At 35.6% G+C, this 144,179-nt stretch overlaps 1 protein-coding gene across 8 annotated transcripts; it reads left to right on the top strand.

Annotated features, from left to right (window-relative positions):
- The first annotated feature begins 24,394 nt into the window (after positions 1-24,394).
- Positions 24,395-130,908, top strand: LOC150108098 (beta-1,4-galactosyltransferase galt-1). 8 transcript variants are annotated; one of them, XM_090415581.1, is made up of 5 exons: positions 24,395-24,512; positions 25,309-25,718; positions 117,839-117,927; positions 126,633-126,778; positions 128,832-130,908. In XM_090415581.1, exon 5 carries the CDS (start codon positions 128,994-128,996, stop codon positions 130,503-130,505), a length of 1,512 nt encoding a protein of 503 aa, XP_090271707.1. In that variant the 5' UTR covers positions 24,395-24,512; positions 25,309-25,718; positions 117,839-117,927; positions 126,633-126,778; positions 128,832-128,993; the 3' UTR covers positions 130,506-130,908. The 8 variants fall into 8 exon arrangements, 7 of the variants coding, with proteins under 7 accessions (XP_090271707.1, XP_090271708.1, XP_090271709.1 ...); XM_090415582.1 differs by lacking the exon at positions 126,633-126,778; XR_016550643.1 differs by lacking the exons at positions 117,839-117,927; positions 126,633-126,778; positions 128,832-130,908 and adding an exon at positions 81,376-81,463.
- Positions 130,909-144,179: the final 13,271 nt, after the last annotated feature.

The following is a 144,179-nucleotide window of genomic DNA, read 5'->3' as shown; positions in this document are numbered from 1 at the left end:
TCTTTATTTTAAGAGCATATTGGAGGAGTTAAGAAGGTTGCACGAAGTTGATTTTAACATATTTAATGACGTGTGCAATAATCTGGTGGCCTGTGTAATTGCGTTAACTGTGCTAATATGGAAACATCGGATTAATAGTTATTAATGTAATGATTTTTATTTTTAGTGAATGCACAAGTTACCGAGGCAATTACATGTTTCCATATTATGTATATATGATCTCTTTATGTTTCGTAGTGTGTAGTTAATTAGGAATATTTCTATACCTAACAAGAGGCAACTGATGTGTTGCATTTTACGATATTCTATTTTGACGTTTTATTGTGTAATGACTTATTTTTAAAGTGACAATTTCGTTACTTAACAAAGTAGATATTTTTTTCGATAATTTCAATCTTTGCACGATTTGTAACTGAAAATTTGTAATGTTTCACATTATTCTAATCTACGTTTTAGATGTTTAATTATGTTTGTCTTATTTTATTTGTTTGATGCACTGTTTATCACATGTTGTTTTATCATAGACGCTTTAATTCAAGAAACGGATATCAACAAACATTTTCGTAGACTGAATGAATACTTGAATATATCTTATACATGTGGAGGAAAATTATAAAATTTATGCATCTTATTCTCCATATGCGGCGATATCTGCTTCGTAGTTGAGTACACATCGCCCACTTTTCAACAGCACCAGCTTAATTTGTCCCACAATAATTCTGAACAATGTCCAACTCTCAGCTGAGTAATTCTGTTTCAAAATTATTTCATGGACGAGAAAAACAAATGAGTTACATAACTTTCCTACCATTAAATTACTTTATTTTCTCGGGTTTATTTTGATTGTTTTGTAATCACAATCGATTAATGTCCTGAATCTTTTGTAGAACACAGCGCAGCCACTGATTATTATTATTATTTGAAAGACTGATGAGACAAGGAGAAAGACTGATCTTTCTCATAATCTGTTGATGAAATATTTGCTTTGCAAAATGAATGAAAATCTTGGAAGAATCGCGACAAACTAATTTTCTCTTGATAAACGTACTCCGTACATTTCGTAAACAAAATTTGCAGTTTTTGTTTACATGGCTAAATGCAACGGCACTCTGTGGTGCCAGTTTATTTGCTGATCTAATTAAAACAAGGACGGCATAAGAGTGGGATCACACGCATTACTGATGCACGTAAATGTTATGTGTTGGGGCTCGTTGGATGCTTAAAGAGGTCTTGAATTCGGTTGTGAATAACTGTTTCCTACCATTTAATTATTTTTGTATCTATAACCATTTCATGCGTTAAGCACTTCTTTCCTGAGGATTGCTACTTACATCCAGTGGCGGCTCGTGACTTGAAATCGTGGAGGTGCTGCAGCTTTCGAAATATACATACATACACACTGTAAGTACAGTGTAAAATTATAAAATAAAATAAAATAAATAAAAAATAAAAGTATACAGTTTAGTGTAATTCAAAATTAATTAAAAATAAAATCCATTCCTTTAATTGTAATTAAAAGAATGGATTTGCAATTTTTGGACATTACAATTAAATCCTTTAATTGTAATGTCCAAATATTTAAAGAGACGGAGTAAACACGATAAGCACTACGAACACTCTACTACTGGCTCAAACTGCCTATAAACAATAGTGGAACTGCGCGACAGACAGTGCCGCATTACCCTAATAGCTCGCATCTCACTATGACGTGCATATGCTTGCGCGCGTAGCAATATGACTCTGCGGTAAACCCAACGCTGCTAGCGTCTTTCGTCCTCCTAAGTGCTACAAGATGGGTTTTTATTATTTTTTTTATACAAAATAAGAGAATTGTATAGGATTGTTGATGATAAAATTAAATATTACAAGCAAATATAAATAAATTAATAAATATATTTATATATCGAGAAAAATTGGGGGTGCTGCAGTTCCGTAGTACCTATGCACGAGCCGCCCCTTCTTACATCATCACAGATCAGTACCAGTTCTATCTTTAAAGATTTAATCATTGAAGAATGTCGATATTTTGCTATGGTTCTAAGAAATGAAAGGTCGTTGCAGATTAAACTTCAGAAAGGGTTCTTTGAGCTCAAGAAACCAATGACTGAAATCTTTCTGATGGTATTTGGAAGATGAAAACTAGGTAAATGAATTGTTTTTGAAAGTCTTTACCTGATTGATGATTTTCATTACCTCATGTGAGAACCGTAAACTCAGAAGTGACTTGAAATGAAGTCCCTTGAGCAGTCTCTACATGTGAGTTCTGGATTTTCTGTTCCCTATTACGATTGCTAATCCGATTGTTATATGCATTTGGTTAATGACCTTTAGTGGATGGATCTGTCACGAAAGCATCGATGCTGGTTCTGTTTGTTGGCAGCTATGCATTCGTTACTTGCTCTTCCATCTTTCTAGGATATTTAGAGAATACGAGGAAGTGTTTTTAATGTAACTGGAAACCTTGTTAAAAATGTTATTAAATAAACGTGGAGGCAATCTCTACTTTTATTTAATAAAAAAAAAATCAGCTAACGCCTTTTTATTCCGGTATACGGGAGTAGGCGAGGCCATTTAGCCCTATCTAACTTTTGGAGACTGAGTGGGCAGTTCAATCTCCACTGGTACCCAATCAGAGACAGATGACCCAAGGCTATCACTAATTAAGCGGTACGCAGTGAAGAGAGACGGCTCAAATGTGCCGCCATCTCGTGGTCCCTAATCCTACCACAATATATTTAATGTCTGAAATAATGTGGGTTCTACGGTCGATTTTCTTGAGTTTACAGGACGAAAAACCCGAGTTTCCGGGAGGAAAAACCTGCTTGCCCGTGCCAGAGATCGACTAACTCTGGAACCGGTCGAAAAAAGGCTTAGAAAAATTTCCTCTAGTCGCCGACTAGACTCGAAACCAAGCCTTCCTTCGTGCAGCCAAGCGCGGTGGTATGCAAACGCCACATCCACTGAGCTACACAGGCTCCTTTTATTTAATAAGGAATTTTATTTAAGGAATATTGTGATGATGGCCCATGAAAAATTTTTAATGGTTATCATAAATAATTGTAATGACTTTTGTTCTTTCCCTTGGATTCCCTTCGTATGTAATCTTAATATGTTCACCTAAAATGTATTCCGCTGGCATGGTTGGATACGTGGAAGATTGCTTAAATTTTCCTTAAGAAGATTTTAACTATATCCTTAGCCAAGAGTAATATCCAGTTCTCAGTCTTTTTTACTTTGCTCTACCCCTACAAGGAAAGTAGACAGATACTTTGGGCTATCTTCCTAAATCCTTTTCTCCTAAATTCTTCGCCCTTAAAGCCATAGTCTCTCTTTAGAGTCTGCCAACTTGCAGAAACCTGGTCCTGAAAATGTTCTGAATAGAACAGATCACGTTTTTGTACATGAGCAGATAATGACAGCACTCTAGAAGCATGATGGTAAAGGAATCAGTTATGGATAGAGTGATGGAAGTCCTTCTGAATCCACTTCAATTATGACTATAAATGAATACAACCTTTTCAGTTTTTGGTGAGGGGAAACTCAATACCACTGACGAAAAGGCACTCATGCACAATGAGCAAAACATCTTGTATTCAAACAAAATGTTCCTTTCTTATATATAAAATAATTTTGTGATATTTTTATCATTCCAGTTTAGATTTAAATGCAGTTTTCTAGGCAATGAATATCTGTTGATTTATAATAAGGAATTATGAGTTTAATAAAGACCTCTTACTTTAGTTTCCCTGCGTATCTCAGATTTCAGTTCTGTCCTTTTAAATACAAAAATGTGCGTACAAATGAGTGTTTTTTACCATGTACATAATTATCATATATTTATCTTTTAATTTATTACTTTAAACAGATTGTTGTTGTTGTCTTTCAGTTCCCCCCCTGCAACGTATTATTATTCTACTTCTGAAGAGATCAGAAGCATAAATCAAACATGGCTTGTTCCTGTTCAGACCCATGCTTTCTTTAATTAAATCTTCTTAATTAGTTTATTAAGGTAATACTGAATAGAAATATATCGTAGTTTATTTCACGAATCAACTGTTTATCCAGAAGCACCAATATGTTTTACATGAGTTAATGTTATATATATATGTATAACATTAACTCATGTAAAATATAATCATAATTTCACTGTAATGAGAACTGAGTGAGAGGCACTCCAATCATTCAGAATTTGTACTTTTGAATTTCGCAATGCACTCCTGGGGAACATTACTGGTTGAATATCATCACGTGCAACGGTCTTTTACATTTGTGTTCCGATGGCTTTCTCTCCCTCAGGTGTTCACATGTACTCCAAATTTGGTCGATAAATGTTTTCTTCAGAGTTTACCACTGAAATTCCAATGTCTGGTTCTTGGTTCGAGGTCTTCCATTTTTTATTTAACAATAAATGAAATATTATTTCATTTCTTCCCTCGAAGAACTTCTGTGGGACCATAGACCCAAATAAGTTTCATTGTCAGTCTTCAAATTTTGAAGTATACCCACATAACTCTACTTGAAAATGCCTTCCAGTCAAGCATCTTATGTTTGCTGCTGAATGCTATCACGATGAGAATCTCACCTGTTTTATCCCTGATCTCAGTGACACCACTAAACTAAACCAATTGCGCATATGTTGAATGTGAGAGTATTCCAGTTGTTGAGTTTTTCACTGTTTGTGAGTTACCCACAATTCGTTAGTAACTAAAACGGAGAGGCTTTCTTCAACAATTGAAGAACTCAAGCAACACGCATTTTCGTTGTACTATCATGTTGCTTTCTGGATTAGGTCAATATAGAATAAAATTTGGTTGGCTAAGCCACAAATTGTAACCTGTCTTTTCGTTCAGACAGTGGGTACCTACTAAGAGGTCGCACATAACGAAAATGAGGATTTTACATCGGAAGAAGCCTGAGCCGGTTCTTTACATTCCTCAAAGAGTCTGTGGTACTTCTGTCAGCTATCTAGCTTTGACCCTTTAGTGATCCCCAATCAGAAATATATTAAGCAACGATTTGTTGAAAGTCAATAATGTATGAATTCTATAGTTTTATAATATAGTTTGTTAGCCTTTCTTTATCAGACAAGGGCAAGTTTCTTTGTAAAAAAGACGTCTCCTGTTTTTCATCTCTTAACCGCTTAGCTGATTTTGATTCAACCTAGATATAGTTTACTATGCACAATGCAGAAGGTTTTATTGTAAATCAATATGTGAATTATATGAATCCCTCTAAACAAAGTTTATGAACTTATTGCACATTTTGTATTGTAGATGAGATATAAGTTAGATAATCCTTACGTGGGGCATCACATCCGGCGATGACAATCCATCTCCTGTTTAAAGGCAATCATAAGCATCCATGTCCAACCGAGGAGGAGGGAGATTCGAACCGACTGGTTAGTTGGAGAGCGTACAAATATCAATCTCCACAACGAGGTTCTACCCCACCTCGTTTTGTTGGAAAGCAGAGAAATGTTGGTAATTATTCGAGGATTATAAATATCATCAAAAGTGGCTATTAAGCATAATTTTGTTCTTTTTTATCCAACTTTATTGGCTTCTTATACGTACCCGCCGATGAGCCCGTTCACAACATTCATTTTTTTCTGATCAGTAACCAGACACTTAAGAGGAAACAAAATCGTAATAAATAAGAAAAATGATCTTAAAGAATCATAAAAAGCTGTTCTTTCATACCTATTTTTCTTCTAGTATCTGCAAAAAGCAGTTCATTGCATTGATGGAAAAATCCACCTTAGACTGAGACTGGTTAACTTAGCTTCAGTTAAAATGTTTTGAAAGTAACATTTTTTTCCCCGTTTTTCACTATCCGTAAGAGACAATTGTGTGAATTTCTCTTTCTCTCGGAGACAGTAATCACACTCCGTAATGAGTTATTTGAGACGTGTATTCAGTACACAATTATTAAAAATGGCTATCAGTAATCAACGTCAACGAATTGCCACTTTTGTCTACCCTTTTGCTCCAAACAATAAGAGATGAAAAGGATGCATAAGATAGTGATAGCCTTAGAAATCATCGGAATGGTATTTTCTCTTACGGCATTTGAAAATTGTACTCATAAACGCACTCTTGTTTTTCTGATTATTATCCAATCCAAACACAACAGTTGCTACCACTGGGATAGAATTTTTATTGTTTTATTTCGTGCCAGACACAATTATGAGCTAGCTAAGACTAAACCTTCTATTTTCGTATTCCCTAAAGCGAGAATGGAAATCGTAAAATGGCGTCAACAATAAGCATAATTGATTCCTTGGACAGCTGCCAACGAAATCATATGAAAGCATTTGGGTTAAACGCTTGAGCCACTGAAATGGATAAAATATGGCAAACAGCTGGAAAAGACTAAGACTGGTTTAGAACAGAATGAATATGTACACCGTGATGGAATTTCTGTAATGCTGAGAAAGCCAGCAAGTGATTACGATTTGATTTTACACACGCTGTGGATCATTTTTTTCTCATGTTTGAAGTATCAGGTCATTAGTCTGATTCAGGCAATGCATATATAAGTATAGAACAGTTCCCAGATATTAAAAGCCTTCTGTAATCAGACAAATGTCCACATAATACTGTATATCTGAAATGAAATGAACTTTGACCTACATTACAGCACAGTCTACATTGCACACTTTTCACCAATTTGACATGTTTGAATAGTCTCATGGACGAATTTTATTCTCCTCTCCAAATCGTTTCATAAATATTCAAGTGGATGTAGATCAGGACTTTGAGAAGAATAATCGATATTCGGCTGTGTTCCAATCAAAGACTCATATTCAGATTTCTGTAGTCAATGTTATTTGAACTCGTTCTTCTCAAGTAATGAGTGATCCAGGACTTAACAGCCGATATCATAATGATATTACAATCATCTTATATCGCATTTTCAATGCGATATAAGATGATTACATCGCATATAGTAGAAACAGTAGTAGAAAACTACTGTTGGTGATGGTGTGCATATTACAAACGTCCGGTCTGTCTCATTCCAGTTTAAACAACGTCAAATACTTCGGAATATTGAATCAACAGGATACGATGGCAAGAAATTTTTCATCTGGATATTGCACAGAACGACAAAAATACGCAGCCAACCGACTTAATACACTCGCCGCATAGCCTTAGTTCATTCGACTGTAATTTTTACCAACCAACATTTTGAGACTAAAGTTTCGCTCTTCAGCAAAGTAAGGAATGAAGACTACTTCTTGCTAGGTTATAAGTGCTATATTTTGGCTCTCTTTTATCATTTTCATATTTGTTTAATATGTCACATAGAATTGCCTGCATTTTTACGCAAGTTTACTCTCTGATTTTTTCGAAGGACTCAAACTGCAAATCATATTCACGTAAGATCCTAACGGGGTGTGTGTAAACACCACGACGAAAAGCCAGTTCATTCATATTAAAGTCAAAACGGAAAAGGTAGCTATAATGCTAATCTATTAATGTTAGATATTTTTCTTCTACTCTGGTTCAAAATTGAGGCCGTATTTTCTTAAGCATATTTTCTCTTTACCGAGCATCTAGTGCAAAACAGATTCGTTCTTCACTATACATATCTCTGTCTGTTTTCGCTTTGCAATAAACAGCTACTAACATCGAATTTCATGGAAAATTTGCATGCAGTTTTGAAAATTATCCAATTATAACGAAATCTCTTGTACATATTTCAATTGAAATAAATGTTGGAAAGAGAGGGATCCTGTGTAAAAAACAAACAGTTCAATTTCAAAGTACCAAACGCACGCTTCGTTCATTTACCGTGATGTTACAATGGCCGTGTATCCCTTATGGACACGTACATCATCTTATGAAAGCAACGTCCACCTGTTGGTTATACTGTATTTTTGTGCGTAAATTGCTTGTCTTCTCCTGACAAGTTTACCTGTTTTGAGGGACAAAAAAATCCCTACTACTTCTGTATGAGATCTAATCACCATTTGATTAAAAATATTTGATTAAAGGTTCTTTGAGTCAGTCGGATTCCAACCCGGATCTTTTCAACCAGCTCGTTTTAACAAACGAGCTAAGGAGGCTTCCACTTTCAATGCTACGAAAATAAAATTGTACTTTAAAGAAATAGCAGAAAATGTGTTCGCTAGGAATTTGTTTCGTGTATTCTTACTTGGTCCTATAGAACTAATTGAAATCGTAACTGCATGTAAATCGGTATTAAGTTGTAAATTATGTGTGTTATTCTGTCTAGTTTTTCTATTTTGAGGGAAGAAAAACCAGAGTTTCCAGAAAGGGAGAACTTCCCACTGTCTAACTCACCTTTAATTCTGAAGCAGCACGTTACAGAAATTGCTTAAAAAAGAGTTTCGTGTTATAAATAGTGTTTTAATATTCTCTGAAAACATTTCAGCTGAACAACTAATTTAATATTTTAATATTACAGTCTGATGTCTTAAATTAGGGTGTGAATGTGTTATTTGTTGTGAATGAGAGACGAAAGAACCAAAGTTCTATGAAAAGCTTTGTTTATTACGTTCTTCTGGCCAATCTTTCATCATGAGACCTGAAGACATCAACATGAAACAAGGCATTTATTGGCCAACTTATTGGCTGGTCTACCTAAACTTAATCAGAAGATAGTTGACCAAACAGGAGCTGGTAGAGCCTCTGCTACTAATGGCTCGCAAAACGTTAAGCAAGTTTGAGCGCGGTTAGTAGTTGGAAGGGAACACAATCGTTCGATGCTGTTGGCACACTCTCCCTCGAGGAGTCTTTGGACTCCCTGGAGGTGTCGCATAATAATAATAATGAACATAATACAGGTCTTTGTGGTGTGTTCTATGTCTTTGATGAATCACTACAGTTACTTTCGTGAGATGTATGCTTATACATCTCTTAATGGGGTGAATGTTTACTTTGTTCTACATGGTTTTATACTTTGGAACTACGTTCAGAAATGAAAACAAAAATGTAGTTTATGATATCCGTAACACTATAAATATATTTCAATATCATAAAACTGTTCCCCCCCCCTCTTTGTGATTTATTAAAAGGTCCGAATGCTTTCAGTTCGTGGTTACACAACCGTATTTAACAATTTTGGTGTTTGGATTGAGATCAGAGTTAGGGGGAGGAAATCAAATCTACGAAGCCAGCATCGTCTGTCAACTTGCATGTCTTCATGTAGTTGTTTTGCACAATAACTAAGGAAACTAATAATTTATTAAAACTACTCTAGACCTTCACAAAAGACTGGATAACTCAGCTTTAGTTAAACAACCCCTCGTATCAACGGAGGCATCAAATTCAGATCTCCCTATTCAAAACGTAGACATGTTACTGCCGACCTCTCATGATGGAATCATACAAAAAATAAAGCATGTAAAATCATATGATTACATATTCTATCATGCAGTTCCTTCTATTAAAATAATTCTAATACCTTTGGTCTCCTTGTCTCTCATTTCATATAAAATGCGAGAAAATTTACCCTTTTCCTCGAGGTGATCCTGTTCCCTCTACAAGAACATTACGTTCTGTCAGCATTTTTTTTTTTGAAGGAAACATTACTTCACGTTCGTGTAAATCTAGTTTAAAAATCAGAGTGAGCTTTCAAATCTCCCCCCTTCAATCACGTGCCAAAACAATTCTTGGAAAAAAAAGCGAATAGTCTGCATTGGATTACTACAGTGTTATTTTAGATCACCGGTAAAAAATGTGTTATGTAAATTACCACTCCAATGTTCAGAAATATAATATTAAAAGTGTTTGTTTCTGTATGAAAAGTGATAAAATATGTATATTCATTGTAACACGATCTATAGGGGAAAATATATAAGAGGCTGGATTACTTTGAAAACAAGATTCATGTTGATAGCAATAAAGGCTGTAGGAGTCAACAGAAAACTGGTCAAATCTATCGGGAATATGCATGAGAGAAATGTGGAGTGGAGAATAAACATTGAATACAGTGTTTCAGAGATGTGCACACTCTCTAAAGGTTTAAAGATGAATGCTTGTCCTCAGCGAAGAGTATAAAACATTCAAAGAATGAAAGATACAGACGTGGAATAAGCAATGCAGTGGGAAGGTATCGTGGTAAGTGATAAACCCGTGTTCACTTTGTTTATACGTGATCGAAAAATACTGTAGTTCGCCAACAAGATGACAGAGTGCGCCAAACATATTGCATTCGTGAGGGTTGGGAAGGGATTTTGACAAACAGAATATTTATACCTGCGCGATGGGAAATCAGAATGACGATTTCAAAATATCAGCGAAGACAGTTTGGGAAGAAGAGAAATTTAAATATTCAGCTCATATCCTTCAGGAAGACAACTCACTAAGATCCAAATAAACAATGATAGCAAAGAGAAGGGCGGCTCACGAAGTTTTAGATAAAAATCAGTTTTCGTAAATAAAAAAAATCACATTGTAAAATTCATAAGAATTTCTACAGGTAAGAGATAAAGAAATAAAAACACCCGCATTCTGCGAGTGGTCTGTACACTTACGCTTGTTGCTCTTTAAGTGAAGTTTTCTTTTTTTTTTTTCTTTTTAACCGACTAACTTTACCTTTGAGACCATTTTTCGATAAAGAGGATTTCTGTGGCCTTTGGTATTAAAGCACCTGCCATCATTAATTATTGGTCTTTCCTGTTAGTATATGTTAAATATTCCTATTGGACTCAGAACACACTTATTTCATTGTAATGAAAAGGAAGCCTGCTCTAAAGCGAGATTGGTACCATTGCTGAATAAAAGAGTAGATATCTCAGGACTAAAGGAAATAAAATATCAGTCAAATGCCGTACTATCATACGCAGGTGAATGATAGTGTGGCATTTTTTCGTCTAGATGTCATATAAAATTGAAAGCAAAGAAACGAAATAGGGAAAGTACATATTTCTAATACCATTCATGCACGAGTAATTCTTATACTCATATTGTAAGGTTCGTTTGCTGATATTAATTTTTATTTTTTTGTGATTTTTATTTTTTATCCAGTACTTGTGTATATTGCTACATTATTTTTCCACATTCATTTATTCCTTGATTTACTTACAGTATAACATAATTTCTTTTATATTTCCTATAACCTACACTGTCCATTTTTTTTTCTATACTTCGACTTTGCTTTCCGTACAGTACACCAAACACTTATTCTGTTGATATTCTTTATTAGTAATAAACCAGAACCTGTTAACAACACAACCTCAAGTTAGGAAGCGTTCAACTATTCATGATATGAGCAATTAAAGCTCTGATCATGGCAGGAAGGTAACATCAATAACCGAGCCTCAGTTAGAACTTCATTGGTGATACGTAAGTAAAGCCAATCTCTAAAACTTAAGATTAAGACGATCCCTAGACCACTCATTCGTGGGCGAAAGACCGTCCATCTCAGCGTTGGCTCCACTCAGTGATGGTCTTCCACCCACACACCACCACCGAACAGAACCGCTCATATTCCGAAGAAAAGCATTCACCGACAAAGCCCCTCAGCGGGCCGTGCCGGAGAACACTTTCCCCGGAGACTTAAATCGTTCCCTTAAAGCAAAAACCTTAAGAGAGCGAACTCAAACTCTCGAATCTCAGCGTCCCTCCCACTATAGTTGGAGGGCGGTGAATGCTGTAAACTGAACTTTTATAGTAAATTATTCTGAAAAAGAAAATGGTGTTAGAATATACTATAAAGTAACTATATCCTTTTTTTAATTATTTAAAAAAATAAAAACTTTTTTTATCTTATAGAAATATGGAAAACAAAATTTCATAGTGAATGTAAAAATCAAAGATTTTTAGATTATTTTTTTATCGATATAGAAACTTGGAAACATAATACCGTATTCAAAGGGAAAATTTAAAAAACAAATTTGAACGTTAAAAATATAAAGAAATAAAACTATACATTTAACTCGTGATTGACAGAATAATTGCGGTGTAATTACTCTGATAATGATCTTTAGAAGTGTCGTTATGATGGGGAAAATGTTCGTGTATATAAATTTAATAATTTTTTTTACTGTCCTGATTGCGGAAGCTTATAAGCAATTATAAAACGTTTTCTAATAGTCCTAATACGCATGTCCACAACGCACAGCTCACCGTCGTCAATTCTTAATATTTCATCAGCACGCTACGCCACCTAACGGCTACGATCAGTATTTTTTCATTAACTGCGTGTGTTCGCTGGTCGTTTTGCCTGTATACGAGCCCAAGACGAAAGAATGAAAAATCCTGTATTCCTAGTCTGGTGTGGTACTACCAATATCAGATCATGGTAACATGCTTAGCGAAATTTACATACATTATCAATCGCAACGGCATTTATTCCCAACTACTTGTAAAAACAATACTTTTGCGTTTCTTTGTTGAACATGGAAAAGGCGACATTCTCGTCAATAGGAACATTAAACTATAGAAAACTTCATACGAACTCACATAACATACGAATTTCTTTTAGAAATACTTAGTAAAAAGTGACATTTGTCGGTTAATGTAATTGCATTTATGAAATATTCACAAGTAAAGCTCAGAATTTTGCGAAAACCCAAAATCGTCGAGTATAATTTACCGAATATGGGCAAGACTCTTTACCTATTCATCTTTTTGAATTTTCTAGCGCTAAATTTAAATTTCAAATCGCCTCTATTATCCAGTGCATTGTGTGTGCGGTAGATCTGACGTACAACTAAGCCACATAGAGCTTCGTGGGAGGATTTTTAACATAGACGTCATTTCTATCCCAATTTTTAGCTCGCGTTTTCCTTCAAGACTCTCCTGATATCTAATGACATTTCCTCGATTGGCACCGACATTTAAATTGAACAGATATGCGTATGTATGACTCCAGAGAAAAATTGAAGTTAAAAAAAAAAAAAGTAGAGAAAGAGTGCAGGCGAATAAGATATAGGAAGCATTCTAAACAGGAAGTGATGTAAGAGGCCTCGCTCAACTAGTTTGGCATGCAATCGATTGGGGCCTCCGTTAAGAATCATCAGTCTTCCAAAAGAATGCATAAATAATAAAGGATTCCAATACACATAGCTGGAACATTCGCTAAAAAATTCTACCGAGCAAAGCAACAACAACAAAAAAAGTTTTTGCGTCAATATCATTGAGAAAAAGATCTGTCTTGTGTAGGGTAAGTAATGGTGAGTGTTCTAGAAGATAAAATGTGCGCCGTAATGTAATAAATCTTCACGAAATAAAGAACAGTTAATATGGTCTTTGAAGGAAAGCTAATACTGTGAGTAAACTAATACTAGCTTTGGCGTACTTTCAGACAGTGCTACAAAGTTAGAAAAGGCTTCTTACCTAAGATATTCGAGCTTTTTTTTCTGCATAGTCGATAATAAACGCAGTATGAGAAGTGAATACATAGCCTACCTTGGAACTGCTTAACAGTAAAAATAAATAAGGCTAATAAAGCTAAGGCTCAGGTCACAAAGAAACAGTGGCATGACATGATATTTTAATAGTCTTCTGGAAGCTGATATTATTAATTTTAAAGTATCTTATGGCAGGATAAAATATCGATTTCGATTTTTCCTTTTTTTTTAATTAAAAAAATGTAGAAGTAATAGTATACCTCTTACCACTGAGCTACTAAAAGCAGAACTCATCGTGGGAAAAGTTAGTCGTATCGTCTGTCTTAAATGAAAAACTTTATACAGAGAAACTAGAAATAAGTATATATACAGCTAAAAAGGCTATAATCGATCCTTAATTTGAAAAATAAAAAAAAATAAAGAAACTAAAGATAGTATCGAATTTTGCAACTAACAAAGTAGTGTTACTTTGTTAGTTGCAAAATTCAATACTTACCAGTGAAAGCGGAAACTCATTACGATGCGTAATTGGTATGTATCATACCAATTACGCATCAAGTTGTAACAACAACAACAACAAAAATAATTTTTATGATGAAACGAAGTAGTTTTTTATATCATATTATGCTCAAACGGTGTTTTAGAGAGATGGAGATGTATTACATGTATAAATCCATCAGAGTAATTGAACTCCGAGACTTTTTCGGTATTTTAGATACACTGCTTGACAAAATTTAACAGAACGCAATTTTTTTCATTAATATTTTATTTTAGTGTCTCCAAAGGCGAACATTCATTTGATATAATAGATCAGTTTCTATTGAATGCTAGGAATTTATTTGCCAGAATGGCTATCACTCAATAGGTCCTTCACTAAGCAAATTATTGTACCTGTAAAAACAAGAGTTGCGATCCGCGTCACTTCATTTTTTTAGGCAGGTTACATCTCCGGTACCTTCAGGATGCAAGTCAACGTTTAGATTCTTTAGAATGGCAGACAATTGGACGGCATGAATCCGCTTAATCATATGCGAGGTTGGCTTATTGCGTTACGGAGTGTTCTCAAAACTACAGATTCAGTTTCAAGAGACATGAAAGTGGTACCATGTGACTTAGAGCCTTGACAAATGGAACACATTTCTGTTGAGTCCCATTTTAAAGTGCCATCGTATTCTAGACAGTTTTGATCTGGAAAGAATGACCAATGCAGTGAAATCCCTTTAACACCAGAGAAAGAGACACGATGGAGCAGTGTTCTTATGTGGAGTGGAATAGTAATCAGTTTGCCTCACCCCTCCTGATGTTTTTGATAGGAATACTGTAACTGCGTAGAGGTACCGAGAACTGATCTTCGAACCCAATATACGGCTGTGCATCGGTTGGCCCAGATTTTCTTTTCGTGCATGGCAATGCCATTGCCCAGAGAGCTTATACACCTTGAAACGGAAAGCAACCAACAATTGCTGTTGCCAGTACGATCACAAGACCCATTGCACTTCTACAACAAATGCTCAAGTCTGTTCTTGTGGAAGAAGGATCTGCTGCCACAGAATCTTACATTCTTATGTTGAGCATGGACCATTATTGTCAGGAATTCTTGGCCATTAAAGGGGGGGGGGTTGAATTTCGAGCACATTGTGTCGGCTTCTGTAATTGTAATCTTTTTGATAATTCTTATACTCCCCCCTATGTAATGCCCCTTATGCTTTCCCGATGTTTCTCGCTATCTCCGCATTTTATTGTTATTCTGTTGTGCACACCATATCCAACATTCATTGCAAACTGCATCAATTCCACCACAACTTTTAAGTGGTTTCTTCATTTTTTGTCGAGGAGTGTAGTTTTTCATTTGTGACGTATAATTGGTATTTGTTTCAAACATTTCTCCACTAAAAGTAATGCTATGTAAAGCAAAATTTAGATGAAGAAATACAACTTTTTCTATATTCTAATAACTACATTTCATTAAAATTCATACAGTGTTGTATGAAATTAAGTTTTTAGTCTAAAAAATTGTTATATGAATACTAATAGACGATGATCCGTTAGACAGGGATAGAGAAAAGTGATGAAGGCAATTTTTTTCGTGTTCCTTCCTTGTCCTATAAAACTTCAAATGAGTCATAATTGTTAGCGCAACGTCTTCCAGTGGAATAGAACGATGATATAATATAAAAAATTACATACCATAAGATGTTGTTGAAAATATCTTATCCAGAATGAAACATTTTAAACTGTAAATGTCACTGTGTCGTCCTGGTTTGCTGTGGGTAGTAATCCTACAGTGGGCATAGATGCGTGTGGGGAGGTTAGATGATTTTAACCGCCCTACGCGATCCGACATTAATACTGAATTCAAAAGTGCCTTGAAAAAAAAGTTGTGTTTAACTGTATGTAAACCTGGAAACGCTAAACTTTTGTGACTTGTTGCTAATAGTTTATTTAAAAACGGGAATCTACGATAGTGAACGTATGCGAGTAGAAGAAAAAATCTTGGAAACCATTCTAGAAGCAGTTATGGATCTAAAGGGACACATAACATCCATTGTAACGCTGTTGAAGTTAAGATCCTTACTGAAAGCAGTCAGTAACTTTGAAGGAGCCAAACAGCACGTTCTGAAGAAGGGTGATTGGAAAACTTCTGAAAGGATAACTGAAAGACATAAAACTTTCCTTGATGCAAGTTAATCTTTGTCTATCGTGAAATTGCAGCGAACATCAAATGAATGTCGGAAGTGATTTTTTTGGATATAAAATCAGCTAAATCATATTGTGGCATGCATAGCAATGTACGTTGCTACCGTCTTGGCGTATACTAAACATTTCCTGCATTATTTTTCAGTTTAACGAGATATCACGTGCGGATACTTGACGTGTCCTTTATGATAGACTTTTACAACGGGTTAGGAGAAAGGGAAGTCAGAAACCTAACAGGATCAGTGAGCCAGTAAAAACGTAATTGAATTAGAAGTATAGAAATTATAGGTGAATCATTAAATGGCCTTTATGCAACTCAATCTTGAGTGCGTTAATAGTAGAAAACAAAAATGTCTTTGCAAAATACGTATTTGTCAAATAAAGCGATTATTTCGGTGAAGTAATGTTCCCATAGAAACAAATGACGTTATCAAGAAGAGGCAAGTAACAACAATAAGACTGCGACTGCAGAGAAAAAAAAAAATAAATAGCTGATATTTTAGCGCATCACGCGCGCCGAAATTCTAATTACAATTGTTTGTTGTGTACTTTATAGTAAACTATGATAAACTGTTATTTACTATAGTTTATCGTAAACAATAAGGAGAAATGTATAATTGTATTCATAAGATGTTAATGAAAATATGCACTCACGTATAGCATTACCCCCAGTCGGTATTTTGACGTCTTTAGATGGAAAGATCATCTAAATGCTCTCTCTAGGAGGTAAGAACCATTAAGATTGTTTTGTGCGGATGTGATCTTAATGTATTATCAAATCCGAATATAATAAATCTTAGTTTAGTTTTTATCATTAATTTCTACGATTATGTAAGTTTACATCTTATTTTTTTATGTCATTTATGTTCAATAGAACAATAATGAGATATCTTTAATACGTGCATTTGACAGTATGAGCCGTATAAAAATCCGAAAAACAGCTAATTTATGTACGAGTTCTTTTGGAAGTGAGATGTTTTATATTCAGCAGACGATTGGGCTCGCATTGTTTCACAAAACAGCAAACTGCATTGTTTCCTCGCTTCGTTCTATTTTGATTTGAAGCTGTTGGTAATTTGGGAATACGCTTTGTTATTCAAAGCTCTTGTTTCAACTTTTCTTTCATTGTAAATCTCAAGATACTGAATAGTGAGGAGGAGAATTAATTGAGCAATAGATCACGGTGGCACATTCCACGCTCTTTTCCCAACAACTGTTGTATTTAAATCAGTTTTAACGTGATTTTTTCCATCTCACTTCTGACTTGGTTCTTATTTCCCCTCAAAGGAAGAGGTAATTGCAAAGAAAACGATATATTTCTTCTTAGTTAAACTACACATTTATCTCGAAAAATGGTCGAAGAGAAAATTTAATTTATCGCCAATTCTCTTCGATATTGTAAGATAATTTTTTATCGCTTCCATCTTTTGAATCTTCCCCTGAAATATATTTTTTGAAATAGTTTCCTTTGCTTCATTAACAGAATTGTTTTAAGAGGAAGAAAAAGCCTTCAAATTTATTAGAGCCATTTGATTGCTTCACTATCGATAGGGAAACAGGCATAAAACAATTTACGTTCAGAATCAATTTTGTTATGACTTCAGTGAATTACTTACTGTCCAAATTAATAAACGGATACACCTCCCTTAGGAATGCTCGTGTATCTTTGCTAGTAAACGTGTCTTTGGGCATTGTGCCCACACTTGTTATCCAACACCACCACCACCATTATTAGAAAACTTTGCAGTTACCATGGTAACAATGGGCGCCAACATATTGTAGCATTTTTATGTGTATTTAACTTGCCACACTGCAACCAATGTATGTGTATGAAATTGCGATATATTCATGATTATGGGACTTTATATAATACCTGTATTTTCATTTCCTCACCGTATGCTATCAATTAAATCTAAATGTGCTAGCAAATTCTTGATAATTGAAATTCACATACATTCATGCCTATTTAAAAACAATTGATTAACAATTATATTGTAATATATTAGGTGACAGCAACGACTACTGTCAGGAAGATTCTCAACACAACCAAATCATCCATCTATTACATCCAGCGCCATCTACCGTCACTAATAGTATTGTACGTAAATGAGTGCGTACTGGCCGATTTCCTGTAGGCAAGATGAATATTGTCATCGTGTGATTTCTCGATTGAACCGAAGATCAAATAAAATATTAAAATATATTTTAATGTACATGAAGGAGATATGTTTCCAGGATATGAAATTAATTCACACTTAGCTTTCTGAGCATGTTTCTGAGGAGGTTGAAAATCGGAATGAGGTCATTAAGAAAACGTAATCGACTTGATAAACATGCGTATTAAGTTTATGAAAAATACACGATTTTTGTTACCTGATGTGGCATCAAAGTGTGTGTGCGCGCGCGCTGAGGATTTAGTAAAATTTAAGTGTATTTCGGATTATTAATGAGTTTATTTTTTGGGATTAACAAACGATGGAGCATTATATAATCCTATCTAAGCTCTTCGGGCCAGGGTCATGATTATAATTTGTTCTTAGACTGCTAAATCGGTTTTTGGAAGAAAAGCTTGCCACCTTCTTTAGGGAGAAAACATGCTGGAGCCAGCGAACTCATTAGTAAGCATTAAACTATTTACTAACCGATGAAAACCTTATCAACCCCCGCATAAGACCAGCTAACTCACCTGCATTTCAAAAGCCCTTATAAAAAAGAACACAGTTCACTGATAACTTACCTTAGTGCTGCGTAATCCTAACCAGCCAATCATCTCCACTAATTAAGATCACGTGTGCATTTGATCAACTCATTAATTAATACATAGCAACCATACCTTAAACTAACTGTTGTAATGCACTGGAGCTTTCAATCGCACACCCTATTTACCAACATTCAGTTTTTATGTAATCCACCGTCAGCAGCTCAATGAATATGACTTACTTCTGCGACTGCGCAGTTGAATATACTATGCTTAAACCTACACAAGTTTTAACGTGGTTTCCGTTAGTGACATTTAGGTTATTTGAGTTTATTTAAGCCCTCATAAAAAATAATGGTTGTTGCTAATCTGTGTGAAAAATGGAACAAATGCATGAAATATGCGAAGTCATTCTTCCACGTACATTAACACGTTCTGATGGTAAAACCTAGTTTCCCAATTGTACTTTTATTGCAAGTAAGCATATCAACATATAACAACATAACGAATATTTGAGTGATTTCCACATGTTTATTTGAGGTATGCATGTCAGTACATAAGTGGAAATGTCAAATCCTTCAACGAAGTAAACACTTGCATAAGACACCATTTTTAAAATTAAATAACTAGTCTTAAAAAGTTACAAATTTGTTTCTGATCATAAATGATATCCTTGGAGGGTAATGGATGGCAATACCGTAACCAATGAAGTTCTAACTGAGGCTCGGCTATTGCTGTTACCCTCCTGCCATGATCAGAGCTTTAATAACTCAATAACACCTTATCCCTACACTGCCCTCTTCAGATAACGGGGAAGATGAGAAAAGCATTCCTGCTTCGCCCCTTTAAGCCAGTCTTTATAAGGACTGATCATAAATTTACACAAAAATAATTTCAAGCTGCTTGAAATAAATAGTCCCGTGGCATGATAATTAAATTAAAAGCGGAATGAAAATTTTTAAAAAATTAAATGAAAGTTTGACTGCAAAATAAGGCGAAAAATAAAGTTTGTGCAGTCTGCCATTATTATAATAATCCCAAGCAATGAATTATAAAAATCCAATAAATAAAATATGTGTATTGTTTCAAAAACAATACATTAATTTTCATTTGTTTACAAATGTCTATACATGATAATGAGATTTGCATTTAAACTTTATTATCGTATATACACTGAAAAGATTCAATAGAAATTGGATTAGAGAATGCTTCCAGTAATGTTTTAAATTCCAGCTCTTTGATTAAAGCTTAAGACAGATGAAGGAGAAATTTATCTGTAAGGTAAACAAGAAGGAACAGATGCACGTTGAGATAACAATAGAAACAGAATCTCTCCTCCTTTCTCTTTTGTTTAGTTAGCGAAATTTAATTTTCCTAAATTAATACGTTCTCGGTAACTTCCAGTGTGTTGCGAAGTCTTTTCTTTCAGACGGCACTGCACAAGTAATTGTATCATTCAAATGTGATTTGATAACTCGACTAATAAAAGATGGAAAAGAAGAATTGATACGTGGTTTGTATTAGGGAATAGCGTGCAGAATGTTAAGATGTGGCTAATTAATCAATCTGACATCACCACAAATGTAATTTGTGGGTCTGTGTATGTACACATACACACACGAGCCAAAACTATGACCACCTAGCTTGGTCGAAAGAACAAGCAGGTAGGGGGCAGTATTCGGGTATAGGAAATTGTATTCGTGGACATCACTGGGTAGTATTATTCCCATTGAACTCCTTGACCGCTAATTCGTACTGGGGACTGTTTAAACATATTTCGAAGAGCATATCCAAGCAATTTCGTGTTCTCTTCTGTCTGCCTAATTCTCCTGATTTGAAACTCATCGAACATATGTCGGATAACGTAAAAGTCAACATCCGCCGACAGACGGCAGTGATTCTCTCGGTCGATGATCTTCCGGACGTTATTCTGTCCAGTTGGTCCAGAATATCTCGATGCATCTTCCTTGATCTAGAAGTCAATGTCAAGATGGGTGCAAGCGGTTATCTCGGCCAACGGAGGCCCAACACACTACTAGGTAGGTAGTTATAATATTTTGGCTCGTGTATGTGTGTTGAATAATACATATAATTAAGTTACCAGTAAAATCGGAATTGTAACGAAAAAATTTACATCTAAACTAATGGCAAATACTGTAACCACTCCATCATTACATCTCTTATAAGTATATAAATATTTATAAGAAACGTCACCGTAACAATGCATGCATTATAATGAACAGGACTGAATCTTTAATTCGATATTTCCATTGGTTACACAAAAACTGTCATATCTGTGATGGACATCTATCATTCCAACATCTCTATCAAGTGGTCTTGTTCCTGTGAAAATTCGAGTGTTTCAAAAGTTAACGTAATGACACGTTAACATGTTCATTGCCAATCACGCGATGAGAGTTCTCACCAAACGGCCGATCACGCGTTATCGCGTGGACGTCGCTAACTAAATATAAAATAAAATAAAAATTTGCCCACCACACGAAATTCCAATTTTCAGCTTGGCAATGAAAGTGTTAAACCGCTTTTTGCTCGTGTACTCTGGAATATAATTTCATTTTTGCCACAATAAATAGTTCACTTGAAATGATTTCCACAGATTTTGCGAGAAATCTTAAATTTCAGTCATCCATTACAAAATATCATGTCGAGTTTTGCCAAATTTTATAATAAAAATAAGCTATTATAGCGAGAAAACTACATCGACATCCTATTATATTGCCTCTAATGCACATTTTCTCTTCAATGATTTAAGAGATTTGTTAAATGCTTTTAACCAAGATACAGTTAACAAATCTTAGAAGCTGAAGGGTCGTCTTCCCATTGAGAAACTTCTACAATCCGATTATATATATCCTAAATATCCTAAATCCGAAATTTATGCCGAATTACGTTCCATCACTTATTGACGTATATTGACGTACAAGAAATAAACCCTGCAGTTGATTTATTAATCTTTATAAAGTAAAAATATATTGGTGTATTATTTTATTTTAATTATACTCTTAAAAAACCTAAAGCGAAAATATTTTATATAAATTTTTAGTTTAATATTATAGATTACAAATATTTATTAAACGCATTTTTAATTTAAAGTTTTGGATCACACCGGAAAACAGTGTTAAATAACTCTGAATTATTGAGCAGCTATCTCGTATTCAGTACATGGCATCATATTTAAATCCATTACAAATCTGTGATGTATGACAGCGTAATACAACGGTGGTCGTAAGGGGCATTCGAACACACATGCACTCAGTGCATCACGAATGGGCGTTTCATGACGCTGGCCCATGATGACTTCATCATGGGTCAGCGTCGTGTTTGTTTGGACCTCGGAAACTCCAGTTCCCGAAGAAATGATACTGTTTTAAGGACTGTACTACCTAAGAATGTACAACACACTACATTTTCTGAAAACAAAAAGGCTCACCACTAAACGCATCCACGTTGAACTATTACTTTCTCGAAACACAGAAGATGGCGAATTATTTATTTCTACCCAACACTTACACTTCAGTCATTACTGCTTAATTCTCAGTTAAAGACTATACTAGTTCTTACCACAGTTTAATAATACAACCACAAATATCCCGAGCAAAGCGAGATGAAGACATTAATCGATAGAAGGAGAGGAAATCCCATGGATCCACAATATGTAACAGCAGCCGCTAGCTATCACTTCCCGGTCGGCATACAAACATATCGCATTTACCGTTCAAAAGTTGTTTTTCGCATCAAACATATATACAGGATATATTACAAAGATTTCTTTTATTTTTCCATTTTCGTCTATCCGAGGGGAAAAAAATCCTTTCAGAAAACGGCCAACCATAGCATACATAAAACATTATCTTCGTGTCCAACACCTACCGCCATTCTTCAACTACATTTTGTACTTTTTTTTATTTATTTATTCGAAGAAGATATTAAGTGAAGTTGGGAAAGTATCGCTTACCTTAACTATTCGGTAAGTTAAAATTATTTCATTATATTTTTTTTCCCGAAATTTAAATAATCTACAGAAGAGTAGATAGTAAAAAATCAGATAAAAACAAATACAGTTGACCCTTGAAGAAACGCGGGTTTGAACAGCTCGGATCCATTTATCCACGGTTTTTTATGAATAAATATATTAACATTTTTTTTGGAGATTAGCGAGAATTTGAAAAAAAAAAAAAAAAAAAACCTCGCAAATGAACCGCGTAGCTTAGAAATATCGAAAAAAAATTAAAAAAATGTTAGGCATGTCATGAATGCATATAATATACACAAATTTATTATAAAAAGTTAAAAGTTATCAAAACTTACGAACACGAAGACCGTACATGGCCGTTTGCAGTCGAGAGAAATGTGAGCAAACGTAAAGATGCAGTGTAAAATCATAACTGCTTAAAAGCATTTATAACATTTAAAGCATTGTTTATCCGAAGCAATATATTATTCTTAAAAGCTTTAAAATTAATAGTTTATTTTTAATTTAATTTTTTAAATTTAATTTTCTAATTTATTTTAATATCATTTTCTAATTTATTATTTTTAATTTAAATTTCTAATTTATTTTTAATTTAATTTAAATTTTCTAAAAATTGCTAAATTTAATTAGATATTTTAAAATAACCTAACTCCAGTTTAAGTTTTAATTTTTTTGGGGAGGGGGGGATAATGGAAGTGACCTTCAGAACACTTAGTCCGAACATGTACTCATCCCCCCCCTCTCTCTCTCTCTCTAGCTAGTTAGTCAGCCATTGTAATTCTCATGGTATATTACGACAATGTTCTAGTGGTGAATATTTTTCCAGCAAGCACCTTTCCTAGGTATCAGATGTGTGGAAGCAATACGCATTGCTAAAATAAATGCAAGATTCGCAAGTACGATATTTGAAAATTGCTTTCAAATGACAGGCAATATTTAAATATCAAGTCTGACATTTCGTAGTTGTTCCTGGAAGTGTTACTTTTCGTAGAAATAAAAACAAAATAATAACTAATTCCAGGATATATAGTTTAAATCTTGTAATGAATTTCAAAAAAAAAAAAAAAGTTATAACCTTTTTAGGAAATTTTATAATATTTATTTAATGTAAATTTTAATAGTTATTTTTCCATGTTTTAAAAATGTCTCTTACGTAACGAACACATTAATTATCAGAATCGATAAACTTTCTTTACCGATAAGGAATATACAACATAATAATTCATATATAACATAAAAAAGAATATTACGTTTTTTTTTGTTTTATTTTCAATTCTCTGAGTAGTTTTACAATAATACTTATTTATTTATTAATATCGATGGTTTCGGTGGCGCCACTACATGGCGCTCTCATCCTGCTATATACTACCAGACATTCCACTCACGCGGAGAAGCGCATTTTTATTACGTAATTCTCTAACTTTGCTTTGTTTAGGTGTTTGTTAAAGAATACGATAAATATTCTTTATCGTACTATTCTCGAGGGCTATCTTTATCGTTTATTCGTGGATCTTTTCAGCGTCGAATCACCATTATTTATTTATTTATATGTAATATTTTATTTTATATACAGTATCCCCAAAGTCTTCATATTTTTCAACAGACGAATAATTCTCTGTGATATCATTTTTAGCAGACGAATAAAATCAACGGTATATCAACGGTTTATACAGGAACTAGTTTAGTGGTTGAAAAGTGAATAAAAATGGATGTTTGGTTCGAGAAAATAATAACCACAACAGAAAAATATTTGTGAATTATCATTTATTCCTTTGATTTTGGAATAGCACTTGTTTAAAAAGGTATATCGTTTATCATTAATGCTTTATTTACACTAATTGTTCTTAATTTAAACTAATTTATTATCAGACTCGAATAATTAAAATTATAAAAATAATACAATTTTGCTAAGAAGCTGGGTAATATTTTAAACCGATAATTATCATATTGAAAAGAACTGTGTGTCAGATATGATTTATTTTGGTTGATAATAATAATCGGATTGTTAATAAAAGAAACGCGGCTGCTTTTAAAGTGATTTCGAAGTCATTCCTTTATATTTAAGCGTTATAGTTTTATAAGATGTTAGAAATGTATTTCATTGTAACTATAACAAGAAAATGTATCCAGTTCTTTTCCCAGTAATTCTTCAATGAATTTTCCGTTGCTTCAAGTTTTCAGTCATGCTAATTTTGGCCTCAAAGCAACACGTCAAGTCTGTTAGCTGCTCCAGATGGCCTACCAGTGGGACGTGAAGAGAGGGGTTTTGAACTTTGACAAAAGGATACGAGAGTGTCAACCGTTTTATATATAGATATATATCTTTTGATCGGAGCGACACCTATTATGTGTGTCGGAAAGAATATCGATCACTATGCCCACGACTCTTTTCAGTGTTGAGCGCCTACCAATAGAGTGGCAGATGGGAAATTTTGCTGCCAAAATCATTATTTCTTACACAACCATTTCTTAGGGTCTGCCGTTCACTAAAAAATACAATGATAATAGCATCGAATGGCGAATAAAACCACATAACAAACTGTGGTAGACGTAAGTGTTAGAAACACGCATAGAGATTTTTTTTCTTTTTTTTTTTAGGAGGGCCGTAACAACTCGGAAATGAGTAAAAAGTCTATTCCGGAGATTTCCCGCACATTGCGCATGTGTGAATCATCCATCGTTGTAGCAGCAGACGCTGCGCGGAGAACGGCGCGCACAGCCTGCGATTATTCCACACAGTTTATAGGGATAGAGGTCTCCTCCGTAACACACTATCTCCGACTTTCTTCCCGCTAAGCCATCCGAGAGTGTGAAGGTGAAAATATGTGGACTCTCTCAATGGTAAGGATATGTTGTGGTGTCAAGTTAGGAGCGAAATGAAGATTTATAAACACACGGTATGTTTTGGGAAGGGTCGCTACGAAGAACGACAATGACGTCATCCGTGCTTGTCCTCATGTTCATCTGATCACACACGGAAGAGGCATCTTCAAAGAAAAATCATATAGGTAGGTTTCCGTTCAATTTTATATATTTAGCGTTGATTGTTGTAGTTATTAAAGATTGGTTACTGTGGTATCTAGAAATAAATCGGTAATTTTAGAGTGATACGAAACCAATGTAACATGAACTGGGGATCTCCCTGAAGCATCCCTTTAAAACGAGCACATATCCGATGCGTGTAATACACCAAAGCCGTGTTCGGTAACTAAGGAACTAAGCACTGATAGTTAATTATGTAAACTTATTTATAAGCATTTGATTGTGTGTTTAAGCTGTTGTCAGAATTGTTTCTAAGTCAACATCGTTGTATATTAAATTAGTAATAGCCTTTCTCTGCATACAAATCACAATATAATAACGAGTGGATGATGTAATTGATTTCGTCTAGATACTGTCGTTCACTTCCTATTTTTCTTATTTCTCATTTTGAAGCTCTTTAGTGTTATTTACTCAGAAGGCAACATTGTCTCGTATATTGATTATTTCCACGTGATAATAGTAAAGCTTTTGTTTAAAATATGGATTGTTAGGAATGCAACTCAGGATAACTTTATATTTCAAATCGAGTTTTGGTGATAAATTGGAGATGTAGTCTATTAAATAGAATGTCAAATAATCCATAAGAAGTAAACAGATATGTTTCCATATCAGGGAACAGCATCTAAAATATGAATACTGTGAAAATCAGTACCTATAGAAATGGTATCAAACAGAGTATTTAACTGACAGAAAGAGTAAGTCTGTACCAGAGGCATACATTTTAATATTAATTTCATAATGAAATGTTGCATATCCTATAATATATTAAAACTTGGGAATAAAGGAGAGAGAGAGAGAGAGAGAAAGAAAATACCTATTAATGTACTTGAACAGGTGAAGGTTTGTGATCCTTTCAGAAAACTAGATGAGGTCGGCTGTTCCAAATCAGAGGGGATAGGGAGAAGAATATAAATCATTAAGTTTGAAACTGGCACACAATGTGTGAGTGCTGACCAAATGGCATTTTAATATATTTATAGGAACCATGGATACCAGTCTACTTGAGCACCGTTCATGGAACCCATAGACATATGACAGAGGTGTGCAGTAGAGCCTGTAGGAGAGGGATTACCAGTTTTCCCCCTTTCTGATCAGTGATTGTAAGGCTTTTCGTACACCACTCTGTTTAGAATGATCTACGCAAATCCTTCTTAAAAACCATTTCGACTTAACTAATTCAGAACAACCTTCTGAATTAGTGAAGTTTGATTCTGAACATTTAATACTGTAGATATTTAAGGTGAGTACATCACAATAAAAATTGGCCATTTATACAGAGTAAGTAGCTGTTTTCAGTGCTGGCCTTAAACTTGTAGTCTGATGCACTAAATATAATAATAAATATAAAAATTCATATTTAGTAATTATTCAAACAGATCACTGAAGTAAAGCAAATGGTCGAAGACAAAGTATTCCTCAAAGTATCAGAAAGTTAATTTTTTTCTCGACGAGAAAATCATGGAATCAATGCAATTTCGATACAAAGAACAGATGAAAATTGGTCTACTGTAATTCTCGTTCCGTGATATTTACGGAGAGAAAGATACGCATAAATTTAATGATTTCATACCAGTCTGATAAATTAATATTATTTAATATAAAGTTACATTTTAAATTATAAAATGATTATAAATAAATATCTACCAGTACTCAGAGGTATAAATTTCCTGGATTTTTTCCCAAAATATTTTTCATAAATGAGGTAGTGTAATACACAAATTGCCGCAAGGGGGGGGCGCTGCATTCGTCTTTTTTAAAGTTAAAATTTTAATATCTGAAACTGGGCATGCATCTAAATGTTTACTACTGACCAGAAAATATATGGCAATTATGAATCACGTTTCGTATCCCTTTTGAGGTACATGGACAGCTCGCATTAATGATGTAATGAATGAATGGCTTTTTCAAAACATTAACGAAATGCTGAATGATACAGCTAATTTTAGGAGTACTTCATAATAATGAATTTTAGTTTGACAAAGCCTCTTGGGAAACTCCGCACGTTTGTGTTTTTATTTTTACCAGAGAAACAAAAGTGACATGAAAATTCGTTTAATTTGAATATAAATTATTAATTGAATTAAATCTATTGTTAACTATAATATTTAACAAAAATCCTTGAGATATTTTTAAAATAACTTAAAAATTTTGGTAAAATACTTGAACTATTTCCAACAGTTTTTATTTTATTCTATAATATATAATAAATTGAAATATGTAGGGTAGTTAATTGAGTGGGAAAAAAAGCAAAGGAGCTATGGCGAGGTGACCCGTACAAATAGACCAATACCTGAAAAAAAATCAAAGAATAGCATCTAAAAATCTAACAGCTATTATTATGGCCTCACTAGCTAACATGCTACAAGATGCTACAAGATTTCAGCCTGTCAAACCTTACTGCAACCTCCACTAAAAGATTTCTTCGTGAAACGCAAGTCATTCTCACAGCTCTCATAAATGAATAGTAACAAACTCATTCCAGCATCTTTTCAGATCGTTGCTTGGAATGCAAATGGCCTCAAAAACAAAATTTTGGAACTCTGAGATTTCACATACAGGTATCAACCAGATGTTATATTAATCAGTGAAACTCATTTAAGACCCTCAGACAATCCTAAAATAAGGGATTATCGCCTATACAGAAATGATAGATTACTCTACAGAGGCGGTGGCACTACCATCTTCATTAAAAATTACATTGAGCAAAAGTCTGTGAGCAACCCTTCAACCACTAACCTTGAGATCACAGGCGTGGAAGTAGTCACCAGCTCCACTGGCAAACTGAAAATCTACTCAGCTTACAACCCTCCCCAAAAATCTCTGCTACACTCTAACCTAAATGCCATCTTATGCGTCAGAGAGCCCACCATTATAGCCGGAGATCTAAACTCCTAGCACCCTGCATGGAATTGTACAACCACCAACAAGAATGGTTGCATCCTTTCCAATTACTTAGGATCAAGCATAGTGTTGTGGCAGGCCGCACCGATCCAACTCATCTCAGTAACTTTGGCACTGCTGACATCCTGAATATAGCTATCCTGCAGGATATCAAACTTCAATACAGCATTATATCTATGGATGAACTATCATCCGATCACAACCCAATTCTACTACAACTGGGAAAACAAGAATACCTGTCTCCTCCTTCTCACTCCTACACAGTATAGGAAAGACTGTCAACAGCACTCAAGTATTATATTGGACCTGTTCCTCACATACGCACTAAAGAAGTAGAAACTGCAGTTACAAATCTCACACAACAAATTAATTCTACAATAAAGGTAGCTACCTCCTACAAATCTTCCCGCAAGCCAGATCGTTTGCCTGAAGACATCATGAACTTGATCAGAGACAAAAACAGATCTAGGAAAAGATTCCATAACATGTGTGCACCACAAGATAAAACAGCTCTAAACAGATTAAATGGGGCAGTAAGAGATGCACTCAAAGCTCATAGAGACCAAGTATGGGATGAAATGTTATTTTCCATTTCACCTACTGATCACTCCATCTGGAGACTACTGAAAAATATCAGAATCAAAGACAGATCCCTTCCTCCAATATTCTCTGACCAGGGCCTTGCTCACACAGATGTAGACAAAGCAGAAATTATAGCAAACAAATTGGAGGAGCAATGCAGGCCTTCGTATGAAAACCTTGACTTTGACCACATATATAAGATTCACAGCAAGGTCAGACACTCACTCAAATTTCCTATCACCAGCACTGACCAAGCACTGACCATATTGCACCAACATCACCTGCTGAGATATATGACATTATTAAAAAAATTAAATAACAAAAAAAAAAGCTCCTGGGCCAGACGGCATTACTAATCGGGTGATCAAACGTCTGCGCCGAAAAGTAGTAGTGCACCTGACCACAATTATAAATGCAATCCTAAGTCTTCACTATTTTTCTTCCACCTGGAAACTGGCCGATGTAATTCCTATACATAAGCCAGGCAAGGATCCTCACCTGCCTCAAAATTATCAGTCTCATCTCCAACCTAGGCAAGATTGCGGAGAAGGTCATCCTCGCACGTCTTCAAGCCTCAATAAATGAACTAGACATCTTTCCTAAAGAGCAGTTCGGATTTCGGCAATACCACAGTACTACTCACCAAATCCACAGAATTGTGGAATACATTACTACCAGCTACAACTGGCGTCAATACACGGGAGCTGTTTTCCTTGACCTATCCAAAACATTTGACAAAATATGGCACTTTGGATTGCTACGTAAATTTATCTCAGCTTATATCTCAATGAAATTGTCAGCAACCCATCTTGGCTGGAGTGCCACAGGGATCACTACTGGCTCCATTGCTATTCTCTGTATACATATCTGATATCCCACACAACCCAATGACATCCATCATGGCCCTGTATGCAGATGACACAGAATTATTAGTCAGATCTCTTCGATCATATTTCTTTACTAGAAAACTTCCAGAAAACCTTCTCAAATTAGAAAGATGGTTCTCCAAATGGGGACTGCAAGTAAATCCCCTAAAAACTTCAGTTATTCTCTTCACAAAAATGTCGATATCTCCTGTAGGAGACATCTTATTATTCAACACCAAAATTCCCTGGCAGACGGAAACAAAATACTTAGGTGTCGTCCTCGACAAAAAATTAACTTTTAACCAACACATCAAGGCTACGTGTACAAAGGCATCTAAAGCCATCGCTCATATCTTCCCCCTAATTAACAGGAACAGCAAGCTAAACATCAGAATCAAACTGCTTTTATACCAGCTGACGATTCGTCCTATAGTTACTTATGCTTCTCCAGCCCCTGAAGCTACACCTCCACTACAAATATTATCAAATTGCAACGGGTTCAGAACAAATGCTTGAGAATGATCCTAAACGCCCCATGGTTCGTCAGAAATCATCAACTTCACCGAGATAAAAATATTCCTTATATCTTCTCCTTACAAACTTTAGCTGCAAAGTTCTTCCTAAAGACGTCCACTCATCCCAATGATCTAGTTCAGCAAGCTGTAATCTATGAGCCTACGGATACATTCAAACACAAAAGACCAAAAGCCATTTTAACTCCCTTCAGTGATGTATAATCTCCATGCCCATTCTGGGCGAGCAAACTGCTCATGATATTTTGGCATCGATTAAATGTGTTTGTTTGTAATATTTTCAGTACATCGCAAACTACATATGTCCGACTGGATATATCCAATGACTAGCAAACTAGGCGCCTCTAATACATTGTCTTTTTCCATCCCTTTTTTCCTTCACGGATGTAAGAGGCTTGCTTACATTTCAACAAGACTGAGTTAACAAATCGTTGAAGGGTCGTCTTCCCTTTTGAGAAACTTCTTCCACAATCAGAAAATGCACCCAAATGGCAAACATAATATAAATATAAAAGAGAGCTGAGATGAGTTGAAGAAAAATATATTTAGTGGTAGATCGTGTCTGGATGAGAATGCATCTTTCTTTATCTTAGAGCTATGTCAAACATATCGATAAATCATAGCGGATATAAAAACATTTTAACATAAGATTTTTAAACATGTCAGAATTAATCGACTTTATGAAAGATAAACAAGAATAGGGTGTTTTTGTAAAATTAAATTTATTATGGAGTTCATGGGATGGTAATGGAAATTATATTGTAATTTTTATAGTTCATTCCTAAATATACAAGTAAATAATCATACCAAGGCTCTTTTGTCATCGCATTTATTACATCCGTTGATCTTGTAGCCGTTGTGAGCATGCGCATATAGACATTGTTTTATGCGAATTTGTCATTAAATAGTTCGACTGAAACGACAAATTTTAATAGCGATTCTAAATACCAAACAATATTAAATTCCATCGTGCAAAAGAGTTATTAAGGGTCCAACTGCAATCAAAATTGTGATGCGTCGATAAATTGTAATAGAAATATTCTCCCCTTTACATTGTAACCATTGGACAGAGGCCATCGAAAGATTTGGAGAAACTCGTGTGGTTGCTTTTGATTCACGTCAAATACCCAAGACATTTGACGTGTTTGGAATCGTGGCCTTCTTACCAAAGTACCATCTTATGAGCTCCTGCCTAGCTTTTGTGGTTGGATTACCAACTTCCTCTCTGGTCATCCATTGCGTGTCATGATGTCATCATATAATGTGATCATCGAAATCAACTTCTTATGTTCTTCCCTCATTCCAATTACACCATTCTTGGAACGGCCTGCGTCGTATTGTTTTACCAATGACCTCAACACAGACCCCAATTTTTCAACAAACTTGTTAACAGATTCCATATTTCTGCTTGACCATTCGTCCACATGACCGAAATGTGTTATACGTTGTGTGACTTCTCGCGTGTGTGAGGATAAGATCGGAATTTATTTTTTTGTTTAATAAAATAATTTGGTAATTATTAATATAAGTTCGAATCGTAGTTTTTTTTTTCAACATGAAAATCATTTCATTGAATCAACAGTGAAACTATACGGATATCTTTCTGTGAACATTATAATTCCGAAAAACTATTAAATTCCATCCAGCCAGAGAAGAATTATTGCAATATTTTTGGATACGTTTTGTTTCCTTGTGTCCACGAAATGGTACGATTGTTATCAAACTGAGATAGTTCGATAAAAAGTTCGGTAAATTTTGCAACGACGAAATTTGAATAAAATCCCGGATGTACTGAAGGACAGAGAAATTGAATCTTATGGTTACTTACGTAATTTGGGAACGGACCTATGCAATTTTTTTAACTTCAGAAATTTATTTACTGAAGAATCAAGTTTGGAGTCCATATCAGCTTGTGGCAATATTCCAGACAATAGAATTGTGAAGGCAAAGAAAAATAATCATAGAAATACCCAGGAAGCTAACACCAAAGGACCAACAGTACTCGGAAAAGTGGTATAGGAGTCATTGAAGTCCGTGTGCCAAACAACACTCAACCAAGGGATCGAATAGTTTAGAGATTAATAGTATATGTAAACAACTGCGTAATTTTTGTTCTATGGAAAATCAGCTGTACACGAGGGGGTTCTGTAAAGTTCTGATAAACACCTAGAACAAAATGATATTAAAGCAACTGATATAACCACACGGAAGAGCATTGCTTTAATGGCATTTTTGTTCTAGTTGTTTATCAGAATTTTCCAGGACTCCTTCGTAAGCCCAACATCAACAATGGAAATCTCACGTAAAATATGTTTGTCATTGTTGTCAAGAATGTGAATGACGTGTTAAGTTGTTGCAATCGTGATATGGAGCGAAGAGTTTGTTGATCGTATGGGGTGAGTGTGTAGGTGTGTGAGGATGCTTAGGAAACGTCTTATACTCGAACGCATAATCAGAAATTTAATATTTCATGGTCAGCAACTATTTTTCATGATGTGGACTTGGACCTTATGCCTAAAAATATGAACTGTAGAAGATGTGATCTTTATTATACCCTTATACTAATTTCCGTATGAGAGGTTTGAGGAGGAAACTTTTATGTACGCAATAGAAGCTAAAGGTGAGGTGTAGCAATTATGATGATCTCATTATCTGACCTACACTGAAAAGGGAGATCTAGGCCAGGGAGTAGAAGTCGCTACAATATTTCCCAGTTCAATTGGCTCAAAAGTCTCTCTCGAATAAACTCTGCTGCACTGCTTGTCAATTATCATGCTACACCAGGGGTAGTGCGCAACAAATGTTTCTGTTTGTAATGCATTTTAGGTGTCGCAGATGAGGGATACCGAAGGGGACAAGCAGTACTCAGCATTACTACAAAGTTGCTTAGTTGTTGCAAGAATTTCTCAAATGCGAACACCTTAGAGGGTTCAATGTTTCATTTAATAGAACGATTCCTCCCCCACACACACACACTTGATCCTCATTATTCTAATGTTGAGAACACGTTTGAAACCACTGGACCGCCACTTTACCTTCAGCAAAACTCGACATGACATCAGTCGTACTCTCAACGCTGCACAACAGGATCGAATAGCGGCATATCGCTGCCACCACCTACTCGCCTCGACTAGTCTCCGATTATTAGCATATTGATTTGCAGAATTTGCCCTATTATTTTCTCAGCCATCTGTGTGTGTGTGTGACTTTTTTCTCTCTTAGCAAATGTTATGCGAGTGACCGCTTTCGTCACGCCTCTTTTCCTCTTTATAAATATCAGTTTGCAGAAAAATGTGTGATGGTGAGAATCCAATTTTGGCGTTGGCTATTATACGACCCGGATAGTCGAGTAGTTAACATTCCAGTTCTCCAACTAACAGGTTGCGGGTTCGATTCCGGCAGTCAGATTTTGTGTTTTTATTACACCTTTCTGTATGGAGTCTTATTGTTAAAAATATGCAATTTTGTAATGAACTTGAGAAATCTCCAAGTAAATGCTAAAAATCGAAATCCAAATTCAACTGGTTTAAATCTTTAAGATAATAAGAATAGGATGTTATTCCTTATCTCAAAGGAAAGAATATTTATATAACTGTCATCCCTGTGAATGTTACATATGGAAGTTGCCAGGCATACCTGCTGGCGATTTTTTAATGTGTTCTATCTACCCTCGTTTTTAGCGAAAACTCACTGAGTAACGAGTAGAAACAAAGAAAGTGTGCCGTGAGTTGATTACGATAGGTCGGCGACGCTTCTGCTATTCACAGATTTCTTCCTCCTTCCATTTTCATGTCTTTCCAATAACGAAGTTTCTTCCGAATGTCGACTATTTTCAATGAAATGGTCAAGACCGACAATTTTTCCAGCGCAGGTCGAGAATCTTCGGGTGATCTTACACGTTGCTGCGACCGCCTGAATGTAAAAGAGAAAATTTCTAACATGACAGTCTTTGTTTCAATTCGACATAAAGAATATTCTACAAGAAGAATTAAAAGTTTATAAAGCCGAGCCAGAAACTGCTAAAACACTGCAAATATAAGAAAAGAAAAAGAGAGGTCCAGTAGTTGTTTCCCCTTTGAACTAATACAGGTCGATGCGAAAGGTAGCCATCATTTTTCCCCAGCTCGTGTATCGATTGTGTCTTCTCTGTTTCATTCATCAGAATGTCTGTTGCTTGAGACTGACTTCTTTCCTTCTCTTTTTCGTAGATCGGTGGATAAACGAGCAACCGAATCCAACTAGAATGAATTGCACTTCTCCCTGCTGTAACCTATGACCTGCCTTTCGGAAGAACGATAGCACCGGTTGAAAGTAATCCTGAACTCATGTTGAATTTTTGCATTCGTGATGTTTGATTTTACCACATTAATTTAAAAGAAATAAAGTAATACTATATTAATTGATTTATTTATTTCAATTTATTATTTGTTTTAAATTCAAAAGCTTCACTTTGAAATACCAAAAAAATCATAATTTTATTGTATAAAAAGGTAAAGCGCACATTATTAACTATCTTAACTTTTTTTTATGAAATCTTAATCTTAAAGAAAATATCGTGTTCAACCTTTGTCCTTTTTTCTTCCCCCCCTCTTTTTTTTTCTCTCCAATCAATAACGGCTTTATACTTTTAATTCTGGCTAATAGGCAAAACTGAGTATAGTCTTTTTTTTTGTCGCTCTTTCCCATCAGTCTCTCTTTCCCATCACCCTCACCATACGAACTTCGCTTGTCTGTTGTCATTACCAGTTACCATTATTTCAGTGCCTTTTAAAGTCACGTATGTCCTAGATGTCCCTCTCAAGATAGATTCGACGATCAAACACACGAAAAAAAAAAAAGAAAGAAAAATCGCAAAGGAAAACTTTCCGATGCCTTACAAGATCAAATTCTTATTTCTTCAATTTATCGGGAAAAAAAAAATTCAAAAAGTGAAATTGCTGAAGCTAACAACGGAAATAGTTTTCTCATTGTTGAGCACGTGCTCAAAGCATCCAACGGCATCATTAGTGTGACGAGGTATTACGAGTATTTTTTGGCTTCTTTGGATAAGTTGCAATACTTAAAATTGTCTGAAAAGTCTAAAAGATGAAATGAAGAAATTGTAAGGTAGTAGTGGTTTGTCAACTGGTAACTTGCGAACTACATCAAGACACGCACGTGGTATTTAATTTTTTTATTCTGATATATTCAAATTTTTGATGTGCTCATATAGAATAAAAAAGTTTTTTTATTATTATCTTCGTTATGGTAATTTCGCAGATGAACCTTAAAAACTAAACACAATGTACAAAAGTTCATCCAAATATTTGAAAGATTAGAAAATCGTAGGCGAGAAACGATGGTGTTCCTTATTACTCGAAGTTTCTGTAATATGTAATCCTGTTTTCCTTCCTTTTGAGCATTTCCTGCGACTGTTTTGTCACTGCTTGCTTCATTTAAGAACCTTTCGGCGTAATTACTCCAGACATCCTTAGCTTGAGTTTTCATATCACCTTTCTCATCTTCAATTCCTTTAGAGTCCAAATGAAGTAGGTGTGTTCCACAACTTTAGTTCGTTATAAGTTCATTATGGTAAGTAGATGTAGCACATCAAGAATATGTTCCTACATTTATGGAAAGAAAAAGATGTACATATTGTCAGAATATATTTATTTGAAATGAAAATCAGAAGATACGAAACGCATATCATGTGCTTACGAGCTCGTGTCTTGGTCAAAGATGAGTTGATGGATGGGAGAATGCACTATTAGAGTTCAAAAGAACAAACTGGATAGTTTCTGTAACTAAGAAATAAATAATTTAATCATTATATTAAAAAATTTGTGAACAGGCGCAAACTTTGTTTGCTTACACTTGGATAAAGGATTAAACCAAATATATAATTGGAAGCATGAACAAGTGAAAAACCTTCCGTCAACTTATCTCTAATCCAGAGAATTTTAATAATAGGGTGTGACACCTTTTGGCAACTCTTATAGGTAAATATGACTCTCTATTGCTTCCACCTTAGTATCACCACTTCTGGGTCTGGTTCCCACTGACGAGACCTCAATAAAAGTCGAAACCTGTCTGGGTAGTGGCCCTTCTCTTAATGCATAGCATTATACATGTCCGCAAGGAGATGTGCTTTGCATTACATTATGGGATACTAAGGCTAGTGGTGAGAACTCAGTCCACCTTTGCCACGAGTTGCCTCAGTCCTGAAGATACTTCGGGCGCAAACTTTATTTGCTTACACTTGGATAAAGGATTAATCCAAATATATAATTGGTAAAATTGTGAACAGTTAATTGAGATCACTTACCATAACTTTTACAATTGGTATATCAACAGAATGGTTAAGTTTCGGATGATGTCCGCATTCGCACTTTTCAAGAAACGGACGATCAAATTTAAATCTGTTGGAATGACGAATCTTGGTTTAACTCCAAAAGGCTGTTTGGTGTAGTGTCAATGGCATGGAAAGCAAGGCCAGGTTTCTCAGAATTAGTTATTGTATTAAAAATTAGTCATAATTTTCTCGGGATTCTGATCTTAACAGAATCCGAGTACACTTTGACCCTTTAATCAGGTAATATGATTTCTCTTTACAAATGTTCCTTTGGCAGATACATTAGAACTACTAGAGAAGGATTTTGTCTATTAAGGCAGGCTATTTTTATTAAAATGAACTCTGCAAACAAATTAAGGGAACTTTAACATTTTCTCCTACCCTGGCTGTTATATGGAGCATTCCGAGTACATATCCTTCGACCTTCTCTGTTCTATACTAATTAATAATAACATAGAACAGACCTTCTCTGTTCTATATTATTGTTAGCATAATGGCAATAATGTTTTCTGCTTACTTCTAATGGATATTTTTTTGTATTGATCCCATACACGAAAAGTGGAAGAATCTATAAGCATGTCATGTCAGTGCCGCAGGTGAGAATTGAGAGAGAAGTTATTAACATTTGTTTAAAGATTTGTTTTGGAATAATACTTCATGAAAAAGACTGTTCCAGAAGCTCATGGAATAAAAGAGGAAGAGTAGAAGCATATTCGTTGTGTTTGTAGTTCCGCTTGTTGTAACAGGCCAATCTGAAAATTAAGGAACAGTGTTCGTTAGCGCACTGACCCTGGAAATACTTGTAAAACAGATACCGTGCTGTTTCCAATGTATGGAAGCAATGTATGATTGCTTGCTTCCACACATTGGAAAAAACTGTCAGCTAAGTGTAGAATGTTACAGAGAAGTATAGGAAAGCTGTTAGCTCTGGAGAACAATGTTTGGGTACAGTTGGAGAGATGCCATCCGGATTTGAAGACTTAGGGTACTTAGTATCCTAGTTAAAGTATTTTAGCCGAAAAACCAAAGGAAGCATAAGATGCTGGGATTCTGAAATGGTAGTTGCAGTAGATTTGTCTTGGTTATCTATGCTTGATTTGGAGAAAAAAACAGTGATCCCAAGAGATCAGCTTTATCTTTGAGTGTTGTCACAGCAGAACCATCTGAATGAGAAAGGCAGAAGCCACACCTTCTGGACCCTTGATAAGCCATCGGACTCAACAGAAGTCGAGTCCTTATCAAGGGTCCAGAAGGTGTGGCTTCCGTTTCGACAAGAGGCAAGTTTTCTGCTATTCGTCTTTATGAAGTCAGTTTCAGATTTGCTGATGATTGCTTTACCTTTATTGCGTGCTTAGTGTGAAGCTGAGACTCTTGATTCAAGCCACTTGCCATAAGCTGAGATTTTTCTTGAACTGCCTTGGCACACTTTCTGTTGAACTAAAGCGTGGAAAGTGAACAAAAAATTTGAGTATAATGGGGAATGAAGACCTTCAGTGCGGGAAAGGATAATTTCTGTGACTCGGTCGAAGCAGGTGTGTTTGGGTCAAATGAGCGGAAGCAACAATCAGACCATGAAAAGGAAGAGAAGAGCAGAAATTTCGGAGGTCGTCTCAATTGTTGCCCGTTTTAATTTGATTGTAAATTACGTCAAGAATTGAATAGGCGATATTGACAAAATTCTCTAGCCTACGCTCGAAATCTTAATTATGAATTATTAATTGGATCTAAATGTATGGAATAAATTGCTATAATGTGCAAATCTGCTCAATATTATGTGAATTTTACCCATGGAAGGTTGCAAGTATATAGTACTGTTGATGAAATAAGTTGTTTCTTAAATTTTTTATTTGCATTTTTACATAATCCGGAAACCGTAACGAAACCCAAAAACATAGCCACTTCAGGCCTTCAATAAGCAGAGATGGATTTCACCGCCTGGTGAAACCTGGAGATTTCACCAGGCGGTGAAATCCATCTCCCCACCTAACAGACATCCTCTAGCATCCAACCTCACGGCTTGCAGGTTTAAAAGTGGATACGCTAATCGCTTGGCAAGTTGTCGGTTCGTGATTTGATGGAAGATAATGCATGTGATTGTTAATTAGCGACTGTAATCAGGAGCAGTGGTGTTCCTCATGACCTGATAATTCATAACATTATCCGATCCTATTCCCTCAGCCATGTGACTGGTGGGGATGGCTATATGCTACCATACTAGGGAGATGATTATGAACAAGGTGGTTTCCCGTTGCCTTTCTTACTCTACTATATCCTATGACTGTAGTCGTGTGTGTGTGTTCAAGGGGCTGGTTTGCTGTTTGCGGGATGAAAAACCCGGGTTATCGCAACAAAAACCCTTCACCGCCGTATGAGACCGATGAACTCACTTTCAGTGGAAATAGACCAGGTAAAGGTTCCTCACATCACTGACAGGAATCGAACCCAGGTCTTAGCGAACAATGGGCTTCGTCTATGGAGGCTCCCATTCATAACAGTGGAGAACGTTGCACTATTCAGGTATTTGCTTACGCTTGGAATCGCCGAACTTTATATAGTTTCTATATTCGGCATGAATGGGAGTCTCCATAGACGAAGCCCATTGTTCGCTAAGACCTGGGTTCGATTCCTGTCAGTGATGTGAGGAACCTTTACCTGGTCTCTTTCCACTGAAAGTGAGTTCATCGGTCTCATACGGTGGTGAAGGGTTGCTGTTGTTGCGATAACCCGGGTTTTTCATCCCGCAAACAGCAAACCAGCCCCGTGAACACACACACACACGGCTACAGTCATAGGATATAGTATTATATATATTATATTATAACACACAAATAATTTTAACATAAAATATTAAAATTATTTGTGTGTTATTCTTGCAAGCTCGAGGATTATGAAGCAGCATTCTTGAACTCTTTCCTCGCCACAGGAATGATTAATATTATTTATTATCCACAATTGGTAAACAACAACAATAATAACTTGGTAACGAGGCGAATGACTGAGACTTTATGAAGTCTTAAGGATGGTTTAAATTCTGCTCGTTTCTCTTCTTTATTCGGTTTCTGTTATACGTTTAGACCAATAAAGCCCCATGAGCTTCCTTAATCTGCTAAAACCGTGATATGTAAATAAGTTTTGTTTTACTACTCAATTACTGGCTCCTTGAGGTTCAGCTGCCTTACCACGTCTAAAATTGCTCAAGTCACTGGGGGAAGGGACTGCAGTGTGTTTAAGAACCACCGATATATATACTAGTTATTTTAATGTGATCGCAATTAAATATACACATCTGTAGAGTGTAATAAGCAAAGCGTCACGTGCTTATTATTATGTGCTAAATGCACTTCCGATGTTAACCCTTTTTTTCTTCTATTTTATTCCTCACTAATGCACCTGTCAGAAGCTCTCAAGCAGTAATATAACTACGAGTTTTTGGTGCGAGGAACCTTTCAATGATTTCCCTCTCCCGCTTGAAGAATTCTTCACATTGATTTTTTTTCTTTAACGTTTTCATAGGATTTCTCTTACCGCTTGACTTGTTCTCTTGCACTTTTATCTTTCGCTGTATGGCAGTTACGTCACAGCTGACTATTCTCCTGATCAGATCAGCTCGTCTTAAATTCTGTTTAAAATAAAGTTATTGGAATTTTTACCTGTTCTAGTAATTCTAATGATTGTAGTCACTTGTTAGGTGCCTTTTTGTTTTTTGTTTTTTGGATAATATTGAACATTGTGCCAAATTTTAAGAACTGCGTAACTCACAGCTTGCAACTGCCGTGATGAATGATCCCAAGTACACCATCATCACAATAGTTGCAATGGTGTCATTACTAGGAGACAAGTTGGACAAACTATAAAAGCAATCCTTTGACAGCAATCATTAATACTTCTATAATTTAAATCTTCTAACTATAAACTACCGACCCGGTTGACTAAGTGGGTAGCATATCCGCACAACAACCAATCGCATGTGGGTTTGAATCCCCCAACGGGCATACAATATACTATAAGTTTACAAAAAACCTTTCGTAGGTTAAAAATAGAACTCAAATTTGGTATCCTTGAGTCTTTTCGAAAATGTTTTTCGAGATATCTCAATTTTTCCATCTGTCGAAAACCGTTTGCAATTGAATAAAGGGATAAAATGCATCAAAACCATTTACAGCAATAACTCTACTCTGGCTGGCTGGAATATCATAAAATTTGTAATTTAGAACACACAGACGGTTATATGGTTCAATATTTGTTTTAATCTTATAATTATTTTATCGTCAAAAAAATAACAAAGATCATTCGAAATGATAACCCCGCCCGGGTGATGGATCAAATGTGGTGTTCGAGATTTCTACTAAAATTGGTGGAATAATTTTGATTTTAATCAGACCATTTACTGGAAAAATTAATCAATATCTCAAGAGTTCAAGATCGGTACTATCAACATAAGAAGCCTGAATGGGAAAGAAATGGAGCTAGCTGAGGAATTGGATAGGTAGCAGATCAACATAATAGGGGTGACTGAAACAAAAAAAAGGCAAAAACTGGTGAGATATTTTTGAGTTTTTTTTTGAGTTTTCAGTTTTTTCAGTAAAGTTTTTTCTGAGCAACAATACGAAATGTTACGTTCAGGCAATGACAATCAAGGAAAGGGAGGAGTAGCCATAGTATTCAACACAAAATACGAGGCTAATCTTCTTGAATGGCAGGCAATATCAAGTAGAGTGATGCGGGAAATCAGAATGGGGAACTGGAAAATGAGGCTTATTTGTGCCAATGATCCCACAGAAGGTTCTGCTAAGGAAGTGAAGGAATTTTTGAGGCTTTAGAGAAAGCAACTGAAAAGGAAAATTTTATCCTTGTTGGGGATCTAAATAGCAGAGTAGGAAATGATGGTCAGACATACAAAAATATTTTGGGAAAATTTGGAGAGAAAAGCAAAGCTAATAAAAATGACAAATACCTGTTGGATTTATGCTCAGGTCATAGAGTGGTTATTACTAACACCATGTTCCAACATAAAAATGTGCACAAATTCACATGTTGATAGTGATGTTTTCAACCTGGTGCAGGACACCAGAGTGTACAGAGGATTTGAAATTGGAAGCGATCACTATTTAGTCTTGAGCAGGATAAAATTGAATTTTCATATTTAAAAAAATAACAATGGTTTAAAGCGAATAAAAGTTGATCATCTCTCAGATGTAAACTGTAGACTAAAATACACAAACATTATTGAAGAAAAAATGAAAGAGTTTGAAAACAGGAAACAGACCTTAAAGATTCAGTGGCGAGCCTTGAAGAAAACATGGACTGATTCAGCCAGAGAGGCATGTGGTCGGGTTGTTTGCAAGGATACAAAAAGGCGAACTCCATGGTGGACACAGGAAGTTAAAGAGGCAGTGGAGGAAACGAAGAAAGCATATCAAAAGTTCCTGGCAAATAAGTCAGCTTGTGCTCTTAGAGAATACAGAGACAAATGTAAGAAAGCGAAACACTGTGTAAAATTGGTTAAACAAAAGTCATGGGAGGACTTTGGCAAGAACATACAAAATAATTAATAATTCTTAATAAGAATTCTTAATAAATATTAAGAATATTGTTTTGCCAACCCATGATATTGGGTTGCCAGCCTGGCTGGCCGACTGGTTACGGTATCCGCTCTCCAGTCGGGGGCTGCGGTTCGAGTCCCGCCGTGGGCATGGATGTTTGTGAATTGTCTGTGGAAATACTTAGTGCTGGTGGCGGTCGGCGGTAGATGGCGTTGGTGGAGTTGCGGTAGGTAGGTGGATTGAGTGGAGTTGTAGAGCAGGTGCCCTCCCTCGATGAGTCTTTGGATTCCCTGAAAGTGTGTAATAATAATAATAAATAAGATATTCTGGAGGTTGTTGAAGAAGCTCAGAAATGGAGAATAGAGTACCCTAAAAGGAATTAGATGTGACAAAGGTGACATGAAAACTGGAGGAAAATATATCCTTGAAGTATGGAGTAATTACTTCGAAAAATTACTAAATGAAACAAGCAGCGATGACAGCACAGTTGTAAAAAACACTCAAAAGGCAAACAGTCAGGAATACATATCCATACTAGAAGTAGAAAAAGCCATCAAAGGCTTGAAATGTGGAAAGGCAGTGGATGCTATTTGACTAGAAATTCTCAAGTATGAAGGCATAAAAGTCTTGCAGTGGCTGCACCGCATAGTTCAGAAGGCGTGGACAGAGGGATGAATTCCAGATGATTGGAGTAGAGCTCTAATAGTACCCATATATAAAAAGGTAAATAAAATTGAATGTGATTGAGGTATTTCCCTGCTGAGTGTTTCTGGTAAGATATATTCAAGTTTACTTGAGAAACGGTTGAGAAGAATTGTGGAAGAAAGGCTTGGTGAAGAACAAGCTGGAGTCAGGTCAAATATAGGCTGTCAGGATCAGACCTTCACTTTACGACAAATAGTTGAGAAAGCATGGGAATATAACAGAGATCTGTATTTAAGTTTTGTCGATTTGGAAAAGGCATATGACAAGGTGCCAAGAGAGAAGCTATTCAATACGCTGGAGTTATGTGGTGTCAATGGGGCATTATATCAAGCAATACTTAGTCTTTATTTGAGTTGTGAGTCAGCAGTTAGAATTGAAGGAAGTACAGGAAGATGGTTTAATGTTAAATCTGGTGTGAGACAAGGACGTACATTATCTCCTCTGTTATTCATTATCTATATGGATCACATTATGAAGGAAAGTGGTATTAAACATGACATCAGAATTGCAGATGTTAATATCAGCTCTTTGCTTTATGCAGACGATGTTATATTTCTGAATAAATCCGCTACAAGTTTGCAAGATTCCCTGACTAAATTGAATAGCTGTTGTAATAGATATGTTATGAAGGTCAGCAATAACAAAAACAAAGACAATGAAAATAGGAAGAATCATTGAAAATGTCAACTGCATTGTGAATGGAGAACCTGTAGAACAAGTAAAACATTCCAGCTACTTAGGTGCGATTTTTAGTGAAGATGGTAAATTAAATATGGAAATAGACAACAGAATCAACAAAGCTGGTATGGTAGGAAGTAAACTGAATAAATGTATATGGAATAAGAGAGAAATTAGTCGGAACACTAAATTAGCTGTATACAAGACAATGTTCAAACCAATTTTAACTTATGGATCAGAAAGCTAAATCAGAAATGAGACACTTGATCAAACAGTAGAGATCATAGATATGAGAGTCCTGAGAAAGATTATAGGCGTGAACAGATGGCATCAATGGCAATATCATATTAAAAACGAGGATATTAGGAAAGAACTTGACATTGTCAGCATCCAGGAATGCGTTAGCAGAGCTAATCTCAGGTGGTAGGGTCACTTGGACAGAATGGGCGAGGAAAGAATAGCAAAACAAGTGTTCTATGCCAGGTTAGCAGGAAACAACCCAGAGGAAGACCAAGATATAGGTGGATTGATACTGTGCAAAGTGCCTTAAAAGATATAAAATCTGACAACGTTGGAGCCTTGACAGGTAACAGATTGATTTGGAGAAAAATTGTAGATAGGAAGTTAGTAATGATGTAAATTTGTCATGTAGTACTATTATATCCTGTACACCTCTTGAGAGTACATGTCAGGAATTTGATGATGATGATGGTGTGTTTAGAGTATCGCATCTAAAATAAGTCAAATTAAGACACATTCGTTATTTTAAAGTACGACAGTTCTTTGCATAATGTAACTTTAAGCATACGTTATGACAGTTCTCCGAGAGAAGAACGAAAATATTCGCAGTCCAACTTCAAACACATAGTAGTTAGTAATAGTAGTTATACTACTACTGTGTAATAGTAGTTAGTTTTACTGTAAAGATATGGACACGGCTCGCAGGATTCATTTTTATGATCATCCTAGATGGACTTTAGCCTCCTGAAATAATATTAATGTTTAAACTAACAACAGTTTATTATCTTTCAAATAAATTTCATTCTTCTACTGTGAAAAATATTAACATAAATACATTAACATAATTAATATCTTTGATGTGTATTTGTTTAAGTGTCATCTCCAATTGGAGGTTGGCAATCATGGCTCGCTACTTTTTTCTACCTTGTATATTTCGAAAGAGTTGGATAGTACTATTGTCTAATTAATGTATCTAATGAAATTAATATAAGAAAGGTTTAGCTATAATTCACTTTTGGAAATTGGTGGGTAGCTGGTCTTCAACCTTAGTCGTCATGGATTACTGAGCTCATGGTTACCATTGATTTTAAAGGCATCGGGAAGAGTACGTCGAACAATAATGTATATGAATATATTAAATAATTAACAGATTAGTTAGCAATAATTGTAATCGTAATAATTCATAATTACAATTTTATGGTTATTATTATTATAACATTTCGAAAGTTTGTTTTTCATAACATGCTGCAGAGAATATTATTAGTTACGGATTTTATACACCATTTAGGATAATAGTTTTCTTCATCACAGTTATTAGAACTTAAGATATATATCAATCAAAATTAAAATAATAAAAACCGATCGTCGTCAGTTTACTTATATGTATTATCCAGGGGTATTCAGGCTACTATGTTTGAGGCTATATTCAGGCTTCTAAAGCACTTCTGACTGAATCAGTTCATTCATCTAGACCTTGGTCTTCCTCTGGGTCTCTTTCCTATCATGGTCCGAGGAAGAATATGATGTTAGCAATGAGTCAGTTGCCATCAAATGGGTCAATGCCATCAGTGGAGAGACCATTAATGCCATCGGCTCATTCCCCTAATTTTTCTCAGGACTTATATCTGCAGTTTCTAGTCTTTGATCAAGTGCTTTATTTCTAACCCAACTCTCCGATCCATAACTTAAAACTGGTTTGAACACTGTCTTGTATGCAGCTAATTTAGTGTTCCGACTAATTTCTCTCTTATTCCATATAAATTCATTTAGCTGGCTACCCACCGTACCAGCTTTGCTTATTCTGTTGTCAATATCCAGGATTTAATTTACCATCTTCACTAAATATCGTCCCTAAGTAGCTGAAATGTTTTACTTGTTCTATAGGTTCTCCATTAAGGATGCAGTTGATATTTTCAACAATTCTACCTATTTTCATTGTCTTTGTCTTTTTACTGCTATTTTCCTGCCAAATTTGTTACAACTATTATTCAGTTTAGTTAGTAAAGCCTGGAGACCTGCACTCGATGTGTTTAGGAGTATAACATCAGGCCTGATGCTACTTTCTTTCATGATGTGATCCACATTGATAATGAATAACGGGGGGGGGGGGATAATGTACATCCTTGTCTAACACCATATTTAAAATTAAACCATTTTCTGGGAATTTTCCAGAAATAATACCTATATTAACCCATCTTCCTGTACTTCAATTCTAACTGCTGACTTATATCTCAAATAAAGACTAAGTATTTAATAAATTTAGTTTAATCCTTTATCCAAGTGTAAGCAAACAAAGTTTGTGCCTGAAGTATCTTCAGGACTGAGGCAACTCTGGTAAAGGTGGACAAAGCTCTCCTCACTACTTGTCTTAGTATCTCCCATAATGCAAAGCACATCTCCTTGCGGACATGTAGAATGCTATGCATTAAGGGAAGGGCCAATACCCAGATCGGTTTCGACCTTTATTGAGGTTTCGTCAGTTGGAGCCAGACCCAGAGGTGGTCGAAACCGGTCTGGGTAGTCTCTTCCCTTAATGCATAGCATTATACATGTCCGCAAGGAGATGTGCTTTGCATTATGGGAGATGCTAAGACAAGTAGTGAGGAGAGCTTTGTCCACCGAGTTGCCTCAGTCCTGAAGATACTTCAGGCGCAAACTTTGTTTGCTTACACTTTGATAAAGGATTAAACTAAATTTATTATAGTCTAACCAAGTGAGAAAAAAAGCTTCCAAAGACTAAGTATTGCTTGATATATTGCCCTACTGATCCATATAACTGTAGCGTATTAAATAGCTTCTCTCTTGGGACCTTGTCATATGTCTTTTCCAGATCTATAAAATATAAATACAGATCTTTATTATATTCCCATGATTTCTCAACTATTTGTCTTAAAGTGAAGATCTGATCCTGACAGCCTCTATTTGGCCTGAATCCAGCTCGTTCTTCACCAAGCTTTTCTTCCACAATTCTTGTCAACCGTTTCTCAAGTATACTTGCATAGACCAGGAACACTCAGTAGAATACCTCTGTAAATCTCACATTCAGTTTTATTTCCCTTTTTATATATGGGTACTATGAGAGCTCTACTCCAATCATCGGGAATTCGTCCCTCTGTCCAGGCTTTCTGAACTATGAATTTTTGTTTAGCTACATTCACACATAGCTTAGCTATCTATAAAAATTTGTATTATTATTATTATTATTAAGTCTGTTTAAGTTCAACATTTGTACATCAGATCATGATGCTAAGATAGGCACAATGGACGTTTTAGATTACATCGTTCTGGTTATCTGAAATCAGAAACATCCTTGAAGCTTGAATTAATCTTACCTGAGGATGACATTGTCCAACGTACACTGTGTCCACAATGCATCTGACATTTGTTTGACTTTTCTGTAGATTAGCATACAAGGTATTACCGTATTTCAGACATCGGTGTGCATATATGTACATATTATAATACTTTCATATAAAGTCTGAAAATATATCCCTGGACAACCAATACGAGTGTTCTACTTTCCTATATATTACCCTTAGAGCTTTTATTCGGATTCTTATAGAGTACTTTCTCCTATCGTGGTGATTATCGTATCAATGTGTTCTATACGTTGCTGGCTGTGGCTTTGTTATCGGATATGTGTTTCGCTAGTTATTTCGATGATTAGCATTAAAACAGAATCTTAACATCATCAGTGAGTAACAGCGCAGTGCATACGTTACTATACTTTCACTCCCTCCCCGCAGTAATTAAACTGTTTTGATTAACTAAACGATTCGAAATGATCTTAATGAAGTTTAGAGATATCTTGCCAGCCTGGCTAGCCGAGTGGTTAGTGTGTCCGCTCTCCAGTCAAGAGGCTGCGGGTTCGAATCCCGCGTGGGCATGGATGTTTGTGATTGTCTGTGGAAATAGTGTTGGTGGTCGCCAGTAGATGGCGTTGTGGTCAGTTGGTGGATTGTGAGTGGTGGAAGCAGAGTTGTAGAGTGGATGCCCTCCTTCGATGAGTCTTTGGATTTCTTGGAGGTGACAAATTATAATAATAATATTTGGTAAGGGTCATTACTAATTTTGCCATTGTAATTGGAGCAGTTGTGGTAAAATGAGTAAATACGATATCTACGGTATATACTATATCTGCATGCCAGAAAGAGTTTGAGTTAGTTTAATTTTTGTGATAAGGAATAGTCACAATACAAGACGATTACGAAAACACACTTTTTAATGTAATGTCTTTACTTGTTTATGGCTTTCTGATCACTTCCATGCGTTTCTTTTAATCTTTGTAAGTTTCATCTTACCTTACGTTTCCTTCTATGTAATAATCCAGCAATGGCAACACGCCTTATTTCTTGCTGATTTGTTTTTATTGCTTATTGTAGATTCCTATAGGACTCTTTGTGGAATATAAGGCCTCGTTAATAAGTTAGAGTACTCTGTTACCGATTTTCTTCATCCCTTCCTTTTCTCACACATTTTTAATTAACTTCAAAACGTAACAAAAAAGTTAATCTCCTGCTGAAAAATGATAATGATGTTGATTGATAATGATGTTGGATTATAATCTACGTAAGGTGTATAAAAATAAATTAAAATTCTTAATTTATTTTTATACACCTAATTTAATTAATCTAATGTATATTTAATAAAATTAAATATACATTTAATTTTATTTGCCATTTTAAGAAATAATTATATATAATAGAAAGATTTTTATATAAATATGTAAAATTAAAAATTTACGGATTTATATAAATATCAGTTAGATAGCTTTATTTTATCATTTCTTTAATTCATCGTGAAATGTTAGCCAAGTTGGTCACTGCTTAATCTACAGCATAGTTGTATAGAGGGCGTAAAGAACCTAAATTCTGTATCCAGAGTAAACATGTTTTTGAAAGAGAAAACTTGTAATTGCGTTGCAAGTGTGTAATCAAAGAAACGTCTGTTAACTGGCAGTCAAATCCTGATTTAGCTTTTCATCTGAACCGAGGGAAAACAGTCAATTAGGAAGATTGAGTCGTTCAATCAGCGGATACTGCAACATGCAATTTTCCTCGGAGTAATTTAAATTTCGTTTAAATTCGCAATCACCCAATAAAGTGGAACAAAGTTATACTGTATGTAGTGCCTTTAATTGTATTTCTTTTTTTAGTAGTGCTATTGGTTACACATACATTCCTTTCATCTGATTTTATTTAACTACTTCCTAATAAAGTAATTGTGTGTGTGTTTCTAGGTTTCGTATAACTTAGAAATTTAAGAAACATATTGGTATAATGTACAAATTCAGTATTTTTTTCATTAGGCTTGCGATAGATTTTTGAGGTAGTTCCCCTGTATTAAAGATGTCGACACATTCTCCTGAATTAACAAAAATCCTGTTGGACGCCTCTACTGACAGAAATTAAAAATTAGTGAGTTGAGGTGTGTAAGTTAGTACCAAATGACAGATTGACCATCTCAGAAATATCTAAGGCGGTTCAGGAATTTCCAATGGACGTGTCATCTGCTATAAACGAAGACTCAGTGGCTGAGACCGTATTTAAGTGGCAAATGACAGAATACTGACCATTCATGAAATATATGAAGAGAAAGAAATTTATCATAGCGCATCAAGTTATTTTAATCGAAGATTTCTGTATAAGAAGGGTGTCCTTACAGTGCTTTCACTCTCAGCTCCATTTATACTGCAATTCTTGGTCGAAGAATGTGATTTCAACTTCCACGATCACCGATCCTGACCCTCCATGTGAGTTTTTCTTTAACTTCATTTTAAGAAACCTCAAACGAGCAAAATATTTATTTGCAAATAAATGGGTAGAGTGTGATTTTAACGATGGGGAAAACTACCTTCAAAAGTATATTTTGTTGTGAAAATTTTTACTGACCATTGTATCCAAGTTCCATTGCCATAGGCAGGAGCTTGGACCACTTTTGTCGAGTATCTCGACGTTCTAAAAACATGAAAATATGATCCTCTGGATTGTCTTTTTGAGCTTCCATAGCTCAATCGGTTTCGATGACGCCTTTTGGCTGGAAAGGCCTGGATTCGAATCCTCTCTAGGATGCGAAAACCCTTTATCAGCGCTTTTCAGCTGAAGGTGAGTTAGTTGCTCTTACGGTTGGTTTTTTTTCTGCTATCGACCAGGAGAACGTACACAGTTGACAGCCATAATATACTGTACAAATAGGATTAACTGCTCTTTCAGGATATTCATTATGTTTCAGTTAGCCAAGGATGTTTACCAATATATTGAGCCTAACATGCAAAGGATGACGGGATGGACTGTCTTTTAAGTAGTAAGTAGTGCAATAAGGGAAAGATGGCGCAAGCTCATACGCAGAAATATATTTTTGGTAAATGCTATCAGCATGCAACTGTGACTGATTACTTAACAAATCATCACCTGCTGCTTCACAACACACACCATGAATTGGCAAAAAAACTTTACATTGATCTATCAGTGTTCCCCACCACAGGTATCAGTGGATACCTGTGGTGGGGAACTCTTCCATGAACACCAAACACTATTACGTAATGCCAAATTCACTGGCCTACAAATACGCCATTAAAGACATTCCTTGTGCCAAAAGCCTTCGGAAAACTCACGTAAATCTGTGGACCGGAGTGTTAATTTATCCTTAGCATCTAAAGAAAAAGTTAACTCCTCACAGCGTGAAATCAAAGCACCAACGCCGTGAACAAAAAACCAGATGAACCGAAAAACACATCCCCTTACACGGGAAGAATTTTCACAGCATCCGCAAATTCTCGGTTGGCAGAGAACGAATGCTTCTCCTTATTGAAAGCACGTTTTGACATCAGCTGAAATTTATTCTAGCATTTACATAATCAGCAACCGTTTGCATTATTAAGAAGTTCCTCGCGTCCTTCATGAGTTCAATTCCAGGTTTTATAAGTAAGGGGCATGCGCCTTTCCGATTAACAAGAATGATCCGAGGATAACTACGTTAATACCAGCCCTTGGTAAATTAAATCGAGCTATGCCTAAGAGACTCTCATTAGTGGAGTGGTTCATAAATAAATCTTTTAGTGCTGCGTTTTTATCTGACTTGTAACTGGCTCATTAAGTCTGGTAGCTCAGTATCTCATGAATGCAGCCAGTCTGGGAGTAATTGATAGTCTGTTTTTTTTTTCTTCTTCTTTTACCTACAATAAATATCGCATTTGCTGTTCCTACATAGTTCTGAAAATAACCATCTGCATCCAAGGAACAGTTATAAATTATGTATAGCTGTGTTTGGTAATGACCGTAGAGTACCATTTGCAGAAAGTATTGAATATTGGAATAAAGATCAAACAGGTTTCATATAACTCGCTTGAAATCCAAAATCTTTCCTTTGGACTAAGCTTTTAATTTATTACTTTGTTTAGTTTCTTAGAGTATAGAATAAAATTGGGAAAATAATCATTTTAGGTAATCAAATGTATTGTTTTCTATATAAGAGAGAATATGAGGAATTATCTTTTCTTTTAATAAAATTTCATCTCGCCAAAGAAACCTACACGTGGTTAACAATAATCGAATTCTACTTAATATATATTCATAAATATAATCTTCTTGCTGTCTGTAAAAATGAGGTCTTTATAATCAAAAACAAAACTGGCTTTACGGATTTCTGAACTTTAATGGAAAAGAAAAAAATACACCAAAATCGAAAAGAAAAATAATACACCAAAAAGATTTATTTAATAAATTTATTTAATATTTAATTTTATTTATTTATAAAATAAATAAATATATAAATTATATACATTTATTTATAAAATTTATATAATTAATTTATTAAATAATTTATTTAATAAATTAATAATTTATTAAATAAATTAAATAAAATAAATTTCATATGGCTATGTCTACAAGTGTTCTTCCTGCTCGCGTGCTTTTTTTTGTGATAAAACTTTTTTTCTAAGCGAAATCCTGCCACCTCCGTATGAGACCGGTAACTCGTGTTCAACTGAAAAACTCATATGAAGTTGCTTCCTGTCCTAGACGAGATTCAAACCCAAGTCTTTCTAAACAAAGGACATCATCGATACGAATGGAACTATGGCAAGCGGAAAGACTTGGATATCGGAGAAATCTTGGAATGAAAAGAATGCACCATTTGTGTGTGTGCGTGCGTGCGTGCGTGCGCGCGCGCTCTCTCTCCTCAAATTGATTGCTTTGTTTTGTTTTCCTTCTCGCAAGATTAGATTTCTGCTCTTGAGCTGATATATATACCTTAACCATTCGCGGCATAAAGATACCGGACTTCAAAAAATTTAATGACCTTTTCAACCAAAACAGTCTCCGCTGTGTGCAGCTATTAACCTATAAAAATCTTAACTTCTTCCGACCTCAGGCTAGTGTCCTCCGATTTGGAATAATATGTCTAACATATCGCAAATTTTTCGACTCTATCCATACGAGGACAATTGCAATGAACATGACAATTTCTCGCAAATTCACTCCGATCGCTTTTTCAAAGGCGTTTTGTTTCCATATTGTGCCTTGTCTATAAGTATTTTCATAAGCGTTGGTCTCCTGAAATGGCCATTAAAACGAACAGCTGCTGGTGTCAACAACAGTTCTGTCTACCTTCAAACAAACCAACTTCATTTTCTTTTCATTCCATTTGTTTGTCTCCTGGAACAGCTTTTCACAGCTTTCCTTGTACGAGATTAATACACACCGCGTGCCGTTAAATAATGAACACCTGAGTATTATCGACTTGCCTGTTTCGTCTTGGCCTTTATTTCCACCGTCTGATGACGGTGTGAATCTGTGGCCATACACTCTCGGTAGACAGAACTGGTGTCAACAACAGTTCTGTCTACCTTCAAACAAACCAACTTCATTTTCTTTTCATTCCATTTGTTTGTCTCCTGGAACAGCTTTTCACAGCTTTCCTTGTACGAGATTAATACACACCGCGTGCCGTTAAATAATGAACACCTGAGTATTATCGACTTGCCTGTTTCGTCTTGGCCTTTATTTCCACCGTCTGATGACGGTGTGAATCTGTGGCCATACACCTCCAATCACGTTCTGGAATATCTCACAGGTCTTTGATCGAGCTGAGATCGTGAACTTGCCGATCAATCCAGATGGATGATGTTTCTCCATGTATTGCTCGGACCAATTCCTTACCAGCATGAAATGTGACATGGGGCATACTGGCAGACAACGTGTCCATCTAGGAACAGGAAAACACGGAGCTTTCTAGGTGGATAGTACTCCACTTGCAAGGAAGATTAGTCCATATAAGGCGTTACATCCTTCGCACACCGTGAAGGATGTACTTTTTCCGTATTCCATTAGTTTCTTCATTCTCTTTTATCTCATGACCACTTTTGCAAAACACACTCAACTAATGATGCTAGCGTAGTGTTATACCTTTACACGCGCGTGTTCCACTCTATATGAGAGTGATCATAATCAAATGTTATGTTGTGTATATTAAATTTAAAGGGGAAAAAACTCAACAAATAAACATGGACTTTCGAGAATAAAGCACTTTGACCTTTCTCTTCCACACCCTGATACATGTTCAATATTACATTTGATTTGGACTTTAACTTCTTTTATCGGAGGAACTACTGAGGATCTATAATACAATGTATTAAAAAGAAAAGGATAAAATAGTTTTCCCGATTAGTAATAACATAAATTAAAATTTTAATGAAAATATTAATAATCCAATTGTATTAAGGTATATATTATAACAATACCTCATAGTATGGTGGAAATTATTATTTCTATTTCAGATTTTTGAAAACCAAATATCTGGTTGTATGATTTTGGTGGCTTTTGGTTTCCGTTAATTAAAATTCCGATCAGAGGCAACCACGAACATGATGTCAGTGCATTGGGTCTCTTACTTGTATTTTTAAATCATTTCATCATTTTATTTATAAATAAAGGTCAGATAGCATATATATATATATATATATATATATATATATATATATATATATATATATATATATATATATATATATATAATATATATATATATATATATATATATATATATATATATATATATATATATATATATATATATATATAATATATATATATATATATATATATATATATATATATATATATTAGTGCCTGCATCCCCCTGTTCTCCAACCCTTCAACTAGTTTTCTAAGGCATTTGCTCTGGATTTAATTAAATGCTTGGGTGTATACAATATTTCAAGTCATGTTAATCTCATCATCAGTTCTTGAAACCGGAATTATGAATCTTTGTACTTGACATTGGATAACATTGAGATATGCCTACAACTAAAGAACGGATTCAGTAGATCATTGTAAAAGATCAAAATGATCAAACGTTTCTCCCTAGAACGTATTGATAAACATCGCGAACTGCTGCGACAAGAAATTGTCGCAGCAGTTGGCGTCTTTTGTGTTACCTGGAGTATAAGCACGATACTCTCCAAATAAACAACAATAAAATTAACCTATCGATTCTAGGACAAGTGGGACAGACATTTTATATATAGAAAGATATTTTTGAAAAAGATAAATACAACAATAGTCCTTATCCTTATAAGGACTGGCTTAAAGGGGCGAAGCAAGAATGCTTTTAATCTCCCCCCGTTATCTGTAGAGGACAGTGTAGGGATAAGGTGTTATTGAGCTATTAAAGCTCTGATCATGGCAGGAGGGCAACAGCAATAGCCGAGCCTCAGTTAGAACTTCATTGGCTACGGCATTGCAATCCATCCTCCTCCTCCAAACTAATCTATCCTAATTTTTAAATTTTTTTATATGAAAGTAGGAATGGTGTTTAAATTTTAAATTATTTATGAATTGAAAAATAAAATTAAATGAGATTAAGTTAAATAATATTCTTGTATCATTAAAGTTTCATATGTTTAAAAATGTCTATTTAGAATTTAAAATAAAATGTGAAATGTGCAGTGAAAAAAATATTTTTGTTTCCATGTAAAGTGTTAAAAACCATTTTAAAAAATGAATCTGGTCAACTGCCATCAGAATCGGTTCATCCTCTCTCTCTCTCTCTCTCTCTCTCTCTCTCTCTCCAGCTGTTTCGTGTGAAAGGACAAACGAACAAATAACGTAGCTAATTTTGTTCGCTTGAAAACTCGCCTTTAAAATAAAAATAAATAATAACGTTCTTAGAATAATGGAAGAATATAACTACTTCCGGTGTACAACAATAAGAAAATAGAATTTGAGGACGAGAATAAGCAAATCAAAATGGCGACGCTACTGGTGATTTAATTCAGTTCTGGAAAGAATAATAAATACAAGAGAATCATTTTAAGGATAGTAAATAGCATAAGACTAATGAATCCTTAAAATGAAATTTTAATGTTAGTGTTATCATTTATTTAATTATTAGTGTTATTATTTGGAAATCTGAAGTAGCTTGAAAAAACTCCATGTTGGGTCTTTAGACTAATAAGGTTTTTCGGAGTCTGTAAAAAATAAATAAAAATACAAAATAAATTCTTAGCCCACCCATGCTTTTGTAAACCTATAGTATGAATGTACTGTAGGTTTACAACAACAACCTTTTGTGGGTGAGAGCCACCTACAAATTGGATTAACTAATGCATCTGAACAAGTGATGGGAAAAAATAAATTGGGATTTTCTGGACACTACTATAAAAAACGGTAAAAAAAGTATGAAAGTCCTGTCTACATATTAGTGTTTTGGGTTTCATTTAATTAGACGGTCGAAATGTTTCTAATTTTATCTTTAATTTCGGTTTCTGCGATATCTGTCTGCTCAGTGTTTCACCATCATTATGGGAACGTGGTATTTGTAGATTATTGCGGCATAGCTTTAGGGGGAGAGAGAGAAAGAGAGAGAGAGAGAGAGAGAGATGGGATATAGTTTTAATCGAGTTCCGTAGTTGCTTCTGAAGAACTATTTTCTGAAATCCATTCCATCACCTTTACTAGTTCGATTTCCAATACTCGCTCTTATTTCACAGCTAAGCCTCCCTCCAAAATAGTTCATTAAGATGATCGTCCCCCCTTCTCACAGCCATAATGCGCCATGCAGGTTAACCGTGTCCATTACCCACATTTCTCGTCTCCAATGGCAGAGTTCCTGGGTGATTGTCTTTGCCCATTTACTTACAATGCAGCTGTCTCTCGATGATCGCGTGCCTCGTTCTGTCTCCCTTAAACGTAAAATGGGCATTTCAATATCTTTGTCTCTCAAGACAAATTCTGTTGTTTGAGGTAATATTTATTCCGCTTATTATCACACGTAATAATTAGTAATAATAATGTTATTGTAACTTAATTATCCCATGCGTTTATGGCTGCTAGTCAGAGAATAAAAGGTTATTCATAAATGATCCACTTTCTTTATGACTCTTGTCATGCACTTTCTTTAAGAATCTTAATTATTCCCTTATCCATTGATCATTAATGCTTTAAAATATATATAAAATAAAAAAATAAATTCTTATGACTTCAGATTATTTAAATATTCTGGAATTTAACTAACAATTTCAGTTTTTGTGTCAATCACACCATTTTCTCAAATAATTAAAATATGTTTAAATTATATTGTATCGCGATCTGTTTCCACTTGGATTAATACCCTTGGAGGGTAATGGATGGCAATGCTGTACCAATGAAGTTTAACTGAGGTTCGGCCGTTGCTGTTACCCCCTTGGGCACTGAGATTCGAGAGTTTTGAGTTCGCTATCTTAAGGTTTTTGCCTTAAGGGAGCAATTTGAGTCTCCGGCACGGCCCGCTGAGGGGCTTTGTCGATGAATGCTTTTCTTCGGAATATGAGCGGTTCTGCTCGGTGGTGGGGTAGCCTGTCACTGAGTGGAACCAACGCTGAGATGGACGGTCTTTTGGCCACTATGGAGTGGCCTAGAGATCGTCCGAATCCGAATTTTTAGAGTTTGCCTTTACTTAAACATCGGCAATGCTGTAGCCAATAAAGTTCTAACTGAGGCTCGGCTATTGCTGTTACTCTCCTGCCATGATCAGAGCTTTAATAGCTCAATAACACCTTATCCCTACACTGTCCTCTACAGATAACGGGGAAGATGAAAGCATTCTTGCTTCGAATGATTATCCAGTCCTTTAAGCCAGTCCTTATAAGGACTGTTTCCACTTGATTGTGAATTGGAGGTACGCGAGTATGGCGAAGTCAAGTAAAGGTGTTGATAGTGAATTTAATTGATTATGGTTACTTTTTAATGAAGTTTTCAAGTATTTTTATTCAGTTGAGTTGAATTCTGGAAGGCTATTAAACTTTGAATAACGCAGGTAAGTGAACTGTAATTGCAACGAGGGCGATTCGCTAGGCCTAACCGCCGCTGGAATCGCCATTGTTAGCACATTTATATATTAGTTGAACAACAGGTCCCTAGACTTGCAGGATTTACTTGCGTTTATACACAAATCGATAATGATGAACGTGTCAGATTTGGACGCCCTTATTGACTCTCTCGATGACGAGCCGGCACTTATCTTTGTAAATAAGCTTGAATGGAAGTTTAAGCCTAAATGGCCGTCAAATATGATAGATCCTGACATCATCATAGATTCTCTAGATAAAGGGCTTGCATTCAGCTTCATAAAGAAACTTCTTAAGAAGTTCGAGCTTGAATGGCCCGGCTTCCTAAATTTCTACCTTTTACCCGAGACTGGCGAAGATCAAAATGAAGACACTCCTCAAACGGAGGAAAAACTAAATCTAGTGATCTCCGACTCTACTCCCTCTGATCAAGGAGAGACGCACGCGCGCAAAACTCTCGCCTCGGAGTCATCAAATGAGAATGGCATGGATGAAGATGCCCCCAACACAGACTCCTCTGCCTCCCCCAATGAAAAGGTGCCTCCAGTCATTCTAAGGGAAAAGCAGAGATGAGCAGCCTCAAGAACCATCATGGCCAACCTGCAGATTAACTACTTCACTGCCAAAAAGATAGATGAGGGTATCAAAATTCAACCCACTACGGTGACTGATTACAGAAATTTAACTAAGGAGATGGCTGTAAAAGGTATCCAATATCATACCTTCACACTTACCTATGAGAAAAATTTGAAAGTGGTACTCCGAGGAATATCAAAAGACATTGAAAGAGATGAAATAACTGCTAACTTCAACGTGCAGGATCTTCCTCCCATAAAGGTCAGCAGAATGTATAGATCAAATAAGACCCCTATGCCTCTGGTGCTGGTGGAGATGCATAATATCTATAAAAACATATACAGCTTGAAGACAATCTGTGGGCTTAAGGTCTCACCGGAGTCACTCAGGAAGAGGGGACCCCTCTTCTGGGCAGTGCCACAAAGTGCCAAAAATTTGGCCATGCCCAGAAGTTATGCAAAGCTCAATACAGATGTTTAAAATGTGGTGAGACCCACCCCACACATACCTGCTCCAAGCCAAAAACCACCCCGGCTAAGTGCGCTAATTGCGGTGGTCCTCACCCTGCTAACTATAGAGGATGTATTTGCCACCCCAAAAAACAGGCAAATTGAGTTATTCAGTCAATCTACCTCATTATTAAAATCGAGAGCTCCAGAAACTCAAGTTCATCAGTCTCCCACCAGTTTGAACAGGGCAACAGGTGTTCACCCATCATCAACTGAGCCCCCCCCCCCCAAGAAAATGCACCTTCAACATCAAACAAACAAGAACATATGCCGACGTGGCCCACCCCCAAAATACAGTCCAGGATTAGAACATGCCAAATCCACATTCAAGTATAACAGCCATCATCACCTCTTCTCTTGCAAATATGCTACAGGATTTCAGTAACTCAAATCCATCACTAAGCGCTACAAAAAGGTTCTTACAGCAAACCAGTCCATTTTATCTGCACTCTTCGATGCATAGGAAAAAATTCATCCCAGAGTCTCTAAAGATTGTTGCTTGAAATGCAAACGGTCTCAAAAATAAAATACTAGAAATACAAGAATTAATGAAACTCACCCGAGATCTGCTGACAATCCCAAATTCAAAGGATACCAACTTTACAGAAATGATAGGCTTGAATACAGAGGTGGTGGTACAGCCATCCTCATCAAACATCACACCAACCATTACTCTGTAGCCAACCCTACAACCACTAATCTCGAAATCTCAGGTATCAATTATCACTAACTCTGTCGAAAACCTAAACGTCTATGCTGCTTACAACCCACCATCAAAAACATTGCTGACCTCAGATCTGGATGTCATCCTCGGAGTTAAAGTACCGGTCATCATCGCCAGAAATTTAAACGCAAAACATCATGCCTGGAGCAGTAGGTCTATAAATAGGAATGGTCGCATCCTCTTTAACTACACAAGCTCCAATTGCGCAGCTGTGGGCGGCCGCTCAGTATCAACTCACCACAGTCCGATTGGTTCTTCCCACGTTTTGGATATAGTCGTCCTCCAGAATGTTAACTTGCAGCACACCCTGGAATCACTGAATGAATTATCATCAGACCACAACCCTATTCTGCTCCAACTGGGTTATCAGAGGGGGACTTCCCCCATCGCCTCACACTTTCATACCTTGGGAAAAACTATCCAAAATGCTTCCAACCTACATTGACCCCGTCCCTCATATTAATTCCAAGGAAGAAATCGAATCTGCAGTCAATAAACTTACTGCTCAAATCAATGCAGCCATAACATCTATCACTCAAATTCAACTGTTTCTAAGCCTAAGCGACTATCAGATGATATAATGAACTTAATTCGGGAAAGAAATAAAGCAAGAAAAAGTTACCGTAACACCAAGGCACTTGGTGTTACGCCTTTTTTCAACAAAATGAACAGTGCAGTGAGAGATGCACTTAAAGCCCACAGAAACAATGGGAAGACAAATTAGCATCCATATCACCCGGTGACCAAACCATCTGGAAGTTGCTGAGAAATATCAAAAACAAATCTCTTCCCCTCCCCCCTCTCAAATCTGATCTGGATATTTGTTTACACAGATGCAGAAAAAGCCGAAACTATAGCTAAAAATTTAGAAAAACAGTGCATCCCCTTCATACGATAATCTAAATTTCAATCATATTTATAAAATCTACCGACGCGTCAGATACGTCCTGATACGGTCCGATTCCTGTACCAACCAACTCACACCTACTTCTCCAGCTGAAATTTATGACATTATACAGAATTTAAAGAATAAAAAAAGCTCCTAGGCCTGACGGCATATGCAACAAAGTTATTAAACTGCTACCCCGAAAGGCCATTATACATCTTACAGCAATAATAAATGCTATGTTCAGATTCAAGTACTTTCCCTCTGCATGGAAGTTAGCAGACGTGGTTCCTATTTATAAGCCTGGCGAGGATCCTCACCAGCCTCAAAGTTATCGTCCCAAAAGTCTGATTTCTAACTTGGACAAAATTGCAGAAAAAGCTATCCTTTACAGAATTCAAATTTCAGTAAAAAAAAATTAAACATGCTTCCAACAGAACAGTTTGGTTTTCGCCAGTTTCACAGCACCACTCAACAAATCCATAGACTAATCGAGTTCATTACCACAAGTTACAATTGACACCAATACACCGGAGCTGTTTTTCTTGACTTAGAAAGCGCATTTAATAAACTATGGCACTTTGGACTACTATACAAGTTGATTTTAACTGGCATTCCATTGGACCTTGTAAAGTCATTTCTTAGTGTCAGAAGAATGCAAGTCAAACTAAATGATATATTATCTACCCAGCGACGAATCTTGGCAGGAGTGCCTCAAGGGTCCCTCCTGGCACCGATACTTTTCTTGATTTACATGGCGGACATACCGCACAATCCAATGTCATCTATCATTGTCCTCCACGCGGACGACATAGCTATACTAGCCAGATCTATTAAACCGCATCTTGTCACCAAGAAAACCAGCTGAAACTAGACCACGGGTTCTCGGAATGGAGATTGCAAGTAAACCCTCAAAAGAGTATCGCCATGGTTTTCACTAAAAATTCAATATCTCCCAAACACGACATCTTCCTATTTAATACCAAGATTCCCTGAGAGCAGAAGCCAAATATCTCGGTGTACTGCTGTACAGAAAACTAACCTTCAGTCCACACACAAAAGCCTCAGGTATAGGGTGTCCCAAAATTCACGCAAGAAGTAATTTTCATAGAAAACACAGGTTTTTAATTAAAAATTGTAATTTCTTATTGATTCATAAAGTATACAGTATAGGGTTATGCATGGAATAGCATATCGGGTAAATGGCCTCCACGGCTTTGCTGGCACCTACGCATTCTTTTGTCGAAATTTTCCATGACCGTTTTGCATAAATGTGGCTGAATTTCGTTGATACAGCGCTCAATTTCCTCGTTCAAGGCGTGGGTGGTCGTGGGCTTGTTGGCATAAACCTTAGACTTCAAAAACCCTAAAGAAAAAAGTCCAACGGCATTAAGTCACATGATCTGGGCGGCCAATTCTGATCACCAAAACTGCCAAGAAATGACTCATTCAGTAATTGAATTGTTTCTCGAACTGTATGGCATCTGGCACCGTCTTGTTGAAACCACATGTCGTCCACATCCATATCTTGCAATTTTGGCACAAAAAACTGGATTATCATGTCGCGATAGCGAGCACCATTAACTGTTATTGCCTTACCAGCCGCATTTTCAAAGAAGAATGGACCGATGATGCCTCCAGCCCAAAATCCGCACCAAACAGTGACACGTTGTGGATGCATTTGTTTCTCAACAATAACTCGTGGATTTTCTGAACCCCAAATGCCACAATTTTGTCGATTAACGAAGCCATCAAGATGAAAATGAGCCTCATCGCTGAAGATGATTTTGTTCGAAAAATAAGCATCCACTTGTTGTTCCATAATTTATTCAACGAACTCTCTTCGCTGTGTGTGGTCAGTAGGCTTCAATTCTTGAGTCAATTGAACTTTGTAAGCATAAAGATGCAAATCTTTCGTGAGAATACGCTGTAGAGAGCTTCTCGAAATGCCCAATTCAAGACCACGGTGCCGAATTGATGTTCCTGGACTCTCAGCAACACTCTCACTAACTGCTTCGATGTTTTCTGTTGAACGACTTGTTGAAGGACGGCCAGAGTGTATAAGATCACTAATTGATCCAGTTTCCTTGAATTTTTTAATTAACCTTTTCACAGTTGATGAAGTTAAATCACTATTCCGACCATATTTTGTACGAAAATTGCGAACTGTAGCTACCAAACCTTCATTATTTTTAAAATATTGCTCAACAATGAAAATGCGTTGTTCTTTCGTGTAGCGCTCCATTTTTAATAACCCTGAACTGTCAGCTGTCACGCTGTCTTTTTTTTTCTCGTTGGCAACACTTTACCGCATAAATGGCGCTAAATTTAAATCTTGCGTGAATTTTGGGACACCCTGTACAAAGGCATCAAAAATCATGGCATAGCTTTACTCTCTTATAAATAGGAATAGCAACTGGATACCAAAATTAAACTGCTCCTTTATCAGTTGATGATTCGATCCATTATTACTTATGCGTCCCCAGCCTGAAGCCACACCTCAAGCACAAATATCCTCAAACTGCAGAGAGTGCAAAACAAATGCCTACGCATGATTTTAAATGCGCCATGGTATATCAGAGATTTTCAACTTCATTGGGACACAAATATCACTTATATCTACTCTTTCCTGCAGTGTCTTCAGCAGTACAGTTCTTCTCAGCATCGTCTTCACATCCAAATGAACTTGTACAACAAGAAGCAATCCCGATGAATCAGATTTCTCCAAATATATGAGACTTAAGACCATCCTAATTCCTACCGAAGATCTTTAACTCGCACCCACCTGGGCAGAGCACTTAGCTCATAAATTTTTCCCTACACAGTAACCTTATCAGATAGCAGGGATTATAAAAGTATTTTTGCTTCACCCTTACAGACAGTAACGTCTTGCGTGAGTTTGTTTCCACTTGAATGTTATTGTGTATGATAATTTTCTTGTTTGTTTGTATTTCAGTTTTTATGGGAGACCAAAGTTTGATTGAATTTGTGACTAAGCTGTTAAACACAAACTTATCGTATGAGTTAAAATCTAGATAACGTGCGCATTATCTTCCCTCTAGCTAAATAAATCCGTAACTTTTACAAAGTCAAATTCACTGCGGTACGTGAAAATTGCATCAGCACCATGTTACGTAGAATCCTTAAATGGTGTACGTTAATGACCAATTAAAGAGAGAGAGAAAATTCTCCAGAGCCGATGGTGTGGGGTAGAAAGTGCAGTAGTTGCTGCTGCAGGTGCTGATTTGGGAAGACACTGATTAATTATAAAAAGGACCCATTAAAAAAAAATCAGAAATAAAAAGGGGCGAAATTATTTTATTCTACACGGCAGATCGTTAATCCATAGATTTAAAAAATATTTAAAGAATCCTAAAAAAATAATTAATTTATGGACGGACTTTATTCACGTAATCGATAGAAAAAAATCAACAAATTATAAAGATAAAACGTCATACAATTATATTACATTTAAAAAAAAAAAAAACTAACTTGTAATAACTGTTCATGTTTTTGAGAATATTTCTGTCAAGATTTGTGTTCAACAAAACAAATAATGTGGTCCACCCCCTTTTAAGGATTACGCGTTAATAGAACAAAACATTGAAAGATAAACTTCGCTGAACTCTTTGAAAACGCACATTTCTGATGGTATTTTAAATCAGGACGATGCTCTTAAGCTGTTTTCAATAGAACGAATTCGACAGCGTAACCTGGTGCTCGGAAATGTTTCCCACAATACTGACAGCAAGGATTACTGGAGTTCTCGCAATTTGCGTTGAAAATCTTAGCAAAGTTTTACCCCAAAACTAGTTGAATTGAATCGATATTTCCTTGTCGGTATTATGAAAAGGGTATTGTTTATCTAGAATGCGAAGACGAGCTCTGAATACAGGGTGGAAAAAAAAAATGCCATTAGCAGCTGCAGCGAAACTCTCGGCCGTAGACCGGATATTCAATGGTCACATGTCCGCTTTTGTTCGCTCATCTGTGTGCAGTTAAATAGATAGATATCTCCTGTAGGAATACTTGGCACTTTGATCTCTCTCTCTCTCTCTCTCTTTCTCTTAATAACTACGGCAACAGAATGTATTTCTCGGAGAGACAGAAATGCAATTTATTTCGTGTTTTATTTCCTGCTTGCCCCGTTTTTGGACGATTTATCGTATGACCAAGTTTATTGCACTTTTAACTGTGCGTTGAAGAAACACGCTATTTTGAGGTCGTTAAAGCCATCGTTATATATACTAAACACACACACACACACACACACACACACACACACACACACACACACACACACACACACACACACACACACACACACACACACACACACACACACAACAATGTCATCCAAAATTTCGGGATCAACATGTACCAGTCACATCAAGATTGGATATTTCTCAAAAAAGAATTGTTGCTTGTTTTATATTCAGCCGCTTGGAGATTATTTTTGTCGAGATTTGTGTTCAACATCAGGGCATTTGTAGATTATTTCCTATCCAGTAGGAATTTTAAATGCCATAAACATAATTTTCAATAAGCATGGAACGGTAGTTGTGTTTTATATATACATTATTCCTTTGGGTAGTTGCGATGACATCCAGTCGATATATTAAAACGATTTAGATACCATTTACTCGCATACATTGCCGTGCCATTTTTTTCCGCTTGTAATAAATCATCGAATGCCCAAAGTATTGTTGTTTAAGGTCCAGCGACATTTTTTCAACAATTTAAATCTAAAGAATGAAACAAGGGAGTTATTGTTATCCTATTGTTATTAGAGAGAATCATTTTAATTGATGCAAATTTCCCAGTATAGTTCTATGGTAACGTGACATTGTTGAAAATTATGGTATTATGAACGCAAACTGATCACAAATTATGCTTTGTTGTATTAGAGCTAATTTGAACCAGAAGTTTTCAGCAACTCTGTCTGACTTTTAAATAAAAATAAGCATCTATTTTTTTTTTTTTTTTTTTGATAATTACCAACACAACCACGTAGTTGTGTTGGTAATTATCAATCAATGTTTTTGTATTGGACATCTTATGTAATGTGCAAAGTAGGAAATCTAAAAATTCTGTTTCAAAATTTCAGCGATGCAATCACACGAAGTTAACCGATAGCTTTCAAGGTAATTGCTTTGTAGAAGTTATTTAATAAATAGTTAAAGGATATAATGGCCAGATTAAGCAAGCGGGCGAGATACTTTGACAAAATGTCGATCTTGGTAAGTGGCTGTGTGTTGAAGAGTAATTAGGCTACAATAATCGATGGCTGATACGAAGTTTAATTAGGTGGAAACGCTACACTTGCAGGCGGTCGGTGACGAACAAAAATACCACGTAGCAGTCGCATTTATTGTTCCATATTTCTAATTACTAAGATGGTTGCGCGATTATAGTTAGGCTCAGAAGGGGAGAGGGGGAAGGTGTTAAATATGCCTTTGAATTGCAAACACCAATCGTTCCTTAGAGAGAGATTTTGGAGATCGAATTAGAAAGCCTCCCTCCCATCCTTTAACAAAGCGCTTCCAAAATTATGATCAGATGAAGTCATGAGATGGGACTAAATAATATTTTATTGTTCCAAAGGAAGGAATGGTTACATAAACATCGCGAGATTGGCAATAGTTTACTTAACACGAAGAAATAATTTGCTTCTATTCTTCAGACAAGTCTGAAATGTCACGCGATAAACATTTCTGCTTTTCATGCGTGTTCAGAAAACACACGACACTTGAATTGGATTGGTATGATGCAGTTCATTGTTGATATCTCTTGTTTCGCTTTTCATCTTTTTCAACAATGCATTTTCGTTCATTACTTGCATTAATTCAACAATAGAACCCTTCCTATTGTTTGAAACAAATCTTCCATTGTAGTGAGTGTTTATTTTCACTTTAGCGTCATGCTTTAATTCGTTCTTTTTTTTTACCTCGTTTCATTTATCATGAACTGCATGTTGTTGGTTTGATGTGCACGCTGGGAGAAATTGATAATGAATTTGGTAAACTGGACCAAGATGGAGAGTTTAGATTACTTCTAAATAATGCCATGAATTATCCTTAACAGTATCTTTACACAAGAATAACGAAGTCATTTCCCCCCTTTTCCTTTCATTATTTCTATTTTAGTTTCTCCCCCCACCTCCTTTAGTGTATTTCCATCTATTTGCGTTTTTCTGGATTTTTATAACTAAAATATAGAGCCGGAAGGCTCTGTACTTTATTGGGTATAAGTAAGATACTAAAATGAAGGATATTATGAATCCAGTCACATTTTATAGACAAATACAGAAAAATAAAAAAAAAACATCCTTAGGAAAGTTTGCCGTGGAGTTTATATGAAAATATAATCTTCGACATCGGAGTTGCCTTGGTTTACACTACTAAAAACTTTCTGTGTTTAGCTATAAACTATGGCTGGATTCATAATACCTCTATTTTATTATCTCGACTTTATTTTCTCTTTTATCGATTTATTTCAACCTGTTTTGTTTTTATCTTCCTTTTTCTCACCCTCTATAACTGATTTTAATAATCGATCTCTTTATTTTTCCTGTCTTTCATGCTCTTTTTCTCCAATATTCCTCTTGTTCTTTTGGCGTCTCTCTCTCTCTCTCTCTCTCTCGTTCTTTTTAAATGTTTTTGTCTTGCTCTCGTCTCTTTCGCCCTTTGTACTCTTTTCTGTTTGTTTTCTCTTTTACAGTTACTTTTTTTTATAATTCTACACATTCCTTCTATATTTAAAATGCACTTATATTGTTACTGTTTTTAAATTATCCGATGCTTTTATTATTAGAATAAGAATTGCCTGAGATCCCGAAACCTAATTCATAGTTGATAATCTTGCAGGCAAAATTAAGTGTGATTGAAAAGTAAGTTTAATCGATACAACTAACTGATCCTAAAAGATGAAATAGCCAAACGAATGTTTATATATATATATATATATATATATATATATATATATATATATATATATATATATATATATATATATATACGGCAAGAAGTCGTTTAAGAGGACGCCCTGGTTTTCTTTTTCCTAATGACTTGTACTTTAAGGCTTGTTTTGATAATCTTTCTGTTTTCATTCTTTGAACGTGTTCCATCCATTTATGTTTATATTTTTTACTTTTTTCTATTACTGATTCCTGGTTTAATTCTTTAATAATTTCTTCGTTTCTTTTGTGATCGAATAAAGCATACATTGCAGTTTTTCTCATAAACTTCATTTCTGCTGTTGTTAATCTTTGTTTGTCTTTTTGTTTTATTGTCCAGATTTCGCTTCCATACATTAAGACTGGTAGGGCTAATGTATTGTATGCTTTTACTCTGGTTTGTTTTTGAACTAGGTATAGTTTAAACATATAGTTAATTACACCTGTTATTTTTAAATATTTTGCAATTTTTACGTTTATATATCTTTTTCATTTTCATATGTGATCGTACATCCTAGGTAGTTAAATTAATTCACCTGTTCTAAGATCTTGTTATCTATTGCTATCTTAGTTCTTGTTGGATCTTGTCCTTTAAAGGCGATAGTTTTTGATTTTTCTGTTGATATTATCATACCATAATCTTTGACTATCTCATTTAGATTTAAAATAGTTTTCTGTACGTTATCTTCATAATTTATAATTATTATTTGGTCATCGGCAAAAAGGAGAGTGTTTAAGTTCACAGTAGTTCAAAGTTTAACACCTTGGTGGAAAATTTTATTCCATTTTATTTCATTGAAGTAAATATTAAAAACAGGTTTAAAAGAATATTAAAAAAAATATTAAAAGACGGGCGGACAACTGCGTTGTTAACATTCTGTTTGTTAAAAATATTCGCATTCTTGGATTGGGAGGGAGAATGTTAACAATGTAGTTGTTCTCCCGTCTTTTATCATTATTACGAATATGCACCAGCAGCGCCCTCTATCGAAGGTTAACTTTCCAAGTTAGTTTCACAACAATCAACAGCACAGCGTCAGTAGAATTTTAATTTAAGATACACACTTAAAGATAACTCAAAAATGCTGATTCACGAAATGATAAGGCAGTTGATGATGACGGAATAATGTCACAAGCAGCAGTTTATTACGTTCAGCCTTGACGATGCAATATCTTTGAAATATTCTGTAAAGCGTCAATGTTTGACGCTCGATAAACTTTTGCAACAAATCTTTCTTGCGAGATGCTTTCTGGAAAACAACGCACCAGAGACTATTGGAAGCAACAGACACTGTTCGCTGCTGGATGTGTCCACATTATTTAGCATAACAGGCAGCGATATTCTTAGCACTTCCGAAATCTCTTGTGCCGCTTTATGCTTATCGATCTGGCCAGAAACAAGAAAGACATAACGCGGTAAGAATTAGGACTAACAATGCCATGAAATGTACTTCATTAAAAGTTAATGGTCATTCGTTGCCATGGAGACCAAAATGATCTATTGTTCTTAAGTGGAAGTGGGATTTCTTGATATTGAATAGCGGCAGGATTAGATTATGCGTGAGGGACTAAAATTTGAGTCCTAACTCCTTATTTACCGTAGAAACGTTCTTTAATCTTTACAGATAATACAGATTTCAAAGAACTCGTAAGTTTTTTTTTCTTTTAATGCCTTTATTACACTTCCTGTTATTATAGTTGAAAAACGATACTCGCATTTTCATCCACATTACATCCATTACACAAAAACTTAAGCGCGTCGAGTTATATCTGGGAATGACATATATTTTTTTTTTAATTTTTTTTATAAATATTTTTATAAACTATAATATAGCATCTTATTCAAGAAATAAATTTTTATAGCTTTCAGTAATCTGAAGTTAATTGAAAATATAAGAATATTTTCAATTAATACACAACTTTACTTTTTGTATAGTTTGCATTAACCCTCAATTGAACATTTCTACGTAGTTGGGAGACCACCATTGATTCATTCAATCCAATACCCTTGGAGGGTAATGGATGGCAATGCTGTAGCCAGTGAAGCTCTAACTGAGGCTCGGCTATTGCTGTTACCCTCCTGCCATGATCAGAGCTTTAATTTAATAGCTCAATAACACCTTATCCCTACACTGTCCTCTACAGATAACGGGGAATATGAAAAGCATTTTTGCTTCGCCCCTTTAAGCCAGTCCTTATAAGGACTATAAGGACTACGTAGTTGGGAGACGATAGATTGAATCAATCAACCGTGAGATGCGGTCCTTGATTTTATATGAGATACCCATATACCCATATAGGGTAACGGATGGCAATGCTGAACCAATGAAGTTTAACTGAGGTTCGGCTGTTGCTGTTATCCTGGGTTAATGAGTTCGCTCTCTTAGGTTTTGACCTAAGGGAGCACTTTGAGTTACCGGGGAAAGTGTTCTCCGGCACGGCCCGCTGAGGGGTACGTGCCGGTGAATTATATTTTCTTCGGAATGAGCGGTTCTGCTCGGTACTCGAGGTTCACTGAGTAGAACCAACGCTGAGATTTGGACGGTCTTTCGCCCACGAATGAGTGGCCTAGAGATCGTCCGATATATATATATATATATATATATATATATATATATATATATATATATATATATATATATATATATATATATATAATATATATATATATATATAATATATATATATATATATATATATATATATATATATATATATATATATATATATATATATATATATATATATATAATATATATATATATATATAATATATATATATATAAATTATATATATAAATATATATATATATATAAATATATATATATATATTTTTGAGATTATTATCACCTTTACTTACACATACGGTCGATTGGTTCATTAATGCCTTTGGGGGTAACGGAATGGCAACATATATATATATATAAATTATATATATAAATATATATATATATATAAATATATATATATATATTTTTGAGATTATTATCACCTTTACTTACACATACGGTCGATTGGTTCATTAATGCCTTTGGGGGTAACGGAATGGCAACAATGCAATGCTGTACCAATGAAGTTTAACTGAGGTTCGGCTGTTGCTGTTACCCACTTGGGCGATGAGTTTTTGAGTTCGCTCTCTTAAGGTTTTTGCCTTAAGGGAGCACTTTGAGTCTCCGGGGAGGGTGTTCTCCGGCACGGCCCGCTGAGGGGCTTTGTCGGTGAATTATTTTCCTCGGAATTTGAGCGGTTCTGTTCGGTGGTCGGGGAGCCCGTCACTGAGTGGAACCAACGCTGAGATTAGGACGGTCTTTCGCCCACTATGGAGTGGCCTAGAGATCGTCCGTATTTTTGAGATTTCACCTTTACTTACATAGTCGGTGATTGATTTTATATGAGATGCCCATATAGGGTAACGGATGGCAATGCTGATCCAATGAAGTTTAACTGAGGTCGGCTGTTGCTGTTATCCTGGGTAAATGAGTTCGCTCTCTTAGGTTTTGCCGTAAGGGAGCACTTTGAGTCTCCGGGGAAAGTGTTCTCCGGCACGGCGCGCTGAGGGGTACTTTCCGGTGAATTATTTTCCTCGGAATATGAGCGGTTCTGCTCAGTGGTCGGGGAGCCCGTCACTAAGTGGAACCAACGCTGAGATTAGGACGGTCTTTCGCCCACTATGGAGTGGCCTAGAGATCGTCCGTATTTTTGAGATTTCACCTTTACTTACATAGTCGGTGATTGATTCATTCAATCCAATACCCTTGGAGGGTAATGGATGGCAATGCTGTAGCCAATGAAGTTCTAACTGAGGCTCCGCTATTGCTGTTACCCTCCTGCCATGATCAGAGCTTTAATGCCCTTATGTGGGAAAATGGATGATTGATTCATTCAATCCAATACCCTTCGAGGTTATTGAATCGACCGTGAGATGCGGTGATTAATACTCTCCAAGGGTATTAATCACCGCATCTCACGGTCGATTCAACCTCCACATAACGTAGTCCTTATAAGGACTGGCTTAAAGGGGTGAAGCAAAAATGCTTTTCATATTCCCGTTATCTGTAGAGGACAGTGTAGGGATAAGGTGTTATTGAGCTATTAAAGCTCTGATCATGGCAGGAGGGTAACAGCAATAGCCGAGCCTCAATTAGAACTTCATTGACGGGGAAAATGAAAAACATTCTTGCTTCGCCCCTTTAAGCCAGTCCTTATAAGGATAAGGACGTTATGTGGAAGGTCGAGAATTACACGACCGTGCGATGCTTGCCTTCGCCCCTTTAAGCCGGTCCTTATAAGGACGTTATGTGGATTGGTAGAATATCCTATATACAGCCTTTGTTTTTGTTATGGAATCTTTATTAATCCAGTACGTTATGGATTAGGAGGATGAATCGGGATAACCCCGTAATGCTACTAAATTGTTACTCAAGGTTCAAACTTATCAATCCCTCGATTTTTTTATGTTTATATTTAAGCCTTAAACGATACGTGTGGAGAATCGGGGAAGATGCACTAGTTGCTTTTAATAGAGAAATTTCAAACACCACCTGCTTCCCTGTCCTGTTAAGGACAACCGTTTTCCTGTAGACTCTCCATCATTTCATTGTATGGGTGTATTCATCGGAAGGTGAGTGAACGCTCTCATATGAAGGTAGCATGGTTTTCTCTCCCGGAAACTCCAGGCTTCTTTTTTACCTCAAAACAAGCAAGTTTGCTATAGAACACACTCAATTAACATGCAGAAATACTGCAGTGGGTAAAAGATGATGTAATACACATAGTATATTGCGCAGTTTAGTCGGTGGATCATTTGACCTCCCTCGATAACTCTTTGCACTCCATGAGATATCAATAATTTAGTGCATATTTAACAAGGAAACACTAAATTTTTATCTTCTGGAACTTCAGGGTGTAATTCCCAAAAATATTCCCCGATTTATTTTTTGAAGTGCGATTCACAAATGTATGTCAATGGAATTCGAATGAAAAAAAATAAAATAAAATAAAACCTGCAGGATATAATCTCACAACATTATGCTATAGGCTGTTCACCTATTTAATTCTGGAAGGTATAGATTGTCACCTGCTTATGGCTATGGAAGGGTCACTTTAACATCCGTCGTATTCAAGCAAGCAAACAAAACCATTTTATTATACAGACAACGCTGCTTTCGTAGAAAGCGATGGAACAACGAAAAGGAACCGTTCGAATTAGTAGTGTAAAGTAAAATATTAAACTAGATATTTGATAGTAAATTAGGGGGGGGGGAGTGGATGAGAGGAATTTTTTGAACAAAGAAAATGAAGATAAAAGAAAAGATGAAGGAATGAGACGTAGATTTTGAGATGAGGAGGATAATTAAGATTACCTATACAAGGAATCGGGTTTCGGGAGGTAAACGCACTCACTTAAATACGATTGGGGGAACATCTACTTTCTTAATAAAAAAAAAATATTAATTGTGATTACACATATGCTAGTAATTTAATGAATACAGAGCTAATCCCCTAAGGAATGTTTTCTTTTTAAAATTCTACTCACGAGCTTGAAGGGAAACTTTATCTCGCCCGCTTTTAAAGAAGCTCTGTGGTTGTTCTCTGTATCTTCCATCCATCTACTCGATTCCGTGGTATGTGTGAAGGAATCTTTTAACGCTCGCAGGCGTATCCATCCGTCTAGTGTCGATTAATTTTGTCTTCTTCCGTACCTCCTTTAACTTCATCACTGTCCGAATGTGTGTGTTTTGGTTCGAAGTGTCCTCTGTTGCTTCTTTGGATCAAGAAACAGCTTTGAAAATGATGCTGTCAGTGTTTCTGACGTTCTTTCTTCGCTCTCTCATCCATCATTTGATATCCATTGCAGTGTTTTCCAATTAGCGTGTGTCCTAGGAAATATTATCCGTGTCTCTTTCATCCCTCTACTTCTGTCACGTCCGAGACATATATCAATAGTTCATCCTTTCTCTTTCGACCTGAAAGCTGCCCGATTCTTTTACATTTGTGTCGGTAGCTTTGTAAAACAACTCTTATGGTTCGTGGAAGATAAAAAACCAACATGAAAGGTTTTTCTTTACTGGCGATTGCTTTGTTCATATCGCGAACGTTCAGCTCTCTGATCTTCAACAGATTGGAAAAGTGAGATTTTATCCGAGATGTACCCAAGCTTCTAAGAGGAATGCTTATTTCATCTGAAATGAAATATGAAAAATAAATATAGCAAAGTTCACCTTATTAGATCGCTAGATTAAAAAGGTGTCTTCGTAAATTCCTTATTTTTATGTGTATTACGATCTGCAACGAAAATTATTATTTAATAATTATTTAATTTATTAAATTAAATTTTATTTAATAATTATTTACTTTGACATGTTTTGATTAGTGTCGACATCGTTGGTTGAAAAGACTCCCAACGCGAATGCGTCTAAAGGAACTGAGTTAATTGTGTTTCTTTATTCAGTACCTTTTATTGCTGCACCTTGTATTATAAATACACGAAAAGGTTTATATACTGTTGACGAGACATTTGACGAAGACTATTTTATAGCAGTAAACCTTAAGTTTCACCATTAAAAAGTACAAAAGATTTTATACATCAAGGTTTTAAAACTCCTATATCAAAGATTTTAAACTCCTATCAAATAATAGTTTGGAAATTCGAATTATTTTGTATCTGACATATTAACTGCAACTTTTAATAACAATAGGATAGTGGAAAAGTGACATTATAGTGGTCTATGCTAGTAAATTTGTATTAAATATACTTTAATATTAAAAACATAGTTATACATAAAATTACACAAAATCATTATTTCAATTTAATTTGATTTTACATAAAAAGAATTTTATATGTATATACATTTACACACCATACTGAACAGAATATCCAATTTAGCTATCAATACTAAAAAAAAAAAAAAAACACCTATCCCTCTCCAGCCTGGAGCCACACCTCTAATACTAACATTATTAAGATACAGCGAGTGCAGAACAAGTGCTTGAGGATGATTCTGAACGCTCCGTGGTATGTTAGAAACAGCCAACTCCACAGAGACACAAATATTCCCTATATTCTCTCTTATCTACAATCCTTAGCTTCCAAATTTTTTCTAAAGACGTCCACACATCCCAACGATTTGGTTCAACAAGCTGCAGCATACGAGCCAACGGACATATTTAAATATAGAAGACCAAAAACTATATTAGCCTCCTATAGCGATACATAATCTCCATGCCCATTCAGGGCGAGCAAACTGCTCGTAAATTTTACCCTCACTGTAACCAGGACAGATAGCGGGGAATATGAAAAGCATCTTGCTTCACCCCTAAAGACATAAATGTCAATTGTCAATTGTCAAAAAAAAAAAAAAAGATTCATTCAATCCAATACCCTTGGAGGGTAATGGATGGCAATGCTGTAGCCAATGAGGTTCTAACTGAGGCTCGGCTATTGCTGTTACCCTCCTGCCATGATCAGAGCTCTAATTGCTCAATAACACCTTATCCCTACACTGACCTCTACAGATTAACGGGGAATATGAAAAGCATCCTTGCTTCGCCCCTTTAAGCCAGTCCTTATAAGGACTAAGGCATTTTTTGGTGAAAAAATTAAACATCCTTCCTTCAGAACAGTTTGGTTTTCGCCAATTTCACAGTATTTCACCACCCAACAAATTCATAGACTAATCGAATTCATTATCACAAGTTACAATTGGCACCAATACACCGGAGCAGTTTTTCTTGACTTAGAAAAGGCGTTCGACAAATTATGGCACTTTGGATTACTATACAAGTTGATTTTAGCTGGCATTCCATTAGATCTAGTCCAAATTATAAAGTCATTTCTTAGTGGCAGACGAATGCAAGTCAAACTAAATGATATATTATCTACCCAGCGACGCATCTTGGCAGGAGTTCCTCAAGGGTCACTACTGGCACCGATACTTTTCACGATTTACATGGCGGACATTCCGCACAATCCAATGTCATCCATCATTGCCCTATACGCAGACGACACAGCTATACTAGCCAGATCTATTAAACCGCACCTTGTCACCAAGAAACTGCAAGAAAACCTGCAGAGATTAGAGCACTGGTTATCGGAATGGAGATTGCAAGTAAACCCTCAGAAGAGTATCGCCATGCTCTTCACTCAATATCTCCCAAAGATGACATCTTGGTGACAAGGTGCGGTTTAATAGACCTGGCTAGTAAAAAAAGTACAAAGCAAATGTCTCCGCGTGATCTTAAACGCACCATGGTATGTCAGAAATGTCCAACTCCACCGGGACACAAATATCCCCTACATCTACTCTTTCCTGCAGTCTTCAGCAGTAAAGTTCTTCTCAGCATCCTCTTCACATCCAAATGAATTAGTGCAACAAGCAGCAAATTATGATGAAACTGACTTCTCAAAATACAGGAGACCCAAGGCCATCCTACTTCCAAATGAAGATCTTTAAATTGCACCCACTCAGGCAGAGCACTTAGCTCATAAACTTCTCCCTACACAGCAATCTTATCAGATAGCAGGGATTATAAAAGCATTTCGCTTCACCCTTATAGTCAGCAACGTCTTGTCTTGCATTTTTTGGTGGTTGCTGATTGTGATTTTTTTTTTGGGGGTGAAAATAGGAAGAGTTCGATTAAGATTTTATAGGATGTGCATTCGTGACGTAAGTTAGATGCTATCCAGTGGTGATATCTGGTCTTAGAGCTACCGTGGGAACATCTAAAGACTTCGTTTCTCATGAGAATTCGTCGTAAAGTCTATATTTCAAAGTTTCGAGTGTGTTTTGAGTGTTGATTGTGGTCTCACGATAGTCCTTTAGTGTAATGTATTTTGTGTTCATACGATATATGGAAGTCCTTGATATCCAGCTCGGTACAAAGTCCTGTAGCAGTGCCGGTAAGACTACAACTGCACGGTAAGCGTGTGTTTTTTTTAATTATTATTATTATAGATACTTCACATTCATAATTATAGAAAAACAGCTAACTGAGACAATATTCGAGGAGGTATATAAAGAATTTAAATGACTAGGTGAACTGCTTAACAACAATTGGCCGGGAAAAGTGAAACAGTACGACACGTTTCCCCCGGAAAGTGTCACAGACATTATCGCAGGTCAGTCAGATTCAGCGCCTTCTATTCCTTCAGACTTTGTAGAAGTGCGCGCACGCAAAAAGCGAAGAACAACAGAAGAACCACACGATGACAATAATGAAATGGAACAGGGTTCGGACGCCGCTATTTCTCTCAAAGGAAAGGTGCTTCCGATCATCCTTAGAGAAAAACGAAGATGGGCAGCTTTAATATCCACAATGTCCAATCTGCACATTAGTTTCATTAAGGCCAAAAACATGGATGAAGGCATAAAGATCCAGCCAGTAACAGTGACAGTTGACTAAAGAACTGGACGAGAGAGGCATCCAGTATCATACTTTGGGCTGAGTTCCGAAAAAAAACTTAAAATTGGTCCTTCGTGGTGTCTGTGACGATATTGACACAGCAGAAATAGCTGCTGACCTGAATTTTCAGGATCTGCCTCCAGTCAAGGTCAGCAGAACGTACAAAGCAGACAAGACTCCCATGCCATTAGTCCTAGTTGAGATTCATAAAATATACAAGGATATCTACAACTTAAAAACAGTTTGTGGTCTCATCGTCACACCAGAACCACTCCGGAAAAGATCATCTACTGGGCAGTGCCACAGGTGCCAGAAGTTTGGCCATGCCCAGAATCTTTGTAGAGCAGAATATAGATGTTTAAAATGTGGAGACATCCACCCAACCAATACCTGCACAAAGCCGAGGACCACCTCGGCCAAATGTGCCAACTGCAGTGGCCCTCATCCTGCGAACTGCCAAGTATGTACTCAGCACCCAAAGAATAGACGGATGGAGGCAGTCAATCAGCTCTCCTTCTACAGTACAAGAACACCAGAGGCCCAGGCATCAAAACCGGAGACTCAGCGGCCACAGTCGGAGACCTCCAATAATAGAGACACCCGAAAGCAAACAAGAAGCTATGTCGATGTGACCCGTACAATTAGACCAGTTCCAGAACAAAATCAACCAACAGCACCTAAAAACCTAACAGCTGTTATTACGGCCTCACTAGCAAACATGCTACAAAATTTCAGCCTATTAAACGCTACTGAAACCTCCACTAAAAGATTTCTTCGTGAAACGCAGGTCATCCTCACAGCTCTCATAAATGAATAGTAACAAACTCATTCCAGCATCTCTTCAGATAGTTGCTTGGAACGCAAATGGGCTCAAAAACAAAATTCTGGAACTCCGAGATTTCACATATAGGTATCGACCAGATGTTATTTTAATCAGTGAAACTCATTTAAGACCCTCAGACAATCATACAATAAGGGGCTATCATCTATACAGAAATGACAGACTACTCTACAGAGGCGGCGGCACTGCCATCTTCATTAAAAACTACATTAAGCACCACTCTGTGAGCAATCCTTCAACTACTAACCTTGAGATCACAGGAGTGGAAGTAGTCACCAGCTCCACTGGCAAACTGAAAATCTACTCAGCTTACAACCCTCTCCAAAAATCTCTACTTCGCTCTGATCTAAATGCCATCTTATGCATCAGAGAGCCCACCATTATTGCAGGGGATCTGAATTCCAAGCATCCTGCGTGGAATTGGAGATGCATCCTTTCCAATTACTTAGGATCAAGAAACGCTGTTGTCGCAGGCCCCACCGAACCAACTCATCTCAGTACGTTCGGCACTACTGATATCCTGGATATAGCTATCCTGCAGGATACTAAACTTTAATACAGTATCATATCTATGGATGAACTATCATCCAATCACAATCCAATTCTACTACAGCTGGGAAATCAAGAATACCTGCGTCCTCTTTCTCACTCCTACATTGCATGGGAAAGACTGTCAGCAGCACTGAAGGATTATATTGGACCTGTTACTCACATACGCACACAAAAGAAGTAGAAACCTGCAGTTACAAATCTCACACAACAAATTAATTCTGCTATAAAGGTAGCTTCCTCCTACAAATCTTCCCCCCAAGCCATATCGTTTGCCTGAAGACATCATGAACTTGATCAGAGACAAAAACAGAGCTAAGAAAAGATTCCGTAACGCGTGTGCACCACAAGATAAAACAGCTCTAAACAGATTAAATGGGGCAGTAAGAGATGCACTCAAAGCTCATAGAGACGAAGTCTGGGATGAAACGTTATTCTCCATTTCACCTACTGATCACTCCATCTGGAGACTACTGAAAAATATCAGAATCAAACACAGATCCCTTCCCCCAATATTCTCTGACCAGGGCCTTGCTCACACAGATGTAGACAAAGCAGAAGTTATAGCATACAACTTGGAGGAGCAATACAGGCCTTCGTATGAAAACCTTGACTTTGACCACATATATAAGATTCACAGCAAGGTCAGACACTCACTCAAACCTCCTATCACCAGCACTGACCATATTGCACCAACATCACCTGCTGAGTTATATGACATTATTAAAAAATTAAAGAAAAAAAAAGCTCCTGAGCCAGGCGGCATTACTAATCGGGTCATTAAACTTCTGCTCCGAAAAGCAGTAGTGCACCTGACCAGTATAATAAATGCAGTTCTAAGATTTCACTATTTTCCTTCCACCTGGAAACTGGCTGACGTAATTCCTATGCATAAGCCAGGCAAAGACCCACACCTACCGCAAAATTATCGTCCAATCAGTCTCATCTCAAATCTGGGTAAGGTTGCAGAGAAGGTCATCCTTTCATGATTCCAAACTTCAGTAAATAACCTAAACATCCTCCCTAAAGAACAGTTTGGTTTTAGTCAAAACCATAGTACTACCCCGCAAATCCACAGAATTGTCGAATACATCACCACCAGCTACAACTGACGCCAGTGCACAGGAGCTGTTTTCCTAGACGTATCCAAAACATTTGACAAAATCTGGCATTTTGGATTTCTGCACAAACTTATCTCAGCCGGTACTTCACTAAAAATGGTTCATTTAATCCATTCATATCTTCGGAATAGATCAATGCAAGTAAAAATCAACGGTTCTACATCCTCCCAGCGCCACATCTTTGCTGGAGTGCCGTAGGGATCTCTACTGGCTCCATTGCTGTTCTCTATATACAGGGTGTTCGGGATAAATTTGACATATTTATAATTAATTATATTTTTCCGTAAGTTACATGTATTAACACACACTTCTCTTCATTTAAAAGTTTGGACCCTTCTTCATTCATATACAAGATGTCAGAAAGGATGGATAGCTGGAACCCACCTGAATCATGGAAGAGAATAACTTGTATCATGATGATTCGTGCCCGCCATCAAAATAAGGATATTACGACTGCTGCCCAATGCTCCCTGAATACAGTAAAAACAATCAGGCATGAACTAGAGACTTGCAATGGTGACTACGAGGATGTAGCAAGAAGAAAGATCCCTAGCAGACGATCTGATTGCGTTCGTACAGCAGAATTCCTCGCAAATCTGCAGGAACAGGTGTTGAAGAACCCTGGCATTGGAATTCGGGCTTTGTTCGTGGAGTTGCTAACTGTAGTCAAGCCCTGGATAACAAGGGTAGCCAATGGTAGGCCGTATGTATGGCAGCAGGATTCGGCCCCTTGCCACACCTCTGGGAAAAGTCAAAAATGGTTGTCTGAAAATTTCTACGACTTCACCAGTCCAAATGTTTGGCCTCCAAACTCCCCAGACCTTAACCCCATGGATTATTTTGTATGGGGCGCAGTTGAAAAAGACACCAATCGCACTTCCAGTAATACAAAAGCCCAGTTAATGGATAAAATTAAAACAGTTTTTGCGGCCCTTCCCAGGGAGACTGTAGCATCAGCTTGTTCGAGGTTCCGAAGCAGAATTGAAGCTGTGATCGATGCTAATGGTGGTTATTTTGAGCAAATCTTGTTGATAGTATTGTAATTAACTCTGCCTGTAATGTTTTTTTGTCAATTCATTAAATTTAATAGATACAAAGAAGATTTTCTTTTTCCTTACGAAACTGTCAAATTTATCCCGAACACCCTGTACATGTCAGACATCCCACACAATCCGATGACTTCCATTTTGGCCCTGTATGCGGACGATACGGCAATACTAACCAGATCTCTCAGATCCCATTTCGTTACCAGAAAGTTTCAAGAAAACATTCTAAAGCTGGAGGATTGGTTCTCTAAGTGGAGATTGGAAGTCAACCCCCATAAAAGCTCAGCCATTCTTTTCTCAAAAAGGCCAAAGTCTCCTGTAGGAAATGTGTTACTATTCAATACTAAAATTCCCTGGCAGACAGAAACAAAATGCCTGGGTGTAATTCTCGACAAAAAACTATCTTTCAACCAACGCATCAAGTCTATGTGCGCAAAGACATCTAAAGCTATAGCTCAGATCTATCCGCTAATTAATAGAAATAGTAAGCTAAGTTACAGAATCAAATTGTAGCTATACCAGATGACGATTCGTCCTATCATCACCTACGCCCCTCCAGCCTGGAGCCACACCTCTAATACTAACATTATCAAGATACAACGAGTGCATAACAAGTGCTTGAGAATGATTCTGAACGCCCCGTGGTATGTTAGAAACAATCAACTTCATAGAAATACAAATATTCCCTATATTTTCTCTTTTCTACAATCCTTAGCATCCAAGTTTTTCCTAAAGACGTCCACACATCCCAACGATTTGGTTCAGCAAGCTGCAGCATACGATCCAACGGACATATTCAAATATAGAAGACCAAAAGCTATATAAATCTCCTATAGCGATGCATAATCTCCATGCCCATTCAGGGCGAGCAAACTGCTCATAAATTTTACCCTCACTGTAACCACAACAGATAGCGGGGAATATGAAAAGCGTCTTGCTGCATCCCTAAAGACATAAATGTCAATTGTCATTTTTTGGTGTATCACGAAATCATGATACAGTTTGCTATTCTTTGCATTGGGAAAAAAAGTGTAATGGGTAGATAAACAGATAGATTAAAAAATAAAAAACGGAAAAATGGCTGAAACGTAATTTTTATTGGCTGACTTCGTGAAAGACAAATTTTACTGATAAAATTATAAATTTTATTAGGAAAAATAAGTATTTATACTGATACTAATAAATTTTACTGATATATTATGAGAAATCATTTTGCTGGTTATTGATTAAAAGTTTTAATTATAATGATTAATTTTATTGACATTATATTATGAAAAAAAATAAGTATTTACTGATGTTCTTTTATTCAGAATGGTTTATACGAAATGTGAGTGCTTGCGTACTCTCCTGAGGATTTCCTTAAATACGAGGGGTCCGGAAAAAGACATTGGTTCGATTCCAATCACCAATTAATGGGACTTTTAGGTCGTTTTTCGTCTTTGAAGCAGGCAAGTAGGATTTTGTATTCTTTCAGAAGAAACTCGATTTTTAAACCAAGCACTTTAAACAAACTCGATCACAAAATACATCGAATAGCAGAATTAGAACATTAACTTTCCTTCTAGCAAAGTCTAGAAAATGTACATAACTGCGGACTTGGCGAATGATCCCCGCCTACCAATTTTCAAAACTTTACGGGTAAAGAGTGCCGCCTACTCCCTTTTGGGAAATGAAAATGCGTTAGAGGATTTATTTATGTATTAAATGTCTGCTGAATTATTAATTTAGTTTTAGACCAGGATCTGATTAAACATAATTAATTTATGTGTGATCGGTGCACGCAGCCGAAAGATTCATTTAGCGATATTATTTACTAATAATTGAATTACACTTAATTCTGACTAAGTAACCACTTGTTCATGGGTAGATTCGTGCTAATAATTATAGTATTTTTCCTAAAATCAATAGATTTTTTTCTCTCATTGTATTACGCGTCATCCTGATAAAACTGGCAGTGATGATAGTACTGCACAAAAGCCTTTATAAGAGGGACTTACACGTCTGCAAAATCGGCAACAAAACTCAGGTATGCTAAACTTTTTGCCACAAGAATGCTTCGAGGTTTTTTGGGAGCAAGTTATCACCGATATGATCGGGGACAGCTGATAGATGACTTCCCCGAGGAATCCTCTTTCTTTTTTAGCTTTTTTTTGTCAATGTTTATTGATAGAATAAATTCCATCTGGGTCTCTTGTAAGCTTTGGAGACAGTTTCATCGCATGCTTCAGTTCCGCTAGATATTCAGAAAGATTGAATTAAGGAGGAGGTGAAACAGTTTGGAGGTTATCGTCATAGCGAAGGACAAAGATGAATGGGCGGAGAAAAGAGACTCCAATGGAAGTGTGAAAAAACACAACTAAAACACCGAGAAGGAAGTAAATTGTAAAGAAAGAAAGAAACAGCAAATAAACAAAAGGGAATTCAGCATTTAAAAAAAAAAAAAGAAAAGTGAAAAAGAAAAAACATGAAAGGTGAAGTATAAGCATTGCAAAGTTACACGTATAATATATTCAGTTGCTATAAGCCAATAATAATAATAATAATAATAATAATAATAATAATAAAGTGTAGTTTAAGAAGAGATCACTGACTACATGGATACCGCAGTAATTTTTGTAGGTAAAAAAATATACAAAAAAAAGCTTAATATGCGGAGTCTTTTCAAAATGACTACATTTCAAGTGGTGACGTTTGTCTGTTTGGTTGCGTGGATAGATCTACTCAACCAGTTGTGGGTTCAAATCTCGCCTTGGGTATGGTCGTTCGTGATTGCATTTAGGTCGTAGATGAATTTTATGGCCCGGTTGTTCGACGCCTGTGCAGGCTTGAAAATTTTCCGGGTTTGTCTCTTCTAAGAGATATTGTTAGTACTGTTTTTTCTCTGAGTGCATCGTTTTTATTTTGGTTTGTGTTTAATTTTAATTTATGAATTATATGATCATAGCTGTGTAGCCTGTGTAGCTCAGTGGATGTGGCGTTTGCACACCACCGCGCTTAGTCGCACGAAGGAAGACTTCGTTTCGAGTCTAGTCGGCGACTAGAGGAAAATTTTTCTAAGCCTTTTTTCGACCGGTTCCCGAGTTAGTCGATCTCTGGCACGGGCAAGCAGGTTTTTCCTCCGGAAACTCGGGTTTTTCGTCCTGTGAACTCAAGAAAATCGACCGTAGAACCCACATTATTTCAGACATTAAATATATTGTGTTAGGGCTAGGGACCACGAGATGGCGGCACATTTAAGCCGTCTCTCTTCACTGCGTACCGCTTAATTAGTGATAGCTTTGGGCCATCTGTCTCTGATTGGGTACCAGTGGAGATTGAACTGCCCACTCAGTCTCCAAAAGTTAGATAGGGCTAAATGGCCTCGCCTACTCCCGTATACGGGAATAAAAAGGCGTTAGCTGATTTTTTTTTATGATCATAGCTTGCATACATAATCCAAGCACATGTTGTGAAAAATGCTTCTGCAAGGTCAGTAGTGAGAGTCACAAAATTCACCACACTTGTTGAATAACTGAGGAAATGAATTCCAGACGACAAGTCACTTCCTTTTGTTATTCCAATAGAATGGTCTGGACCAAAAAGCCACAAAGAAGATTATATTCACTTAAAGTGCAAGGCAGTACCATAAAAAGAAATATTTCCTATTTAAATCTTCCGTCTGCCACAAAGGCATATGGGTCATGGGTTAACTACGTTTGCCTCCACTACTAGAATCACTTAAATTCTGTTTAATTCAGATGCGATGTCAATCAGTATAAGGATGAAGGCGACTTATCACTCCGAAATTTAGAGCGAACAACAAAAAAAAGTTTAAATGATTTTGAGAGATATTAGGGAAGATATCTAGCGAAGTGCTTTGTACTGATCCTGAACCAAGACGCAACGCTTGGATCAAAATGATTTTAATTGGGATAAACAATGCTATTCTTCTGACTCACCTTCAATCGAAAAGCCTTTATAAAGGTTCTTCACATTTCAGATGGGATTCGAACCCGTGCACTTTCCATTAAAGTGCATCTTAGATACCTAGTCAGGTGACTCAAAGCTTAAAACCTGTCTGCTTCAGGGACTTAATTTTGGTCATATATAAATTAGAATTAAGTAATACCATAATATGTTGTGGCGATATTTCTATATTTTTTTAGAGAATATATGCCCCCTCCAAAAAAAGAAAAAATAAATAAATAAAATAATAATCCCAGAGAAGTGCTCTGCTACAGAATGGCATTACCTTCATCCAAGTCACTCGTTGTTCTGTTTATTTAAAGGAGAATTATTGAATTGGACGTCTTCTTGATAACCGGAAATACAATATAAACAATCCGAATAGTTAATTTGTGGATATTTCAACATGCTTGTACATTTCTGAAGAAGCAATCTGTTGATGAAAATTCCATGTTTTTGTGTTCGCGTTGTGAACAAGACAGCAGAGCTTATAATCAAGGAAAGATTCATTCCAGACTAAAAAAAAAAAATTCTTTTTAATCAAATGAAGTTTTTCTGAACACCGTTTCATATAAAATTACGATGAATGAAGCAGTCTGTTGAAGCAATACATAAAAAATTTTTGTTACACATTTCCAGTTTTCTTTCACCACGAAGTGGTCAAAGAAGGCATTTTGGGAGAATTTAACTGCAGATGGCTACAAAAATCCTGCATTCAAAGTCAGAGCTGAAAATATGCTGAGAAACGAGGAAAAATGTTGTAAGTAATATGAGCTTGAACGGTTATTTCTTATGAGAAGAGGGAGGTGACATTGAAAGATGATACTACCACGGATTCTGAAATATTCCCATTATGACAGATTACTGTTGGTATTTGAAAAGAGAAACATGAATAAAAAAATAAATAAAACCGTCACTGAAAGGCAAACGAACAAGATTTTGTTTGCCTTGGAACTCTGACTATGCATTTACTTTTATGTAAGCAGCCGTTTGTTTTCTTCATTTTTCAGTTCACTTTCCCATTTTATTCTCAATGTTATATTCAAATACAAACCATTCGAAAACATTTGATTGTTAAGGCTGCTTAAATAACTTACATGTTTGTTAATATGAGTTTTTTTTTTTTTTTTTTTTTGAGTTTTAGCCGAGAGCTAGTGTTTGTGTACAGGCTCTCGGCTAGTGTTTGTTTTATTATTATATATATTAAACTCATATTTCAGAGACTTTAGAATCTGCAGAGTACTCTTTCAATATATGTGACAATAGGTTAAAAAAGACCTGCAGAGCCTATAGATTTTTTTTTTTTTTTTTTTTTTGAACAGCTGCAGATTGTAATCCTTGGGAACATTACGTGAAGAAGGATGTTCCAGTGGATAACACTAGATAAAAAAGACGATGAGAAGATGGATGGTTTGTTCTTTTTACTTTTCAAATTGGTACGGATGTTGACCAGCAGCTGCATGTGATTTTAAAGGCTTAAGAAAAGTGGAGAAATGATGGAAGTTGGCTCAAAGATTCACAATCCGTGACAGTCTTTGTGTGAGAGAGAGTTCTCTATCACGCTGAGATAATTCATTCATTCAATTGTTTCTCTTTTCTTCGATAGCAGCAAGCATATACAGAGCTTTTGATGCAATCTATTAAATGTGTTGAGAGGCATTCCAAGGGTGGGCAGATTTTGGATATGCTTAACCTTAGCAATTCCACAGGTGAAAAATAAAGTCTTAGAGACAAAAACGACGTCGCTTTTTTTTTTTTAATGACCTTCTCTAGAAAGGTCATTAACGTGTAGAATAAATGACGAAGGCAAGAGTGCATAGTCTTGGCGTAGAAATCAGAGGCCATCCTCTGAGACATGTCAGGAACGAACCGGAGAGGAACAAGTGACCTAATTGCAGCTCCCGCAAATGCTGTAAGTGGCAAAAGGAATCACGCGCATTTCTTCAGACCTTTCCATGGCTTTTGTCCAGAGGTGATTAAAGTTAGCTGGGAGAGTGGCTGGGCATAGTGAGTGTGGAATTCATATTGTTAATTTCATTAATTGAAGGGTCTCCAAGTGCTGAAGAATTTGACTGTTAATGAACTATATTTTGAAAGAAATTGAGCTCGGTGAGATACTTTTAACTGACTCATTTGTTTTTTAGGGTGTGAGATGAATATAGGTTTGTTTCTCCTGTTGTATGTATCTCTTTTGAATTTTCTGACATTTTCTTACCGGAGGGTTACGTAGAACTTACATTTAATTTTATTTAAAAAATATATTTTTTAATATATGATTAAGCTCAAAATTACGGATACTATCACCAATGTCATGTGTAAAAACCATTGCTACATATGACATCAATTAACGCTGATATACATGAATAAACTCTTAGTTTTAATAAAATATAAGAATATTTTTATTAAATTGAATATTATGTTATAGTATACATTATATTCTTTATTTTATCCATTTCAAGATGATTTTCAAAATAAAGATTAAACATCGATGTATTGTTAAGTTCTTAAAAACTGAATGTAATAACGTTTCAGATAATGGAACATCTGACATCCCTTTTTAAGATCACGTATCTTCGCTCTCTAAGGAGTTCAGGACTTTTATTCCATCTTTTCAAAACGACATATAGTATATCAATAGAATGTCTTCTTTTTCGACGTGGAAGCTTAGGGCGGGGGGAATTCTTTTACATGCTTTAGTATCTATCTAAAACAGCTTACGGCTGGAGGTAAAGCGAACCTGAAAGGTTATCCTCGTTGTTTGTTCGTATCTTGAGCTATTCACAATCTTCAAGAGACTGGTAAACTGAGATTTCGTCATACTAGTAGCTATCGCCAAACAATACCGACATCCTTGCATTTCGACAAATGGCCAAATATATTATAAAATCTCAGCGCCATCTATAGGATAGTCGAAAAACTATTGTGTCTACATTATAGGAATAAAAAATTGTAAATTATTGCAGAACAAAAAACAACATCTCATTGAATTGAAATAATAATAACAGCAGAATGTCCGATGACCACGTAATGGAAAATGCCCTATAGAAAGGAGTCTAACTTCTTTTGATATACTCATAAAAGGTAAAATTGTGGGGTAAATCCTATTAAAACGATCACGGAGAGATTTTTGTAGGGGGAGAAGTCAAAACAAATTAGTCTTTGTTCATAGTAACATATGAGTTTAAGAGCAAAGTACCAGGAACATTCCGAGATAGAATTAAGATAGCAGACAATTTTCAGAATTAAAAAAAGAACAACATTCTCTCTATAATACACCGCATCTTCCTAACTAGTCAATAAAGTTAAAATATTCTGCTCTCCACTGCTATAAAAACATGGACAAAAAGTGTATGTAAATCTTGTTAAGCAGCGTTGAAAATTGAAACTAAAAACGTGGCAGCTAACGAACAGTCTCCAAAGAACCATCGCACATACCCATAGATAGTTCACGCCCTGTCTGTAGCAAAGCACGTTTGTATTTAAACTCGTAGAAAGTACTTCATGTACAACACTAATAAACTAAGATGGCCATCGTTGTTGTCAAAGGAGATGGGATAAAATGAGAAATTACCAAGTTTTCTTGATTTCTCGCCAATCTAAGGAGGGTAATAAAGACTGCCCTTCTTAGATTGCATTTGCAATTCATATGAGTTACTTCCCCTCCCAGCTCTTTTCACAACCAACGCACGCAACACCGGATTAGAATATGCATCCTTAACCAGAAACACTTGCGCAGTTGAGTGCGTTAAAAGAGTGACAACGAACAGACAAGCAGAGCGCTAAGTGACCGTTGCTATGGGAATCCACAAGATGGTACTGATTATTGTTGTACTCCTGTGTACACAGTAAATTCCTGCTAATTTCAGCCATGCATGGAACAGTTGAAGGACTGTTGCCATAGAGATTGCTGGACCATTGTTATACTTTCTACACACGTAACTAAACTATAATAGCAATCATCATTCTACTTTAACACGTAAATGAAATTCTCTTGAAATATGTACAGTGCGCTGCCATATGAATCAGCACTAATTTGAACGGACAGTGATTGTTCAAACAGTGTCCATTCAAACCAGAATGGTCTATCGTGGAATTCTTCCTTGAGTTGATTTTTGTGATCGCCCAAATAGCAAACCTTTGCCTTCTTGATATAATTTTAGGATAAAAGGGTTATCAATAATGACTTGTGGAATTATCACTGAGCTAATTATCTGCTATGTACGTATATAGGGATCGACAAGCTATTTTCGTATTTAACAGCTGCATTTGTATTTGACTACCTAATGGAAACTGCCATTTATTCAGAGGGTGTCACCCTTGTTTTTTCATGCCTTCCGTGCGCCATATTAACCGATTTTCATACAATAAGTTTCGGTCGATTTACTGAGAAAAATAAAATAAAATAAAATAAATGATTGAACTATCTGACTGATAAACATAATAGTAGATTATTAATTTTCATGGTTAGTTTTGCCTATTTTATTTAGGAGCACCCTTTTTTATAATGTCACTGGCTTTTTACTCAATTCTAGGGCATTACTGCTGAATTATGACTGAAAGGAAGAAGGGGATTGGAAATGTGGAGAGAGAGAGAGAGAGAGATGTGGGAGAATTACGGGTTAGGCAAGAGGTATGTGGATTTTAAAACTCAGGTTTTAAGGGTGGACTGAAAAATTTTTGGGAAGAAGGTGAAAAATAGAAATTTTTAGGGAAAGGCGAAGGATGGAATATGATGAAACAAGATTAGGGGTGGAAGTGTTTTCATGTTACTCCTCTAAATAAAAAATTAAAAATTAATATTTATTTAGAGGAGTTGCATGGAAATTTTCCAGAAGTAATACCTATAATAGTAGATTTTGGTGGCTTATCAAGTGGATCATGGGTGGAGCTCATTTTCTCCTCTTAGAAAAACCTTTTGTAGGCCACAATAAAATGGGCTTAAAGACACCAAGGGGTCGCCCTTTTTCTAGAAAATTCTTACAGTACTGTACTATTTATTCCAGCTAACATAATGTTCAAAACAAATTCAGGCCATACGGTAACATATTTTAAAATAATATGACAAAAAAAGATCAACTGATATTTTTCTTATATCACCTGATATAAGAAAACTGATATTAACTATTCCTGGGTCCGGATATTTTTGTAGTCCTTCACTACTTACAACAGTAGTGAAAGTCTTAACCCATATTTAAAGAAGTCTCCAGAAAGGTGGATTGTCTATAACATTACTTCCAGACGGAGTGTAGCTCCATTTATATTGGAAAGAGGAAGGAAGGAAGGCTGCCTTAGATTCCTTATACTCCCATATGCCTTAAATGATGACCTTTGGGGTTTGCCAAATCCCCGCTTGTCGAAGAATAGTTAAGAGGCCTAACTGCCGAAAGCGATATATAGAATGGGCAAGGATGCTCTGGTTATTTTTTCCTTTTTAACCTCACGAAGCATATCCGGATGAGTGATGAACTGAATTTTTCGCCGCGACTTTGGATATCATAAATCTCAATATTCTTAATTAAAGCTTCTAACCCCAACTCGCTTATTTATAATTATAATAACATCTTGTAATCCGTATTGGACAATGAGTGGTTGGTCTGTTTTGACTCAACTTCAACCCGATTCTGAAGAAAAATAAATTCAATGAAATATAAAGTGCTTGATAAAGCCCAACAGCACAAAGAAATGGATTGCAAAGAGGAACTACGGTGAAGGAGGAAATTTCTGATTGTCCGATTCATGTTTGAAGAATAATAAATTGAAAACGTGTGGAATATTTGTACATCATTAAATATATTTTAGTTAGACGAGTGCAATATATACATACAGAAACCAAAAATTACGAAATTTAAAATTTTAAATAATAAAAAAGTTTAACGAGACGAATAATTTAGCCAAGAGTTCCGATCAAATAGTTAGGAACTATTAGAGTTTAAACTTTTAATGTAAACAGTTTCGAACCACGCGGTTGGAAGGCGATCCGTGCCGTCAGACTAGATGTGGCTCTAAATAGAGGTCAGTCGATACGTATCGAGAGAAACGTTTTAGTTCAAAATTCCTTTAGATTTTTTAGTTATTGAAAAATTAATTATAGAATAGACCTACACCTATCTACGGCAATATGACGACAAAAATATAAAAGTAAAAAAAAAAATTTTTTTTTAAATGCCTCGTATTACCTAAAGGCCTTTTTCGTACTCCTGAGAACGAACGTATTTAGATGTCTGCAAAAACAATAAATGAAATAATCTTGAAAATAATTGAACGTACTAAAATAGTTTCGTCTAAGAAATTAGTTATATAAATGTTATTGTAATATAATAGTCTATCTTGTTATAAAAATTATTTTAATAAAAAAAAAGCATTTTCTTCGAATATTTTCAAAGCTATCATTCTTTCAGCTGCAGATATTTCATCTACTAACGGGCATCATTTAAAATGTCAATTCTACATATTAGCTCATATGTAGAACTTCTCTTGAATGCTCAAAGTACTTACGCAGTTTGGATTTATATGGCTAAAAACGCTTCTCGTCAGCATTTGAATGAGGTTAATTTAAATTTGTAATTGCTAATTGATATCTTGCAAAAGATTTTCTCTTGAGTTCATTGCATTATCATGAAGATCTTTTCATTGGAAATCAATGCAGGTCAGGCTTTCGGCATCCTTTATAAACATTTTTGCAATTTCTAAAATGTCTGGTTTTATTGGCTTGAGTATCATTCATCTGTACTAAAATATTTTATTGATTGTAGTACGGAAATTATCTGAAAAACGCTGCCTTATTTGCTTTATAAGCTCGATAACGAAATGTATGCAATGCACACACACTGTGATATCTTTCTCTTCAGGTGAAGAAAAATTGATTTCTGATATATCATTTTCAAAGCCATAACCAAGATAAAATTAATATAAACTTGAACGAAATCCGTTTCATTAAACTTTTTTCCTGGTATAAGAAATGATTGAAGTAAGTGAATTCACAAGATGCAGATCATTCAATAACTCAGCGGAATCTTGCATTCATGCCACGAATTTCTTGCGCCTCACCAAGAATTGACTTCAAAATATTCAAGAAAACATAGATTATAAAATATCGAATAAATAATTTCGGCTGTGTAGCATCTTTTCTCATTTCCTATGTCAAAATTGGTTTTTTCTCAATCCATTACTGAAAAAAAAAAAAAAAAAAAAACTTTCACCGCAGATTCAGGCGACATCCCTCTTGTTGCAGTAGTATTTTCTTCGGTCGTTGCAGCAACAACACTATATTTAGTCTGATGAACTTATGTGATTGGAAGAACTAACACTCAAGTACTACGGCATGTAACACAGCGAGTCTAGAAGATGACACGTGATAAGTGTTAATGTTTCAGATACCGCAGTGCATATCTGTTATAACTGAGGCATTGTCTATTTTAGGGCAATTAGAGATTCTTCAAAACATTGGTATGATTCAGTTTCTGGTTTTTCAATGGTTTGCTGGCACCAAAGTAGTCTTCATATAATTCACTTAAATGCTTCGCTATTCTTAATGAACATTGCTCAACTATAAACATTGATATGCCACCTTCTATCTACTTTGCATTTAGATGGTCTCTTACAAATGGTAGCTTTGTTTGTTTCTGGATGCTTAATGGCTTTTCGGTTTTTTATGTGCTTATTAGCATGGCTGTGTCGCTTAATATAATTTAATCTGCAGCTACAGAACATTTGCAGTAATTACAAAAGAATTTTGTATCATCACCTTTTATTCTCTAAAACCAATTTTGGTATTTTTGTTTCCTTAAACCGTTCACCTCTAAAATGTTGAGTATATTTTTGTCCATTATTAACACTAAAAAAGGGGCAAGACAATAACTGAAATATGACTGAGCGAGGTATGCACACACACACACACACACACACACACACACACACACACACACACACACACACACACACACACACACACACACACACACAAGCCATATTTGCTATTTCCAACAAATGATAAATAACGCAATTCAGGACTGTTAATTAGATACCTAATGTGATTCTGAAATTCACCATTGATTGCTAAGTATTTATTAAATTGCTAAAATTTATTGCTAAATATTTATTTACCATATTTTGTTGTTGCGTGCTTTTATTTTTATATTTCCTGTATATATTATTTTATATCGCTAAATATTTAAACAAAAAAAAAAAAAAAAAAAAAAAAATATATATATATATATATATATATATATATATAGTTTTAGAAAAAAAAAACGGATTCAATTGTAAATATAGATATATAAAGTAGACAAATTAAATTTTGTGTTATAACGTACTCAATTATAGTGTATAAAATATTTAAAATTATATGTATATTGCTATATATGCTAAATGTTTCATTAATAATTTTATATAAATCATAAGCTAGCAAATAAAAATAAGCATTGAGCTCACAACTTTCTCGTTAGTTTTAGTTAAAACTAACACATATCAAGTTATTCTGCTAATGAAAAATTACACTTCGTTAAAGGCCAAAAGGAAATTTATAGCTAAGTTATGATTATTATTATCATCATCGTCATCAGACCTCCATAGAGTCATTTGACTCACTATGGGAAGTCCCACTATTATACACAGTTTATTATACCATGCATTAAATATATTCATAACACCCTTTGGCAATGCATTCTTTGTAACTTATATGTCTCAATCATATCCCCCCCCCCCTCCTGTTCCTATCCACAGTCTCTGCAACAATTTACATTTCCTCAATCTGTTCAAACTCAACCACCTTAATCAATCGTTTCTGGACCTTTTCCAATATCTCATCCTTTTGAAAATCAGGCGACAAAATTTGTGCATAATAGTCCACATGTGGCCTAATCAAAGCCTTATATAATGGAACCATACTGTCCTGACTTCTACCCGTTAGTATCCTCCGCATCATTGCCATAATCCGTTGTCTTCCGGATTCTAGCAATGTGTCCCAGAAATTTTGGGTCCTTGTCCAGAATCATTCCAAGATTCCTCATCTCCACCACTTCTTCCAAGATATTGCACCAACTGTGTACTCTGCATATCCCATTTTCCCCCCTCAAAACTTAAAACTTTACACTTTGAAACATCGAAGTGGAAACTCCAGTCATTTTCCCATTTAGCCAGCACATTCCAGTCATCTTGTAAAGTCACGCCATCGGTGTCATCCCTCATTGTTCTTCCCAGCTTTGCATCATCTGCAAATAGGTGAATATCACCATTCAGATCTCTTCTGATATCAGTAACATACAAGTTGAACGGCAACGGCCCCAAAACAGACCCCTGAGGCACACTACTAGTAACTTTCCTCTTCTGGGATATCGCTCCTCCATACACAACTTGCTAATACCTATCAGACAGCTAATCTCTTATCTAACGTACTAATCTACTATCTAACCCCATCCGTTCCAATTTAAATAGTTTGTCATGTGGCAATTTATCAGAGGTTTGCAAAATCTAAATATGCCATTGTGTATACATCACCCTAATCCAATGCATTTGTCACCTTTGCAAAACACGATCTTCCTTTAGTAAATCCATGCTGCCCATCAAAGAATCCTGCTATTTTCCTCGTAGTTCTGAATCTTAGTGCTCACTAACTTCTCCAACGCTTTAACCGCAACCCCAGACAAACAGATTGGTCTATAATTCGAAGCTTTAGTCTTATCACCTCCCTTATGAAGGAACGATTTTAGCCTCTTACTCGGTCCAGTGCAAGATTCATGTTAATGAGGTATGTCAAAGGTGTTGTTAACTCTCTGGAACATTCCTTCGAAACATGTGGTGATATATTATCAATCCCCTACGTCTTATTAACCTCAAACTTACTCAATTCCTCGTGTTCACTCACCAGGAGTAATTCTACTCTACTTTAAATGAATTGTATTTTTCAATGAAATTTATAGCGAAAAAAAAATAAAGGGCTAAAAAATAAGAGAATAAAAAAAAATTATGTTGACATTATTACACTAAAAATGGCAAAGACATTTAGATGATCATTAAAAGTCGCGCAGGAAAAGTTAAAGTAGCAACGCAATTGTTAAACTTCGTGTGTCTTATTATAGAGTTAACGGCAACAAGGGATGCAGATGAACTCATTATCCGGATCGATTTCTAACATGCGGGAAATAAACAAGTGCTTCAGTATTTGATATCTTATATTGCTTACTCCCTTTGGGGAATAAAGAAACGTTAGATATATTTTACCCCCCGACATACACTGTGATTATTCTGAAGTGATCTTGGCCCGTTTCACCAATAAATAGAAACTGCAACTTACAATAGAAATACTTGTTTAGTCAGTTCTTTTACATTACGAAATCGCTATACAAGAGAAGAAACTATTCAAGAAAAATATTCATATCTCTCCTTAAGTAAAAGTACATTCTTTTAACATGTTTTTGCCATTCCGCCATTAAAAGAATTGTTAGAACAACGTGACTTATTTCAATACTAGGGATGATGAGATTGATTGGGAAATTAGAATAAATATAACTGCGTTATGGGAATCATAATAACTAAATAATAATATAGGTTATTATTCCTTGAATTCCAATCCCACGGCAGAGATTAGAAAGTTTATGTGAGTATCTTGAGGTGGAAGATGAATTTCGTCGCTGGATGTAAGACCATCATTCTGATTATTGTATGTCCGAAGGGGCTTGTAAAAGTTTCATGTTCGGTCTCTAGAGTAGTGTTTATGTAGCCCTTAGCCTGTCTGTAGTTCCGAAATATTACATATGGAAGGAAGGGTTCCATTTTTCCCCCCCCAAAAAAGACCTATTTACGATCTCATGGTCCACAATTTACTAGTTTAGTTACTTAGTGTGATGATTTCCCTTAAACATTTTACTGAAAAGCATCCATTACCCAAAATGAGATCCAGATGTATATGAATAAGAAAAGAGTCAACCAGAACATTAATATTTATGATACTTTCCAGAAGTATAATTTCGCAGTTTCGAAATTGTGCGTTCACTCAAGGAAGAAACATGGTCATCGACCGGTACCTTTTTCCCAGATAAGTGCGCTATGGCTATCATTAATTAAAACGATTAAAAGCAGCGACTGTAGTGTCCAGAATACTTTGCCGAAAAATCTGCGTGTTTTTCAGCAAGCTATAAGAAATTAAATGCCTGCGGCTGAGTGAGTCACTTATCTTGTTTTGCAGCAGCTAGCTCCCTAAGGGGACATCAAGTTGATGTTTTCTTCTTCTTCCGTTTTTTTTAAGAATTTAAAAGGGTAAAAAAAAGTTCCGAACCATAAAATTCGCTTGCATTATTGCAAACATCCATTTCTTCTCCATCCTCTCTCAAACATCCATTTCCACCCACCCACCCTCATCTGCTATTCCGATAGCACATTGTAAAATGCAAACTTTTAAGATGGCCATTGTTATTTTACGAACGCGGTATTCTCAGTCACGTGATGTTGCCAGTAGGCAATCTTGAACAGAAGCGATGTCACTAAATACACTTTCTACTCGAATAGAAGACGGAAGAGGAACGTCTTGTTATCGAACGGAACCCCCCTTTTGTTTAGGTGAAACACCACTTTACTGTTCAAATAAACTGAAATAGGGTCACCAAAAAGACAAATATCTTCGACAGGTCTGAAGGGAGCGTGCTTCCCTTTCTCTTCATCAGTGCAGAATGAAAACAGATCGATCGTCAGTGAAGAAACTGTTTCACAGGCAAACAAGATGCTTTAGACCAAACTCGAAACTATTGGCAAGTTGTTAAGCACCAACTTATTGGGTTAACAGCATAAATTAGCGAAGCACAAAAAAAAGGGAAACAAATAATAGGAAGGAAAGCCATTTGCCTCCCTCCATTCTTTCACGAGTGAATGACACAAACTCGCTTGAAAGGAGAAAAAAATGCGATATTTAAGTAAGCTGTTCTCTTAAAGATAACCGATTTTTAAAAGGTTTATACTAAATTTAAACCTTTACAAGATAAGATTCTTTGTGTTTGATAACTATTTAACTTGGAATTAGAGAATCTTAAAGTATTGATATACTATCAGGGGCGAATGCGGGTCTTGAAATTCACGCTTGCTCTTGTTATCATTCAGGGAGTGAGAGGTGTGATTGAAGTCTGATTAGAAGAATAATGAATTACTGACCATTTAAAACTACATATTTAGAAATTTATGTACATTTAATCATACAAATGCAACACTTATTTTACAAGTCATATTCTATCTTTTTCAATTTAGCTACTTCAATACAAATTCTACCCTACGGTTCTGCTTTATGAACTGGTCAATAACATCGTCATAAAAGTTGGTTGTAATTTAATTTTCCTAAGCAACACGCACACTTGCAAAGGCTGGCTGAAGCTCACTGGCTAGAACTACGTTAACTGCATATGGCCTTATGTTTAAGACGACGCGAAGGGAGCGGAAATGGCTATGCGCGCTTATGAAATCACAGTGCTGCAGCGAGGACCTGGAAGCTCCATCAACCGAGCAATCCAAGGTAGCTTTGACTAGACGAGCAAGCATCGGCCTTCGATACACAACACAAAGCTCAATTATTGCCACTCAAGCTTAAGACGTCTTCTGTCTACTAAAATAAACGCCTAAATGGAATGCTTATAAATGCATGCATTTATTAATCTAGACGTGTAAAACGATTTGAATTGATTTTTTTGAATAAATGTAAATCTTTTTTTTGTTGATTTTTTTACTTTTTTTTATTTTAGTTTTAAATATGAATTTAAAACTAAAATATTATAATGCAAACTTTTTTTAAAGTTTGCGTTATAATATTTTATTACAGGAATAAGGGTGGTTCAGGAACTATATATTAATTAACCGCCTCCGTGGCGTAATTAGAAAAGGCCTAAGTTCGATTCTCGTCGTGACAGGAGGAATCTTTATGCGGACTTTTCCAATCGAAGGTGAGTTAGCCGATCTCTTACGGAGGTAGCAGGGTTTTTTCTCCCGGAAACTCTGGTTTTTCATCCCGCATATACAGACAAATCGGCCCTTCAGAACACACTCAATTTACAGACAAAAATACTAGCTGTGGTGGTGGGCAGTAGATGGCGCTGATGTTGATGATTGGTAGTAGAAATTCGGTGTACTGGTGGAGACGGATGGTTGTGCAATAGGTGTCCTCTCGCGATGAGTCTTCGGACTCCTTGGAGGTGTCGCAAATAATAATAATAATAATAATAATAATAATAATAATAATAATAATAATAATAATGTTTCTATTTAATGAGAAAGAGAGAGACTCTTTCACACACACACACACACACACACACACCTTTTTTTACGTTGTTTGTCATTTGTGATGAACCCAGCAACATTTACATGCTTATAATCAAATAAATTTCAGTGATTACATATACCTTCCGTAAATAGTCTGTAATAACAATCCCCTTTGGTTAAAAAACCCGGAGTTCGAACCTATCTAGGACTCGATGGATTTTTGACAAATTTTCAAATGAAGATGAGAGAGCCAATCTTTCTTTATATTCTTTTTGTATTCTTTCTCATAGGGAAATGAAAGAGTTCCTCCTTTGGGAAATTGGGGTGTTACATCCCTATACACAGATAAACCATAAACCAGCAAAGAATATACGAAACTGACAGACGGCAGACTCATGTGGATACGAGCGTACACACACAAATCATAATTTGGAAGAAATTATGATTACAGCCATAGGAGAATCAGTATGTTATTCATATGCATATAATATAACAGTGTGTTCAACCTTTTTTACTACGCGAGCTACTTTTCTATAAAAAGTTATTCGGCGATCTACTCTCTTATGTAGATCACGTTCCCCCAACCTGATATCGGATTACGCACAAATAAACAACTAAAAGAACACACAATTAAAAACTTTATTTGTGTATTTAAAAATTTATTTATCACTTAATTATTTTAATACAACAAATATTTTAATAAAACAAAAAAACAAAAACAAATATATTGGAATAAAATATTTATTTCTCTATTTTAGAAAACCAAAGTTAGAAAAAACAACAGATTGATTATAAACTCACAAGTTACAGGAAATGCTGGTTGATTAAAAAAAAAAAAAAAGAAGTTAATGTGAAATTTGGCATTGTTTGGACCTCGCAATATTTTCACAGTCAAGTTGATATGAAGAAGTGGCCAATCGCAGACAACCATCGAAATGATCATTTGCAATTTGGTTTCTTAATTGATTTTTTATGACGGCCATAATTGAAAAAGAGGATTCTGACAAGTATGTCGATCCGAAACACGACAGAATTTATCGCGCAATATCAGTTAATATTGGGAATTTTTTGTCTGCATACTTCCAAATGACTTCATTGTTTATTGATTTTAAATGTAAACTATTCTGAATGTTTATTATCTCAAGTTCTACTTCAGCTTGGTTTATATCAAACAGCCCACTAATTTTATTTGAAATTTCTGTGATGTTCAAGTTTCCTCGAAATGGATTATTGATAAAAGATACAATCATTTCAGTTTTCTTAAAATCCTTAAATCTTGAATTTATTTCTTCCTCAACTAATTCTATTTCGCGAATAAATTCTTTTAAATCATAGCGAAGCATTTCTTGATTTTGTTCAAAAAATATTAATAAATATGGGAGATGTCTAAATTCGCGGTCATTTATATTTTTCTTTAATAAAAGTAAGTTTTATTGTTGGAAGGTTTTTATTGAACTTAACATGTCAATTAAATTTTTATCTCTACCTTGTAACTCTAAATTTAAATTGCTTATTTTCGTACAGAAATCTACTAAATATGATAAGTGTAACAACCATCTTTTATCACTCAATTGTGGATAAATATCTCCTTTTTCATCAAGAAAATTTTTTATATCGTTAAGTAAACAAGAAATCATTCTAAAAATTGACTTCTGCTGAGCCAGCGAACATTATTGTACAACAGAATTGTTGTACAATAATAATGTTCTAATAGTATTGTAGAACATCATCTGCCTGTAATTTAAATAACCGCCGTTGCAGGGCTTTTCTTCGAACAGAATTTACAATTTTAAATGTAATAACCAAAACATCTTTCCTGTTTAATCTTTTACTACACAATACTTGTTGGTGAATAATACAGTGGTACGTTAAAAAATCTGGATTTTTAAATAATGAAATGAAGTTTGATTTATTACCTATCATTGCAAGAGCACCATCAGTAGTAATAGACACAAGTTTTAAAAGCAGAAGTTTGTGTTGTTTCACAAATTCATCAAATGCCGAAAAAATGTCTTCTCCCCAAGTCCTTCCCAATAATGGTATAATTTTCAAAAGTTCTTCTTTACTTGAATAATCTTGAAATACCATTAACTGAGCAATATCAGTGAAGTCGTTTGATTCATCAAATTGTAATGAAAACGCAACATACTGATGAATGTCTGGCATTAACCTGGCCTGGAAACTTTTCTCCGGCAATTGGAACTCTTCCTTTCGGCAATTTGAAACCTTGTCTGCGGCCGAGAAGTAGTTTCTCTCTAGCGACGTCTCGAACCGAGAAGCTCCTTTCTGGAAGCGGGAACCTCCTCTCTCAAACAACGTGGATCCGGGCAGTCTCTCTGACGGCGACTCTGGACCAGGCGGCCTCCTCTCTGACAGCAAATCTGGAACTGGGACCCCTTCTGCTTGCTTCAGTCCCTTTTTATTAGGCCTCCTCTGAGACCTCGCATGAAGTTTGGCAATCCCCAAAGAATCGGTATGAGTCTTTCATCTTAAGTTTCAAGTTCGGCACGCCTTTTGTTCTCCTCCGCTTTCTTTTGATTGTAAGTTGCCGGCCATCAGAAAGTTGTTTGAAGTCTTTCTGACTGACTTCGGAGATGTTTACACTTAGAGCCTGCAAGCCTTTCTTATACATACAAGTTTCAATAACAATCTTTCTAATGCCGCCATGTACAGCTTCGGCGACAAAAACATTGCCTTTGTTTATAACATTAACATATTCTTATTAAAGCAGTATATACAGTTATCTTGAAAAGAGTTATTTACAAAAACATCTAATACAAACTATACCGAGAAAACAAAGTTTATTTTTTTTACGATATTCACATGGGACGTAACCTAAGTAAAAAAATCGATGTAATGTGCTTGGGAATATTTAATATTTAAGCTACAATCGAGTTTTTACACTTTGCTTATAACCGTATTCACTCGGCTCGCTGTTTGACTTCCACTGATCCAAATTAATTCATTTACCCGGACTTATAAGAAAATTACTGATTTCACAATTTTAACAAAAAATAAATAAACAATAGCAATACACTTAAAACGAATTAAAAATAATACAAAATAATGATAAATAAAATATTATGTTTTCAGTTTTAATTAAATTTGCAAGTAAGGAGGAATACACAAGAGATCGACCAAAAATCGCTCACTGATCGACCGGTCGATCGCGATCGATGAGTTGAACACCCCTGCAATATTGGTTTATCTGAAATATAGCCTTGTCCTAATACTGATTTAAACATAGCGGGCGGGCGCGCGCGCACACACACACACACAACAAAAAAAGAAAGAGAGACTGTTATAAAAAAAAAACTTCAGAAAGCATAACGAAATGTAGAGAATATTTTAAATAATATAAAAAAGATTATAGGAAATACAGAAAAATATTCTCAATTTCATCAACTACTTTTCTTGTCTTATTGAAGCAACACGACACAAATATAACTTTAACATGACTTTTCAGAGACATGAGGTATGTGCTGCATTCTAGGTCATAGATCTGCTTCAGTTCTTGTAATCAATGTAAAGTAGAGACGGAAAAAAAATATGATAAAAAAAGAGCACAGGACAGATATGAAAGATCGATTGAATGTGCAATGGACTCCCACAAGACTTTTGTAATCTAAGTCTTGTGTTGAGTGCATCCATAACTTTGAAAAACGCATAAAACATGGCTGTCATGTAAAGGAAACTTCAATATTTGGATAAGATTTTCGAACAGAAGCAAAATATTTCTTTACTATCTCTCCAAGCGTAGAGGGGGTAAAAAAAGAGGAAAGATATTACCCAAGATAGAGCACTTGACATCAGAAACCATAAGAATGGCCCCAAAAATGCATTCTCATCGAGTGACTAGTCATGACTGAGAAATGAGTTAGTTTTGTAGAAGTTGTTTGCTTGTTATTGAAGTTTGCTGGAAACAAGCGGCCTTTCTCGAATAAAATGGATTCACTGCAAAGTTCTGAAATATAAAGCTACGAAATCAATCTATGATATTGAAAAAAAAAAAATCATTTTCAAATTAGGTCTTCGATCAAACCATAATCTCTATATTCATTTAAATAGTTTCTCAAAAATAAATGAAAATGAACAGCAGACGACAATTTTGTTTTCGAATAATAGTTTTTATTCACGTACAATTCTTATCGCTAGATGGCAATAGTGTATGTAATGCAACGTAGCTTGGAGAATTTTATTTCTCTTTTATTAAAAATAAATAAATGAAATGTACTGGAATAAAGAATTCATTTTTATTTCGTCTTAAGCTGATCTTCCAAGGGTTTCGCCGGTGACTTTTTTTCCTTTAAGTGAACAAAAACAAACAAATAGTTAAGCCATTGTCAATAATGAAGATTTATTGCTGCAGGTCTTTGGAGGATTACCAACTACTTCCTAATTATTACTCTATTTTCTATAAAGTTTCTTCAAACATCCAACAAACTTTTCCAGTGCGTTGATGCATAAAGCCACGAGAGATTCTATTAGGCCTAGGAATCACTATAAGCATAATACTAATTGTAGTACGTCAATGTTTGATAAACAGTAAGGGGAAAGACGGGTAGGGGGATAATGGAAATACGATGTCCTGTACTAATGGCCTTGTCTTGTGTCAGTCCTGTATAATACCATCTTCTCGGCTTTGACGATATCTTTTGGAAGACGTCACAACGAATAATAGGATTATATCAATATTTGTACCGCGGGCGCCATCAGGTGGAAACAGAGGTGTAATTCGATTTCGTACGCATGGCCAAGGTGTTAACATGAATGTGTATTTAATAAATAAAGGAGTTTGCATCGCGATAAGAGGTAACCTGTTTTGGAGCATTAGTAAAATCGTGTAACAAAATCAGTGAAATTATTGTAATCAGGCCTACACACACGACATTATTGTTGGATCAGTGGTCAATAAAATGTTTATAAAACACCAAATATTGCAATTTTGTCTGGAACTTATAAGAATGCATAAAAATTCCTCATAAAGAAATGTATTTTTTAGAGTTACTAAAAATTACCAGATTATAAAATTACTTGTTACGTTTTTAATAGATAGTGTAATTCGCCTTTATAAATATAATGAAAGTGATTAAATAGTATTATCGTTGTCAGTATAGCTATTTTCTGGTTTACGATTACACTCTCGGGAGATGTACAGGATATTATGGCAATTACCGCTGTAAACATAAGAGGCTTCTTTCCGCATGTTTGGGATCTATCCAAACACGTGGCTCTCATTCATTAGCACATTTTCACATTCACATCATACGTGGTGAAATATCTTTTTTAACGCCTGATTCGCATGAAGATTACTTAAACACCTTCAGCTCATTTAAACTCTGCTCCTTCGGCTCAAAATCATTTCCATCGTTGTTAAATATCTTAAGAAAATAATCAATAGTTCCATTAGAACTTCTGCCTTGTTCACTCACTCTTCTACGAATTCTATCCAGCACGTTCTCTCGTATTCATTCTTTCTCTTTTGATTCGCATAGCGGAGAAATTATACAGGATTTGCTTGGTTTATTTCGTTAGTCTGTTTGCATAGTATAGTTCTTTCCTCTAAAATATAGATTTTAATTTCTTTTATGTGTATTGGTTTAATTTATAACCATTTACTTCGAATAAATTCATTTCAAGCTCCATTTTTTATGAGTTGGAACAAACACATTGAGAACGAACAAAATGAATTTGACGAACTTAGTATGTGAGGACTTTGAGAAAATATTTTCGAGTGGTAATTTTTTTGAATAAACGGACAATAATAATTGCTAAGCTTAGGAGTAGGTGGAAATAATCTTTGTAGCAGTAACTTGTAATCGGTGAATAGACCACCCCCATGTTAGTCGTCTACGGTAGTAGAGTTCAGGACTACCGACGATTTTAAGACTTCGTGGCGAGAATATAACAGACAACTGTTGCCATCTTCTATTCCAAAATCATAAATGGTATTTCTAGAATAGTCAATTTTGAGAGATTAAAATCCCGAGATAATAGTGGAAAAAATGCATATGCATGCGTTAGCCTAACTCAGTAACTGGCTGAAAAAGAGCTAAGAAAAGTTTCTTTAATTAGCGATTAGAATTGAAATCGAATCGCTGACGATCTTTCTTCTGGCGGTCTCTTGGAGTGAAAGCGAAATCATTACTAACACTCTCACTTATTACAACTTCACATAAACCAAAATACAATTTTCTTGCACCGGTGATGTATACTTTAGAGGTATCCCAAAGTAACATTTCAGGAATTTGAAATGTTACTTTGCACGCACATTTTCTAACTAGTTTCTGTATGTCTGAATTCTGTGTCTGTGGTTTTCCCTCCTCCATATCACTTAGTTAGGAAACAAACCTAGATTCAAATCCTTTGTGAGTAGAAGAATGGAATTTTCTGATTCTTTAGTAGGCAAAGTCTAACCAAAATTATCTGATTATACTTAAGACTAAGAAGAAAGATGATTCTAGTAGGTGGATTTCTTACATTGATTAAGCCTAGTTTCTTCCTTACCTTAAAAAAATAAATAAAAATAGAGAAAGAGAGAGAGAGAGAGACCAGTTTGAAATTCATAATTGGAGAAAGGTGCTTATTGCGATGCGCTATTTTATTAATATGCCATTGTTAACTAAGAAACATTTTTGGGCTGTAAATCATTTCCGATAGATGTCACTCGCCTAGAATGTATTCTATGTCAATTTCGCATGCATAGAACTAAAATTATTTACATTTTTTACTTGTGTTTATGTTTTATTTATTCTTCACAGAACTGCATATAGTTTAGGAAACAGAGTTAAAAACTTGAAAGAAAAAAAAAACTTCAAAAAGTGACGAAAAGATGATTCCTCATACATATTGCCGTCCAGAGGTAGCAAATCTTACTCTAAGCAGTTTGAATAAATAAACAATTCTAGCAGTCTTTGTAGCATGAAAGCAAAAACAGTAGTAGACAAACCAAAAAAAAAAAAAAAACGATGGGATAAGCAGATCCCCAGTGGGATAAATTTAATGAAGATCGATGCAGTATTGAAGCAAAAATGTGACCGCTCTTTTAAACCACAAAGTTAGTCATAAAAAATACACGCACACATACGAACAGAAGCATACATTTAAGAAAGAAAATAAATAAAATTCTATGAAAATAGAATTATTTTAAACTTGCTATCTCCAAAAGTAGAGAAAGATAAGTCGATATTTGAATTCTCCGATCTATGCTTGGAAGTGAAGATTTATTGAGACGGAAGAAAATAAATAAAATAAAAATAAAGCAGAATAATAAAAATAAAAAAATGCTACTTTACCCTTAGGTTTTGTTTTTCGAAGTTTGTGATTTTTGAACTTTGACGGAGAATTTTGGGAGGAATAAGTTGATGGAGATCGTAACTAGCAATGAGAGCAGCCATTCTTATATGAAAGAAACTTGTTAGTATTTTCGGATATAAAATACGAGAGCGTACAGTTTGTTATCAAATCGAAAAGTCATCAAAGTTTCCAATATCTGGAAATAAAAAAAAAAGAATCAGTTTTTCAATACTTTTGATAAGTCACTGTTCATAATCTGAAGGTATAAAGTAAAAAATAAATAAATAACAGATCAAGAAAAAGTACAGATAAAGTAAAGGATGAAATTTATCAAATTTTGCGATAAAGCAGAAAACAGATCGAAATCAACAACGGAAAAGCAGAGGGCGCTGTACTTCTCTTTACAATTTTTGACCAAAAGACATAATAAATGCGTTAAAATATGGTACAAGTCAAATATTAAAACCATTTGCTATTCTTTCTGTGCGGAGTTGGATATATATTTTTCATAAATTCCTTTATACATTCGGACATACAATGAAAATGCATAAAAATTAAACAGTATCTTTTTTTACATCATTTCTATTTGTGACCATTGATGGAGTAGTTGTGCCTGGAAATTAAAAAAAGAACAAAGTAATATTCCTCTTTCATGAGTTCTGCTAAACTATGCTTCTCTCTTTATCAGATTTCCAGCGTGCCTATGGATTATTAGCGATGTCACAGATAAATGGCAGAGCACTTGACTAAACAGTCTGCCAAGAAAATTGGATGAAAAATCAATAAACTAGAGAAAGGAAAAAATTGTAAAAATTCTTTTAGCAAGAAATCTGGTTTAGAAATGGGAGGGTATTAAAGTCGATATTTAAAAATGTCAGTTTATATACCGGAAAATATTTCTAAAATATGATGAAAATAAACACATCGAAATTAAAGAATGAAATTTTCAAAAATAAAAATAAAAGTTTAGAACGTCAAATGGAAACTTCAAAACAGAATTTGTTACGATGAGAAAACAATATTTTATAATCTAGTTGAAAGGTGGTTGTAACACTAACATATCTATTACCAATGGTTTGAAAATTAGATTTATCTCTGAAGAATTAGAATAATGAAGAATTGTTCGTCGCTTATATGTGCCTCTTATCAGTTCTATGTAATTCCTTTGTGCAGAAAGTAAAATAAAGAACTGTTACTGATAATTCTCTGAAACAGACATTATTGATGCCACTGCTATTCTTTAAATGCAGACATTAATTAGTCTATCGGATACTACAAGTTAAATATATCGTTGTGATGTTGCCTCAACTCCGGTCTAATTAGAAAGGTAATACATCATTTCGTGTGTGTATACAAAAAAAATAGTGTAAAGATTAACTCTATATATTTTGCACAAAAAACAAAACAATGAATGAGCATTTTCTAATTAAGCTCTTGATTTAAATAATTCCTCAAGGCGAGTTTTTACTTGATTGAGTAGAATATTATACGATAGCATCCTTAAAAGTAATCCCTGTAAACTGCACCACTGTAAACTGACTGTTAAGGTAAAATACTCCAAAAACTTAAGGCACAGTTTGAAGAGGTCGTCCTAATATAGTTTTTTCTTGGCACAGTGCAGATCTTTATTAGAAACTCAGAAACGAAAGCAGACATTTACCATTCTGGTTTCAATGTCTTTGCTTCTGTGTGACTTCCATCTCTTCCCAAACCTGAAAGAATGTTTGAGAGATGCCAGTGAGTCCATGAGAAAATCAAGATATGATTCTCAATGTTCAATCCTATCGTGATGTACTATTTAAAAATGGACTATACCGATAATTAGGCTTAGATATGATGCAAGATTGCCAAATAAAATACTTATTCCATAATGAAGATTTCTTTTCTTGATCCTCATAATTAGTAATAATATTTTTGGTTTACAGATCAAGTGTGGATCTGTAACACTTGATCTGTAAACCAAAAATATTATTACTAATACTTATTCCAGTTACGAGGAATAAAATAAGGTGTTATTTTACTAATGGCCTGCGTAATATACATGAAGTTATGTTTTCGATTTCGTCCATGTCATAAAATGAGATCCAAATAAAGGTAAAGTCCTTTGGATGTCAGCTTTCTTAAATGGCGAAGGTAACGATGTTCGGATAGCACATTTAGCGTTCACGTTTTTTTCCCTTTTCTTCTCGGGATGGTATGTATGTAGATTGTCGGTCATAAGAGCCGTAATACACATGCTAAAAGACCAAGCATGAATTTTCCTTGGCAACTTGCCAGATTATCGGTACTTACTGTTAAGAAGATGGTCTTCAAATTGTCACAAGGAATGAGGGTCTGATAGCTACTTTATATGCAATAAATGCAAGTACTAAGTGAGAAGGCAAACCCAGGGATTGATAGATTAGCGTGTTTTCGTTTCTAATGTTAGAAATGGTTGAAAATGTGTAGAAGGAAATGTCACGCGTGTCTGAAATTGGAGTTTAAGAGTGAGCGAATGCAAGAGAGGAACAGAGAAAGAGAGAGAGAGAGAGAGAGGAGCACGTGCAACCAACACAACGCTAGACGACACGAAGAAAATCAATAATCGCCCGAAATGTATAATGACATGAAACTAAAATTACTGTAACGTGTATCTGCATACTAACCACATTTGTAAATGGAATAATGATAATGTGAAGTCAAAAAGAGTGCGAAATCATAATACGTTGTTGTTGTTTTGGAGCGGCCGAAGTAGTTAATACTATGAGACCAGTGTATTTAGTGTGTAATAGCCGGAAGTTTCAATGCTTTTAATGAAGAAAACACTAAATTCAAATAAAATATATCTGAACTGATTGATTAGATTCGCATAGTTTAGGCTAAGAAACCGAATAGGTTTCTTACGAGTTTTGCGAAAAGCACATCTCTTAATGGAAATTAATAAATTTTAATGATCAGAAAAAAATTAGGTTTATATTTTCAGAAAATATCTAAATCATAATATTGTGTATGCAAATAGTCGTTTGCTTGCAAGTCGAAGCATGCGTGTTTCTCTTCTATCTGTATGACTACGTAACGTAATGCACGTGACCTGTGACATCAGTAGAGATCTACCAATGATTAACAGGCGGTGTCAAGATTTAACTGGCAATTGGAGTCATCGTAAGGAGACTTGGAAAGCCGCTTATCTCGATTAGTGTGAATATTTTTTTTTTCTTTATCGAGGAGACAGTTACTGGCTCTAAAATATAGGAATTTTTTTTGCCACCAAGTTAATAGCAACTAATAGCCTGACTGTTTAGTTTCTACAGCTAATATTAAGTTGTTAGCTGCAGGCGGTAAATGGGGTTAATTGGGTGGAATGGTCGATTCAGAGGTGTGAAAATTTTGACGTTTCCTTTAGAAATTGCTCCGTCAACCGCAGAATGTTATCGATATGCGCCTTACGGCTGTCTCATATGTCTGCAATCTGAACAGTTCAAGCTATTAACTCCTACTATAGAAAAAAATGCTTCTTGATAATTTCATGTATGTGTGAAAGGTAGAGGGAGGTAAAAATACGAACTGTTAAAATAATTACAGAATCCCCACTGTTCGATCTGTTCTGTCTGGCTGAAGATTTCCTTACCTCACTTTACAGCTTCCATTTGCTGCCTTGACTTCTCTCCTGACAATCCTGCTGCCCTTTTTGACTACCTATTACTAAAAATTGATTTCTTACAAACTAATTACCCAAACTGTGAGATTATCCTCCCTGGGGACTTGAACGCCCATGACACAAACTGGCTCGCTTATTGCAACTTCACAGATGAAGCTAGTAAAGAAGCTGAATCATTTGAAATTAGTCGTGACCTAACACAAATAGTCAATCTACCAGTTCGGAATACAAGACACTATTCATTATTCTACCAACGTTCTTGATCTTTTCCTAACCACCTCACCCTCCAAATACACTTTGGATGTCTGCTCTCCCCTTGTCAATCTTATTCAAGTCTCCTTCTGTACACTTCGCCCTCCGCCCTGTCAATCTCAACCTTGTATCCTATGGCATTCTATTGTACCAACTTGGTTGACTTCCGAAATTTTATGCTGCATTTCCGTGGTTCCAAACACCCGCACTGAACTAATAACCGAAATAATCCGAACTAGAATGAATCTTCATTCCCCACTCCACAGTAAACCCTCGACTGTATCCAAGCTTTGGTTCTTAAAAAAATGTGCCTCTGCCGTTCATGATAAAAATGCAGGTTATGTTCAATGGCTTAAATTAAAACTTCAACTAGAAACATGTAAGAAAAGTTATAAACGATTCCAAAGCAGACTTCGTAAGAATGAAATGCAATAAACTCGCCTCCTGCTCAACTAGTTCTGGACCCTTGCTAAGGCTGATGCCACCTGATGGCACTATGGTAACCTCACCCAAAGATAAGGCTGACCTCATCAGTTTTTTTTTTTTTTTTTCTAGAACGGCCTGGATGACCAAAGTAAATCAACACCCCTACTTGCACAAACTGCCTACGGCAAGCCTCTTCTAAACATTCACTAGAAGAACACCAGGCAAACTGATTAATCTCGATATTAATAAGGCTCCTGGTCCAGATGATTCCTTCTGTTTTGCTCAAGAATTTACGTTCATCCTACATCGTCTATATAAACTCTCATATTCTACTAGAATCTATCCAACAGCATGGAAACAAGCCCACACACATCCAGCAATTACCCATAAAGGTAGACAAAAGTTAGCCATCTAACCATCGTCCCATTGCTCTCGCCTCAGTACTTTCAAAAGTGATGGAGAGAACAAACCTCTTCTTCATTACCTGGAGACTTATCGGATAACTAGCGATCACCAATATCAATTCTCATTCTACAGCCGCCCTAGCTAATCTCACCTACCTTTGGACTCAGGCCATGGAAAGATTCGGAGAAACTCATGATATCGCTCTCACTATTTCTAAGGCATTATATCGTGTCTGGCATTCAGGCCTCCTGAACAAGCTGCCATATTCTACATTCCATGATTGGATTGCCTGCTTCCTCTCTGATCGTTTATTGCGTGTCATGGTGGATGGCTTCTTGTCATCAGATTTCCCCATCAATGCTGTAGTGCCTCAGGGTTGTGCTTTCACCACACTCGTTCTCCTTTACATCAATGACATCCTTTCTCTCAATTCGAATCCCATTCACAGCTTCGCCGATGACAGTATTCTTCATTCCTCTTCATCATTCGATAAACCCTGCAGTACCCCAATGTTAAATTCTTCAAAATTTTTCATAACCAGTGACTTGAATATTGACCTCAACATCCTGAAATGGGGCGAAGACAACTTAGTAAATTTCAATGCCAAAATCCTCAAGCTTGCCTCATTACTGGCAAGAAAAATCCTACCTCATCCCCTTTAGTTTTTGATAATGTTCCAGTTTCTTTTTTTTTTCCTTTTTTTTCCTTCAAAATCAACTTTTTCTTCTGAGGTTGAAGAGAAATATAAACTTTCTCTTCCACCTCACGTCCAGTCTATCCTTGCACAAACATATCACTTACATAGCCTCCTTAGCTTCTGTTCTTTTCCTTTCTAAACGACTTCTCTTCCTCTCAACTCCTATCACTATAAGTCTCTCGGATCTGTCCAACTTTGGGGTACTGTTCCCACATTTAGAGTGAAGCAGCCAAGACCTCCCTAAAATTCCTGATGATATTCAGAAGAGGGCAGTCCGCTTAATAGATGATCCTTTCCTCAAACGCCCTTCGGTCACTTTATCATAGGCGCTCTGTTTCAGCGTTTTGCCTTTTCTATAGATACTTTCATGAGCATTGAATTGGCTGCTTCCGTTCCTCCATTTTCTTCTAACAATAGAACTAGAACAGCTGCGGAGCAATATTCGTACACTGTTCACATTCGAACACACGAACTAACTTTTCATCAACTTCCTTCATTCCATCTATCTCTGTTCTTTGAAACAATCTCCCCAATGCTGGTTTTTCCCGAACGAGTTTAACTTCCCACTCTTTAAGAAACATATTAACAGGTTATATTTACTCCTTAATCACTTGTCCACAGATGTCACTGCAGTGTTATAGATCTTCTGATCTTTCATGTGTGGGGTCACACAAATATATATAATTTCGGTGACAGTTACATATGCTGAATTGGCTAATAACGTATTGAAATTTCCGTGCCTACTTGAACAGCTGCGATGCACACTATATACCAATAATTGTCTGGACACCCCTGCTATTTGAAGTTATGGAACATTCCAGGTTTGTTAATAACATAAAATTCGGTGTACAGATAGTAGGAAGCAGTATTTCATCGTAGTTGAATACAGGTGGTACGGCAACACGACGTGAACTCAGTAACTTCGAGAGGGGTGTCATCTTGGGCTGTAACATTCGTGGCATGTTTATACACGCCATTGCTGCTCAACTGGATCATCCAAAATCAACGGTTGGCGATGCGTTCAACAAATGGAGACGTTCTGGTATTACTAGTGCAGGTAAACGCCCAGGCCAGCCGACGAAAATGACTGACAGGGACAGGAGGATGTTAAAACGAGTGTCACGCAAAAACCGGCTATAAATGGCACAGACCATCCGTGATGAGTTTCAGAGCGTCAGTAACACTATGGTGAGCACTAATACTGTACGAAAAGAACTCCATTTACTATCTTTCCGAGAAGCAGCACGCAAGCCGAACATCACAACAACGAAGAAGGTGGCTCGTCTGGCCCGGTACAAAGAGCTTGTGAACTGGACAACTAACCAGTGGATAACGGTACTCTGGAGCGATGAATCAAGGTTGACATGTTTTCAGTCTGATGGCAGGGTGTGGAGGCAGCCTGGTGAACGCTTGTTACACAGTGTGTGTGGGGTGCATTCAGCTGGTTTGGAGTGGGACCACTGCTTGTTGTCTGTGGATCCATGAAGGCAGTTCAGTACCTTGATATTCTGGATAAGCAGGTGCTGCCTACACTGTGGAGTTTTTATGGAACGGACCCGTGTTAAGATAAAACGACAATGCCCCATCCCACAAAGCTGCAGCTGTTATGGAATTGTAGGAAGAGATGGGCGTTAAACGAATGCCCTGGCCTGCGCACAGTCCTGACCTCGACCCCATTGAACACCTGTGGGACGAATTGGAGAGGTGATTGAGGTCCAGAGCAGCACGTCCTCGATCTGTCGCTGAACTTGCTGCAGCTTTGATGGAAGAATGGAGACAAATTCCATCTGATGTCTGTCGCACATTGGTAGTAAGCCTCCCTCAAAGTATGCAGGAGGTGATCAAAGCCAAAGGTGGAAATACCCGATATTAGGATTCGCCTGCTGGTATGAATTGTAAATTGCTAAAGTGTCTGGACAATTATTGGTAGTAGTGTATGCCCAATATCGACTGTACATGATTCAGAAAGCACATGGTATCTTATTCCAAGTGATGAATTCCTACAACTTCATCAGAATTGTTGGTAATTGGTCACTGCTACAAACATTTTTCACCACGTCAAAAAAAAAAAAAAAGAAAAGAAAAAAAAATGCTCAGTGGGATGGGACTGGGTGACTTAAGGAACTTGATAACTTAGCCCATCCACCTATCGTTACAGTCTTTCGTTGTTGTGATCAAGTATGGATCCATGGCTTTATTTGTTCTTCATGTCTTCTTTATATTTTAATTTTCAAGAAATAACATGAAACGAGATTGATCACTCCGTATGAGCTCTCTTCAATCCTGTGGAGGTCAATGCTGTTGTTCTTTCTCCAACCAGAGGGCAATTATTCGATTAGCTGGCGTAGAATTCATTTTTTATGACGGAATTCGAACCTAGTTCCATTTGAATCCACTTCCTCACGATCCCTTTACAAGCCTTCGTCTACCTCTATTAATTCTTTCTGGACGAAGTCTTAATGCTTTGATTAAGACCTTCGTTTGAAGTCAGTCAATTGAAACGGTATTGCCAATTATCGCACATACACTTGAATGTCTGTTGTCGCCCTGATATCATCGCCTATCAATAGCCGGCGAGTGTTTCATATCGTTAGTCGCCGGTTACTGGAAGATTCTCTTTAACATGAGGACGTTTTTAACATAATTCCAACCCAAACTTGTTCATTTAAATATTGTATCAGCATACGCTAATTACGACGCTCATTCTTCATAACAAACAAAAGAAAAATTGAATTAAGATGCTTCTGGTAAAGAATGAATACCAATATTCATTAGAATGACTATTGGGATTGAAACAGACATAAGATTGATACTGGATTAAATCATTTTTAGTTTTCTCTTAACAATCACTTCGTACTAAGTACCATCTCTACTGTCTAACCAGCATAATACAAGTTTGAATCCCGTGGTGGACAGATCATCGCACGGTTGGAGTTACAAGTGGCTCGAAAAGTTCCACGGTGAGTCTCTAAACTGGAGTTTCTCTAATTATCTCTAACTGGAGCTCGCCCATAGAATGTCCGATGAGTTCACATTCTTTTGCGAGTGTGACTGCCATAAAAATTAAATTCACTTGAGTGATTGGCAAACTTATTCTAAAAGGTGGAGATAAACGTAGATTGCAATTGTGAAGATTTCTGTTATGGAGTTCTAGGATAGACTCGTTCTCTAGTCAAGAAACTCATTAAGAAACATTATTTCATTATGTTAGAATGGTGGGTCGTTGTATCAAAGGTGCTATATGCAACAATTTGTTGTTCCAAGTGCAGTATATCATTGCGCTGTTGTTACATCTGGAATTTTAAGTAGTCAGCGGAAAAGTCTGTTGTTGAAGGTCAGGTGATTGAGGCCATCACGCAGGTTTGATCGAAATCCGTACATCACCGCCAAAGCCGTGTGTTCCAGAACGTTAGCTTATCGATAAGTGTTCATCAGATGTTGAACGGAACCCATTTTCCCAAAGATCCTGTGAAAATTCCTGATGCATCTCGTGCACTTATTAATCATCAACAAAGATTTATCGACCCCTAAGTGCGATGCAAGTGTCTAGAGAAAGTTCATTTCCTTAAGGAACTTGGAATAGGTTTCTTATGTTTAGTGAAAGCAAACAATAAACATTAATTATTATTAATGGTTACTCTATTATAGTATACACTATTATACTTAGTATTATACACTTAATTTATTATGCATTTAATTAATAATTTGATTTGACTATTAATGATAATTTATTAATATATAATAGCTAGTAGAAATAATTCACATCACTTAGACGTTATAACAAATGCAACAGATTTTTTTAAGTTTGCTTTCTATCAACTCACAAACAGATTCTAATTTGGAGTATGATATGAAAAATGGGAGATTTTATATGAAAATTAATATGAAATCCTCACAGCGCCAATAACTTTGTATCCTGTTTACCACTTGTTAAACAAACCAACAAATAACAAAAGCAATCCGCATTACGTTTGTCTAATTTTGCTAATTATGTTACAGGATTCCTGAATGTGCAAGTTCAGACGTGTTAGAGCATGTTCAAGCTGTGCCTCCGTTCACGTACACATAAACTTTAAATTCTTAAACTGGGTAATTAATCAATGTGATAACAACTACTAATGTTTTGTGTCCGTTAGCAGCGTCATCAATTGGAAATTCGGATTATCTAATTAAAAAAAAAAAATCGGTAAATAAACTGTGAATCCTAGTTCGAAAGAATAATTAATATTACAATAATGATTTGGGATTAGAAATAAAAAAAAGTAGCAAGATCGAAAAGGAGATGAAGAAACCAAATGAAAATCACAGAATACGAAGGTTACAATAGAATGCGTAAGCAAACAAAATCGGTATACGAAACCTTTCAGCTGTACAAACATCGGTCTACTTTTTGCTTCAATGAATTGTCTTCCTTGGTTGCAATACGCAGAATGTAGCTGTAAAGACAGCTGATCACTTTATTCGTGTTCCATTAGAAATATTAAAGAAATAATAATCGAAATCTATAATCCCAAAATGTATCGCTTCACTCATAAATATGTACTCAATACTCATAATACTAATACCTACTACTAATAATCAATTTTAATCAGTAGGTTTCATTATTATTTTGATTTAATTTAATACTTTCCTGTTGGACTGGTCACAGCGCCACCTGAATAATAACAGTAACAATATATATATATATATATATATATATATATAGTTTTATGAAGAATTAAATGACTAGAACCGAGATTTAAGTAAAAAGGTTTTAATATAAACACACTACTAGTTTCGGCCTGTAACAGCCTTCTTCAGGTGACATTATAAAAGAAAAAACACTAAAAATTAAGGGTTAAAAGACTATGAACAACACAAACAGTCTTTATACATAATTAGCATGAAAACGTTGTAGTTGTATTTGAAGCTGTTCTTTCGTTTGTTGCATTGTTGGGAGAGTGAGTGTTTGCTGCATCACGTGAACGCCAGTACATGATTACAGCTGAATGACTATCTGGGAGGTTGTAGCTTAAATTGTTATTTAGATGAACAGGATTGAAGATGATTTCTCTAGATTCCACAATTTTTCTCTCTATTTCGTCACTGCAACGGAAGATGTTAGTAGATTTTTCCCAGCAGACTTTGTGACTTTGGTTATCATCATTAGGATTAGCCGAGAAAAGGATATGACTTGATAATGCACTCGCTCGCTGTCTCTTGTAAGTAATAAGTAATGTCTCTCGTGTGTTCTTCCATACGCATTTCGACAGATTTGTCTTTCTGCCCGAAATAAGGAATATCGCAGTCACATAATATTTTTTATACACCAGGGTATTTGAGTTGATGATGACAAGGTTTTGGGTGGCTAATTAAGGAACGGATCTTTGGAAGTGGAGTGAACAAGGTTCTGATATTGTATTTTCTTAGAACGTTTGCTAATTTGTGTGAAACAGTACTTATGTAAGGAATAGAAATATTGCCTTTGAATCTATTTGCTTCTTCTGAATGATGTCTAGGCGGATTAAGAAGGAATTTGTCAATGATTTTCTTGGAATATCCATTAACTTCGAAAGAAGTTTTCAGATGGTTTATTTCTGTAAGCAGTTCATTTGGGTCATTTTATAATGTCACCTGAAGAAGGCTGTTACAGGCCGAAAGTAGTGTGTTTATATTAAAACCTTTTTACTTAAATCTCGGTTCTAGTCATTTAATTCTTCATAAAACTATGAATATTAATATAGTTTAAATGACTATAACACCGAGATTAAAAAAGAATAAGATTTAATCTTGAGACACTACTAGTTTCATTGAAAAAATCAACTTCTTCAGGTGTCAAATACAAAGAATTATATAAAAAAATAACAGAAACATTATAAAATAACAACAGATCTAATATTAAAAAAAACTGTAGTACAGTTTAAAAAGGAAAACGTGCTGAAGTTCCAGTTGAAGTTAGCTATACGTGCGTGAGCTATCGCGAGAGCGCCAATACTGGAAGTAGGATTAGTTAGAGATGAGAAAGATTAATACTCATTCCACTTGCTAAAAACAAATTAATCGTCTGCATTTTCATCTGAACAAGCGAAAACTTATTTATAGTAAAGTCTGAATATTTGTATTTTGCTACCATCTAGTAGTTATTAAAGAAATAACAATAATCGAAATCTATAATTCCAAAATGTATCGCGTCACTCATAAATTTGTATTCATAATACTAATACCTACTAATAATAATCAATTTTAATCAGTAGGTTTCTTTATTATTTTGATTTAATTTTCCTGTTGGACTGGTCACAGCGCCACCTGAATAATAACAGTAACAAGAAATATATATATTTATTTATTGTTACTGTATATAAATTTAATATAAATATAAAATTAATATTTAACTGACTAGAACCCCAGAAAGTATTAAAAAAATAAAATAAAATAAATAAATAAATAAATAAAATAGTTAAATATTAATTTTATAAATGTATACATCATCCCGAATCAATCCCGAGTATATATATATATATATATATATATATATATATATACTACCTGCAAAAAACAAATTAATCGTCTGTCTGAATATTTGTATTTTGCTGCCGTCTACAAATGAATGCATGCAATGAATTGTATACTGCAAAACAGTTCTATAAAAGAAACCTTTTGACAAGCCGTTTCACTGGCAACTTTTTGTACTACATTATTGTACAAAGAACTGTTTTATAAAGATTTATCGCAGCAAACTCCAAACTACAAAAGATAATTATATAACATATCGTAACTTCTTTTCCCCCTTTTTACTTTCTTAAGTTTAGAGAAACATTGAAACTGCTAATTTGAATTCATTGTTAGCATACCTTGCTACAAAGAATGTTGTAAATCTTTTAATAACTCTTTTACAACGGTTGCTATTATGACAAATTCTTTCTCCAGAAAATGATTTGGTAAAAGCGCCTTTTTTGAAACGAAACTGTTTTTATATTTAAAGCGTATGTTAATGTTTTCGGTGTGTGCTTTCTTAGAAATGCGCCTCGAGTCTTTTATTTTTGATATTAAGACGCGTTTCGGTAAAAGCAAAGGTTGCCGCTTGTGCTCTGCTAAACGCTAAATGCGAGCGAAACAACTTCCCATATTTGTGTTTCTTGATTTCTTTCAAAGTAAGTGTGTTGACCCTTTCTCTCCTCCCACCCCGATGCTTCATTCCCCGTAGGGAGAGAAGATTACAGCGAGTTCGCACAGGCGGAGAGAAAAATTTAATGTCAGTTTTCAAAAGAAACAGCGGACATGACATTCGCTGCACACAGTACGGAGAACGTTAATTCTGACACCGAAGAACGAACTAGAATTTTTGTTGCTATAGAAAAAAATTAAAAAAAAAAGACTTTTTTTTTTTCTTTTTCCGACGCTTCGATGTGTCCTGATATATAGAGAGTTTGGTTTTGTTTCATTTGTCGGTTTCTTTTATTTTTTTCTCGTTCACGTTTGTTGGAAGCGAAAAAAAAAAAATCGACTTGTGATTAACTTTCTCTCACATTCTAATCCCTCTGGGAGTAACTTGCCAAAAAAATGACTGAATAAGATGTAGTAAAAAAAACTATATTTATCTCATAAAGTCTAGATTGTGTGGGTGTAATTGAATGATTATTTTAAGAAGAGAAATTTCCATTTTTATGAACGATTCTGGAGAAAGTATACACTTTTGTGCGAGTTGATTTCTGAATGGTATGAATAATAAATATTTCTCTTCGAGTTCACTGAAAAGTGCTCGAGATTAAAAAGCGGAAAAATTCTATCTTTAATCAAATTAATGTCACCTTTCAAAGTTTAATCTCTCTCTCTCTCTCTCTCTCTCTCTCTCTCTCTCTCTCTCTCTCTCTCTCTCTCTCTCTCTCTCTCTTTCTATTACTAGATATCCAGTGTCTACTGAGTTCATGAAAGAAATGTTTTTACGACAAGGAAACCAAATTAGGAGATATTTTAAGGCGGTATCGACCACAGGTAATTATTATATACATCAACTTCTTTTCTTTTCTTTTCTTTTTTATTGAAAAGCAGTGTATTAAGTATAAAGGTGTATTAAGAATAAAAGTTTAAAAGAAATTCTAATTTTGAATAATTCTTAGAAACACTTTGAGAAAGAAAAGTTAATTCTAAATAAAGTTCTAAAATAAGTTCATTTATGTTTCAATCTTCATGACCTCGTGAAATGATTCTGTTTTTTTTTTTTTTTTATGAGTAAATATCTCAACTAGAACTAAAACTACTTCCAGTTTAGAAAGAGATAAATAAACAAATCTCTTGATAGCATTTTCTTTACATTCTTCTTCTCGCATATAGTTTCGCATTTCTTCGAAATACAGTTCATCGAATAACAAATAGTAAAAAAAGCAATTCATCGAACAACTGATCGAAAATTCAGTTCATCGGACAATAACTGATCGAATAGACACTTTTTCGATCAGTTATTGTTTGATGATCCGGCAATCGACAAACCAGTTGATTTGATCGAAATTTGGTTCCGAGTTTAATAATAATAATAATAATAATAATAATAATAATAATAATAATAATAATAAACCTTTCATCGTTGTAGTTGCTAAATTTCTGGTTGCAAAGGCATTTAAACTTTTAATTAACATAATCTCAATGTATGCATCTGTTTTGTGGTTATAGGACAAACAAATCATAAAAACTAATAAAAAAAAGAAGGAAAAAAAAACAGAAGAGGAAGAAAGAAAGAAAGAGAAAATAAAGCTATGGTCAAAATGCACAATTACAACTGAAATGCAAAATTACAACTGAAAATATTTAATAACTTCTGTGGGTGATTATAAATTAATAATTTGTCGACTGAAAGTGCAACAGTAAAGATATGTGATCGAGAAATATGAATGAAAATTTTAATAATAATACCATTATACATAATATAATATAATATAATATAATATAATATAATATAATATAATATAATATAATATAATATAATATAATATAATATAATATAATATAATATAATATAATATAATATAATATAATGGTATTAGTTTATATATACATATATAATTCTAGTGATTGGTTAAATAGTGATTTTTATGCAAGTACTTTTCCGTTTAACATTGACTGTCAAGGTAAGTTAAATATTGCCGCTACCCGATGAAACAGAACACACACGAGCGTGTGTGTTCTGCTTCATCTAATTTGGAATATCATTCTATAAGAATAATATTCCAAATTAGTTACTTTTAAAAATCCCCATGTTATCTGCATCGTAAGTAATTTTATATACTTTTAACGAAAAGGTTAAAATAACATTCGCAATGAAACAAGTGTTTGGGTGAATTATGCTAATTTTAAAATCGGAATGTTTCTTAAAATTAGCATAATTCACCCAAACACTTGTTTTATTCCGATTATTATACTAATTTTAAAATCGTAATGTTTCTTATTTTTATAATTATTATATCACACCTCTAGGGAGTCCAAAGACTCATCGAGGGAGGGCATCAACTCTACAACTCATTGTCTCACTACTGCACCAACCTTCATCATCTAACACCAACGCCATCTACTGTCGACTACCACCACTAGTGCTTTCGCAGACAATCATAAACATCCATGCCCACGGCGGGATTCGAACCCGCAGCCTTTTGGCTGGAGAGCGGATACGCTAACCACTCGGCCATCCAGACCGGCAAAAGACCTCGCTATCCACACCCAAGACCGGCTAACTTGGCTATGACTGAGGAAGATCCTTAAGCTTCTGACGTCGAACAGGAATCGAACCTCGGACACTCCTTCCCCAGGCATATGGTTGTGAAGCGCAAAGTCACTCGGCTAACCGCGCAGACAATATATTTATAATAACTTACAAAAATCTATAGAATATGTAAAATCAAATGAGATACTCATAATGATGGGTGACTTGAATTCAAAGATTGGAGAAGGGGAAGAAAATCCAGTTATTGGAAAATTTGGACTAGGCGACAGAAATGAAAGAGGTGAGAGATTGATACAATCCTGCATCCAAAAAAAACTTGCGCATAATGAATACTTTATTTCAACATCCAAAGCGCAGACTGTATGCTTGGACAAACCCAGATAACTCTATAAGAAACCAAATAGATTTCATAATGATAAATAATAGTTACAAAAATAATATAACCAACATAAAAACATGCCAAGATGCTGATATAGGTTCAGACCATAACTCTGTTGTGTCTACTTTAAAAATTAAACTTAAAAACATTTCTAAAAACAATCATACTGAAAGACTTCACTTCACAGCTCTGAATATACCTGACAACATAATGGTGTTTAACTCAGAAATTAGGAAGAAATTAGATCATGTAGGATATAAAACAGAAGACAATATACTTTGTAACACAGAGGAAATTGAAAACAGGTGGTCAAATTTTAGAAGTGCAATATATAAGACAGATAACGAGGTTATTCCAAAAATTAAATACAATAAGAAAAAACCCTGGATGACTGAATCAATACTAGAACTTATGGATGAAAGACGAAAAAAGAAAAGTACACAACAGTATAGAATACTCAGTAAAATTATAAAAAATGAATGCAGGAAGGCTAAAGACAAGTGGCTAAATGAAAAATGTAAAGAAATAGAGGAAGTGGACAAGAAACACAATAGCAAAGAAATGCATAAATCAATCCAAGCCCTGATAAATAAAAAGAAAAATTTCAACCATAATCCTTGTATAAAAGATCAAAATGGAAAAATGCTACTAGAGACACAAGATATCATAAAAAGATGGAAAGAATATGGAAAAGAACTGTTTGACTCTGATCGCACAGACGCACCAGATATACAAAATATGGATGGTGAACCAATTACATATGAAGAAATAGAATACGCTGCAAGTCAAATGAAAACAGGTAAAACACCAGGCCCTGATCAGATCCCTATCGAATTGTTAAAGAAAGTAAATGAGAACACACTTAATGACCTAAAGGTTACTTTTAATAACATCTATGATACAGGATACATCCCTGATGATCTAAGAAAATCCATCTTTGTCACTATTCCCAAATTTCCAAGAACTTTTGAATGTTTAGAATATAGACTAAGAAGTTTAACGAGCCATTTTACAAAATTACTACTGAGAATAATCCTAGAAAGAATAAAAGACACTTTGTCAGTAGAAATGGAAGACACTCAATCAGGTTTTCAAAAAGACAAAGGTACAAGAGAAGGAATCTTCAATTCGTAAACATTATGTGAAAGAAGCCTTGACAACCAGAAAAGCATATAGCTTTGTTTTATTGATTACACCAAAGCATTTGATTCAATAGATCACAAGAAATTAATACATAGCCTACAGAATAATAGGTTAAAAGGAAAAGATCTACGTATAATTACAAATATATACTGGAATCAAATGGCCTCAATAAGATATAAAAATACATATTCTGGCAACTTTGAAATCAAAAAAGAGTAAAGCAAGGATATATCTTATCATCCTTACTGTACAATATATATATATATATATATATATATATATATTGTACAGTAAGGATGATAAGATACTAGAACTGAAGGGTGTAAACGTCGGAGGTAGGAACTTCAACAACTTCAGGTATGCAGATGACACAGCTCTTATAGCTGAATCTGAAGATGATGATAGCTATTACGCACAGAAATTTACAACAGAAGCTTAGACACGGGACTAATTATTAACCTAAAGAAAACAAAGTGCATGATTATATCAAAAGAACCGATAAATAAGAAACGAAACATAACTCTTAATAAAAAGAAAATTGAACAGGTTCAGTGTTTTATATATTTGGGACAAATGTTTACAGATGGAGGAAATTCCCTTGAAGAAATAAAAAGAAGAATAGCGATAGCAAGAAAAGCCTTTATTGATATGAAAACTGTTCTAACATCCAGAGACATTAACATAGACACGACAAAGATTAATAAAATGCTGTATCTGGTCAAGCCTTCTCAACAACAGTGAAACTTGGATTCTAAATAAAGAAGCAGAGAAAAAATTAGAAGCTTTCGAAATGTGGACCATCAGAAGAATTTTGATGGACAGAGAAAATGAAAAAGGAGATGTTTTAAAGAAAGCAAAAATGAAAAGAACATTAATGAAAATAATTAAAGAACGAAAACTTAAATATTTTGGACATCTAACTAGACAAGAAGGCATTCAAAAATTAATATTAGAAGGGAAATTGGATGGAAAAAAGAGAGAGGGGTAGACCCAGGAGTATGTGGTTCAAAGACATTAAGGACTGGACTGGCTTGAATTACCATAAATGTTCCAGAGCAGCAAAAGAAAGAAAAAGGTTCCGTGACATGGTTGCCAGCCTCCTTTTAGGGGATGACACTTGAAGAAGAATGTTTCTTAAGTATTACAGGGGAAAGAGTTCCCCAGAGAATTCTCTTCAAAAGCAATCTCCTGATGTGGACTTTCCTCTGTGTGCGCTCTCACCAGAATCTTCTCAGTTATATTAATGAGTTGTTATTTAAAAAAAACGTTTAAGCACACTAAACACCTAATATTGTGAATAATACATGTAATACATATTCAAGAGGGGATAGACCATTTTTTTTAAAAAAACTCTGGCATTTTTGTAATCTAAATTTAATTTAATTGAGCCCTAATGTTTCTTTAATTATTTTCATATCTTTCATGATGGTATTTCCTTCTTATTCTATTCAAAACATGGCTTGATAGAACTACATTCTTTTCAGTCATGCAATTCTGTTAATGTAAACATAACATGTATTGTGAGTGGTAGTTTCAATACCTTCACACTATTGACATCTGCTGAAGTGTTCTTAAACTGACATTTAAAATCAACCCCTCAAACTCAGATATAGGAATGAACACCATACCTCATTTACCCTGGATTAGTAAACAGTTTTGCCGCTTCGTTCCTTGCCATGCTCTACTGAGATTAGTTTAATTTCTATAAAAATATATTGCACTATCTACAATTCATTTTTAATGCTAATCCCAGGAAAGGCTGTAAATATGTAATACATTCGTACGGTGAGTGGGCTGTTTTTTTTTATTATTAACTTTGTTTATTTTTATAGAAACTTTGCTCCAGTGATCAAACATAGAACCTTTTTCAAGCCATTTCAATCCTCCAATAAACGCTTCGGTGGCCTGTTATCGGGGAGATGAATTTCACCTCCCACCAAAAGATAATCACAAAGACCCACGGTGGGATTCAAACCCGCAGCCTTTTGGTGGAGACTAACCACTCGGTCCACCAGATTCCATTTAAATTCATTGCTTTTTCCTTTAATCCGAAAGCTAAATACCTAAGATGCTTCATAATGCTAATCGAGTGCCTTTCTTCCACAACCTCTGTCTCCTTAGGAAAATTCACACTCTCTTGGCAATAATCCCCCCCCCCCCACACACACACACACAAACACATAAACATCTATCGATTCTTGATTCCCTACCATTAGTGTATCATCACCAGCATAATTAGTTTAAGTAGTAATACCACTCGGGATCAAAATTCGTGTTAATAACCGTATTCTTTACGCTTTTATCAAAAACATTTCTCCAGTAAAAGAGAAAACGGAGCAAGATTCATAGCATACCTTGCTTCTTCCTACTTCAAGGCTATTGGCGATTACTTGAAAATGCGCCTTTACGTGCATTTTGAATTATCTTTTGCATCATTTAACCGAGATTGCATTCTCTCCAAAAGATAATAGTGTGAGACATTTTTTATTTCAATCACCTGTGGTAATTATCAAAGATACACTTTCTTTTTTTCCCCACTGATATTATATTTCTCGGTGGTACTTAAGTTTAATTGTGTAAGAACACCCAGAATTCGCGCATATTTGAGTAACTTGGAATTAATTTTTTCATTAGTTTTTGTAGTCTGCCATTTATCATCCTTGCTAATAAGTTAGGGTCGATATTTGTAAGCGTAATCAGCCTCCAGTTACCTAGCGTGTCATCACAATTTCCGTTTACATAAAAGTAATAACTGAGTTTAAAAAAAATGATTTTTTTTTATTTTACTCTTGTATCATGCTACTTTTCTCGACATTTATTCTGTTGCCTGTTCTGGCCTACGTACTTTTTTATTCTTACCCTGCTTTATTGCTGCAAAGGTCTTCGAACCTTGAACAATTTGTTTCTAACTTAATGCTAAATTTTGCAGGTTGTCTTTTGTAATATTTTTCAAACCGTGTGTCAATATTGGCTGTGTTTGATTATGTGTTTTATTGTTAACATTAGCTCTTCCCTTTTTTATTCGCGTTTCTTTTCTGTTGGCATTTTTTTGACTTTGATAAAATGTTGTTGGTGTTACATTTCCATATCTTTCAAGCTACAGTTTTAGTTCTATTTTTCAAGTGCTATTTTTATTCTAGGGCAACCAATGAATTGCGAAAATATCTTTTCCCTTCCTTTATTCATTATTCTTGGGATCTCGAGTATTTTATGTGTCCAAGAATTTTTGTCTGTTATTCGCATCTAATTCATATCCGTCCATCCACTTCCATTTCTCTCGTCCGTAAGACACAGATGAGTCCCCTAATTAGGGGTTTTAAGCAATTTAATCCAACCGGCTTGTCAATCTTCTGTTGTATCCAGGAAGAGCGATATTTTAGGTATTTCTTGGCTTTTTTTAGCTATTATTTCAGTAAAACTCCCATGTTTTATTTTATGTATTTTACGGGAACCGAACCCAGGCTTTAATTTATATAGAATTCTTGATAGAACTCCCGATGTTTTGTATTTCTAATGGATTGTTTATAATCTTGTCAAGTTCCTAGTTAACGCGTCGATGAAAAAGGAAGTTTCCAAATTCCCCTTTTGTATCCTCGATATAACTGAAACCAAGAAGACTATTTTTTGGTTCTATTCTCCGTAATATTTAATTCCTCGTATTTTAGTTTAATGTATGACTGAAGCTGAGCTCTTCTACCAGTAGTACTTCGGTGATTTTCTTACATATAAACAAGAATACCGTAAGAATACTTATCTGTTGTATAAATTTAGTTTTGCTTTTTTTTTTAAAAACAAAATGTATTTCCAATTTTCTTCATTACTACGAACCTTTCTTATTAATTAAGGAAATTATGAACTGCATAGTTCAGCTATGAAATATTTCGCAGCTGAACTATGCAGTTCCTTCCCATTGATCGATAAATATACTTTCGGTATGTTTTCTGCTGTTGTTCCTCTCTTTCTTTTTCTTCTGCCTTCCCCTCGCCTTCTTTTGCCGTCGTTGTTACTTTCGTCGCCAACCCTCTTAGTGCTGGTAGAGAATAACATCCATCAAACTCATGAATTCTCGGAAACGTTCCATAAGAATAATATTTATCTTATACTCATTCGATCCTCGTGTTTCACATTTCTGAGTATACGTCAAGGTCAGTTGAACATCAACAACTCTTTCCTAGTTGCGTGTGCAGACGCTAATAAAACATTCAACCCTTCTGGAATCAAATAGGCTGCAGCACACATGAAAATATCTATGAGAGAGCGTATAGGACGCAAGCGAAACCTCCCTCTATAGAAAAGTAAAGTGAGAAAAGACTTTTGCGGGAGATTATGTATTAACCAGATTGCCCTTTAAAGAAGCAAAGAAGAATGCACTGAATATAGACTTACTTTTAACCTAATATAAGTAGATGACAGATGCTACATTGGGAGAGGAAGAGGTGAAATACAATCTGAAAAAGAACTGCTGCCAGTTCAGGGTCCTTCTGATGAAAGACTAGAAGAGACATGCATTAAGCTGTTCTTGGTAAGTGAGAGGTGTGTTCATTGGTCAACTATGGAGTTGGAGAAGACAATGCCGGGGGGGGGTCAGCCTTGTCGTTAGATACTAATACAATGGTATAATGTGAAGAAGAGGGTGGAAATAAAAAAAAGGACAAAAATCGATTATATAACTTTGGCGAGAAAATGAGGCAAGTTTTTATCACGTGGTTCTTTTAAAGTCTGATTTGAATTTGGTGTGGTTCGGAGATTCGCCTCTTTGGGCAGTTAACTAAATCATAAGCCCTTCATCCTATCTACTAATACCAAGTCGTTCAAGAATGCAATCAAATATCTTCATTGCGAGTATGGAGATTATAAATAAACAAGTTATTTGGTTATTTCTGAGAGAACTAAAATATATTGTTATTGGTAAGTTGTATAAAAGTAGTGTGCATTACATTTCCTCTGTCTCAAATAAACTAATAAAAACAAAACATTTTTATAGAAATAGAGAGAAAAATATTAATGCTATGTACAAAAAATCATCAAACCTTTCATTGGTTTAAATTTTCTACGTTAGATATTACATAAATGAAGTTTGATTTCTGTATAAGTTTATGTAGACTAAATGGAAACTCTTAATTATAACCCAAGAAAAAGGTACAGCAGATGTTTGCACAGTTGAAGCAAACATTTCTGTTGCGATTTTATACTAAACTTTATAATGAGATTTTCCTTAATTGCATTCCTGTTGGAGGAGAATCCTTCCTTGTTTGTGTGTGTGTGTGTGTGTGTGTGTGTGAGTGAGTGAGTAAGAGACAGACGGATTTTGGTTCAAGTAGCATAAAAACCGAAATATTTTGACGCAGTAGTAAGTGAGATCAATCCCTTGTTTATCCTGAAGTAAACTAAAGCACGTAATTTGTTAAAGAAAGCCCAATCTTGCTCATGAAATTACATTCATGATATTTTTGCTTATTCTAGGATACAAACGCTGATTAGGCGAAAATTGTTCTTTGAAATCCCTAATAATGAAGAATACTATGCGTATTCAGTGCAGGGAATGGGAGGATATATTGAAGCAAAGCAACATAAGTAAAGCTAGCCTCTCCTGTTGGCATCAAATCACTGTAAGTGGTTTTGTAATTCAGGTGAAAATTCTTTCTCCTGTGGTTCTCCTTTTTTTTTTTTTGGAAGGCGGGGTTCTCAATGTCGTCTTTACTTTATATCAGAAAATGTGTTGCAAAGACACACCCCATTGCAGAGCCTAATCACAAGGAAAAAATGAGTTAACATGCGCTTAGCAGATTTCATTGAACATATGTGCAGAATGAAGTAAACAATAATAAAAAAAAAAAATGAAGATAGAGAGAATTATTACCAGTTAAATCTAGAATTTTCTAAAATATGACTATATTAAAAATAAATAAAAGTCAACTCAGTGTACGGTAGAAAGCTGTGCAGTTATTTCCTCTTACCAGATGTTTCGGGAGTCAGCTACTTAATCTTTGGCTTCTCTTCAAAGTTTCTGGAGCATGCTACTGACTAATTGCACCAATCATAAGCTTTCCCACGCTTGATTAATGTTTCTTCCGAATTCCAGATGATTTCGTCCGATTCAAGTACTGCATTAAGGTAGTAGCGGAAGCAAATTAGACTTTTCCCCGAACATTTTATTTGCGATCTTTAATTAATATCGAAGTAGATAGAAACAGCTAATTTTATTAATAGCTCGAACAGAATCTAGGCAGCACAGCTTCATCTATCATCAAGGATGGTGTTTTCGGTGTTTATCAATGTCTAAAAATAGGCACTGCACAAACTCCAATACGAAATTATGATTCCAGATGTCATTATCGGCATCTTTCTTTGCATGTCGTTAGGTCTATACACGAAATTTGCACAAGTGACACATCATTTATTCATTTTGTCATTCTTGATATGTCTTGGAGTAGCGCTGATATTGTGACTGTCTTTCTACAGCAGCATGTAATAAATGCGTAACTATTATTTGTACTTCTCTGGAACGACCAATGTGGGTTTGCTCATTTTTAATGAACAAATACGGTCTAGTAACTGGCATAGTAACTAGTGATGTAGAAAGGCGAAGGTAATGTGGAAAGTTGTCACTTAAGTCAAAACACGATTAAAGTTAATATGGAATCATATTTTAACTCTCAACCGTTCTTCAATGACATTCAACACTGCTTGTTAAATTATACTATGTTTATTTCACACTTTTTCGTTTTACTCTTTGCATTTATTCATCCTGCACCACTACAACATGACATTGAGCGTGGGCATTAACCCGTTTACGAGTAAACAATCGTGAATGTTGTTCTTGAATGAATTGATTGTCAATTGTTAGCAACATAAATATACCCTTTTAAGTTTAAATTATTTCGGGAGGAATGATAAATGAAATAAACGTCATTGTACCCCTTTCCAATTATTTATTCGATCATATTCTTCCAAAAATTTTGAACTAGCACTGTAATGTCCGTCTACAATATTTACTAACTTTATTCTAACGGTGAATTTTCTTTAAAAAAAAAATGCAAAATATGAAAAAAGTTGTGTTTCAGGTGTTCCATTACTTTTATTTTCCTCGACGTTGGAATTATGTAAAAAGCAGAAGGTAATACAACATTTAACATCGATCGATGTGGCGCATGTGGTTAGGTCGTTGCTTTCCGTTTACGTGCCATGAAATATTAAAATGAGCTGTCGATGCTTTCGTAACGTAGTCGAAGCTCTCCTAAAATAGTTCCTCGTTGCTCATTCGCTGGCCATTGGCCTTGTTCAGAGTAGGAACTGAATATGACATATGCGAGTGACGGGAAACGTTTCCATTTTAAATACTTAAAGGGTTATTGCTGTGGACATTGGCTGTGACCGGTGCAAATTGTGTCTTGTGACCAATTGCGAGGAAGAGACGGGAAAATCAAACGATTTTTTTAATAACTGAAATTATCTTATAATGCCTGAAACGGGATGGGTTTCAGCAATTAAATTATACTTGACAAGATTTCTTTATTATTTTTTTCTATTACTTTTATTACTTCAATATTTTAATATGATAATAATTCGTTAATATTAAATAGAATGTGAATTTTACAGATTTTTACAGTGATTTTTACCATAATGCAGAATTATTCTACTAACATGGTTTCTCTTTTACAGCGCCATCTATTGCCAGAGAGTGGAAAGAATGAAAATTTCCCTAAAAAAGAAGCATGGAGCATGGAATGGCAATCTGGTGTTTTATAAAGAAAGATATAGGCAAGGAGGTATCAGGGTTGTCCACAGCAGTTTGGTGACCCTAAATGTAGACAGCCAATAATAATGCGGAGACGCTACCGTTTGAATCGAATGGCTGCTCTTAAAAGGAACAGCGAACGTAAGGACAAATCCTTTTATATTGTCATCGTGTTTCTGGCGTTGTTCGTCTTCATGTTACTCCTGGAGGTATTTTACGTGGAAGAAACCCGAAGAAAAGAGGAAAATCTACTGCGCATGTTCAGTATGACAATGAACACCGATAGTCCACGGGACCAACCCATCGAACTACCCCCAAGAGTAGCCAGAGAGTTAGCCAGGATATTACCAGAAGCGGAAGTAGAAGACGGAATTTACACGCCTCGTTCGCCAACCCCGGCTGTCCCCGAAGAATCTAAATACGTTGCGCTGACACAGCCCGATCATTGGCAAACGGTCAGAGGAACAAAAGATAAATTCTACGTTTTTTCCGCTTATTACGAAGAACGCAAAGGTCGATTTGTACGCGTTATTGCAGCGGCCCGCACTCGTATGGCTGACAAAGTGGTTTGTAAATTTTGGTTCCGAGACAGCAAGCAAGTGGTGTCCGTTTTTGGCGTCAACAAACTCATCAGGGAGAACTGGAACCTCAAATACAGTGCCTACTTTATCATGTGTCCTATCAAGGTGAATGGTCCTGCTGTGCCCGAAGAGGTGTCGATAGTGAGGCCAGGTGATCGCACTGCATCCAACCGACTTATGGTTCATCACTACCGTAAGGATCACAAGTCAGATCCCAAAGGAGTAGCCGTGTGTGTTAAGCCTTTACATTACGATTACAACAAGGTGGTCAACCTGGTAGAATTCGTCGAACTCAATCGGATTCTTGGAGTACATCATTTCATCTTTTATAATCACACCATAGGTCAGGATGCCAACTGTATCCTCGGCAGCTATATCCAAGAGGGAATGGTGACCTTGTTACCATGGCAACTCAACATTCTATCTCAGAAAGAGATTAGGACCGAAGGACTGTTTGCGGCGCTCAATGACTGTTTGTATAGAACGATGTTCAGGTTTCGTTTTGTGCTAATGATTGATCTGGACGAGTTTATCATACCTTACATGAATCAAACCCTAACTGGCATGCTGGATGTACTGATGAAAAAAAATCCTGACCGCACTGGAGCCTATTCATTTCAGAATGCATTTTTCTATCTTCAATGGCCCAACGACACGGCTTCCAAAGATTTACCATTCTCTCTTTTAACACTGCAAAAAACTAGAAGAAAGAGCAAACTGCACGCACACAAACAGAGGTCAAAATGTATCGTTCTTCCTGAGAGGGTTGTCGAAATGGGCAATCATTTTGTATGGGAGTTTCTACCTGGGAAAACAATGTATAACATACCGCCAGATATAGGTTTTCTTCACCATTATCGGGTATGTGAATTCGGGGGTAATGATTGCATCAACACCACCCACGTCGTGGACAGGAGGGTTTATCAGTGGAGAGATCCTTTGGTTAAAGGGGTGAGTACACAAATTCGCGACATGGCTCCTTTATGCAGTTTTTCTAGTGGTCTATTGAATCGTTGATCATAAACAAGATGGCGGAAGATAGTTGAGTTATGTGCCCATCGCAGAGTTGTTGAAATAAAGTTTTGCAATTGCTTCCTATTTATTGAGCCACGGTATCCAGTAAGGCTTCGTTGGTGGAAACATATCTGGTAACCTCCGATCTTTTATTGTTCGCGGGAGGAATTTCCATATAAAAAAATTCCACTTTTTTAAATGTATTTCTATTACATTTAGGTGGAGGGGACCACAGAAATTTTATTATCATGGTGAGTTTCGTTGAAATTGAATTACGATATTTTACCGCTCATTTCTTTTGGATAAGCAAAGAGCGTTCCACTGACATCAGGATATTTGACATGTGAATTGTCTAATTTTTAGAATGGAAATGTTTTTGTGCTAAAATAAAACAGGTTAAATAAATGTCTCTTTTTTTTGTCTTTCAATGCTAAACACATTTCTATTTAACGACACTCGTAACAACTGCAAACAAAATGTTTCCAATCAGGACCGGTAGATGGCATAAGATCAACAACACGTATTACTGCCTGCGTTGATTTTTGCGAGATAGCTTTACATTTCATTTCTTTTTTAGTTGGCAAAGTATTTTTATTTCGATAAATGTTTCGAAAATCAAAACGAATTTTAACTCTGATGTTTACAATTTTTTTATATTTTTATTGACTTTTGAAAACAAAAAAACATTTCACGTTTTATACCATTTTTGAAATAGCCTATTTATTTCGAAAATGGACAAGAAACATTGAAACCACACTGCTTCTGTTTTTGCCTGTTCGTGTATACTCACATATCACGTGACTTGCTTTATGTGCTCTACCTCTCTTGGGCATTATATTATATTCCAAGTTTTACAATCTAAGATACTTCTCGGGATTAAAAACTCAGCAAAGACCTCTAAATAGAAAAAGGAACCCGATGTCAAGCAGACGTACGTCTACAGCCTTTTAAAATTCTGCGCCTCTCCTGAGCTTGATGGAGATGTGTTGAATTTCTCAAACATCTTAGCATAAAAACTTCAGATTTTATTTTCTTACTACGAGGGCAACACTCTCTTAACGGCCGCATGTCCGTTATCTGTCATGTGCTACAGTTTAGAATCTTTTCTTTATGGTTAAAGTTCACACATATTTAACTGAAGACTTTGATTTATAAAAGAAAGGAAAAAAAACTGCAAGTATTTAAATAAAAACAAAATAAATGATTTTATTTAAAAATTAACAGTTTATTTAAAACTAAAAGAGAAACATCGTTTAAATGTAATATTTTTTATAATTTTTTTTTTTAATTACAGCGTTTTATTATAGCCCTGTTTTCATAAGCACTCATTAATGCTATTATATATAATAAGCAAGCATTGGGAGTAAACAGATTCCACAGATTATATTAAATGGTCGAAATGTGCAAGAAATTTTAACACCAGGGGGAGCAGTGATAATCTTGCTGAGATTCTAAATGGAATGTCTTCAATTGCGTCCGAGGGCTTTAAGAATGTTAAATTAGTGAATTAAAATAAATGGCGTTAGCAGTGTGGTGCAGGCTGTTAAAGTGAGACAAATGAGAAACAATACACGCTTCGCTTTGTTCTTGAGAGAATCATCAGGTCGTGAATTTGATCTCTGTTGCATCATTCAAAGCCACAACTTATACTCTACATACAAAGTGATTGTTAAAACAAAGCAATTAGGGTACAGTTGTGGAGTTTGGCAAAGTGCCAACTGAAAAGACAATTAATTTGAAGTTACAGATAAGTAGGTGGTTGTTGAGCAATGACCAGAAAAATTAATCTATCCGAGAAAAATCAACCACAGCCATCGGAACAGATTTGCATATTTCTACTTTTGCTATCATAACAGTTTGAGTAGCCCATATATATGCATTTTCTATCCGAATCACATTAATCTTGTATTTGTTCAAATAATGTGTCCTTCGTTGGCAACAGGAATGTGATGTTCATAATTCTGTTGTTACGTTTTCTCGAAAACCAAAGAACCAGCTAACTCACTTTTAGGTTAAAAAAAAAAAAAACCTTTGTGTGTGTGTGTAAACCAGTTTAACTTGATTTTTACATAAGTATCCTACCGCCACCTGACGGCTTCTGTTAAAACTTCTTGCCGTTCAGAACAAAACAGCTAAATAAACACGTCACTTAGCAATATTTAGAGAAATAATGGCTTTTTCAACTCCATTACGTTTTTCGAATTTCATAGTTCCCAAAAGTAGTTCTTTTATTTCCTCAGATGGAAATGCTTGATGATCTTTGTACCGGATTCGTCGTGTTCTATAACATAAGAGAGTTTTATTAGTAGTGGTAGATGGGAAGTGGACATTTGTTGCACGATTTGGCATATGAACAAACTCACATACATCGCTATTGTTCCTGTAATGGCTTTCCGATTGAGTGCAATTATCTCGACCCATTTATAGGACAACTAGGTCAAAAAAAAAAAAAAAAAAGCCACTTTAGACTTCTCTTTAACCGCAGTTTTTCAAATCACGAGTTCTGTTATTATTGTTGATATGTTAGTGTTCCGATAGACGAACTTAAAGCACACAAAAGTATACAAAAACGAACACCAGGTGGCACGCTTGCTTTCGTATTAATTGCATACCTGTAGATTTCGAAGGATTGCACCTTTGGGCACATATTTTTTAGATATATTTAGATATATCGATATATTCAGCAGAAAATCAAGAATTACAAACTAATATTTGCGTAATTTTTATTTTTAAATTGAAAAATATCTATATAACTTTAGAAATATAAAAAGATTTATTTATTTGACTTCATAGATTAATGCCAGATATTTTACAATTATTGTTTTGTGTAAAAGAATAACACAGAGAAAATGGGGTGGTTCCAGTGTTCTCTGAACTATTTTTGCTCAATATTAGTGACGCTGGTTTGATTTCGAGGGCAAAACTGTTTTTACAATTCACAAAATTTCATTTTGATTACGTTTAAAGATCAAATGGTGTTTCTTTTAACTGCCGATAGAGGGACAAGTGTGAAAATTTTCTTCTAAATGAAATTGACCTAAATACGCATTTTGCGAGTGTTTAACGTGCAGAAATGGACTTATTAATGAATTCAGAAAACGCAAGAGGTGCTACCAAATGCACGCAAGTATTTGCAGAGCTCCGAGTTTATTAAAAAATGAGTTCTTCAAAAGACTAGAGAAGGGGAAAAAATGAATTAATTTTCTAGTTTCAACAATGCATTTGGAGGACTGTGCATGCGCTATTACATTGAAAGGTTGGCTGAATTCCGGTAGGGTGCGCAAACTAAATGAAAGAAGAAAAAAAAAAAAAAAGAGAGAGGGGGACGGAGGGAGGGAGAAAAAAAAATCCAATTTCTTATATGACGCCAGCAACATTCTTCGGTGTGAAAGCCAAAATTTTCTCTTCGTTTATGGAATATGTTCGGGGGAATTAATGTTTGCAGTTAAATTTGAAAAGCTACAACTGAACATGTGAGTAAAAAATCGATATATCTCTGACAGCCGAGGATATAACGAAAAGCGGGCTAAAAATAATCTCTTTTCTATCGTATTTCTCCTTTTAAAGAGTGGAGGTCCAAATAGTTAGAAGGTGTACCTGAAAAATGGTCCAAACCATTAATAAAATACATGAAGCTATTAACAACACGCATAATAGGAAACAAAAAAGAGAAGTTCGCTAAAAACAAAATAGAAAGAGCTAGACGTCCCTATAGCCGGTGACTGATCGTCGAACACCAGTAGGGTGTCTACTTGCTGCTTCCAGCAAAGACTCTTTATTGGACAGCCATGTGATTTCCACTAAGACACCCTCTCAAGCCATATTTACACAAGTATGCCTATCTCCCGAGTTCACGTAGTCTCCATTGACATAAATGATCGAGCATTTCAGAAGCCTCTTGCAGATTAAGTTTTGCAGCACGCAGATATCTCTTCGAGTGCTAAAACACACACACACACACACACACACACACACACACACACACACACACACACACACACACACACACACACACACACACACACACACACACACACACACACACACACACACACACACACACACACACACAGTCTATCTTTCCATTTATCAACAAGTATTTACGAACTAAATAAGAAAAAAGAATTGCAAAGGTTTTGCTTAAAGAATAAATGGAAACATTACCATCATCTAGTGATAACTTAAACTCATTCAAATTATTCATCCATTTATTTTCGTACCAGAATACTGAATTAATTTAACCAAGACTGTCTCCACAGTCAAGGTTTTTATATCTTATGCCTGGTATTATATTTTATTTATTTTTATAAAAGGAACCGGTTACTTCAACACTCAATTAAATTCAATCTCATTCAATTAGTGAGAGAAATTAGTTCCAATGATGAAACATCTTCAATATACTTAAATTATTCTGCGCGTAATTGATTATTATAATGATAATTTTATAGTTTAGTTTAATTCAAACAAATAAACGTAAAAAAAAAAAGATTCAATTTTGTTTTCAAAGTACGTTAAATACCCCCCCCCCCACACACACACACAAGCGTTACTGGGTCCTGCTCAATGGTGGCACTTCATCAGATTCTGGTTCATCTGAATTTTTCTAATATGCATAGAAATATCCACACTGAACTGTAATAGCATACAGATTTACCTTGATACAGAGATTCCCAAACTTATTTTGGACTGTCTTCGCATAGCAAAAGTGGTTTTAACTTTCACATCTCTTCTCCCTGTAATAATCAAAATTCCAAAAGTGCAAATTAAATTAATACAGTGAATGATTTTAATTCCAAAAGTGCAAATTAAATTAATACAGTGAATGATTTTAATTCCAAAAGTGCAATTGAAATCATTCACTGTATTGATTAACACGAAAGTATCAAAATCATTTCTTTACAAAAAAATTAAAAAATTTCAGTATATATTAATTGAAATGTATTGGTCAAATGAATATCTAATAAATGTAAACATTTATTTAATTTTATTTATTTCGTTAATATAAAAATCCTCCCCCCCCCCCCAAAAAAAAAAATAATAATTCGTCATCCAAGTGTGATTACATCGGAAAACATTTGAAGTATGTATCAAAAAGCCAATGTTTGTTTGTCACAAATGATTGTTAATCAATAACATACTATGCGGGTAAGATTAGGTTAGATAATCTGAAAAATCCTTTTTTAAACCGAAACATGGAACTTTTTTTATCACCCACTTCAGGCTGGTGTGGTGTCACATCTGGATCCTTCTAACCGAAGAATCGCAAACAATCATGCTGGATTCCAGCTAATAACGTGTTGGTTGGATACACTAACCACTTGTTTTTACCGTACCATTCTGTCATTTATGTTTCTTTTCAAAAGTTAATCATAAATACTTCGCCGCATAACTAGAAAATACATTGTGCAGAAGATGCATCGCAGTAGATAGTTTTAAAATTTTACTTTGTAACCCAGCGGTTATAGAAATTCTAAATTGTGAGTTTGGCTCCCAGTGATGACATTTTAATAAAGTTGAGTTTGCAGTTTTCCTGAAGAGTTCCTCCTCGGTCTCTGTGTGGAATGATGGGTTTGTCTGCTACTACAGAGCTGATGCTTGGTGAATGGAGTGTTTTTTTCTTTTTTTTTCCTGCTGCTGAGTAGAGCAGAGGCTTGGCATGATGGCGAGCTTTGCCTGGTTGTGCTGGACTAAGGTTCGGTAAAACCAAGAGATTTCTTGAGCTAGATGAGAGAGCTACCTTTTCAGATCACTCATGGGTTTTTGGAATCCTGAGAATCGATGAAATGCACAATAAAAGTTCAAAACAGTTTGGATAGTGACCCTTCCCATGATGCTTAGCAATATATCCGTATTGTGCTTTGCATTATGGGATACTGAAGGCAATTAATGTTAAGACATCAGCCTCTATACAAATAGGTGGACTTGTGAAGTTACTTCACGCGCAAAGCATGTCGAAAAAAGGTTGAACAAGAATCTATTTTCTTGTCAGTTTTAATAAAATTTTAGTAAACAAATGTTGGGTTTAGCTATACTATGCGAAATTTGCGAAAAAAAACTTCAAGAATCATAATTAAATACGGATTATTTTTAAAATAAGCGTAATTAAAAATCTAAGCAACGGTGGTAAGCAGTAAGTTTATATATAAATTACAATTATTGGATTGTTATAATTCTGATGTTGTTTGCGTTATTGCTTTTTTTTTTATGATACTAGAAAGCAATGAGAGATTTATGGAACTCTTTCTAGACATACATTTCAGTGATAATATATAAGAGTGCGCGCTAGTTCAATATACGCATCGGAGTCACGCTCTGAACTCAAATGGTTTATGTGCGTGCTGGGTAGGAGGGAAGGGCAATGAAGTTTTTTTGAAATATACATCGCTTGTAGGAGGGGGGGGGAGAAAATATTGACTACTTTAATGGGGTTTCCTAAACTGTTTAGAAGTATAAAAAAGAATGATTCAGAGAAGGAATGAACCCGCTAATATTGTGCAAACGGAGATTTAAAAGGCAAAAATATATATAGTCTATATATATATATATATATATATATATATATATATATATATATATATATATATATATAATATATATATATATATATATATATATATATATATATATATATCGACGGCGAGTGTATAAAAAGAGGTGTAAGGATGCTGAACTTCGCACGGTGAATAAAAATAAATTCATGCACACGCAAAACAAGTCGATATTAGTTGCAATCGAAAGACGTATAGTTCTGTAATGCGCATGTGCAAGATGCCTCTTTATACTATATTAGAAAGAGCATCGGATTTTTTTATCTTTTATAATACAACACGCATGCGATTATAGAGGGGTGAAAAATATAAACGAATGTTACTTTCATTTGCTGGAATGAAAATAGGATTTTTTTTTTTTTTTTTTTTTTTACATCTCGCAATATCGGACTGTTCCGAGGTCACGTGACCGAGTGAGTGAAATAGAAGAGATGAAATGAAATAGAAGATTTTATCAGGAAAATCACTTACCCGTTTTAATCTGGAGTTCATTGAACAGGTTGTCAGGTGATCTTTTATTAACTGAGTGACCTTAAAATTCCCTGTACAGGAGTTTACCGCTAATGGGAATGTAATTATCTGCTAATCTGGTTATAAACGACATTTAATGTTAACACGAAGGGTAAACATTGGATCTGTCTGCCATTCGTCTTGCGTTTGATGGTTGAAAACATTAAAATATCATTTACAATGGTCACCATGCAACAACTAATCGCCTTTGGTTACCGCCCGTCACTAAGATATGAAAACAGTCTGCAATTTAGCTCGTATTCGGATTAGATTAGCTTTCGGAAACGATTAAGGCAATGCTTCAAGTCCAATATTCGCAGTGGATTCTTCTTCTTCTTCTTCTTCTCTCTCTCTCTCTCTCTCTTAGAAATGTATGCCATTGAGTGATAAACTGTGTATTCATGATTAGCTTGTTGAAACCAGAAATTCTCAAATAGCCAAGCTGATTGATTAAAATATTACTTGTTTATGGGATTCTTATTTTAATTCCCTGATACGAATGTTAATATGTACATACTTGACCATTTATATATACGTTCAACAATGTAAACTAAATTAGGTGGTGATTTCTATCCTCCGATGTGATGTCACTCGACTATGAAGGCTATAAGTAGCATACGAAGCTATATTTTCGTTTAGAAAGCAATTTCCAGATAACCAATAGTCTACTAGTGGAAAACATTTATCCTTTATGAATAAATGTTTTCATGCTATTTCGGGTGAATTTGATATTTGGCTTCTATGACGTCGCATTAAGTCAGACGCGCGCACGGACTGCACTGTATATTTAGCAAAATGTACTACATCTACATTGTGTACTAAAAATCTAGCCTGTTTAGTCACCAAAACATGACGCTTCGATGACGTCACATCTATTTTGGATGTCTCGTCCGAAACACTGCAAATACTACATTCTGGTGTCGCATTTCATTACTCCACTAATATAACACTTTTGGTTGTTATAGTATGAAGCAAGGATCAGTTGTGGTCAGAAGAATAAACTACAGTGGATTAAAACACACTCGTCCGTAAGGAAGTTTGCTTTGTGTCAAGGGATAATATGGCAATCGAGGTGAAGTCAACAGCCTCTGTATACTACTAGAATAGATACAACACACTCCATGCACACTCGAGTAAGAAATAAAATCATTGCATGGAAGACTATTACATAAGTTGGAACCAAATGAGAATGGATATGAGAGTGTTGGCGTGGATAGGTAGACATCAGAGAGTGGTATTTTGGTGGCGTGGAATCAACACCAACCGAAAAGACTAGTGGAGTACCTCAGGGCTCTGTGTTCTAGGACCATCGCTCTTTAATTTGTACATTAATGGTATAGTGAAAGATTCGAAGGAGGATATTTAGCTGACGAAGCAAAACTAGGGAGGACAACAGCTGAAGAGAGCTGTTGTCCTCCCTAATTGCTGATACGAGCTATTATAAAGAGGAATATTAACCTCCTCTTTAAGTTAGCAGTGTGGGCAATGGCTAATGTTGTAAAATGGAATGTTAGACACATTGGGATGAAAGGGTTAGATGCTGTATATCACACTGATGGCACTGGATTGCATAAAACATTGATGTGGTTAGAGAACGTGGGATGATGGTGGAAAGAGATTTGAAATTTAGACGACATATTGCAAGAGTTAGCAAAATAACTCAGAGGATTACTTGAATGTTGAAGAACACATTGACAAATAAAAATAGGGAAGTTAATATTCCTCTTTATAAGGCTATGGTTCTGCAACATGTTGACTACTGTACACAGATTTGGTCACCACCTGCGTTTCTTGCGGATCGGGAGGTGGTGGAGAAAATTCAGGGTAACTAAGCTGGTGACAGGTCAGTGGAATGATCCCTGAATCTATCCTCATAGGGATCATTCCACTGTGTGGGTTGCAGAATTTAGCTGACAGACAGAGGAGAGGGTATATGACACAAAGGGATTCTCTAAGATTGATGAAAAGACATTTTTCAATACATGGGGAATAGGGGAAGAAGAAGGGGTCACACCTGGAACTCGCCTAAGAGTCTAGTTAGTAAGGGTGTTCGGACTAGGTTCTTTACTTGGAGAGTGGTGAATGAGTGGAATGGATTGCCAGAAGCGATCCGAGTGTCCCAACGGTGAATAAGTTTAAGGAGATGTGATAGGTGTTGTGTGAGTAATGGGTAATGTTTTCCTCCTGCGTTGAGTCTTTTGAATCCATGGAGATACCCGTGTAAATAATAATAATAAATTGAAAATGCACAGATGGGACTAAGGCTCCATATCTGCCTCCAATAAAAAGGCAATAAGAATAGCGGCAAAGGATTTGTGTTAGATATCACTTCGATTTCGAGGGGGAAGGGGGGGTCTGGAAAGGTCTGATAAAGACTTCGAACAAAAAAGAGATATGCATGGTTTATGACGGAGATTGGTCGATCCTTTCGATGCAATTTAGAACTTCCGTGCCAAACAATAAGCAGAGGTTAAAATCGTTTCTGATGCCAGTACGTTCCATTCCACCTTTTCAATTGCCAAACCTACTAGCATCCCATTATTAGAAACCTCAAGTTCTGCCATAACCAATGTCCTAAAGACCTCCTTGCTATACTACAATGGGAGGGAATTTGAGGATGAAATGTAAGTCTATGAGCGACTATGAGTCTATGGTAGGACTAAAATACTAATTGTGGGAGTCGACTACTTCAGATGTTGGATTACCTCCTATCTCTTTAGGGTACTAGAGAATCTGCTCGGAGATGCCGGGAACCACAAGAAATCCCACAAGTATTTCCAAAATATTTAGACAAGCATTCCAAGATGATGCAAAATTTGTTCTTCGCTTGGAAAGACGAGATGGGCTCAGAAGATTGGAGGAACCTTTATAAACGCTTTTCAAGTAGAGGTGAGTGTCCTACAGGAAACTGAGCGTTTTTTTCATCCTCAACAGACAAACTGACCGGAAAACACACACACACACACACAACACACACACACACACAACACACACACACACACACACACACACTAGGGACGGCCCTGCGTGTGTGTGTGTGTGTGTGTGTGTGTGTGTGTGTGTGTGTGTGTGTGTGTGTGTGTGTGTGTGTGTGTGTGTGTGTGTGTGTGTGTGTGTGTGTGTGTGTGTGTGTGTGTGTGTGTGTGTGTGTGAAATGCCGGACCTGTTCTCTGAACGGAGATACCGTCCAGAACCTGCAGCCAACAGAGGGTAAACATGAATGACTTTCATCACTTAGTGTGGGATGTCCACCCTGCTTATTATTAATAGAATAGTTGTAATAGAATTACAACTTTTTTCATGGGTGCGAACCGCATTAAAAAACAGTACTTGCTTCTAAATTGTTGAAGTATTGTTCCTCAATACTTCCATTACTTTTTTTACGTATGAGGTGTGTTTATGAGATATCACTTTTTCTTAAATGAAGACAATCCAAAAAAAAAAAAAAAAAACGACTGGTCATAATCGGTTCAATGATTTCACCTGCATAGGTGTCCGCAGAAGTGTCTCCCCCACCCACAAACACACACAAACACAATAAATCCGCTTTCATTTTAATCCGGTTATACTGAATTCATCGCAGAACTTTAAAGCAACCTAAGAAAAGTGGTGGAAAATCCGTTGAATTTGTTTTTATTATTATTAACTGGACTTAGTGGTTCAGATTTGGAAATATCGGAGCTGTCACCATCTCATATCTAAACGGCAAGACCATAACGTTGGCAAACTTTCTCCCACCAGCACAGATAACATGGGCAAATCACCCCTTACTCCATTAAAAGAACAACAGACTGCATTCTTTATATTTATCTTTTGCTATAAAAAGACATTAGAAAATCTGGAGTCGTTTTTATCCACACTTTTATTCAAAAGCTTCGACGCTAGCACACGTCCTCTCCATTGCTAAAATAATTGTTAATGACCACTAATATGAACTTAGTCACCTTTGATCCTCCAGGATTTTCCGTCACTCAACTGCGGACATGTTTTGTAAAGGTTCAGAAAATCTCTCGCAATCAGTGTTCACATTTCCAGGATTGTTCATTTGACTTGGTATTCGTGCCCGCTCAGCAAACTACCTCAGTAACTGCCTGAGTGGCCACTTTCCTTTCCAGCAGCCCACTAACATCTCGTGGTAAATGACTTTCTTTATTCATTTTTCTCTAAAAAGGAAGACTCTGCTCTTTCTTATACTTTCTTTCTACTTTATTGTCTTTTATAAACTTCGAATCTCATCGTTCCATTCCATTTGTGACGGAAAAGTTTGTAATGCTCAAACATTGTGAACTTCGTGATCAACATTGTGTGGTGATTATCATGCTAGAGTGAGGAAAAGCTCGGCACCTTCAACACGACTCTACAGATAGAATCCGTTTTTCCGTCTCGGATTGAATGTTATCGTTAACCATTCATTTTGAACAAACGTATCATATTGATATCCTCTCATTCGTAGCAACCAAAAAAAAAAAAAAAAAAAAAAAAAAACCAAGTGTCCATTTCTCACTCAAGATTCATTTTTTTTTCTTTTCTTTTTTATAATACAACTGCTAACTTTCTACAAATTCTTCTACATATATTCGCCTCTCTCTCTCTCTCTCTCTCTCTCTCTCTCTCTCTATTCACTGATCTGCCCTTCATGATTCCTCCACGCCTATTAATACGCAAGCGGATTAAAGTCCATAAATAGTCCAACTTCAAATCCATCGAATTGGCTTCCATGTTATTTTATTTTTTTTTTATTCACCCATTTCCTTTGCCTCTATGCTCTAAAATAGTCTTCATCATCCCCATAAGTTCCTTCTTTGTCACGAATGTCTACCTCACTCTTATGATACAAATATGCTATATATTCTGCAACTTGTTCAGTGTCAAACTATTAATATATATAAAAGGGAGAAGCGAAGAAGAAAAACAAAAGTTCATCGGATTTCCATGCTTGCTGTTCTAAAACTTAAGATCTTCCTCGTTGTACTCAAAAGACATCGCACAACATTTTTGGCCACACTATTACGTGATGTTATGGAAAAGTCCAGGTGAAGAAGTGTATCTGTATAACAGCATCATAAGTCGCATTTCTTCTCAATATAAAACACATAAATGACCAACTCCATCGTTATTTTATTCATTTATTTTCCATAATAGCTAAACACCCATGAACGGCGAAAACTGAGATGCTCACCATCTCAGTTTTTGTTCGGTCGGATCATTTTCAAGGGACACAAACGAGAAACATCTGTCGAAATTATATATCGCAATAATTTTGTCCCAGCAGGATGGATTCAATTAAAAAATGGGATTTAGGTTGCAAACTGGAAGTTGTATACATGTTTCATTTTTGATTACGGCTGGATCATTTTCATTGATTCGAAATGATAGCAAAAGTTTTGATCTGGTTGGTGCAGTTAATGAAATTTACTGTAGTTCTCTATGAAAACGAATTAAATCATATCAATTTTGGTTTCAACAGGATCGTTAGAATGACAAAATTATCAGAACTGTTTGATATAAACGTGTCGATAATCATGTAGAAAAAGAAAAAAAGAAAAAACTGCAACATCTTTACAAACAAGTAATCTTCTACACGAACGTGAAAATAAACCGAAAGGTTTAAAACATATCCATCTATGAATAAATAATTTCATTTTTTTTCATTCGCTTCCGTGTTCCCTTGACAACAAGAGGTGACACGTGATAGTTTACGTAGTCAAGAACGAAATAGACGACGCCCGTAAGGAAGTGGTAACATGTTTGCTATGGTACGCCACGTGTTTGTCTACGGTAATGTTTTAAGAAAACGAAAAGTGACACTGTGATATCGCTCTAAGGTGTTCTCTCTCTCTCTCTCTCTCTCTCTCTTTCTTTCTCTCATCCAACCACCCACTCACACTTTATTTTGTCTTAATAAAGAGAACTCTTGCATAGTCATGCTAATTGTTGTTAATTCGAATTCCAGACATCTAAAAAAGTCGTGATTGCAGAAAAATAAGAGATCGCAACCAAGACTTTCCTTTTACCAAGTCTTAATATTGTAATGGAAGAAGTTAAAAAAAATCGTGCATTTACATTATCATCAATTTTCTGCTCGAGGGATTTTTTTCCCCCCGAATGCTTAGTTTCTTACACATCAATATCGCTAATGTGGTTCCACTTCCACAAAAAGGCTGGCTGTCATCTCGACTCATTACCTTAAGATGTCTGCGAAAGAAATAAATTTGACCAGATAAGACAGAGAACTTTAATCGTGCACTTAAATAACAAGAAAGTGGATTACAACAACGCAATTACACTTCGTTCAATAGTCAACGAAACAAATCGGATATTTAATTGCCTTTTAATGCGTTAGATGGCGCTTAGCCAATTGTTTTTACCTGTTCTTTTATACGAAAACACTAGTAAATGTCAGCGATTTAAGAACTATTCAAGCTTTTTATTATTATTTTAAGGAGAATGTTAATTATTGTAAAAGTTAAGAGTCATTACTAACTAGCATGTCCGTATAATAATCAAGTCAAATATAGTGAAATAAAAGAATTCAGCTTTTTCATTAATTTTCCCAAGCCACAGTGAAAAATTATTCTATAAACTGTAGGGTAACAAATTAGTAACAATTTTTTTCTCA

The sequence above is a fragment of the Typopeltis vanoorti genome, chromosome 3 (assembly GCF_054136105.1).
Source record: "Typopeltis vanoorti isolate ZY-2024b chromosome 3, IOZ_Tvanoo_1.0, whole genome shotgun sequence".
NCBI classification, from domain to species: Eukaryota; Metazoa; Arthropoda; class Arachnida; order Uropygi; family Thelyphonidae; genus Typopeltis; species Typopeltis vanoorti.
Note: the sequence above shows the minus strand (reverse complement) of the source record. Positions and strands in the feature narration are given on the sequence as shown.

What these genes read in the sequence shown, in the direction of transcription:
- LOC150108098 (XM_090415583.1), top strand. Translation starts at nt 128,994, where the DNA reads ATGCGGAGACGCTACCGTTTGAATCGAATGGCTGCTCTTAAAAGGAAC.